The 144179-nt window shown below is 37.4% G+C and overlaps 1 non-coding gene across 1 annotated transcript; it reads left to right on the top strand.

The window, feature by feature from the left end:
- The first annotated feature begins 88291 nt into the window (after positions 1-88291).
- On the top strand, positions 88292-88398 carry LOC136207759 (small nucleolar RNA R71). Its single transcript, XR_010676886.1, has one exon. It is a non-coding gene; the product is annotated as a small nucleolar RNA R71 (small nucleolar RNA).
- The last annotated feature ends 55781 nt before the right edge of the window (positions 88399-144179 follow it).

Genomic DNA, 144179 nt, shown 5'->3' with positions numbered 1-144179 from the left:
GGGCAGCATGGAAAAGCGGTTCAAGCGGAAGTCACGCAAACCCCAGGTGTTTGATGTGCTGGATGACTCTCCGCTACGTGACCCCATTACTGACCTGACCGGTTTGGAGCTCAAAATTTTCACCAACATAACTGAACCCACTCAAGATCAAGACAAAGAAAATCAAGCCTCTGTTTCTAAGACTCAGGAACATGTCGACCCCGAAATTCCAAAGGGTCCAACTTCTACCGACACCGCTGCTCCATCTTCTACTGAGCAAGTGATCGATGCTTCTGGTGCTCAACTTAATGAGCAAGTAACCGAAGACACTCTTGCTAAAGACAACCTTGAGTTGCCTCAAACTTAAGTCTCAACTCAACTCCAGGTTGACACTGAGCAGGGAGATACTATTGCTGAGCAAACACCTCCTACTCCATCTGAGCAGCTAGTCAACCAGTCAGCTCCTGCTGACGGGCCGACTTCAAAGGATGCCACTCCCATTGCTCAACCTTCACTTGATCAAGCTGGCACCTCAACTTCTGGATAGCACCCAAATCTCCAAACACATGCTGCTAACCAGAACTCATCCGCATCTGATCCTCTAAGCTTCCTCACTACCTCAAACTCTGGGAAAAGGATTCTTCAAGCTGCTCAAGAACTGATCGCGGACATTCAACGAACTCACGCACCTGATGCTGAGTGTCCATCTGCTGAGCCTACTCAACTGACCACCATTACGCAACTTCTGACTGAACTCAAAGGTCTTAAGGAGCTAATGTGTGTCCTTACCAACATGGTTGCTCAACAGCCCAAGCAGGAGTTTGCAACTAGAATGGCTAACCTTCACTTGCACATGGTTCACCACATGGATACCATTGAAGGAAAGCTCAATGCTTTATCTGATGCAAACTCAACGATCGCCAAATCTGCTGAAGTGACCCAGCATTTCACAAAGCTGACCATTGAGCTTACTGAAGCTTGAGACCTTGTTTCCTCCACTTCTCAGTGCACGATTGAACAAGTAGTTGAGGCTGTGCGCCTACTCAGCTTGACCCGAGAAGAAATGGAAACTGACCAAGTCAAGACCAATGACATCCTGCACTGTGCAAGATCGACCTTTGAGCACGTTCGACATCAGAACGCTCAGCGCCATATCTATGATGCCTCCATGCTCAAGATGTATCATCAGTCCTATGCAAGGATGACCGACTCTATTACTTGGATGGGGAAGTCACTTGAGTTCATACTCAGTGTCATCAGTGCACATATGCAAATTCTAGCATCCAGCATGGCAGGTGGTCTACAGGTCTTTAGAGGTCTCAAAGAAAGTACGAGTCAAATGCAACAATACTCAACCCTACTGACTCATGCTGTTCAATAGGGGTAGTTCTATGCTTCCGCCCCTCAACCTGGTGATGCTAGCAAAACGGGGGAGAAAAATAAGCACCCGGCAGAAGGAACTCAACAGAAGAAACATCCCGGATCAACTTCTGCTGTCCCCCCCAGCACACAGACTCAGCGACAAGACACATCGAAGCCTAGTCAACAAACCAAACCCAAATCTAACCAAGTTCAAGTCAACATTAGGAAATAGATGTCTTTAACTTGTGTAATCTTGTTGTTTTTCGCTGCTATGTTTTTTGCTTCGCTGAGTTAATATATTATCGTATCTTCTTAAAATAACTAAGTTATTTACTTATTGTTTCGTGCTTATCTGCTGTGTTGATCTAATGCATGACCTTTCTCAAATGTCTACTTACTTAAAACTCATTGAACAAAGTAAACTAAAACTTGTGAACATAAAAAAAAATTGTACAAGTACTTGGCCACTGAGTAAAAATACTCAGCTCCAACTAACTTACTCAGCTTACTTCTACTTTGATAACTGAACTTAATCTTCCGCTTAACCAAGTATCAAAACTGAGTAAAGACAAAATGTTCCAAGTGCTGACCTTCTTCTGAAGCTGACCTTAGACCTACTTAATTAAACCTTAAAATATTTAAAGTAAAACTAAGTCAGTGGTTCAACCCTTACGGGGGAGAATCTTCAGAAATTAAGAAAAGGTCAACTATCATGGGGGAGCTCAACGCTGAGTTCCTTACTGAATATTTTTGCCAACATCAAAATGGGGGAGTTTGTTGAAACACCTTTCCACATGATTTTGATTTGACAAAATTATTTAAGTAGAATTAAATCTCCATGATAAAAATATTCTAACACATTAAATTTAAATGCTTTGATTTATGTGTACTAATATGTTTGTTCAATGTTGAGTATTTTAATTCATAAGACATTAAGTAGTAAAGCCTAAAGGCCCACAAGAGAAAGTCAAGCCCAAGTCAACGGATGAAAGCCACACGGCCCAAGCAGATCAAAACGCAGCTCAAGCTGAACAAAACGCAAGCCCAGCAAGGAGAAGGATCGAGAAGCCTTCGACCAAAAGCTTCAAGATGAAGCTGTTGAGTTGTGCGACAAGGAAGTCAGGTCAGCGGCTGACCTGAACAAACTTAGAGACAAAGTATTTATACTTTGGGTAAAGTTCAGAAGACGCAGGAAGCTGTCTGGAAGACTTTGCCAAAAATGTGGAAACATTCTGTCCAACCTGACGAAAAGCTGCTGAGCACTGCCGAAGACAGAAGATACAAGAATGTGATTGGCCAAGGACGCTGAGCACGTACTGAGTGAAAGCGACAGGAAACCGTTTCCCACTAACGGTTATTTCTAAATTCGAAATTACCGGTGCATCAAGTGTCACTATAAATAGGCCACTCAAACGCTTCATTCGATGCAGATCTTCATCAAGTCGAAACGCTGACCAAATTATTACTCGAAGTTCTGTATTAGAAAATCAAAGCAAATCTTACACCAATTCCAATCTTTGTGTAAAAGTCTAGAGTGATCTTAGTTCATCTAAAGTGTTCTTAGAAATTGTTGTTTAGAACAGAAACACTTATCATTTCTAGAACTATAGAAAGAAGAAGCTGAGTACTCGGTCATAGTACTCAGCGGTATAAATAGGATTGAGTAGAGGAATAGAGGAAGGTACTCTTGTATACTCAATTGCTATTGTATAAGGTTTGTGCTCTACCTTTAAAGAGCTCAGTAGAGGATTCTGAAAAGCTCGGAAGGAATTCTGGGGACTGGACGTAGGTGGAGAGGCCGAACCAGGATACGTCTGCTGAGTAATATCCTTCTAACCCTTAACTCCTTTATATTTTGCTTGCTTAAACACTGCCTAGTAAAACACTAAAACGAACACACGCTGAGTTGAGTGAACTGAGAAGCCGAGTTCAGGAATAGACTTAAGTGCTATCTCTTGACTCAAGAATAGAAACAATCTTAGTCACTAGTTGACTAAGCTTGTGTCTAAAACTACTCAGTACCGCCGTGCTTAAAGACAGTTAAAGTCTTGTAAGAAAATAAGTCAGCCTTAACGGACAATTTTTTTAAATAGTTCCTAACCCCCCTAGAACTAATATTGCCACGTTACACGGGACCAACAATGGAGATTAAGCAATCAATTGACCGGGACAGAATTTGCAATTGTGTGTGGTATCATATGGCTGATTTGGACAGAAAGAAACCGTGTTGCTCACTGTGAAAAACCTCTCGGAACAGCCCATGGTTCAGCACTGGTCTATGAAATAATTTCTGGGATAAATGTGTCGAAAAGGAGTGCGGGGTGCGAACTGATTCAGGGGGATGAGGCTGGTACTGTCAAGGAAAAAAAGATTTATAGTTGGCGCCCTCCAGTGTTCCCTACCTACAAACTCAACACTGATGCAGCGTTTCTGCCAAATGGAAATCGCAACGCTTTTGGGTTTGTAATACGGAACCATACTGGATCAGTTATGCTGTCGGGGGGCGGTGCGCTTTGCTCGTCGTTATCTGTCCTGCACGCTGAACTCCAAGCTATTGTAGAGGGTTTGAAATATGCTAGGGACACAGGATTTGCTGATATCATCCTGGCTACTGACTCCATGGAAGCAGCAAAAATTATCAAGGAAAGATGTATTGGTCCCAACTGGTTGGGTTCCTTAGTTCATAGCATCCTTGCGGTTAGTGAATTTTTTGTATCGTTTCAGGTAGTCCACGAAAATAGACAAGCGAACATACCGGCCCATAAACTTGCAGCGTGGGGTCTGTCTCTTGCTCAAGCTGAAATTCTCATAGAGGATTTTCCCCCTTTTATTTCATCTTGTATCAGTACTGATGCATGCCAAGCTTAGTTTAATACAAGCTGTTATTTTATCAAAAAAAAAAAAGTGTAGCATTTAGTCCCGAAATGCGAAATAAAAATTAACACTATAGAACGAAAAGTAAAGGATAGATGGACTCCCTGTCTAAGGTAATTGCCAGTTATTCTGACTGGCATAGTGGGCCATGAACTGGGACATCTGCTGTAGTATGGGGGTCCTGCTGCTGCTGACGCACCTCTATACACTATAAAGCTGCCTGATTTTCCCTCCCTAATAGTTCGAGAGCCTCGAGCCTTTCGTGAATGGAACGCCGGCCAGTTGCTGGTGCACCACTAGGATCGGTTGTGTTTTCATCTCGCGCATCCTTCATTTCATTTTCCTCCATTTGATCATCCCCAGTTGGATCCACAGTAGGGGTGGCAATGGGGAGGGGATTATCCGAAAACCGTGGGTATTCGAACCGACGAGGATGGGGAATAACCGAAAAAATGGGAATGGGGACGGGGATTTTTTTTCCCCGAAACCTAAATGGGGATGGGGATAGAGATTGCTATATCCGCGCAGTGGGGATCCCCGCCCCATTACCGTATAAATCCCCGTGAAGATATATAATACTATATTTAATTTAATATACCTAAAACCTAATATATGTTTATTAATGTTCAGCAAAAACTTGGCTTAATTTTAAAATAAAATAAATTGGGTGCAATAGTGTAGACTACATAAACATAATAATGAAATAGTGCAGACTATATGTTTTTCAATAATGTAAAATAATTGTGAAATTACATACTGTAAGTTGTTGAAATATTTACACTATTGTTAGGGAGCACTTCTAAACCTCCATCGGGCATGTTAGACAATCTGCAAAACAGCCCTTCAGTCATTTCCCGGTCTTCCCCAGCATCCTAAATAATATTTTCTTTTTATTTTGTCAATCTGTACCTATCTTAAAACTAACAAAAATTTCTGTGACCAGTGATGGGTAACTAGGAAGTGGGGTTAATGCAAACTCATTCCACCCTAACAATTCTAAAAATTCAAAAATGGCACCTGAATTTTCCAACTTATTCAATACTTGAAAATCAAAGTAATGAATACGTGCAAGAGACATTGCACATAAACGATCCTACCGGTCACCTACCTGAGGAGATTTGAGGAGAAACATACACCTGTATTGTTCTGATAGGTTGCCTCGTGGTTGAGCCACCTCAAATTATGCGTTTGATGTTCCGACTGCTGTGGAATTATTCCTTCCCCTCTTAGGACCCACTGGAATGGCTAATTGGAGGGAATTTGGATGATTTTGGGTGTTTTTGGTGTTTGGGGAAAAATGGAAAAGTTAGGGTATAGATTTGGGGTTTTTGGATTGAGGGTGATTTGGGAGATTGGAGGGTATAGAAACGTTTACCTCAAGTGTGGGAGCGGATTGGAGGTCAAATTGGTGAATTTCATCAAAGGAGTTGCCGGAAAATGGCACAAGAAGTGGAGGGAGCGGGCTGCCATGTGTCTGTGTAGAAGAAGAAGAGTTGTTAGTTTAATTAAAAGACGTTTAGGAACTAAACTAGTTTATACTGTTTTAGTGGGCACCTCGATGAGGTCAGGATGGACCTCATCGAGGTGCCCTGCATTAGTGAAACAAAACGTTTCGCTAATGCCTTACTTCGATGATGTCTGGATAGACCTCGTCGAAGTTGGAACTCACATTGGCAAGGTGAGAAGTTCCAGGAGGTTTCTAACCTTCTAGAACTGGTGCACCTTGTCAAGGCAATGATGCTTCGATGAGGTGCACCTGTAGCCTCAATAATTAATTATTATAGTTTTTGTAATTATTTTTTTCTTTTGTTATAAATATGCATAAAAATATTAATAAAAAGTTGAGAAATTAAAATAATTAAAAAGTTAGAAATGTCGGGTTGCTTCCCGATAAGCGCTAATTTAACATCGATCAACTTGACGCTATTGAGTGGGTGATTGGTTGTGGTTGGAATGTTGAGATGTACGATTAAATTGATCATGCTAGTGTCTCCGGTTTCGTACAATTTTACTCGTTGCCTGTTCACTTTGAATGGTGCCACACCTTCTTATTGAACCACGACTGCTCCCGAAGGGAAAATTTCAGTCACTTTATACGGGTTGTACCACCTTGATTTTTTCTTACCAGGGAAAATTCGCAATCAAGAGCTATATAGAAGAACCTTATCTCCCCGGTTTGAATGTCCGTGGAATAATATGCTTGTCATGCCAACGTTTTTTCCGCTCCTTATATAATTTCGCATTTTTGTATGACGAAAGGAGGAATTCATCGAGCTTGTTGAGATGCATCAAAACATTTTTCTCCTGCAGAATTTTAGAGCCCAAAATGACTTGTGTTCTAGTTTTATGGGTAGATGGCATGCATGCTTTTCCGAAAACTAGACGATATGGTGAGGTGCCTATAGGGTTTTAAAATTCGTCATGTAGGCCCATAAATCATCGCCTAACTTAATCGACCAATCTTTTCAGGATGAATTTACAGTTTTTTCTAAAATGTTTTTTAAATCCTGGTTCGATAGTTCAACTTGATCGATTGTTTGGGGATGATACCAAATGGCTACCCAATGTGTGACTCCATAGTTCGCCAATAATTAGTCAAATTACTTGTTGCAAAAGTGGGTGCCACCATAACTAATGTTTGCTCGGGGTGTTCCGAATCTAGTAAAAATGTTTTTCTTTAGGAACGTTGTAACAACCCGAGCATCATTAGTAGGTGAAGCAATTGCCTCTATCCATTTTGATACGTAATCAACTACAACAAGCACAAACTGGTTACCAAATGAATTCAGAAAAGGACCCATAAAATCAATGGCCCACACATCAAAAATTTCACAAACCAATATACTTGATAGAGGCATTTCGTGTCTATGTGATATGTTACCCGTGCGTTGACACTTATCGCAAGATTTTATGAATTCATATGCATCTTTAAAGATCGTGGGCCAATAAAACACACACTGTAAGACTTTGGTAGCCGTACGGTTTGGATCGTGGTGGCCGCCTGGTTCATGAGAGTGGCAAAACTCAGGTATAGATCTCACCTCTTCTTCCAGAATACATTTACGAATCACATTATCTCCGCAAACCATAAAAAGGAAAGGCTCATCCCATAAATAGTGTTTTGCATCGGCGAAAAACTTACGTCTTTGTTGGTATGTGAGCCCATGAGGAAGTATATTACCTGATTGAAAGTTTGCGAAATTGGTGTACCATGGTAATGTTGATACGCTAAATAATGATTCGTCTCGAAAGAACTCATTGATCTCTCTTTGCACGTTGGTTTTATATGGTTCAAATTCCAAGCATGAAAGGTAGTTAACGATCACATTAGCTACTCCTTTCGTGTCTCGTATTTCCAAATCAAATTCCTGGTGTTGAAGGACCCATCTAATCAACCTCGGGTTTGCATCTTAGATAAGAGATATTTTAGTACAGAATGACCAGTGTAGACAATAACTTTTGAAAGTACAAGGTAAGAATGGAATTTATCAAAAGCGAAAACAATTGCTAGTAGCTCCTTTTCAGTTGTTGTATACATTTGTTGTGCTTTATTCCACGTCATACTAGCAAAATATATCGGTTGAAAATTCTTATCTTTCCACTGTCCCAAACATGCTCCTTCTGCCAAATCACTACATCGCACATTAATTCAAAGGTAAACTCCTATCAGGGCTAATCATTATTAGTGCATCAATTAACATTTCTTTCAATAGTTCAAAAGCAGATAAGCATTCGTTGGAAAATTTAAACTGGACGTCTTTTATCAACAGTTGGGTCAATGGCTTTGAAATTTTTATGAAATCTTTTATGAAACACCTATAGAACCCCACATGCCCTAGAAAAATTCTGATACTCTTAACATAATTTGGTGGTGGTAATTTTGGAATTACCTCCACCTTTGTCGGGTCTACTTCTATGCATTGACATGATACTTTATAGCCTAGAACAATTGATTCATTAACCATAAATTGACATTTCTCCCAATTTAGAACTAAATTAGTATCTTCACATCTTTTAAGCATTAGTTCTAAATTATGCAAGCAACTATCAAATGTTTTTCCAAAGATGGAAAAAGCATCCATAAAAACCTCCATGAAGTTTTCAATCATATCACCAAAGATAGCCAGCATGCACCTTTGAAGGTAGCTGGGGCATTGCATAGTCCAAAAGGCATTCTGTGATAGGCAAAAGTCCCATATGGACATGGAAAAGTCGTTTTCTCTTGGTCGCTTGGGGCAATCGGGATTTGCATGTATCCAGAATATCCATCTAGATTGCACATATAAGCATGTCCTGATAATCTTTCAAGCATTTGATCAATGAAAGGTAAAGGCAAATGGTCCTTTCAGGTGGCATCGTTCAATTTTCGATAATCAATACACATGCGCCACTTGGTTACCTTTCTTACTGGGATTAATTCATTATGCTCATTAGCTTGAATAGTTATACCTCCCTTTTTGGGTACAACTTGTACTGGACTTGCCCATTTGCTATCCGAGATTGGATAGATGATACCTGCATCGAGGAGTTTTAAAACTTCGGCTTTCACGACTTCTTTCATACTCGGATTTAGACGCCTTTGAGGTTGAGCTTTCGGTTGGACTTGTTCCTCCATGACAATTTTATATGTGTAAATGGAGGAGCTTATTCCCTTGATGTCCGCCAATATCCATTCAAATGCTTTCTTGTGATCTTTGACCACCTTGATTAGTTTTTCTTCCATTTCACCTGTCAAAGAAGAAGAAATTATAACAGGTAAGTTTGAGTTTTCACTTAAAAATGCATATTTCAAATGAGATGGTAAGGGTTTAAGATCTAATTCTGGTGGCTCCTCTAGTGATGATTTGGGTCTCGGTTTGTCCTCTCGAACGAGTTTCTCATACTAATCTTGGATCCACATACAGTCCTCAAGGTCATGATTTAGATTGGCAATTGTGTCCTTTATTTTTTAATCTATCACGACCTCCTCTTGGTTCAACCCAAGACCACTTAACACAATTTTTTCCAATGGGTCATCATACATATGATCCTGAAAAACATCCTTAACAACTTCGTTTGTTACATCAAGAAAATTACGGTGGTCAACATTGTTAGAAGGATATTTTAAAGAATTGAAAACGTTAAAAATAGCTTCCTCATCTTGTACCCGGAGAATTAATTTCCCTTGGTGTACATCTATAAGTGTTCTCCTGGTTGCTAGAAAAGGATGACCTAAAATTATCAGGACTCGATCATCCTCCTCCATATCAAGAACACAAAAATGACCAGGAAAGATGAATTTATCCACTTTAACCAGCACATCTTCTACAAACCCTTTAGGGTATGTGATAGGGGTCAAAACCCCGAATCTTTAGGTACGATTTTTAGGGTAATTTTAATTATTTTTTGGCAAATAAGCGAGTGTTTATCGCACTTTTATGCATTTATATCTGTTATTCAGTTTTCGCACTTGTTTTATTACTTTTTATAGTTATTAGACATTTCTAAGTGTTTATAGGAGAAATATTAGCAAAACAGCACACACTTGAACTTTACCTTATTAATTTTGGCTAATTGATCCACCAAAAGTCACACCAAAAGGATTTTTTACTCAAATCTGAAGACTGGTGGCCAATTTAGCCTTTGGACTAATGATTTTTGGAGTTTGATGTGTGTGTGTGTGCAGGTTAAACGAAGACAAATACGATAGAAAATCGTGTCTTAGGGACCCCAGGGAGTAGTTCGGTGAGCTGGGCAAAACTAGCATGCCGAGTTGGCCTTTATAGGTGAGCTCGGCGAGCTGGCCTGCAGCCCCACGAAGTGTCTTCTCTCTCCCGGACTTCCTACCTGCATTAGAAAACACTTTGAATTAGGTTTTTGGTCAATTGTATCTATAAATAAGACTTTTTCTCATGTATTAATTTATCGTTCGCTTGTGTAAAATAACCTACCCCCACCTTGAGAATCCTACCTCCTTCCTCCTCTGTCTGCCATTGAAGAACTACTCCGAGCTCCAAGGATTCATCAAGGTTGTTCATCCTTGAGTCCTAGGAAGACGACTGCTTGGTCGACCCTAAAAGAGATTTTTATTCTCTTGTATTTCCTATTTGCTTTAGATCTTTCCAATGAATCCTAGGTTGATTGTAAACTTGTGACAACAATTTTCTTTCCATCTTTAATATAATGTTTAGTATTAATTTCTCCATTGATTGTTATTTTCCTTATGTTTATGCTTTACCTAATTGGTTTAAATCAATGTTATCAGAATCGGACCGAACATCAAACCGAATTTGTAACTGGGTCACGGGTCACTTGGTCAGATCGGATGGTTCGGATTGGTCGGACCGGATGATGTAATAAATAAATATATTTTAATTATATATATATTAAAATTATATTTATATATATATATATATATAAAATTATAATAAGCCTATAATAAAATTGCAAACATAAATTAGAGAACAAAATAAAAAATAAAAGACAGCACTCAATAGGCACATTTCTATATGAATCAAAATTACAAGCATTTCTGTACTGAATCAAAATTGGATGTTAACTTAAGAAATTTCCATAAAAAATTAAGTGTATAAACCATTCCACAGAAAAAAGAACCACAAATCTGTGAAGCCGTGCAGTAGCCGTGAGAAATTCCCACAAACCGGTCGGTTCTTTGAGACGGCGTCAAAAGCAAGGTCAAGCGGTGGAAAGAGGGTGGCGGAAATGGGGAAAAGAGGGTGGCGGCAGTGAGGGGGCTGGCTGGGCAAGAAACGATCATCTATTCTAATTTTTTCTTAGGGTTCTTCTGCTCTGTTTGTTTTGTTTTTGTCAAAAAAAAACGTTTTTTACTTTTAAGTTTTAAGTTTTTATTAATTTTTAGACAAAAAAAATAAGGATAATTTTAATTTTAAAAAATAAAAAATAAAAAACCGGGGTCACACCGATTCTCGGGCGGACCGCCAGGTTCCGATTTAACCCCGGTTCTCTCTGGTTATTTGAGCATTCAAATAACCAGAGTGGCTCGGACCGGTTTCTTGGCCGGTTCCCGGTCCGAGCCTGATACCATTGGTTTAAATCATTCAATAATCCAAATATCGTCTACGTTCATATTGCGAGTCGAATTTGATTAACTCTAATCGAAGAACCTATGAGATTGACAACCTCATAGTTGGTGAGACCCAAATTGCTGAACCAAAGAGCTCGTTTCTACCTGATAAGGAATAACGGACTAGGAACCCTAGAAGGATAAGTAGGTTTAATCGCCTTAGGCCTAAGCAACTTAGAATAGATTAGCAATTAAGTGTTAAATTAGGTTGAAAATAGTATTATCGCATCATTCCATCCACTTCCAGGTTAAATTACCTTGCTTAAGATCACTTAGGAGTAGGTTTAATTTAGATAAAACTCAATCTAAACCCCTCGAAGCCTAGATAACATTGGAAGCCTAGTAGTTTGGTATTTGTAGTATAAATCCTGTGGATTCGATACCTGGACTTGTCCAGATTTTATTACTTGATAACGACAGGGTACACTTATCCCTTAGTGAACTTTCGAGCGATAGCTCGGGGGCGCATTAAGTTTTTGGCACCGTTGCCGGGGATTTATTTTCCAGCAATTTTGAACCAAAGGTCGAAATTGTTAGTTTAGGCATTCTATTTGTCCATAAATGTTTATATTACAACTTGTTTATATCTTTTGTTTATATACTTTTCTATACTTGTTGATAAACTTGTGTTTTTCTTATAACTGTTCAATTTACTCTTGTATCACATATATACTTGACCTTTTAAGTTGTACTTATTCTTTGATTACATATATAATCTAATTTTTCTGTTTTATAAGTATAAAAATCGGCAGATTACACACTTGTTGATAGCTGTAGTTTATCTTGTGTTTTAACCTAAAACTCATTAGCTTATTGTTTATAGTTGTAATTTTCTGTTTGTGATTATAGTTTTTGCCTTTTATTTGTGTGAACATAAAACTCTAGTTAACTCTATAGCTGTAATTTCTTTTGATTTATTTTGCTTTATATATTCATAGTTATAGACTTGTTCTTGTTAAATCTTATAGTTGTAAACCTTGATTATACTTGTTAACATTTCATAGTTGTGATTTTTAGTTTTATACTTGTTAAATTTTGTGTTCATAGCTGTAAAATTTTACTTATCAATTTTTTGTGCTATAGAACTTCACTTTTTCTCAGCATTTGTTGATCAATGAATTAGCAAGAAAAAGTCCAGTTGTAGGCTCAAAAGCTTGCTCTCCCATCAAGACAACACGTTCATGCCATGGAGAATGAGGCTCCTAATCCCTCCATGGCTGAGTTAAATAAGAAAATGGATATCTTGATGGCAAAACTGAGCCTCAACACCAATGCAAGTGTAAGTTTTGTTGGTAATCACCAAAGGTACAATTCTAACCTTAATTCTTACAATTTCTATTATAATGATTGGAGGAGACCTCAACACCGAAATATGTCCTACGGGAATCCTAACATGTTGAGGCCTCCAAATGGATTTGTTAATAAGCACAAGGAAAACAAATTGGGAATGTTTCCTTATGAACAAACAAGCCAAGCTCCTCCACAACCCTCTAGTTCACAGGATGAGGTGATATCACTTTTGAAAGAGATGTCAGCCCGAGTTGCAAACAATGAGGCACTTTATAAGGACTTGAGCAACCAATTGGCTCAAATAAACCATGAGATGCAAGAGCAATCCCAAGGTACTCGCCCAATCAGAAAGGGGGAAAACATGGAAATTCCACAAAGGGAACTAGCTCAAGCCATCGCTTTGAGGAACGATAAAAAGGTAGAACCAAGTCCACCATCGCATGTATCACTCAAGGTAAGTGAGGAACCGAAAGCGGTAAGCAACCCCGGTTCAAAATCTGAAATCCCAAATCACGTGATAGAGATAAATGATCAAATCAAAACTTGTGTATATCAACTACCTTTTCCTCGAAAGTTAGAAAAGTTCGGGTTTGCTCCATGCTCATAAGTTTTCATTCTCTTCGACCTACCAAGAGAATCCAAAAGGGAACAAGTCAAACTTTTTCATAATCTGTTTTGCAGGAGCAGACTATTTATTAAGGAATTTGAGTTCCTAACACGAATAGAAGCTTACACCTAGGAAGTAATTCTATGTCGATCTAACCGACTATAAAGTAGCGCTTCTTAGGAGGCAACCCAAGTTTGGATTAAAAAATTTTAGGTTTGTTTTCTTTACATTTTATGTTTTTAGTTTACAAAAGCAAGTTGTCTTCGCCACCCTAACTCTACATTTTCCACTTTCATGATTAACATTGCAATGTTGGAACTTATTGAAAAATTTTAAGTGTGAGGAGAAGGGGTAGACAAACCTACAAAAATCTGTATATTTTTCAATTTTTGTTGCATCGTGTCTAATTTAGTTTTACGTTGTTTTAAGTGTTTTTGTGTGTTTTGCTTGTTTTTAGGGCCTAAAAATCCACTTCCTTCGAAGTTAAGCTTCGTTACTTGTCCCTAGGAATTGAGAATCAAATCTAATATTGCATGGTAACTAGTTTAGGTGTTGGACACAATCATTGTATCTGTAAAAGCATGAGCTAAGATCACATCTAGACCTAAATCATCAAACACTTCAACAAACACATTAGTATAAATAAATCAACATTTAATTTTAATGTGTCATTAATTATGGAGATATTAATTTAATTTAATATTTTTGTCATAATCAAAATCAATGTGGAAATTGTGTTTCAACAAACTCCCTCATTTTGATGTTGGCAAAAATATACAATATTGGAACACAATAATAAACTCCCCCATAATTGTTGAACTTACTCAACTTCTGAGTTCTCCCTCATAAGGGTTGAGCTTCTGAAAAATAATTTTACTTAGACAGAAAATAGTCCTTAGAGTTGAATAGTAAGAATTAAATTCAAAGTCAGAAGCATGTTTGATCAGAGGTGAAATATGTCAAAGGCAGATGCTGATATTTAGACATGATCTATGTTAAACAAAACTTAGGTCAACACATTGTTCAGAGTCTTATTGTTAATGTTTGTGAATTGATTCATGTATAAGAGTCTGTATCAGAGCCTTATGTGTGAATGATTCTCGGAGGCTTAACGTGATTAAGTGTTCGGAGTTTAGTTCAAGGCTCAGAGGATCATATTTGACATATTTATCTTTGATTTGTTTTAGGTCACGTGTAGTTTGATTTAAGTCAATAGCTTATGAGTTAGCGTAATGAGTTCAGAGTTCAAAAATTAAGATCAGAGGATAAGACAGTTAATCAATAGACATGGAAGCAATATTGGAAGATAGAAGTTATATAAACATTTCAGCACAAACAAAACAACAGATGAGACTAAATAGTCTATCAGCACAATAATCTAAGCAACCCTAAACAATACTAGTCAACAATCTAAGCAATCCTAAACAATACTAGTCACTATCTATCGTTGTTTGATATTGGCTCGGACTGGGTTGGACTTTGGCTTAGACTTAGAAGATTGTTGTTGAGTTTGTTGTTGCTGAGAAGAAGTCACAGAGGCTTGTCCAGAAGTTGCGGCCTTGTTAGATTTTGAATAGTGTTCACCCTCAAAGCCTTTGGCTTTCTCCCCCTTTTTCCATCATCAATGATGGGGAAGGTGCCCGGAGGGGTTGAGTGGCTGCCAACATTTCTGGAGTTAAGCTGTTGGGTCTACTCCGTTAGCTTCTTGGTGCTGGTGTTCAATCCGGGAAATAATCATTGGCCATTTTGTTGTTGCGATGAAGGGACACCACCAGAATTGCTCATGCAAGTGATGACGAATTGAAAGACTTTGGTATGTCAGACAACTCAGCAAGAGTAGACGTATACTTTTGATGGATATTCAGCAGCGCATGATCCAGTATACAATTTTGATTGGCCAGAGTCTGAACTTAACGAAATGTGTTATTGTTTTGTTGGAAGATTGTTGAGGTCTTCTGGTCTAATGATTCCATTATCATTCTGTTGATGTTCAGAAGACGGATGGATTCAACAATTTGGTCAACAGTAGAGGATGAAGTTGTTTCAATAGTCTGCTGGATTTTGTTGAGCTCAGAGTTCATCTGCTTGAATTCAATAGCTAGGCATGAAGAGAGTTGTTCAACAGACGACACATTTTGAGGCAGAGCCTGAATTTTGGCTTCTAGAAGATCCATGTGCTGGATCATCAGGAGTTGGAATGTCGCCATTCGTTCAGCAAAGACATGATTGTCTTGTTGGGAGACCAAAGTAGCAATAGTGTTGAAGAGTGATTTGATGTTATTAAGCTCAGTAAACAGCTGCATTGTCTTAGTCAAAGTATTTGACTCAGCAGAGGGCGCAAAGGTGGAAGCAGAGGTTTGAAACTTAGCCATATCTGAGATAAGATCAAAAGCTACTTTTAGAAGCTTTTGTCCTTCAGCAGTAGCATGTGTGAATGTGGAAGATGAAGCTTGATGCTGAGTATTATTAGTGGATGGTTGTGGTTGGATTGGTTCAGGTATAATCTCAAAGGCAGGTGCCTTGGTTTGTTCTGGTGGATGTGATGAGGAAGTTGGAGGAACGAGAGGAGTTGTATCTAATCCAGAATCATGAGCTTGTTTAGAATGCTCAGAAGCCTGCTCAGATGTAGTTTGAAGATCTTGAGCAAAGGCTTGGTTATCAGAGGTTTGCCCTTGTTGGCATTAGTTGTGGCTTGTTCCCCAGAATTAGGAACATAGGCTTAATTTTCTGTGTTTGACTCAGGAGCCGGAGGTTTTGAAGGGGTAAAGGTTGTTGGTCCCTTGTGTTGTGAGAATAAGTTCCTAAGGGGGGGTGGGGGGGGGGGGGGGTTAAAGGAACTATTTAAATTTTTTAAGATTTTGACTTAGTAAAAAGATTTCTCACAAAGTTCAATAGCACAAAACAGTATGTGCGGTCAGAGGCAGCTTTAGTTGATCAATAACTAAAGTTGTTTTTGATATTGGTTCAGAAGATAGCAGCTAGAAGCCTATTTCTGAACACAACACTTTATCTAGCAACTCAGCATGCTAGGTTAGATAATCACACAACAAAGATAAAAGCAAGCAAGTACAAGAGATAAGGGTTAGAGGATACTACTCTACAGATTTATCCTGGTTCGGCCTCCTACCTACATCCAGTCCCCGGAATTCCTTTTTCGAGCTTTAATTCACTACTGAGCTCTTTCTGGTAGAGCACAAACCCTTACAATAGCCAATGAGCTGTTACAGAGTACCGTTCTCTATATACCTACACTCAGAACTATCCAACTCTGATTGATGAATACCGAGCAACTCAGAGCCTCCTAACTAACTATAATAATTGATAAAGTTTTATTCTAAACTAAGAACTCTTTGATTGATCCAGTCTATCATTTACACAGAAAATGAGAGTTTGTGTAAAATTGCTTTTCTTTGCTTTTGCTGGAACTTTAAGAATAATTTGCTTAGAGCTTTTGCATGTGAAGATCAAGTTCCAATGAAGCAAATGACATGACTTTTATAGTGACACTTCAAGGCATCAATCATTTCGAATTTCAAAATAACCGTTGGAGGGAAATGGCTCTGCTGTCCCTTTCATCCTCAGCAGCCAGTGCCACGGCCAATCACAACGATGTCTTCTCTGTCGTTCTGTTTCTTGGTCAGCAGCGCTTCCGTGCTTTATGCAGAAGCATCAGGTTGTCTCTCCATTTTTGGCAAAGTCTTTAGGTCAACACAGCGACAACTTGTCTGTTGCTTCTGAATCTTTCCGCAAATGGTTATGCTTTGTCTACAAGTTACTAAGTCAACTTTTTCTCCGTCTACTTGTTTGTTCGGCCTTCCGAAGTCAGCAGCTTCATGGTGAAGGCAATGGCTTTCTTCTAGATCATTCTTCTTGCTGGACTGAGATGATCCACAAGCCTTGGATCCATTTTGACCTTCCTCTTTGTATCATTGGGCTTTGACTTTAACTCTTGGACTTGGGCTTTATTTTACTTTCTTTATACTTACAATTTAATTCATCCCAAACACTCAACAAACACATTAGTAGAACATAAATCAATGCTTTAAATTTAATGTGTTGACAATTTTACTTAGGGATATTAATTCCAATTTATATATATATTTGTCAAATCAAAATCAATGTGGAAATTGTGTTTCAACAAACTCCCCCATTTTGATGTTGGAAAATTTTTTAAATTCAGAACACAAGATAAAACTCCCCCATAATATTGATCTTACTTTGCTTCTGAGTTCTCCCCCATAAGGGTTGATCTACTGACTTAATTTTGCTTTTAGATTGTTTAAGGTACAACAACAAAATTGAGTTCGAGGTCAGAAGCAAGTTAGGTTAAGAACATATTGATTTTCAGCAGTTCTGATACTTATATGATGATAAGAAGCTAACATTGAAGCATGCATCAAAATATTGTTGTTCTATTTCTTAGAAATGTTCAAGTATCGGAGCCATGTGAATGATTCTGAATTTTCAGAATTACTGACTTTATGTTCTCAGAGGATCATACTTGGAGTATTTTTTAATATGTTCTTAAGTTAGTGTTGAGTAATTAGTCATATAGCTTTTAAGTGTATAGATGTGAATTGAAGTGATCGGACAGAAGCTACTTGATAAGGAAAATGACAAGCGCGATATAGAGAAGATATGCATTTTATAAACAGCTCAGTAGATACAGTTAAACACATCAACAAACAAAAACTTAGATTAGACTAAGCAGTCTATAAGCGCTATCTAAGAAAGCTATCTATTTCTTAAGGTTCACTTGAACTACATTAAACTTTCTAGATCCATGTTGCTGTTGCTTAGGATCTACTGGAGCTTTAGATCCATAAGAGGTTGTGTGATGATGTCTGGACTTGTGTTCTTCCTTAGCTTTCTTTCTCCCCCCTGTTGGTAGCATCAGAAGTGGGTTGAAAGGCAGAAGGAGAAGGAGTTCCATAACCACCGACGCTTCTGGATTGAAGTTGCTCAATATATGCCTTTAGCTTGTGAGAGCTATTGTCAAGGCCAGAATTTGCCGATTTGAACCTGTGCAGAAGGCACACCACCAGTAGCACGCATGCAGCTGATCATGAATTGGAAAGATTTGGAATTCCAAGAGATGGAGATAGCAAGAGTAGAAGTGTATTATTGGTGAATGCTCAGAAGAGCATGATCCATAACACGGTTTTGTTGAGACAGAGTATGGACGTGCCGATAAGTGTCTTTAGTGTTTAGATAAATGGCAGAGGTCTTTTGATCCAATGTCTCCATGGCAGTTCTGTTAATGTTTATAAGCCGGATTGCTTTAGAGATTTGGTCAATAGCAGAAGTTGTGGAAGAAGCAATGGTTTAGTGAGCTCAACATTCATCTGCTGGAAGTGAAAGTTTAAGCGTTCAAAAGTGGTATCAGCAGATGGCACATGAGTTGGAATAGCTCGAATTTTGGCCTCTAGGAGATCCATGTGCTGGACCATCATGAGCTGTAGTGCCGCCATTTGATCAGCAAATGCAGAGTAATGTTGCTGAGAGATCAATGCAACAATTGAATGGAGAAGTGTTTTGATGCTGGTTAGTTCGTTCAACAACTACAGAGTCTTAATGAGAGGGGTTTGCTCGGCAGAGGGAGCACTTGAAGAAGAGGCAGAAGCATGAGACTTTGCCATATCAGCTACAAGATCAAGCGCAGCTTGCAGCAACTTCTTTCCTTCAACAGTAGCTTGAGTGAAAGAGGGAGAAGAGGCTAGCGGTTGATCATTGTTGGGAATATGTGGAGAAGACCTAGTCTTAGCAGCCGTCTCCTTATCCTATTCTAGAGGTGGATTTAAGTTTTGTATTTCGGCAGAAGCAGAATCAGTTGTATTGACAGTTGCATGCTCGGATGATGGAGATTTAGGAGCAGAGACAGAAGTGTCAGAAATTCCCAAGTTAGGTTTAGATAAGGCATGTCCCTTAGAGGCAGGAACAGAGGCTTGTTTTTCCTTGACTGAGTCAGCAGCCAGGATTGGTTATGTGTTGAAGAGGGGGAAGGAGATTTCGATTGATGCTGGATCAACATCAAACTCTGGATCGGGATTTTTACCTTCAGCAAAGCTGATTTTCACCTTCCCGTTTTTCTTTTTGTATCGCTTTTGCTTCTTAGTAGGTGGAGACTTATGTTGAGGAGAAGAAGTAGGCACAAGAGCTGGGGATCTATAAGGAGAGGTGGCAGATTGATTTTGTTCTTCGTTAGTGTGGATAGTGTCTTTGTGCTGTCTTTGTGGCTTCTCATCTATTTTTGGGATTGAGAAAACAGCAGGGCGGTAGCAGATGAGGTAGATGAGGTGAGAGGTGTAACCTCAGCAGCTTTACCTTGCTGTTTGAGGAAGTGAGCATCCTCAGGAATGGCAATTGCAAGAGGGGCAGCAACCAATGGTTTCAGTCTGACCGTTGTCTTCTTCTTCAGAGGCTGATCTTCCTCCAAAAGTTTAGAGCCTGTTCTTTTTCTATGCTCCTCAGCATGTGCATGCTTAGAATCAGACTTTGAAGCTCTGACCTTTTTGTCACATCCCTCTTTGGAGATTTGGATGGCTGAGGGGAATTAGGCTCACCAGCTTTTCTTTTCCTTCCTTTGCTGTGCTTTTGAGTCTCGGAGACTGCTTCTTTCTTGGCACCTTTGCCTTGGCTAACAGCCTTGGATGGGTCTTTCACTTTGCTGTGCGCTAGGGTTATAAGAGATTCAATAGTAATCTTTTTTCCATGAAGGAATTCCTCACCATCAAAGTCAACCTGATAGTGTTGAAGAATGGCAGTTATGAGTGATCCCAAACTTAGCTGTACTGAGGATCTCTTGAATGCTCCAACGAGGAAAACAGGCAAATTTAGGGTCTTCTTTTCCAACATGTGCCAGATAATGCACTGCTCAAAGTTAGAGACAGAATTTACTAAGACCATCTTTGGGAAGAGAAATTTGGTGATCATGTAATGGGCTTGTCTCAAGGGTTGAGTGAGATGAGTAGCAGAGAGCTCACTCACCTAGCCTTTAGGCTTGCAATAGTATTTTGGGAAGTCAGCAACGTTCTTCTCATCCCCAATTGTTCGAAGCTGAGTTCCCTCATTTTTCAAGGTCAGCAGTTCTGACAGAATCTCAGCAGTTACGATTATTTCCTTTTGCTTGACAGTGTTGGTCAGGTAATCACTATCATCGTCAGTAAACTTCAGATTGACATAGAATTGTTTGATAAGATCGGAATAGATTGTGTTGGGAAGAGGAAATAGCTTATCCCAATTCTGCTAGGAGATCCATGTGTAGAAAGGCTCGACAGTCTTTAGGAATTCTTCCGAAAAGCATCGGGACTCATGAACTATTGGACATTCTAGTTTTTCTAGTCCAGCGTATATTTCTGTGTAGGTTCGTTTTACTGAGTCGAGCTGTTTGCCGTTTTTCTTTGTCTTTGGCAGATTTTGTTCGACTTCTGTCTCAGAAACAGTTGTGGTTTGGTCATTTGTGATCTGGGATTCATCTTGTTTATTATCCCTTTCTTGTTCATGATGTTTTTCTTGTTGATGTTCTGGAGATTCTTCGTAGTCAACCTCCTGTTCCTCACGAGAAGATGGGTTGATATCAGAGGATTTATCCTCAAATTGATCAGAACTGCTAGAGGATGTTCGATCGTTTGAGAAGACATAGTGTTCTTGAAGGGAATGATGAACAGATTTTCATAAATTCATAGAAGAAGATAGAAAGAAGAAGGAGAAATTTTAGGCGTAAGAAATGGAGAGAGAGATTTCTTCTCCTTTTATAGCCGAAAATGGGTGAAGTGAAAGGTCGGAGAGAACGGTCAAAAGTTTAAGCCACTAGAACCTTAGTTCTGACATTAATGCAGTGATGGCGTAATCAATTTTTAATAAGTAATGATGGTGACGATGTCATCCTAGTCACTAAACTAGCATACAAATCAATATTTCACTCAGAGGCGATATTGTCACGACCCAACCCAGGCCATGACCGGTGCATAAATTAAATTAACTTTAATCTATGCCAGCCTTAATTTTGAACTAATGGAAATTCCAAAATTAACTAACAGAGAATCAAATTCGTTGAAATTACATCATAAAACTCAAAGGAACCTAATTATCCAAGTCAAATCTCAATAATCATAAGTCTCCCAAAAGATAATATAAAGCTAAATTATTAAGCAGTCTCCTTCAACATCAATCCAAGGGTTACCTCACGAACATGGACCTTAATCTGAAAAAGAAAGATTCAACGTGGTATGAGATTTTCGTCTATACGAGCGAAAACCTCAGTGATTAGTAGCTATAACACACAACAGAAAAGGAATAGGTAGGCAGGCTAATACTTTTAAATTATGAAAAATATAGTTCAGAATATAGTATTTCAAAATCAGTTAAACTAAAGGGTCAATATAAGATAATCAATTCAAAATACTGGAAATGAATTGTCAAACACAATACTGAACCCTTTCAAAGTATCAAATAAGAAAATAATTAGAAAATAAGGCAAAAGCTTTAAAATACATGTTACAGTGTAATAAAGTGGTGATACTGCACACCACCAGGGTCAGATAAATGGTAAGTGCGCTACCAGTAACAGATACGTATAACAGATAATTGACTTCACCGATCTTATGAATGATTCTAATATTGACACAACTGACGACAAAGCTGACAACTGAAATCATGACTCGAAGACAGATGCAAAGTCCTAATGTTATTGTAATACCCTGGTCCAATACCATGCAGATATTGTCCGCTCTGGCCCAAATCCAACACCTTGGGCCTCACGGCTTTAAAACACGTCTCCATGTATCGGATTCTCATCTTACTAATAAGCCCCAATCACTCCCTCTCCATTTCCGATGTGGGATTCAGTTCATTCCTGCCCCCTATCGCTATCCCTTAGGGCCGCTCCTTGCTCAGGCCTTCTACCCCGGCGCCACCCATTCCGGACCGGGTCGTTACAGGCCCACCAGCTTCTGCCTAGAGAGTCGGCTCTGATACCAATTGTAACACCGTGGTCCAATACCATGTAGATATTTTCTCCTCTGGCCCAAATCCAACACCTTGGGCCTCACGGCTTTAAAACGCGAGTATTGGATTTCTCATCTCTTAATAAGCCTTAATCACTCCCTCTCCATTTCCGATGTGGGATTCAGTTTATTCGTGCCCCCATCACCATCCCTTAAGGTCGCTCCTTGCTCAGGCCTTCTACCTCGGTGCCACCCACTCCGGACCGTGTCGTTACAGTTATGAAGATCAGTGAGAAGCTAGATAACAGATACAGATATACTTAGCACTTGTACCAGTTTGAAAACATATAGTATAGATAAATAAGTCAGAAAATCATAACGGATTAAACGAATTATCAGATTTCTGAAATAAATGCAATGTCTGTGATAAATTAGTATCAGGAGGTACAAATCATATCAAATCAAACCTTAATAATGTCATTGTAACTGATAATAAAACAAATCAAGTATAAAGGCCTATTCCCAGAATATAAGCTCTAATACTAAGGATATTAGTAAACGTAAGGTTTAAAATGTACGTTTTTATGAAAGAAATTATACAATCAAATGTCAATTTTGATAAACAGTTTAAAGTCAGATATTTCAATCAAATAGTGTCATATACTATAATTACCACTCACCTAGAATTTAAACAGAAGCAAGAACCGAAAAGCTCGTCTCTCAATCGATTGAAGGGATATCGAAATTTCCTATTGGTTCAATAAAAAGGAAGAATGAATTAACTAAGCTTAATCATGTCTAAACTAATGGAGACAATTAACACGTTAGGGGAAAAGTAATTAAACCATCATTAACCAATAAACTAAGAATTTCTGTTGGACTATAACGATAATTTTAAGTACTGCTGGATTAGAACCAAAAGATTTGAAATTCCAAAGCGAAAAATAATAAAAGAAAATCACTGCTCAATCTCATACTCAGAATATATATATGTATATATAAACAAAAGTAAAAAGGTTTTGAATAATAAACTCCATTTTATCAACCACCAAATTTGTGAAGGGATAGGACAAAATTGGACCATTAATTACAAAAACTTAATTCAAGATAAAAGTTGCATAGACTTCTAAAACAAAAGAAGTGAAGTCCATGATAAAACCAAGGCACCAACACCCTAATAATGATTTAAATATGGATTTTTTTAAAAGAAAATTTATATTATATAAAATAATATTGCAGCAAAAACCAAAGCTTGGTGCGTATCAACAATAAATTCAAATTATTAAAATAAAGAAGTATATGAATACAGGAGTTAGATAAAAATCAAATATATAAGGAAATTAGGAACTTACTTTTTCAAACCTTAAAAACCACCGATCAAGCCTTTCAAGGCGCAAGAAGATGGAAGTTTTAAAATTTGGGAAGAAGAACTCGGAGGAGAGCGGCTGCTCCTTTTTTTTGTGGATAAATGACTAAAACTGTTTTCATTAGTTAGAGTATTCTTGGTAAATAAATGTAATTAGGTTGTAAAAAAAATAGAACCTACTTAATACCAATAAGGTTATTTATTAAAAGGCAAACTAACCAATAATTATATCTATATATATTTATAAGATACCCGAAATTAAGGTTATTACATTATTCCCCCCTAAAGGAAATTTCATCCTCGAATTTTAAATTACAAGATACTAACCTGAAACATTGAATAAATGAGGATATCTAATTCGCATTTCAGATTCAGTTTCCCAAGTGGCCTCACTACTATAGTGGTTTTGCCAAAGAACTTTGACTAATGGAATTTCCTTAGATCGCAACTGTCGAAGTTGACTGTCTAAGACTCTCACAGGTTGCTCCTCATAAGATAGATCCTCCCTAACTTGTATAGTTTGAGGTTTCAAAACATGGAAAGTATTTGGTATATATTTCCTAAGCATCGATATATGGAATACCAGGTGAACCTTAGAGAAGTCCGGTGGAAGAGCTAACCGATATACAACTGCACCAATCCTTTCAAGAATCTCAAACGGGCCTACATAACACAGACTCGATTTTCCTTTCTTGCCAAAACGCATGATTCCTTTCATCGGAGAGACCTTTAGAAACACATGATCACCGATCTGAAATTATACATTCTTGCGCCTTGGATCAACATAACTCTTTTGCCTACTTTGAGCTGTCAACAGTCTCTCACGGATAACACAAACTTTGTCTAAAGTCAACTGTATCAACTCGGGTCTTGTAACTCTCCTTTCTCCAACCTTATCCCAACAAATAGGCAACCGACACTTACGACCATATAAACCTTCGTAAGGTGCCATCTCAATGCTAGCTTGATAGTTGTTGTTATAGGCAAACTCTACCAAGGGCATATGATGATCCCAATTTTGGCCAAAATCAAAGATACAAGCTCGAAGCATATCCTCTAAAGTTTGAATAGTCCTCTCTGACTGTCTGTCCATTTGAGGATGAAAAGCTGTGCTAAACTGAAGTTTTGTACCCAGTGCTTCTTGAAATTTCTTCCAAAACCGAGAAGTGAATTGAGTACCACGATCTGACACAATAGAGAGTGGAACTCCATGAAGTCTAACAATCTCATCAATTTATAACTGAGCAAGCTTAGAGAAATCATAAGTTATCTTCACAAGAAGAAAATGAGCTGACTTAGTTAAACGATCGACTATCACCCAAATTGAATCGTACCCTACCCTAGTACGAGACAATCCTACCACAAAGTCCATAGTAATATTCTCCCACTTCCACTCTAGAATAGGTAACGGTTGGAGCAACCTAGACGGCCTCTGATGTTCTGTCTTGACTTGTTGACAAGTAAGGCATTTAGCAACAAAGTCTGCAACTGCTCTCTTTATTCCACTCCACCAGTACAATTCCCTCAAATCTCTATACATCTGAGTGGAACCAGGATGAACTGTATAAGCTGAACGGTGTGCTTCCTCCAAAATTTCCCTTTTAAAAGTATCAACATCAAGAACACATAGTCTAGTGCCATAACGAAGAACTCCATCATCACCAATCACAAAGTCTTGAACCTTACCCTGACAAACATCATCCCTAACTTTACACAATTGAGGATCTTCCTGTTGGGCTGCTTTGATTCTATCTAGTAGAATAGGTCTAACACGAAAATGAGCTACCAACGCTTTAGATATTGTCTAAAATTCTACTCTTTGATCAATCAATTCATGAATGTCACCAATCAAAAGGTCTCCTCACTACAGAAAGATGAGCCAAGCTACCCAGAGATTTCCTACTTAAAGCATATGCTACAACGTTTGCTTTTCCTGGATGGTACTGAATTGTGCAATCATAATCTTTTAGAAACTCCACCCATCTTCTCTGCCTCAAATTCAAATCAAGCTGATCAAAGATGCATTTGAACTTTTATGGTCAGTGAAAATCTCACATGTGCCATACAAGTAATGTCTCCATATCTTCAGGGCAAAGATCATTACTACCATTTCCAAATCATGAGTTGGATAATTTTGTTCGTGCTGCTTCAATTGGTGGGAAGCATATGCAATCACATGACTATGTTGCATTAATACACAACCCAGACCAACCCTTGAAGCATCATAAAACACCGTGTAAACCCCCGACCCAGATGGAAGGGCCAACACTGGTGCTGAAGTTAAACGAACTTTCAATTGTTCAAAACTCTTCTCACATCCTTCTGACCACTGAAACTTCACATTCTTCTGGGTTAACTTGGTTAGAGGAGAATCTATTCGAGAAAAGTCTTGCACAAAACATCGATAGTAACCCGCTAACCCAAGAAAACTTCGAATCTCAGACACTGAACTAGGCCTTGGCCAATGAAGAACATCATCAACCTTCTTCTGATCAACACTCACCCCATCTTTGGATACCACATACCCTAAGAATGCGACACTATCCAACCAGAATTCACATTTTAAGAACTTGGCAAACAACTGGTTCTCTCTTAGGGTCTGAAGGACAAGTCTCAAATGTTGCTCATGTTCTTCTTTACTTTTAGAATACACCAAAATGTCATCTATGAACATTATCACAAAACGATCAAGGCAGAGCTTAAACACCCTATTCATCAGATCCATAAAAGCTGCATGAGCATTAGTGAGGTCAAAAGGCATCATAAGAAATTCATAGTGACCATACCTAGTCCTGAAAGCTGTCTTAGGTATGTCCACATTCTTAACCCTCAACTGATGATAACCGGACTTCAGATCGATCTTAGAAAAGTGCTTTGCACCCTAGAGCTGATCACATAGATCATCAATTCGAGGAAAAGGGTATTTGTTACATATTGTGACCTTGTTCAACTATCGATAATCAATGTACAACCTCATTGATCCATCCTTCTTCTTCACAAACAACATAGGAGCACCCCAAGGAGAGACACTAGGGTGAATGAACCCCTTGTCAAGCAAGTCTTACAGTTGTTCCTTCAACTCCTTTAGTTCTGCAGGAGCCATTCGATAATGAGGCATAGATATGGGTTTCGTTTCGGGTGCTAAGTCAACATAGAAATCGATCACTCTTTCAGGTGGCAAAACTGGCAAATCTTCAGGAAAAACATCTTCAAACTCATTCACCACATCAACATTCTCCAACTCGATACCCTTTGCTTGAGTATGTTGGGGTTTAGTGTCCTATAGTCAATTGTTCTGGGATATAAACCAGTTATAAATCAATTGTTCTTTTATATCATTTGTTTTAATAAGATATGGTTTTCAACTATATGAAGGCAATTACTTTTAAGAACTAAATAAGTCAAATAAAAGAAAATCCTTAAGTTTATTTAAAGTGATTATAAAGTGTTCATACAAGCATGAAGTGAGACAAAACATTATAATAAACTAATAAACTTAAAACCACCCCAAGTCAAGTAATATGTTTGAATAGGGATTAACATAATACTGTTGAGACTTGCATGTGACAATGTATTCTGTTGTAAATAGAGAGCTGATCTCACAAGCTTCAGATATGTAGATATCTGGGCAGTTACATGGATCCGGTGAATGAGTTCATTAGGATTGCGGACCCGACTTGAGATAATAGGATGGATGGATTTATCCCATGTCACATGTTCATCACATTGGTATTAGTAGGTATAAGTAATCCTCAGACTCAAAGGGATATTAATTAGTGATTCTGGATTATGGAATGTGATACTTTGACTCTGTTCAAACACGATCCATAACAGGGATGGCCCTGGGGTGTGTGTGGGCAGGCGTTGGGTATCACAAGAAGTAATTGTAGAATAGTTAATATTGGATTGAGCATTTGTCACTCCTGATAAATGGGAGATATGTCCAGGGATCACTTGTGGGAGACTTGACTCTAAATCCTTGCAAGGTGATGGATTAAGGGTTGAAATAAAGATTTCACTTAATCTATCTATTTAGAGTTAACTCGGTCTGTACAAGTAAAATGAACGTCTCACTATATGTGTGATATAATCCATAGTCATAAGATTCAGTTCAAGGATGTAGTTGATAAAGGATCAAATTATACTGTACATAATACGGAAAGGTCAACGACGGAATCAACCTGTCTTTTTATAGCTCTGGGGGGAATGTTTACGGTTCTGCTATTCACAGTCTACGCACTCATTCCGTTATAGAAAGATTAATTATTATTTTGGGAAATTAATTTAATGGTTGTATACGGCTAGTAGCAATAAGAACCTAATGGGTCACACACAAGACTTAGAACCAAAAAGAGGAATGGATAGTAATTAATAGATGGAAGCCCAAAATAGTTTTTTAAGGCCCAATAACTAAGGGGGGCGAAATATATATGTGTTTGACACATGTAGGGATTAATTTATTTAGACAATTATGATTAGATTATAATTGTGGTTAAATTAATTATAGGATAATTAAATTAGAAGGTTTAATGTGATTATGTTTCTTCTAATTATTATTCTATTAAACCACTAAATATTATCTTTATATTTAGATATAATTATATATAATATTTATAGAGTATTATTTAGAATAAAACAATACATAAGTAACCTAATTCTATCTAACTAGGGTTTAGATACAAGAGGTTATTTATACCCCATTTAATTGAGAATTTCGACCAACCCTAATACCAAAGGAGAGAGAAATTTCGGCCATTACAGTAGAGGAAGAAATTTGCTCCGCTTGCTTCCATCCGATTAATTCTATCTCTTTCTTTTTCTTTTTGATCTTGTGTTGATTTGTTAGAGACAATCTTTATTGATTGTTTTCTTTTGGTTGAGATTCTGACTGATTTGATCTTCTGTTTTTTTTGTGCTCGTGAACTCGGAACTAGAGTTGAGGGCACTACGTTAGCAATAGTAGATAGTACGTCACATAAGGTATTTCCTTCTATCCTTAATTGTATGAAATAACGATTAACGGATCTTGGTTTAAGGAAATAGGTAAAAAATTTTATATTTCCGCTGCCCTATGATTGCCTATTTTCCTTCAGTGGTGTCAGAGCCTGCATTAAATCCGTTATTTCATATATGAAAATAAAAGTTTTCAATCAGATTGAATGAATATTTATTGTGTAGGTTAATGAATAAATTGGTTTGTTTAATTAATCTAAAGATAAATGAGTTTTGATTACCTGATAATTAAAACTGATTATGCAAAAGTTCCTAATTAATTTGGTTGATAATCATTATAACAAAACTAAAAGTTTTATAGTTAGATTAATAAACTTCTTCTTCTTGAGTTCGGGGTTCTGGAGAATCAGCATAATCTACCAGCTTGATAACAACCCGAATTATTCCTTATAAAAGTGGAATTAATGATAATTAATGCAGGGTTAATGCAGAGGTTAATATGCAAATAATGAAGAAAAAGGAAGGAGTCTCTAGCATTATGCCATGCCGCATGGACCATGACGAGATACACCATAGCAAGATACGCCCAATTAGAGCAAGTAATGGAGACCCGCCATAGTTCTCAAGGAGAGCATACATACGCCTCGACGGTTCTAACAAATACCAAAAGGCGCACTTATAACCATCCATGAAGGAAATAAATACAATTAAATGGCAATTAATAGCCATCAATAAAGAGATCAGTATCCGCTAGGCGAATATAAGGAGGTTTCTTGAGAGAGGTCCATCCAAAGGTCTCTAAACCATTATCAAGGAGAAACCTCCGACATTGATGATACTAATAACTCCATTAATACTTAAACCATCAAGTATAACTAAAGTAACATCAAAACCCACATTCAAGGACAATAAAGGGGATTAATGCGATTGTTACAGAATTGCATATAAATACCCCAGGTTAACCCTACTTTGTGATTATAGATTATTCTCTCAAGAATATTACTGACTTAGGAATCAGAGTGCCCCCGACCGATCCCAACGGCGCCTCACATGGAAGTGCTCCGATCAAGGATTTTTCACAAGTTATCACAGCTGTACCTCAGGTGACGAGGATTGATGTCAGAAGAGTTGTGCTCCATACTTTCGGAGCCACTAGAGGAGGTTCTGTCATCAATGGTAGACATTTTCGTTCGAAGAGAAAGCTTGAAGTTTCACTTAGATTCCATAGATTTAAGAGAGAGAGATAGAGTTTTAGGCGTAAAGATACGAAGGGGTTTTCTTCCTTTTATAGGGAAAACAATGTTAGGTGAGAAGTCAGAATTCAAGGGTCAGAATTTGAACCACTTATAACCTATATTCTGACATTAATGTAGTGACGGTGCATGCGTTTTGGCTATAATGATGAGAGTGATGTCATCTTAATTACTAGGTTAAATGCATTTGAAAACCTAGTTGACTATGCTTCAGCATATGTCTCTGTTTGAAACCATGCTCAAGAGCATTCCTTTTGGTTCTGATACAGCCAATGTGGTCTCTGCCCAGCTTTCCTCTGAATGCTCTAAGTATGTGATGATGACATTTTAAAAAGTTCTAACAATATGTACAATATGTGAAATCCTTTTTCATGCTCTGATACCATTTATGTATTGAAGATTTTTCTGATGTGTGCAGTGTGTGCAGGATCGCTCTTATGACCCTAAAAAGGGTAGGAAGACAAACAAACATTGAAGTAAACATTTTTAAATGAAATTTAACATCCATAATATATTAAATCTTTACATTTAACTAAGTATAACAAATTAATTTAATTAGAACAAGAGTTATAGAGAAACTCCAGTATACCTTTCAAAGCAATCCTCAGTGGAGACTTCTGAACTCTGCCTGACACCCGTTCTTTATCATCATAGATTATGGTTATGTTCCAGCATCTCTACACACCTCTTGGAGTTGTCTGAAGGATAACTATTATTGCTGTATAACTCTGAATCTTTTCAAACTAATATGCTATACGAACGTTAAACGTAAATAGTTAACAACTATGAATGTTAAAAGGGGGAGTTTAGAAAGCCATGGAAGGAGAGAAAGAAAGAGTTTATTACTCAAAGCAAGTTATGTTTCATACATCATATGTCTTATCTTTATATAGGTACAAGATCAAAGGTAAAATTACAAAAAAGGAGATTACATCATTACAAAAGTTAAAAGTACAAAATTTTAGGTTACACGTGTCGAATGCTTCTTATTTTGTTCTTCCACCTCATCCTTACATCTTGCCACCAATTTCTAATGTCTCCACCTCATGCTTCTTCTTTGGACACATGTCTCTTCATATCTTCATGTCTTGCCACATATCTTCATGTCTTGCCACGTGTTGATCTTATTGCCACCTTTTCTTTAGGTATTGACACCTCGTTCTTATTTTTCTTATTTTTCTTATACATTGTTATCTCATTTTCTAAACAAATGGATCCTCCTCTTTTCCTGGATGGGCTTCTTTTTTGGGCCTTATGGAATCAATATTCATGGGCTCAGGTCTTATAGGCTCAATTCTAATTAAACATGATTTTCTTGGGCCATATATGGATTCATAATGGGCTAATGTTTCTGAACTATGCTTATATTTCTTATCCATTAATTTCGTATGCATTTCTGTCAGAATCTGTTGACTTGTTTCATCACCCATTTCCATTAAATAATTGATAGTTACCATTTCTTCAACTTCTCCATGATTTGATCTAGCTATTATCGCAACCTTTTTATTTCTAATATAGTCTTCTAGTCGGCATTTTATCGTATGGATCCCATGTGCTCGTTTTTCTCCTAACCAAGATTTAAAATTTTCTAATTTGCATGGAATTTCCCATTGATGGTCATAATTATCTACATCAATCTTAGTGTTCCTACCAGTCTTAAAGATCTGAGGAATTATTATTGGTTTCCCTTCTAAGTCCATAGCAGCATCAAAAATTTGAACACAAAATATTCCTCTCCCAAATCTCAATCCAAGTTCGTCAATAGATCTAGGTATTATAGATGGGAGTTTTGACACACTATTAAGGCTCTCATCAGTCATGACTTTGTCCAGAAATCCATATCTAAATAGTTTCTGAACAACATCTGGACTGCAGTCTTCTGAGCAGATATACCTAGGGTATTTGGTCATTTTGATGGTTCGATATACGGTTTGACTCTTCTTATATGTAAAGAATTTCATGATATTCTTATATGCTTCTGTCATTTCTGGAGGAAATTGTAACACCTGAGAGGTTGTGATTTCTGATGACTTATGATTAATCAGTTTCGAATGGTTTAGGGTAGTGGCTCTTGAGAGTCCACTCGATGAGGTTGGTATATCAATGGGCTTCTTATGAAGATCTCCTAACAAATCATAAGATGATCGAGGAGTTACGGTTCTTATGTTCTGATTATTCTGATTATTCTGAGACTGGAGTTTCTTGAGTTTTTCCTCAAGGTTGTCCAGAAAGTTCTCATGATTTCTGATCATCGCCAGCATCTCGCGGTTCTGATTTCTGATTTCTGATATTCGCTGGAAGATTGTCTCCATTCCTGCTCAAAAAATCAGCTAAGATATTTCGTTTTTCAGAGATAGGTTTAACAACAAAATTATAGCAATTGAAAAAACTTTGCCAATGCCTTCTTTTGTTAAGTTCTGGTAGGGGATCTATTTTATTTCTGATAAATGCTCCTACTTGTGTATTATCTGTTCTTATGATAAATTCTATGGGTAACAAATGATATCTAAACCCTTTAATTCCATTTTTAATAGCTAGTAATTCTTTCTCATTGATATGATAATTTTTCTCTGATGGTTTCCAAGTTCCTGATCTATAGCCACATATTAACAGAGTTTCTTTGTCTATATCTTCCTTTCTATATGCGATGAGGATTGCTCCCCACCCGATATCACTAGCATCTGTATATAATTCTAATTGATCATTATCTTTAGGTAGTCTTAATTTTGGGAGAACTTTTACTGCTTCTTTTATTTTTCTTATAGTATCAGTATGAGTTGTCGTCCATTCAAATGATTTATGTTTCTTAATTAACTCTTGCAAGGGTTGTCGTAATTTTGGTAAGTCCTTTATATAATCTGATGCATAATTTATTATTCCTAGAAATTGTTGGACTTCTTTCTTCGTATCTAATTTTTCTTTGAAATTTTCGATTCTAGTTACTATATGATCTTGTAGTTGTAGTCCTTCACTATCTATTATATATCCTAAATATTCTATTTTATTTTTAAAGATTTCTGATTTCTTTTCGGATAAAAGGATTCCATGTTGTCTTACCGTTTTTATAAATGCATCTAGGTGTTGTAAATGGTCTGCTATATTGTTACTGTAGATCAATATATCATCTACATAGACTACACAGAATTCATTTAGTTTTCTAAATATCGTATCCATTCTTCGTTGAAATATCTGGGGTGCATTTTTCAAACCAAAAGGTAACACAATCCATTCATAATGTCCTTGTGGTGCACTAAATGCTGTTAAAGGTCTTGATTCTTTAGTAAGCTTTAATTTGCCAAAAGCCACTTTTACAATCAAATTTACTGAACCACTTTTTTCCTGATAATCTATTAATTAAATTTCTCTTATAAGGTAAAAAAATATCCATCAAAAATCGTTTTCTTATTTAGTTCTCTATAATCTATTACCATTCTTGCTTTGCCTCTCTTTTGTTCGCTATGTTTTCTTACTAAGAATGCCGGGCTGCTATGAGGGCTTTTACTCTCTTGAATTAATTTTAAGTCTAATAATTCTTTTATTTGTATTTCAAATTCCTTTTGATCATCAGGACTATATCTTATTGGTCTGGTTCGAACAACATCATTAGGGTTTATGAGTTCTATCTTAGCATATATCTTTTCTTTTTCCCACAAAGTTATAGGGTTTTCTCCAAAGTTGATCTTTAAATGGTCTAAATATTTCTGTTTTAAAAGTTCTAAATTATTATCTCTATTTGTTTTGATATTATGTATTGTGAGTGGATATAAAGGTAGGAATCGCTTAAGGATAATCCATTTATTACAAGGAGTTAAAAGACTTATGGTTTCAGGTTTGATAAGCTGGACTTTAAAGAAATCAAGGAAATTATTTCCTAATAATATATGTTGTTTCATATTATTTTCTTGATAAATTATGGGTAATCGAAAAATTGTCTTGTTAAGTATTAATCTCATATTTTCGGCTATAATATCTAATTCTTTCATTTGTTCATTAAATCCTGTAACTCTGACCTTATGTCCTTTAGATCTTTTCCATTTATGGGGAACTAGTACATCTTGCTTAGCTAAACATATATCAGCTCCACTATCTATAAATATGCGGCGTTTTATAATCTTATTAGGTTTATATTCTACTGGTGCTTCTACATATATGGCTACCATTAGTTATCGGTTTCACTATCTTCATATTCTATTGGTTCTAATTCTTCTGAGTTCTCATCTTCTGTTTCAGTAATATAAAATTCATCTTCTTTATGCCATTTATCATCGCTGGCTCTTATTTGTTCTAGACTCATTATAAATTCTGTTGTTCCTATATATTTGACACCTTTTTGTTTTAATTTAGGGCATTTATTAGCATAATGTCCTTTCTCATTACAATTCCAACATTTACATTCTGTAAGCTTAGTATTTTTATCCCTTAGTGATCTTTCTCGTCTTTTCCTAAACTTTCGTTTATATCTAAATCTGTTCCTATTTTCTGGATTATTTTTATATCGTCTAAATCTTTTTCGGCGAAATCGTCCATTATCATACTTGTTAGTATAAGACTTCTTATATGTAGGATTATGTCTATAAGTGCGATTAGGATTATATCGTCTATATTTTCTCCTAACTTTCTCATCACAACCAAAAACTAACCTCTTTTCAGTGAATCCACATATCTCTCGTAATCCTAGTTTCTTATCCTTTTTCACCTTTTGTTGAACTCTATATTCTTCACATTTTCTCATAAGATAAGCTCGTAGTACTCTAATTCTTTCTCCTAATGTATTTTCTTTTGGTTCTAATTGAGTATATTCTTTTGAAACTTCTACGTTGTATGAGTTTGGTAAGTGGTCATAATATAGTTGTTGATATATCAATCCTTCTTGTGGTAAAAACCTAGCTTCATAAAAGAACTTAGTAAAACTGATAGTATATTCTGGTAATTTACTAATTTTACAACATTTCATGTTATTCAAATTCATTATTATTTCAGCTTTTCTTTCAGCAAATACTGTTTCTCTAGCCACTAACCATCTTTCTCCTAAAAATTATCTTTTTAATACCATATCGAATAATAATAACATTGATTTCCAATCAGGAGCACTTCTAAACCTCCATCGGGCATGTTAGACAATCTGCAAAACAGCCCTTCAGTCATTTCCCGGTCTTCCCCAGCATCCTAAATAATATTTTCTTTTTATTTTGTCAATCTGTACCTATCTTAAAACTAACAAAAATTTCTGTGACCAGTGATGGGTAACTAGGAAGTGGGGTTAATGCAAACTCATTCCACCCTAACAATTCTAAAAATTCAAAAATGGCTCCTGAATTTTCCAACTTATTCAATACTTGAAAATCAAAGTAATGAATACGTGCAAGAGACATTGCACATAAACGATCCTACCGGTCACCTACCTGAGGAGATTTGAGGAGAAACAGACACCTGTATTGTTCTGATAGGTTGCCTCGTGGTTGAGCCACCTCAAATTATGCGTTTGATGTTCCGACTGCTGTGGAATTATTCCTTCCCCTCTTAGGACCCACTGGAATGGCTAATTGGAGGGAATTTGGATGATTTTGGGTGTTTTTGGTGTTTGGGGAAAAATGGAAAAGTTAGGGTATAGATTTGGGGTTTTTGGATTGAGGGTGATTTGGGAGATTGGAGGGTATAGAAACGTTTACCTCAAGTGTGGGAGCGGATTGGAGGTCAAATTGGTGAATTTCATCAAAGGAGTTGCCGAAAAATGGCACAAGAAGTGGAGGGAGCGGGCTGCCATGTGTCTGTGCAGAAGAAGAAGAGTTGTTAGTTTAATTAAAAGACGTTTAGGAACTAAACTAGTTTATACTGTTTTAGTGGGCACCTCGATGAGGTCAGGATGGACCTCATCGAGGTGCCCTGCATTAGTGAAACAAAACGTTTCGCTAATGCCTTACTTCGATGATGTCTGGATAGACCTCGTCGAAGTTGGAACTCACATTGGCAAGGTGAGAAGTTCCAGGAGGTTTCTAACCTTCTAGAACTGGTGCACCTTGTCAAGGCAATGATGCTTCGATGAGGTGCACCTGTAGCCTCAATAATTAATTATTATAGTTTTTGTAATTATTTTTTTCTTTTGTTATAAATATGCATAAAAATATTAATAAAAAGTTGAGAAATTAAAATAATTAAAAAGTTAGAAATGTCGGGTTGCTTCCCGATAAGCGCTAATTTAACATCGATCAACTTGACGCTATTGAGTGGGTGATTGGTTGTGGTTGGAATGTTGAGATGTACGATTAAATTGATCATGCTAGTGTCTCCGGTTTCGTACAATTTTACTCGTTGCCTGTTCACTTTGAATGGTGCCACACCTTCTTATTGAACCACGACTGCTCCCGAAGGGAAAATTTCAGTCACTTTATACGGGTTGTACCACCTTGATTTTTTCTTACCAGGGAAAATTCGCAATCAAGAGCTATATAGAAGAACCTTATCTCCCCGGTTTGAATGTCCGTGGAATAATATGCTTGTCATGCCAACGTTTTGTCCGCTCCTTATATAATTTCGCATTTTTGTATGACGAAAGGAGGAATTCATCGAGCTTGTTGAGATGCATCAAAACATTTTTCTCCTGCAGAATTTTAGAGCCCAAAACGACTTGTGTTCTAGTTTTATGGGTAGATGGCATGCATGCTTTTCCGAAAACTAGACGATATGGTGAGGTGCCTATAGGGTTTTAAAATTCGTCATGTAGGCCCATAAATCATCGCCTAACTTAATCGACCAATCTTTTCAGGATGAATTTACAGTTTTTTCTAAAATGCTTTTTAAATCCTGGTTCGATAGTTCAACTTGATCGATTGTTTGGGGATGATACCAAATGGCTACCCAATGTGTGACTCCATAGTTCGCCAATAATTAGTCAAATTACTTGTTGCAAAAGTGGGTGCCACCATAACTAATGTTTGCTCGGGGTGTTCCGAATCTAGTAAAAATGTTTTTCTTTAGGAACGTTGTAACAACCCGAGCATCATTAGTAAGTGAAGCAATTGCCTCTATCCATTTTGATACGTAATCAACTACAACAAGCACAAACTGGTTACCAAATGAATTCAGAAAAGGACCCATAAAATCAATGGCCCACACATCAAAAATTTCACAAACCAATATACTTGATAGAGGCATTTCGTGTCTATGTGATATGTTACCCGTGCGTTGACACTTATCGCAAGATTTTATGAATTCATATGCATCTTTAAAGATCGTGGGCCAATAAAACACACACTGTAAGACTTTGGTAGCCGTACGGTTTGGATCGTGGTGGCCGCCTGGTTCATGAGAGTGGCAAAACTCAGGTATAGATCTCACATCTTCTTCCAGAATACATTTACGAATCACATTATCTCCGCAAACCATAAAAAGGAAAGGCTCATCCCATAAATAGTGTTTTGCATCGGCGAAAAACTTACGTCTTTGTTGGTATGTGAGCCCATGAGGAAGTATATTACCTGATTGAAAGTTTGCGAAATTGGTGTACCATGGTAATGTTGATACGCTAAATAATGATTCATCTCGAAAGAACTCATTGATCTCTCTTTGCACGTTGGTTTTATATGGTTCAAATTCCAAGCATGAAAGGTAGTTAACGATCACATTAGCTACTCCTTTCGTGTCTCGTATTTCCAAATCAAATTCCTGGTGTTGAAGGACCCATCTAATCAACCTCGGGTTTGCATCTTAGATAAGAGATATTTTAGTGCAGAATGACCATTGTAGACAATAACTTTTGAAAGTACAAGGTAAGAATGGAATTTATCAAAAGCGAAAACAATTGCTAGTAGCTCCTTTTCAGTTGTTGTATACATTTGTTGTGCTTTATTCCACGTCATACTAGCAAAATATATCGGTTGAAAATTCTTATCTTTCCACTGTCCCAAACATGCTCCTTCTGCCAAATCACTACATCGCACATTAATTCAAAGGTAAACTCCTATCAGGGCTAATCATTATTAGTGCATCAATTAACATTTCTTTCAATAGTTCAAAAGCAGATAAGCATTCGTTGGAAAATTTAAACTGGACGTCTTTTATCAACAGTTGGGTCAATGGCTTTGAAATTTTTATGAAATCTTTTATGAAACACCTATAGAACCCCACATGCCCTAGAAAAATTCTGATACTCTTAACATAATTTGGTGGTGGTAATTTTGGAATTACCTCCACCTTTATCGGGTCTACTTCTATGCATTGACATGATACTTTATAGCCTAGAACAATTGATTCATTAACCATAAATTGACATTTCTCCCAATTTAGAACTAAATTAGTATCTTCACATCTTTTAAGCATTAGTTCTAAATTATGCAAGCAACTATCAAATGTTTTTCCAAAGATGGAAAAAGCATCCATAAAAACCTCCATGAAGTTTTCAATCATATCACCAAAGATAGCCAGCATGCACCTTTGAAGGTAGATGGGGCATTGCATAGTCCAAAAGGCATTCTGTGATAGGCAAAAGTCCCATATGGACATGGAAAAGTCGTTTTCTCTTGGTCGCTTGGGGCAATCGGGATTTGCATGTATCCAGAATATCCATCTAGATTGCACATATAAGCATGTCCTGATAATCTTTCAAGCATTTGATCAATGAAAGGTAAAGGCAAATGGTCCTTTCAGGTGGCATCGTTCAATTTTCGATAATCAATACACATGCGCCACTTGGTTACCTTTCTTACTGGGATTAATTCATTATGCTCATTAGCTTGAATAGTTATACCTCCCTTTTTGGGTACAACTTGTACTGGACTTGCCCATTTGCTATCCGAGATTGGATAGATGATACCTGCATCGAGGAGTTTTAAAACTTCGGCTTTCACGACTTCTTTCATACTCGGATTTAGACGCCTTTGAGGTTGAGCTTTCGGTTGGACTTGTTCCTCCATGACAATTTTATATGTGTAAATGGAGGAGCTTATTCCCTTGATGTCCGCCAATATCCATTCAAATGCTTTCTTGTGATCTTTGACCACCTTGATTAGTTTTTCTTCCATTTCACCTGTCAAAGAAGAAGAAATTATAACAGGTAAGTTTGAGTTTTCACTTAAAAATGCATATTTCAAATGAGATGGTAAGGGTTTAAGATCTAATTCTGGTGGCTCCTCTAGTGATGATTTGGGTCTCGGTTTGTCCTCTCGAACGAGTTTCTCATACTAATCTTGGATCCACATACAGTCCTCAAGGTCATGATTTAGATTGGCAATTGTGTCCTTTATTTTTTAATCTATCACGACCTCCTCTTGGTTCAACCCAAGACCACTTAACACAATTTTTTCCAATGGGTCATCATACATATGATCCTGAAAAACATCCTTAACAACTTCGTTTGTTACATCAAGAAAATTACGGTGGTCAACATTGTTAGAAGGATATTTTAAAGAATTGAAAACGTTAAAAATAGCTTCCTCATCTTGTACCCGGAGAATTAATTTCCCTTGGTGTACATCTATAAGTGTTCTCCTGGTTGCTAGAAAAGGATGACCTAAAATTATCAGGACTCGATCATCCTCCTCCATATCAAGAACACAAAAATGACCAGGAAAGATGAATTTATCCACTTTAACCAGCACATCTTCTACAAACCCTTTAGGGTATGTGATAGGGGTCAAAACCCCGAATCTTTAGGTACGATTTTTAGGGTAATTTTAATTATTTTTTGGCAAATAAGCGAGTGTTTATCGCACTTTTATGCATTTATATCTGTTATTCAGTTTTCGCACTTGTTTTATTACTTTTTATAGTTATTAGACATTTCTAAGTGTTTATAGGAGAAATATTAGCAAAACAGCACACACTTGAACTTTACCTTATTAATTTTGGCTAATTGATCCACCAAAAGTCACACCAAAAGGATTTTTTACTCAAATCTGAAGACTGGTGGCCAATTTAGCCTTTGGACTAATGATTTTTGGAGTTTGATGTGTGTGTGTGTGCAGGTTAAACGAAGACAAATACGATAGAAAATCGTGTCTTAGGGACCCCAGGGAGTAGTTCGGTGAGCTGGGCAAAACTAGCATGCCGAGTTGGCCTTTATAGGTGAGCTCGGCGAGCTGGCCTGCAGCCCCACGAAGTGTCTTCTCTCTCCCGGACTTCCTACCTGCATTAGAAAACACTTTGAATTAGGTTTTTGGTCAATTGTATCTATAAATAAGACTTTTTCTCATGTATTAATTTATCGTTCGCTTGTGTAAAATAACCTACCCCCACCTTGAGAATCCTACCTCCTTCCTCCTCTGTCTGCCATTGAAGAACTACTCCGAGCTCCAAGGATTCATCAAGGTTGTTCATCCTTGAGTCCTAGGAAGACGACTGCTTGGTCGACCCTAAAAGAGATTTTTATTCTCTTGTATTTCCTATTTGCTTTAGATCTTTCCAATGAATCCTAGGTTGATTGTAAACTTGTGACAACAATTTTCTTTCCATCTTTAATATAATGTTTAGTATTAATTTCTCCATTGATTGTTATTTTCCTTATGTTTATGCTTTACCTAATTGGTTTAAATCAATGTTATCAGAATCGGACCGAACATCAAACCGAATTTGTAACTGGGTCACGGGTCACTTGGTCAGATCGGATGGTTCGGATTGGTCGGACCGGATGATGTAATAAATAAATATATTTTAATTATATATATATTAAAATTATATTTATATATATATATATATATAAAATTATAATAAGCCTATAATAAAATTGCAAACATAAATTAGAGAACAAAATAAAAAATAAAAGACAGCACTCAATAGGCACATTTCTATATGAATCAAAATTACAAGCATTTCTGTACTGAATCAAAATTGGATGTTAACTTAAGAAATTTCCATAAAAAATTAAGTGTATAAACCATTCCACAGAAAAAAGAACCACAAATCTGTGAAGCCGTGCAGTAGCCGTGAGAAATTCCCACAAACCGGTCGGTTCTTTGAGACGGCGTCAAAAGCAAGGTCAAGCGGTGGAAAGAGGGTGGCGGAAATGGGGAAAAGAGGGTGGCGGCAGTGAGGGGGCTGGCTGGGCAAGAAACGATCATCTATTCTAATTTTTTCTTAGGGTTCTTCTGCTCTGTTTGTTTTGTTTTTGTCAAAAAAAACGTTTTTTACTTTTAAGTTTTAAGTTTTTATTAATTTTTAGACAAAAAAAATAAGGATAATTTTAATTTTAAAAAATAAAAAATAAAAAACCGGGGTCACACCGATTCTCGGGCGGACCGCCAGGTTCCGATTTAACCCCGGTTCTCTCTGGTTATTTGAGCATTCAAATAACCAGAGTGGCTCGGACCGGTTTCTTGGCCGGTTCCCGGTCCGAGCCTGATACCATTGGTTTAAATCATTCAATAATCCAAATATCGTCTACGTTCATATTGCGAGTCGAATTTGATTAACTCTAATCGAAGAACCTATGAGATTGACAACCTCATAGTTGGTGAGACCCAAATTGCTGAACCAAAGAGCTCGTTTCTACCTGATAAGGAATAACGGACTAGGAACCCTAGAAGGATAAGTAGGTTTAATCGCCTTAGGCCTAAGCAACTTAGAATAGATTAGCAATTAAGTGTTAAATTAGGTTGAAAATAGTATTATCGCATCATTCCATCCACTTCCAGGTTAAATTACCTTGCTTAAGATCACTTAGGAGTAGGTTTAATTTAGATAAAACTCAATCTAAACCCCTCGAAGCCTAGATAACATTGGAAGCCTAGTAGTTTGGTATTTGTAGTATAAATCCTGTGGATTCGATACCTGGACTTGTCCAGATTTTATTACTTGATAACGACAGGGTACACTTATCCCTTAGTGAACTTTCGAGCGATAGCTCGGGGGCGCATTAAGTTTTTGGCACCGTTGCCGGGGATTTATTTTCCAGCAATTTTGAACCAAAGGTCGAAATTGTTAGTTTAGGCATTCTATTTGTCCATAAATGTTTATATTACAACTTGTTTATATCTTTTGTTTATATACTTTTCTATACTTGTTGATAAACTTGTGTTTTTCTTATAACTGTTCAATTTACTCTTGTATCACATTTATACTTGACCTTTTAAGTTGTACTTATTCTTTGATTACATATATAATCTAATTTTTCTGTTTTATAAGTATAAAAATCGGCAGATTACACACTTGTTGATAGCTGTAGTTTATCTTGTGTTTTAACCTAAAACTCATTAGCTTATTGTTTATAGTTGTAATTTTCTGTTTGTGATTATAGTTTTTGCCTTTTATTTGTGTGAACATAAAACTCTAGTTAACTCTATAGCTGTAATTTCTTTTGATTTATTTTGCTTTATATATTCATAGTTATAGACTTGTTCTTGTTAAATCTTATAGTTGTAAACCTTGATTATACTTGTTAACATTTCATAGTTGTGATTTTTAGTTTTATACTTGTTAAATTTTGTGTTCATAGCTGTAAAATTTTACTTATCAATTTTTTGTGCTATAGAACTTCACTTTTTCTCAGCATTTGTTGATCAATGAATTAGCAAGAAAAAGTCCAGTTGTAGGCTCAAAAGCTTGCTCTCCCATCAAGACAACACGTTCATGCCATGGAGAATGAGGCTCCTAATCCCTCCATGGCTGAGTTAAATAAGAAAATGGATATCTTGATGGCAAAACTGAGCCTCAACACCAATGCAAGTGTAAGTTTTGTTGGTAATCACCAAAGGTACAATTCTAACCTTAATTCTTACAATTTCTATTATAATGATTGGAGGAGACCTCAACACCGAAATATGTCCTACGGGAATCCTAACATGTTGAGGCCTCCAAATGGATTTGTTAATAAGCACAAGGAAAACAAATTGGGAATGTTTCCTTATGAACAAACAAGCCAAGCTCCTCCACAACCCTCTAGTTCACAGGATGAGGTGATATCACTTTTGAAAGAGATGTCAGCCCGAGTTGCAAACAATGAGGCACTTTATAAGGACTTGAGCAACCAATTGGCTCAAATAAACCATGAGATGCAAGAGCAATCCCAAGGTACTCGCCCAATCAGAAAGGGGGAAAACATGGAAATTCCACAAAGGGAACTAGCTCAAGCCATCGCTTTGAGGAACGATAAAAAGGTAGAACCAAGTCCACCATCGCATGTATCACTCAAGGTAAGTGAGGAACCGAAAGCGGTAAGCAACCCCGGTTCAAAATCTGAAATCCCAAATCACGTGATAGAGATAAATGATCAAATCAAAACTTGTGTATATCAACTACCTTTTCCTCGAAAGTTAGAAAAGTTCGGGTTTGCTCCATGCTCATAAGTTTTCATTCTCTTCGACCTACCAAGAGAATCCAAAAGGGAACAAGTCAAACTTTTTCATAATCTGTTTTGCAGGAGCAGACTATTTATTAAGGAATTTGAGTTCCTAACACGAATAGAAGCTTACACCTAGGAAGTAATTCTATGTCGATCTAACCGACTATAAAGTAGCGCTTCTTAGGAGGCAACCCAAGTTTGGATTAAAAAATTTTAGGTTTGTTTTCTTTACATTTTATGTTTTTAGTTTACAAAAGCAAGTTGTCTTCGCCACCCTAACTCTACATTTTCCACTTTCATGATTAACATTGCAATGTTGGAACTTATTGAAAAATTTTAAGTGTGAGGAGAAGGGGTAGACAAACCTACAAAAATCTGTATATTTTTCAATTTTTGTTGCATCGTGTCTAATTTAGTTTTACGTTGTTTTAAGTGTTTTTGTGTGTTTTGCTTGTTTTTAGGGCCTAAAAATCCACTTCCTTCGAAGTTAAGCTTCGTTACTTGTCCCTAGGAATTGAGAATCAAATCTAATATTGCATGGTAACTAGTTTAGGTGTTGGACACAATCATTGTATCTGTAAAAGCATGAGCTAAGATCACATCTAGACCTAAATCATCAAACACTTCAACAAACACATTAGTATAAATAAATCAACATTTAATTTTAATGTGTCATTAATTATGGAGATATTAATTTAATTTAATATTTTTGTCATAATCAAAATCAATGTGGAAATTGTGTTTCAACAAACTCCCCCATTTTGATGTTGGCAAAAATATACAATATTGGAACACAATAATAAACTCCCCCATAATTGTTGAACTTACTCAACTTCTGAGTTCTCCCTCATAAGGGTTGAGCTTCTGAAAAATAATTTTACTTAGACAGAAAATAGTCCTTAGAGTTGAATAGTAAGAATTAAATTCAAAGTCAGAAGCATGTTTGATCAGAGGTGAAATATGTCAAAGGCAGATGCTGATATTTAGACATGATCTATGTTAAACAAAACTTAGGTCAACACATTGTTCAGAGTCTTATTGTTAATGTTTGTGAATTGATTCATGTATAAGAGTCTGTATCAGAGCCTTATGTGTGAATGATTCTCGGAGGCTTAACGTGATTAAGTGTTCGGAGTTTAGTTCAAGGCTCAGAGGATCATATTTGACATATTTATCTTTGATTTGTTTTAGGTCACGTGTAGTTTGATTTAAGTCAATAGCTTATGAGTTAGCATAATGAGTTCAGAGTTCAAAAATTAAGATCAGAGGATAAGACAGTTAATCAATAGACATGGAAGCAATATTGGAAGATAGAAGTTATATAAACATTTCAGCACAAACAAAACAACAGATGAGACTAAATAGTCTATCAGCACAATAATCTAAGCAACCCTAAACAATACTAGTCAACAATCTAAGCAATCCTAAACAATACTAGTCACTATCTATCGTTGTTTGATATTGGCTCGGACTGGGTTGGACTTTGGCTTAGACTTAGAAGATTGTTGTTGAGTTTGTTGTTGCTGAGAAGAAGTCACAGAGGCTAGTCCAGAAGTTGCGGCCTTGTTAGATTTTGAATAGTGTTCACCCTCAAAGCCTTTGGCTTTCTCCCCCTTTTTCCATCATCAATGATGGGGAAGGTGCCCGGAGGGGTTGAGTGGCTGCCAACATTTCTGGAGTTAAGCTGTTGGGTCTACTCCGTTAGCTTCTTGGTGCTGGTGTTCAATCCGGGAAATAATCATTGGCCATTTTGTTGTTGCGATGAAGGGACACCACCAGAATTGCTCATGCAAGTGATGACGAATTGAAAGACTTTGGTATGTCAGACAACTCAGCAAGAGTAGACGTATACTTTTGATGGATATTCAGCAGCGCATGATCCAGTATACAATTTTGATTGGCCAGAGTCTGAACTTAACGAAATGTGTTATTGTTTTGTTGGAAGATTGTTGAGGTCTTCTGGTCTAATGATTCCATTATCATTCTGTTGATGTTCAGAAGATGGATGGATTCAACAATTTGGTCAACAGTAGAGGATGAAGTTGTTTCAATAGTCTGCTGGATTTTGTTGAGCTCAGAGTTCATCTGCTTGAATTCAATAGCTAGGCATGAAGAGAGTTGTTCAGCAGACGACACATTTTGAGGCAGAGCCTGAATTTTGGCTTCTAGAAGATCCATGTGCTGGATCATCAGGAGTTGGAATGTCGCCATTCGTTCAGCAAAGACATGATTGTCTTGTTGGGAGACCAAAGTAGCAATAGTGTTGAAGAGTGATTTGATGTTATTAAGCTCAGTAAACAGCTGCATTGTCTTAGTCAAAGTATTTGACTCAACAGAGGGCGCAAAGATGGAAGCAGAGGTTTGAAACTTAGCCATATCTGAGATAAGATCAAAAGCTACTTTTAGAAGCTTTTGTCCTTCAGCAGTAGCATGTGTGAATGTGGAAGATGAAGCTTGATGCTGAGTATTATTAGTGGATGGTTGTGGTTGGATTGGTTCAGGTATAATCTCAAAGGCAGGTGCCTTGGTTTGTTCTGGTGGATGTGATGAGGAAGTTGGAGGAACGAGAGGAGTTGTATCTAATCCAGAATCATGAGCTTGTTTAGAATGCTCAGAAGCCTGCTCAGATGTAGTTTGAAGATCTTGAGCAAAGGCTTGGTTATCAGAGGTTTGCCCTTGTTGGCATTAGTTGTGGCTTGTTCCCCAGAATTAGGAACATAGGCTTAATTTTCTATGTTTGACTCAGGAGCCAGAGGTTTTGAAGGGGTAAGGGTTGTTGGTCCCTTGTGTTGTGAGAATAAGTTCCTAAGGGGGGTGGGGGGTTAAAGGAACTATTTAAATTTTTTAAGATTTTGACTTAGTAAAAAGATTTTCTCACAAAGTTCAATAGCACAAAACAGTATGTGCGGTCAGAGGCAGCTTTAGTTGATCAATAACTAAAGTTGTTTTTGATATTGGTTCAGAAGATAGCAGCTAGAAGCCTATTTCTGAACACAACACTTTATCTAGCAACTCAGCATGCTAAGTTAGATAGTCACACAACAAAGATAAAAGCAAGCAAGTACAAGAGATAAGGGTTAGAGGATACTACTCTACAGATTTATCCTGGTTCGGCCTCCTACCTACATCCAGTCCCCGGAATTCCTTTTTCGAGCTTTAATTCACTATTGAGCTCTTTCTGGTAGAGCACAAACCCTTACAATAGCCAATGAGCTGTTACAGAGTACCGTTCTCTATATACCTACACTCAGAACTATCCAACTCTGATTGCTGAATACCGAGCAACTCAGAGCCTCCTAACTAACTATAATAATTGATAAAGTTTTATTCTAAACTAAGAACTCTTTGATTGATCTAGTCTATCATTTACACAGAAAATGAGAGTTTGTGTAAAATTGCTTTTCTTTGCTTTTGCTGGAACTTCAAGAATAATTTGCTTAGAGCTTTTGCATGTGAAGATCAAGTTCCAATGAAGCAAATGACATGACTTTTATAGTGACACTTCAAGGCATCAATCATTTCGAATTTCAAAATAACCGTTGGAGGGAAATGGCTCTGCTGTCCCTTTCATCCTCAGCAGCCAGTGCCACGGCCAATCACAACGATGTCTTCTCTGTCGTTCTGTTTCTTGGTCAGCAGCGCTTCCGTGCTTTATGCAGAAGCGTCAGGTTGTCTCTCCATTTTTGGCAAAGTCTTTAGGTCAACACAGCGACAACTTGTCTGTTGCTTCTGAATCTTTCCGCAAATGGTTATGCTTTGTCTACAAGTTACTAAGTCAACTTTTTCTCCGTCTACTTGTTTGTTCGGCCTTCCGAAGTCAGCAGCTTCATGGTGAAGGCAATGGCTTTCTTCTAGATCATTCTTCTTGCTGGACTGAGATGATCCACAAGCCTTGGATCCATTTTGACCTTCCTCTTTGTATCATTGGGCTTTGACTTTAACTCTTGGACTTGGGCTTTATTTTACTTTCTTTATACTTACAATTTAATTCATCCCAAACACTCAACAAACACATTAGTAGAACATAAATCAATGCTTTAAATTTAATGTGTTGACAATTTTACTTAGGGATATTAATTCCAATTTATATATATATTTGTCAAATCAAAATCAATGTGGAAATTGTGTTTCAACAAACTCCCCCATTTTGATGTTGGAAAAATTTTTAAATTCAGAACACAAGATAAAACTCCCCCATAATATTGATCTTACTTTGCTTCTGAGTTCTCCCCCATAAGGGTTGATCTACTGACTTAATTTTGCTTTTAGATTGTTTAAGGTACAACAACAAAATTGAGTTCGAGGTCAGAAGCAAGTTAGGTTAAGAACATATTGATTTTCAGCAGTTCTGATACTTATATGATGATAAGAAGCTAACATTGAAGCATGCATCAAAATATTGTTGTTCTATTTCTTAGAAATGTTCAAGTATCGGAGCCATGTGAATGATTCTGAATTTTCAGAATTACTGACTTTATGTTCTCAGAGGATCATACTTGGAGTATTTTTTAATATGTTCTTAAGTTAGTGTTGAGTAATTAGTCATATAGCTTTTAAGTGTATAGATGTGAATTGAAGTGATCGGACAGAAGCTACTTGATAAGGAAAATGACAAGCGCGATATAGAGAAGATATGCATTTTATAAACAGCTCAGTAGATACAGTTAAACACATCAACAAACAAAAACTTAGATTAGACTAAGCAGTCTATAAGCGCTATCTAAGAAAGCTATCTATTTCTTAAGGTTCACTTGAACTACATTAAACTTTCTAGATCCATGTTGCTGTTGCTTAGGATCTACTGGAGCTTTAGATCCATAAGAGGTTGTGTGATGATGTCTGGACTTGTGTTCTTCCTTAGCTTTCTTTCTCCCCCCTGTTGGTAGCATCAGAAGTGGGTTGAAAGGCAGAAGGAGAAGGAGTTCCATAACCACCGACGCTTCTGGATTGAAGTTGCTCAATATATGCCTTTAGCTTGTGAGAGCTATTGTCAAGGCCAGAATTTGCCGATTTGAACCTGTGCAGAAGGCACACCACCAGTAGCACGCATGCAGCTGATCATGAATTGGAAAGATTTGGAATTCCAAGAGATGGAGATAGCAAGAGTAGAAGTGTATTATTGGTGAATGCTCAGAAGAGCATGATCCATAACACGGTTTTGTTGAGACAGAGTATGGACGTGCCGATAAGTGTCTTTAGTGTTTAGATAAATGGCAGAGGTCTTTTGATCCAATGTCTCCATGGCAGTTCTGTTAATGTTTATAAGCCGGATTGCTTTAGAGATTTGGTCAATAGCAGAAGTTGTGGAAGAAGCAATGGTTTAGTGAGCTCAAAGGAAGTGAAAGTTTAAGCGTTCAAAAGTGGTATCAGCAGATGGCACATGAGTTGGAATAGCTCGAATTTTGGCCTCTAGGAGATCCATGTGCTGGACCATCATGAGCTGTAGTGCCGCCATTTGATCAGCAAATGCAGAGTAATGTTGCTGAGAGATCAATGCAACAATTGAATGGAGAAGTGTTTTGATGCTGGTTAATTCGTTCAACAACTACAGAGTCTTAATGAGAGGGGTTTGCTCGGCAGAGGGAGCACTTGAAGAAGAGGCAGAAGCATGAGACTTTGCCATATCAGCTACAAGATCAAGCGCAGCTTGCAGCAACTTCTTTCCTTCAACAGTAGCTTGAGTGAAAGAGGGAGAAGAGGCTAGCGGTTGATCATTGTTGGGAATATGTGGAGAAGACCTAGTCTTAGCAGCCGTCTCCTTATCCTATTCTAGAGGTGGATTTAAGTTTTGTATTTCGGCAGAAGCAGAATCAGTTGTATTGACAGTTGCATGCTCGGATGATGGAGATTTAGGAGCAGAGACAGAAGTGTCAGAAATTCCCAAGTTAGGTTTAGATAAGGCATGTCCCTCAGAGGCAGGAACAGAGGCTTGTTTTTCCTTGACTGAGTCAGCAGCCAGGATTGGTTATGTGTTGAAGAGGGGGAAGGAGATTTCGATTGATGCTGGAACAACATCAAACTCTGGATCGAGATTTTTACCTTCAGCAAAGCTGATTTTCACCTTCCCGTTTTTCTTTTTGTATCGCTTTTGCTTCTTAGTAGGTGGAGACTTATGTTGAGGAGAAGAAGTAGGCACAAGAGCTGAGGATCTATAAGGAGAGGTGGCAGATTGATTTTGTTCTTCGTTAGTGTGGATAGTGTCTTTGTGCTGTCTTTGTGGCTTCTCATCTATTTTTGGGATTGAGAAAACAGCAGGGCGGTAGCAAATGGGGTAGATGAGGTGAGAGGTGTAACCTCAGCAGCTTTACCTTGCTGTTTGAGGAAGTGAGCATCCTCAGGAATGGCAATTGCAAGAGGGGCAGCAACCAATGGTTTCAGTCTGACCGTTGTCTTCTTCTTCAGAGGCTGATCTTCCTCCAAAAGTTTAGAGCCTGTTCTTTTTCTATGCTCCTCAGCATGTGCATGCTTAGAATCAAACTTTGAAGCTCTGACCTTTTTCGTCACATCCCTCTTTGGAGATTTGGATGGCTGAGGGGAATTAGGCTCACCAGCTTTTCTTTTCCTTCCTTTACTGTGCTTTTGAGTCTCGGAGACTGCTTCTTTCTTGGCACCTTTGCCTTGGCTAACAGCCTTGGATGGGTCTTTCACTTTGCTGTGCGCTAGGGTCATAAGAGATTCAATAGTAATCTCTTTGCCATGAAGGAATTCCTCACCATCAAAGTCAACCTGATAGTGTTGAAGAATGGCAGTTATGAGTGATCCCAAACTTAGCTGTACTGAGGATCTCTTGAATGCTCCGACGAGGAAAACAGGCAAATTTAGGGGCTTCTTTTCCAACATGTGCCAGATAATGCACTGCTCAAAGTTAGAGACAGAATTTACTAAGACCATCTATGGGAAGAGAAATTTGGTGATCATGTAATGGGCTTGTCTCAAGGGTTGAGTGAGATGAGTAGCAGAGAGCTCACTCACCTAGCCTTTAGGCTTGCAATAGTATTTTGGGAAGTCAGCAACGTTCTTCTCATCCCCAATTGTTCGAAGCTGAGTTCCCTCATTTTTCAAGGTCAGTAGTTCTGACAGAATCTCAGCAGTTACGATTATTTCCTTTTGCTTGACAGTGTTGGTCAGGTAATCACTATCATCGTCAGTAAACTTCAGATTGACATAGAATTGTTTGATAAGATCGGAATAGATTGTGTTGGGAAGAGGAAATAGCTTATCCCAATTATGCTAGGAGATCCATGTGTAGAAAGGCTCGACAGTCTTTAGGAATTCTTCCGAAAAGCATCGGGACACATGAACTACTGGACATTCTAGTTTTTCTAGTCCAGCGTATATTTCTGTGTAGGTTCGTTTTACTGAGTCGAGCTGTTTGCCGTTTTTCTTTGTCTTTGGCAGATTTTGTTCGACTTCTGTCTCAGAAACAGTTGTGGTTTGGTCATTTGTGATCTGGGATTCATCTTGTTTATTATCCCTTTCTTGTTCATGATGTTTTTCTTGTTGATGTTCTGGAGATTCTTCGTAGTCAACCTCCTGTTCCTCACGAGAAGATGGGTTGATATCAGAGGATTTATCCTCAAATTGATCAGAACTGCTGGAGGATGTTCGATCGTCTGAGAAGACATAGTGTTCTTGAAGGGAATGATGAACAGATTTTCATAAATTCATAGAAGAAGATAGAAAGAAGAAGGAGAAATTTTAGGCGTAAGAAATGGAGAGAGAGATTTCTTCTCCTTTTATAGCCGAAAATAGGTGAAGTGAAAGGTCGGAGAAAACGGTCAAAAGTTTAAGCCACTAGAACCTTAGTTCTGACATTAATGCAGTGATGGCGCAATCAATTTTTAATAAGTAATGATGGTGACGATGTCATCCTAGTCACTAAACTAGCATACAAATCAATATTTCACTCAGAGGCGATATTGTCACGACCCAACCCAGGCCATGACCGGTGCATAAATTAAATTAACTTTAATCTATGCCAGTCTTAATTTTGAACTAATGGAAATTCCAAAATTAACTAACAGAGAATCAAATTCGTTGAAATTACATCATAAAACTCAAAGGAACCTAATTATCCAAGTCAAATCTCAATAATCATAAGTCTCCCAAAAGATAATATAAAGCTAAATTATTAAGCAGTCTCCTTCAACATCAATCCAAGGGTTACCTCACGAACATGGACCTTAATCTGAAAAAGAAAGATTCAACGTGGTATGAGATTTTCGTCTATACGAGCGAAAACCTCAGTGATTAGTAGCTATAACACACAACAGAAAAGGAATAGGTAGGCAGGCTAATACTTTTAAATTATGAAAAATATAGTTCAGAATATAGTATTTCAAAATCAGTTAAACTAAAGGGTCAATATAAGATAATCAATTCAAAATACTGGAAATGAATTGTCAAACACAATACTGAACCCTTTCAAAGTATCAAATAAGAAAATAATTAGAAAATAAGGCAAAAGCTTTAAAATACATGTTACAGTGTAATAAAGTGGTGATACTGCACACCACCAGGGTCAGATAAATGGTAAGTGCGCTACCAGTAACAGATACGTATAACAGATAATTGACTTCACCGATCTTATGCATGATTCTAATATTGACACAACTGACGACAAAACTGACAACTGAAATCATGACTCGAAGACAGATGCAAAGTCCTAATGTTATTGTAATACCCTGGTCCAATACCATGCAGATATTGTCCGCTCTGGCCCAAATCCAACACCTTGGGCCTCACGGCTTTAAAACACGTCTCCATGTATCGGATTCTCATCTTACTAATAAGCCCCAATCAATCCCTCTCCATTTCCGATGTGGGATTCAGTTCATTCCTGCCCCCTATCGCTATCCCTTAGGGCCGCTCCTTGCTCAGGCCTTCTACCCCGGCGCCACCCATTCCGGACCGGGTCGTTACAGGCCCACCAGCTTCTGCCTAGAGAGTCGGCTCTGATACCAATTGTAACACCGTGGTCCAATACCATGTAGATATTTTCTCCTTTGGCCCAAATCCAACACCTTGGGCCTCACGGCTTTAAAACGCGAGTATTGGATTTCTCATCTCTTAATAAGCCTTAATCACTCCATCTCCATTTCCGATGTGGGATTCAGTTTATTCGTGCCCCCATCACCATCCCTTAAGGTCGCTCCTTGCTCAGGCCTTCTACCTCGGTGCCACCCACTCCGGACCGTGTCGTTACAGTTATGAAGATCAGTGAGAAGCTAGATAACAGATACAGATATACTTAGCACTTGTACCAGTTTGAAAACATATAGTATAGATAAATAAGTCAGAAAATCATAACGGATTAAACGAATTATCAGATTTCTGAAATAAATGCAATGTCTGTGATAAATTAGTATCAGGAGGTACAACTCATATCAAATCAAACCTTAATAATGTCATTGTAACTGATAATAAAACAAATCAAGTATAAAGGCCTATTCCCAGAATATAAGCTCTAATACTAAGGATATTAGTAAACGTAAGGTTTAAAATGTACGTTTTTATGAAAGAAATTATACAATCAAATGTCAATTTTGATAAACAGTTTAAAGTCAGATATTTCAATCAAATAGTGTCATATACTATAATTACCACTCACCTGGAATTTAAACAGAAGCAAGAACCGAAAAGATCGTCTCTCAATCGATTGAAGGGATATCGGAATTTCCTATTGGTTCAATAAAAAGGGAGAATGAATTAACTAAGCTTAATCATGTCTAAACTAATAGAGACAATTAACACGTTAGGGGAAAAGTAATTAAACCATCATTAACCAATAAACTAAGAATTTCTGTTGGACTATAACGATAATTTTAAGTACTGCTGGATTAGAACCAAAAGATTTGAAATTCCAAAGCGAAAAATAATAAAAGAAAATCACTGCTCAATCTCATACTCAGAATATATATATGTATATATAAACAAAAGTAAAAAGGTTTTGAATAATAAACTCCATTTTATCAACCACCAAATTTGTGAAGGGATAGGACAAAATTGGACCATTAATTACAAAAACTTAATTCAAGATAAAAGTTGCATAGACTTCTAAAACAAAAGAAGTGAAGTCCATGATAAAACCAAGGCACCAACACCCTAATAATGATTTAAATATGGATTTTTTTAAAAGAAAATTTATATTATATAAAATAATATTGCAGCAAAAACCAAAGCTTGGTGCGCATCAACAATAAATTCAAATTATTAAAATAAAGAAGTATATGGATACAGGAGTTAGATAAAAATCAAATATATAAGGAAATTAGGAACTTACTTTTTCAAACCTAAAAAACCACCGATCAAGCCTTTCAAGGCGCAAGAAGATGGAAGTTTTAAAATTTGGGAAGAAGAACTCGGAGGAGAGTGGCTGCTCCTTTTTTTGTGTGGATAAATGACTAAAACTGTTTTCATTAGTTAGAGTATTCTTGGTAAATAAATGTAATTAGGTTGTAAAAAAAATAGAACCTACTTAATACCAATAAGGTTATTTATTAAAAGGCAAACTAACCAATAATTATATCTATATATATTTATAAGATACCCGAAATTAAGGTTATTACATTATTCCCCCCTAAAGAAAATTTCATCCTCGAATTTTAAATTACAAGATACTAACCTGAAACATTGAATAAATGAGGATATCTAATTCGCATTTCAGATTCAGTTTCCCAAGTGGCCTCACTACTAGAGTGGTTTTGCCAAAGAACTTTGACTAATGGAATTTCCTTAGATCGCAACTGTCGAAGTTGACTGTCTAAGACTCTCACAGGTTGCTCCTCATAAGATAGATCCTCCCTAACTTGTATAGTTTGAGGTTTCAAAACATGGAAAGTATTTGGTATATATTTCCTAAGCATCGATATATGGAATACCAGGTGAACCTTAGAGAAGTCCGGTGGAAGAGCTAACCGATATACAACTGCACCAATCCTTTCAAGAATCTCAAACGGGCCTACATAACACAGACTCGATTTTCCTTTCTTTTCAAAACGCATGATTCCTTTCATCGGAGAGACCTTTAGAAACACATGATCACCGATCTGAAATTATACATTCTTACGCCTTGGATCAACATAACTCTTTTGCCTACTTTGAGCTGTCAACAGTCTCTCACGGATAACACAAACTTTGTCTAAAGTCAACTGTATCAACTCGGGTCTTGTAAGTCTCCTTTCTCCAACCTTATCCCAACAAATAGGCAACTGACACTTACGACCATATAAACCTTCGTAAGGTGCCATCTCAATGCTAGCTTGATAGTTGTTGTTATAGGCAAACTCTACCAAGGGCATATGATGATCCCAATTTTGGCCAAAATCAAAGATACAAGCTCGAAGCATATCCTCTAAAGTTTGAATAGTCCTCTCTGACTGTCTGTCCGTTTGAGGATGAAAAGCTGTGCTAAACTGAAGTCTTGTACCCAGTGCTTCTTGAAATTTCTTCCAAAACCGAGAAGTGAATTGAGTACCACGATCTGACACAATAGAGAGTGGAACTCCATGAAGTCTAACAATCTCATCAATTTATAACTGAGCAAGCTTAGAGAAATCATAAGTTATCTTCACAAGAAGAAAATGAGCTGACTTAGTTAAACGATCGACTATCACCCAAATTGAATCGTACCCTACCCTAGTACGAGACAATCCTACCACAAAGTCCATAGTAATATTCTCCCACTTCCACTCTAGAATAGGTAACGGTTGGAGCAACCTAGACGGCCTCTGATGTTCTGTCTTGACTTGTTGACAAGTAAGGCATTTAGCAACAAAGTCTGCAACTGCTCTCTTTATTCCACTCCACCAGTACAATTCCCTCAAATCTCTATACATCTGAGTGGAACCAGGATGAACTGTATAAGCTGAACGGTGTGCTTCCTCCAAAATTTCCCTTTTTAAATCATCAACATCAAGAACACATAGTCTAGTGCCATAACGAAGAACTCCATCATCACCAATCACAAAGTCTTGAACCTTACCCTGACAAACATCATCCCTAACTTTACACAATTGAGGATCTTCCTGTTGGGCTGCTTTGATTCTATCTAGTAGAATAGGTCTAACACGAAAATGAGCTACCAACGCTTCAGATATTGTCTAAAATTCTACTCTTTGATCAATCAATTCATGAATGTCACCAATCAAAGGTCTCCTCACTACAGAAAGATGAGCCAAGCTACCCAGAGATTTCCTACTTAAAGCATATGCTACAACGTTTGCTTTTCCTGGATGGTACTGAATTGTGCAATCATAATCCTTTAGAAACTCCACCCATCTTCTCTGCCTCAAATTCAAATCAAGCTGATCAAAGATGCATTTGAACTTTTATGGTCAGTGAAAATCTCACATGTGCCATACAAGTAATGTCTCCATATCTTCAGGGCAAAGATCATTACTACCATTTCCAAATCATGAGTTGGATAATTTTGTTCGTGCTACTTCAATTGGCGGGAAGCATATGCAATCACATGACTATGTTGCATTAATACACAACCCAGACCAACCCTTGAAGCATCACAAAACACCGTGTAAACCCTCGACCCAGATGGAAGGGCCAACACTGGTGCTGAAGTTAAACGAACTTTCAATTGTTCAAAACTCTTCTCACATCCTTCTGACCACTGAAACTTCACATTCTTCTGGGTTAACTTGGTTAGAGGAGAATCTATTCGAGAAAAGTCTTGCACAAAACATCGATAGTAACCCGCTAACCCAAGAAAACTTCGAATCTCAGACACTGAACTAGGCCTTGGCCAATGAAGAACATCATCAACCTTCTTCTGATCAACACTCACCCCATCTTTGGATACCACATGCCCTAAGAATGCGACACTATCCAACCAGAATTCACATTTTAAGAACTTGGCAAACAACTGGTTCTCTCTTAGGGTCTGAAGGACAAGTCTCAAATGTTGCTCATGTTCTTCTTTACTTTTAGAATACACCAAAATGTCATCTATGAACATTATCACAAAACGATCAAGGCATAGCTTAAACACCCTATTCATCAGATCCATAAAAGCTGCATGAGCATTAGTGAGGCCAAAAGGCATCATAAGAAATTCATAGTGACCATACCTAGTCCTGAAAGCTGTCTTAGGTATGTCCACATTCTTAACCCTCAACTGATGATAACCGGACTTCAGATCGATCTTAGAAAAGTGCTTTGCACCCTAGAGCTGATCACATAGATCATCAATTCGAGGAAAAGGGTATTTGTTACATATTGTGACCTTGTTCAACTATTGATAATCAATGTACAACCTCATTGATCCATCCTTCTTCTTCACAAACAACATAGGAGCACCCCAAGGAGAGACACTAGGGTGAATGAACCCCTTGTCAAGCAAGTCTTACAGTTGTTCCTTCAACTCCTTTAGTTCTGCAGGAGCCATTCGATAATGAGGCATAGATATGGGTTTCGTTTCAGGTGCTAAGTCAACATAGAAATTGATCACTCTTTCAGGTGGCAAAACTGGCAAATCTTCAGGAAAAACATCTTCAAACTCATTCACCACATCAACATTCTCCAACTCGATACCCTTTGCTTGAGTATATTGGGGTTTAGTGTCCTATAGTCAATTGTTCTGGGATATAAACCAGTTATAAATGAATTTTTCTTTTATATCATTTGTTTTAATAAGATATGGTTTTCAACTATATGAAGGCAATTACTTTTAAGAACTAAATAAGTCAAATAAAAGAAAATCCTTAAGTTTATTTAAAGTGATTATAAAGTGTTCATACAAGCATGAAGTGAGACAAAACATTATAATAAACTAATAAACTTAAAACCACCCCAAGTCAAGTAATATGTTTGAATAGGGATTGACATAATACTGTTGAGACTTGCATGTGACAATGTATTCTGTTGTAAACAGAGAGCTGATCTCACAAGCTTCAGATATGTAGATATCTGGGCAGTTACATGGATCCGGTGAATGAGTTCATTAGGATTGCGGACCCGACTTGAGATAATAGGATGGATGGATTTATCCCATGTCACATGTTCATCACATTGGTATTAGTAGGTATAAGTAATCCTCAGACTCAAAGGGATATTAATTAGTGATTCTGGATTATGGAATGTGATACTTTGACTCTGTTCAAACACGATCCATAACAGGGATGGCCCTGGGGTGTGTGTGGGCAGGCGTTGGGTATCACAAGAAGTAATTGCAGAATAGTTAATATTGGATTGAGCATTTGTCACTCCTGATAAATGGGAGATATGTCCAGGGATCACTTGTGGGAGACTTGACTCTAAATCCTTGCAAGGTGATGGATTAAGGGTTGAAATAAAGATTTCACTTAATCTATCTATTTAGAGTTAACTCGGTCTGTACAAGTAAAATGAACGTCTCACTATATGTGTGATATAATCCATAGTCATAAGATTCAGTTCAAGGATGTAGTTGATAAAGGATCAAATTATACTGTACATAATACGGAAAGGTCAACGACGGAATCAACCTGTCTTTTTATAGCTCTGGGGGGAATGTTTACAGTTCTGCTATTCACAGCTACGCACTCATTCCGTTATAGAAAGATTAAATATTATTTTGGGAAATTAATTTAATGGTTGTATATGGCTAGTAGCAATAAGAACCTAATGGGTCACACACAAGACTTAGAACCAAAAAGAGGAATGAATAGTAATTAATAGATGGAAGCCCAAAATAGTTTTTTAAGGCCCAATAACTAAGGGGGGCGAAATATATATGTGTTTGACACATGTAGGGATTAATTTATTTAGACAATTATGATTAGATTATAATTGTGGTTAAATTAATTATAGGATAATTAAATTAGAAGGTTTAATGTGATTATGTTTCTTCTAATTATTATTCTATTAAACCACTAAATATTATCTTTATATTTAGATATAATTATAGATAATATTTATAGAGTATTATTTAGAATAAAACAATACATAAGTAACCTAATTCTATCTAACTAAGGTTTAGATACAAGAGGTTATTTATACCCCATTTAATTGAGAATTTCGACCAACCCTAATACCAAAGGAGAGAGAAATTTCGGCCATTACAGTAGAGGAAGAAATTTGCTCCGCTTGCTTCCATCCGATTAATTCTATCTCTTCCTTTTTCTCTTTGATCTTGTGTTGATTTGTTAGAGACAATCTTTATTGATTGTTTTCTTTTGGTTGAGATTCTGACTGATTTGATCTTCTGTTTTTTTTGTGCTCGTGAACTCGGAACTAGAGTTGAGGGCACTACGTTAGCAATAGTAGATAGTACGTCACATAAGGTATTTCCTTCTATCCTTAATTGTATGAAATAACGATTAACGGATCTTGGTTTAAGGAAATAGGTAAAAAAATTTATATTTCCGCTGCCCTATGATTGCCTATTTTCCTTCAGTGGTGTCAGAGCCTGCGTTAAATCCGTTATTTCATATATGAAAATAAAAGTTTTCAATCAGATTGAATGAATATTTATTGTGTAGGTTAATGAATAAATTGGTTTGTTTAATTAATCTAAAGATAAATGAGTTTTGATTACCTGATAATTAAAACTGATTATGCAAAAGTTCCTAATTAATTTGGTTGATAATCATTATAACAAAACTAAAAGTTTTATAGTTAGATTAATAAACTTCTTCTTCTTGAGTTCGGGGTTCTGGAGAATCAGCATAATCTACCAGCTTGATAACAACCCGAATTATTCCTTATAAAAGTGAAATTAATGATAATTAATGCAGGGTTAATGCAGAGGTTAATATGCAAATAATGAAGAAAAAGGAAGGAGTCTCTAGCATTATGCCATGCCGCATGGACCATGACGAGATACACCATAGCAAGATACGCCCAATTAGAGCAAGTAATGGAGACCCGCCATAGTTCTCAAGGAGAGCATACATACACCTCGACGGTTCTAACAAATACCAAAAGGTGCACTTATAACCATCCATGAAGGAAATAAATACAATTAAATGGCAATTAATAGCCATCAATAAAAAGATCAGTATCCGCTAGGCGAATATAAGGAGGTTTCTTGAGAGAGGTCCATCCAAAGGTCTCTAAACCATTATCAAGGAGAAACCTCCCACATTGATGATACTAATAACTCCATTAATACTTAAACCATCAAGTATAACTAAAGTAACATCAAAACCCACATTCAAGGACAATAAAGGGGATTAATGCGATTGTTACAGAATTGCATATAAATACCCCAGCTTCCTGGGATCAAAGGTACACATTATTCTAACCCTACTTTGTGATTATAGATTATTCTCTCAAGAATATTACTGACTTAGGAATCAGAGTGCCCCCAACCGATCCCAACGGCGCCTCACATGGAAGTGCTCCGATCAAGGATTTTTCACAAGTTATCACAGCTGTACCTCAGGTGACGAGGATTGATGTCAGAAGAGTTGTGCTCCATACTTTCGGAGCCACTAGAGGAGGTTCTGTCATCAATGGTAGACATTTTCGTTCGAAGAGAAAGCTTGAAGTTTCACTTAGATTCCATAGATTTAAGAGAGAGAGAGAGAGTTTTAGGCGTAAAGATACGAAGGGGTTTTCTTCCTTTTATAGGGAAAACAATGTTAGGTGAGAAGTCAGAATTCAAGGGTCGGAATTTGAACCACTTATAACCTATATTCTGACATTAATGTAGTGACGGTGCATGCGTTTTGGCTATAATGATGAGAGTGATGTCATCTTAATTACTAGGTTAAATGCATTTGAAAACCTAGTTGACTATGCTTCAGCATATGTCTCTGTTTGAAACCATGCTCAAGAGCATTCCTTTTGGTTCTGATACAGCCAATGTGGTCTCTGCCCAGCTTTCCTCTGAATGCTCTAAGTATGTGATGATGACATTTTAAAAAGTTCTAACAATATGTACAATATGTGAAATCCTTTTTCATGCTCTGATACCATTTATGTATTGAAGATTTTTCTGATGTGTGCAGGATCGCTCTTATGACCCTAAAAAGGGTAGGAAGACAAACGAACATTGAAGTAAACATTTTTAAATGAAATTTAACATCCATAATATATTAAATCTTTACATTTAACTAAGTATAACAAATTAATTTAATTAGAACAAGAGTTATAGAGAAACTCCAGTATACCTTTCAAAGCAATCCTCAGTGGAGACTTCTGAACTCTGCCTGACACCCGTTCTTTATCATCATAGATTATGGCTATGTTCCAGCATCTCTACACACCTCTTGGAGTTGTCTGAAGGATAACTATTATTGCTGTATAACTCTGAATCTTTTCAAACTAATATGCTATACGAACGTTAAACGTAAATAGTTAACAACTATGAATGTTAAAAGGGGGAGTTTAGAAAGCCATGGAAGGAGAGAAAGAAAGAGTTTATTACTCAAAGCAAGTTATGTTTCATACATCATATGTCTTCTCTTTATATAGGTACAAGATCAAAGGTAAAATTACAAAAAATGAGATTACATCATTACAAAAGTTAAAAGTACAAAATTTTAGGTTACACGTGTCGAATGCTTCTTATTTTGTTCTTCCACCTCATCCTTACATCTTGCCACCAATTTCTAATGTCTCCACCTCATGCTTCTTCTTTGGACACATGTCTCTTCATATCTTCATGTCTTGCCACATATCTTCATGTCTTTCCACATGTTGATCTTATTGCCACATTTTCTTTAGGTATTGACACCTCGTTCTTATTTTTCTTATTTTTCTTATACATTGTTATCTCATTTTCTAAACAAATGGATCCTCCTCTTTTCATGGATGGGCTTCTTCTTTGGGCCTTATGGAATCAATATTCATGGGCTCGGGTCTTATGGGCTCAATTCTAATTAAACATGATTTTCTTGGGCCATATATGGATTCATAATGGGCTAATGTTTCTGAACTATGCTTATATTTCTTATCCATTAATTTCGTATGCATTTCTGTCAGAATCTGTTGACTTGTTTCATCACCCATTTCCATTAAATAATTGATAGTTATCATTTCTTCAACTTCTCCATGATTTGATCTAGCTATTATCGCAGCCTTTTTATTTCTAATATAGTCTTCTAGTCGGCATTTTATCGTATGGATCCCATGTGCTCGTTTTTCTCCTAACCAAGATTTAAAATTTTCTAATTTGCATGGAATTTCCCATTGATGGTCATAATTATCTACATCAATCTTAGTGTTCCTACCAGTCTTAAAGATCTGAGGAATTATTATTGGTTTCCCTTCTAAGTCCATAGCAGCATCAAAAATTTGAACACAAAATATTCCTCTCCCAAATCTCAATCCAAGTTCGTCAATAGATCTAGGTATTATAGATGGGAGTTTTGACACACTATTAAGGCTCTCATCAGTCATGACTTTGTCCAAAAATCCATATCTAAATAGTTTCTGAACAACATCTGGACTGCAGTCTTCTGAGCAGATATACCTAGGGTATTTGGTCATTTTGATGGTTCGATATACGGTTTGACTCTTCTTATATGTAAAGAATTTCATGATATTCTTATATGCTTCTGTCATTTCTGGAGGAAATTGTAACACCTGAGAGGTTGTGATTTCTGATGACTTATGATTAATCAGTTTCAAATGGTTCAGGGTAGTGGCTCTTGAGAGTCCACTCGATGAGGTTGGTATATCAATGGGCTTCTTATGAAGATCTCCTAACAAATCATAAGATGATCGAGGAGTTACGGTTCTTATGTTCTGATTATTCTGATTATTCTGAGACTGGAGTTTCTTGAGTTCTTCCTCAAGGTTGTCCAGAAAGTTCTCATGATTTCTGATCATCGCCAGCATCTCGCGGTTCTGATTTCTGATTTCTGATATTCGCTGGAAGATTGTCTCCATTCCTGCTCAAAATATCAGCTAAGATATTTCGTTTTCCAGAGATAGGTTTAACAACAAAATTATAGCAATTGAAAAAACTTTGCCAATGCCTTCTTTTGTTAAGTTCTGGTAGGGGATCTATTTTATTTCTGATAAATGCTCCTGCTTGTGTATTATCTGTTCTTATGATAAATTCTATGGGTAACAAATGATATCTAAACCCTTTAATTCTATTTTTAACAGCTAGTAATTCTTTCTCATTGATATGATAATTCTTCTCTGATGGTTTCCAAGTTCCTGATCTATAGCCACATATTAACAGAGTTTCTTTGTCTATATCTTCCTTTCTATATGCGATGAGGACTGCTCCCCACCCGATATCACTAGCATCTGTATATAATTCTAATTGATCATTATCTTTAGGTAGTCTTAATTTTGGGAGAACTTTTACTGCTTCTTTTATTTTTCTTATAGTATCAGTATGAGTTGTCGTCCATTCAAATGATTTATGTTTCTTAATTAACTCTTGCAAGGGTTGTCGTAATTTTGGTAAGTCCTTTATATAATCTGATGCATAATTTATTATTCCTAGAAATTGTTGGACTTCTTTCTTCGTATCTAATTTTTCTTTGAAATTTTCGATTCTAGTTACTATATGATCTTGTAGTTGCAGTCCTTCACTATCTATTATATATCCTAAATATTCTATTTTATTTTTAAAGATTTCTGATTTCTTTTCGGATAAAAGGATTCCATGTTGTCTTACCGTTTTTATAAATGCATCTAGGTGCTGTAAATGGTCTACTATATTGTTACTGTAGATCAATATATCATCTACATAGACTACACAGAATTCATTTAGTTTTCTAAATATCGTATCCATTCTTCGTTGAAATATCTGGGGTGCATTTTTCAAACCAAAAGGTAACACAATCCATTCATAATGTCCTTGTGGTGCACTAAATGCTGTTAAAGGTCTTGATTCTTTAGTAAGCTTAATTTGCCAAAAGCCACTTTTACAATCAAATTTACTGAACCACTTTTTTCCTGATAATCTATTAATTAAATTTCTCTTATAAGGTAAAAAAATATCCATCAAAAATCATTTTCTTATTTAGTTCTCTATAATCTATTACCATTCTTGCTTTGCCTCTTTTTTGTTTGCTATGTTTTCTTACTAAGAATGCCGGGCTGCTATGAGGGCTTTTACTCTCCTGAATTAATTTTAAAGTCTAATAATTCTTTTATTTGTATTTCAAATTCCTTTTGATCATCAGGACTATATCTTATTGGTCTGGTTCGAACAACATCATTAGGGTTTATGAGTTCTATCTTAGCATATATCTTTTCTTTTTCCCACAAAGTTATAGGGTTTTCTCCAAAGTTGATCTTTAAATGGTCTAAATATTTCTGTTTTAAAAGTTCTAAATTATTATCTCTGTTTGTTTTGATATTATGTATTGTGAGTGGATATAAAGGTAGGACTCGCTTAAGGATAATCCATTTATTACAAGGAGTTAAAAGACTTATGGTTTCAGGTTTGATAAGCTGGACTTTAAAGAAATCAAGGAAATTATTTCCTAATAATATATGTTGTTTCATATTATTTTCTTGATAAATTATGGGTAATCGAAAAATTGTCTTGTTAAGTATTAATCTCATATTTTCGGCTATAATATCTAATTCTTTCATTTGTTCATTAAATCCTGTAACTCTGACCTTATGTCCTTTAGATCTTTCCCATTTATGGGGAACTAGTACATCTTGCTTAGCTAAACATATATAAGCTCCACTATCTATAAATATGCGGCGTTTTATAATCTTATTAGGTTTATATTCTACTGGTGCTTCTACATATATGGCTACCATTAGTTATCGGTTTCACTATCTTCATATTCTATTGGTTCTAATTCTTCTGAGTTCTCATCTTCTGTTTCAGTAATATAAAATTCATCTTCTTTATGCCATTTATCATCGCTGGCTCTTATTTGTTCTAGACTCATTATAAATTCTGTTGTTCCTATATATTTGACACCTTTTTGTTTTAATTTAGGGCATTTATTAGCATAATGTCCTTTCTCATTACAATTCCAACATTTACATTCTGTAAGCTTAGTATTTTTATCCCTTAGTGGTCTTTCTCGTCTTTTCCTAAACTTTCGTTTATATCTAAATCTGTTCCTATTTTCTGGATTATTTTTATATCGTCTAAATCTTTTTCGGTGAAATCGTCCATTATCATACTTGTTAGTATAAGACTTCTTATATGTAGGATTATGTCTATAAGTGCGATTAGGATTATATCGTCTATATTTTCTCCTAACTTTCTCATCACAACCAAAAACTAACCGCTTTTCAGTGAATCCACATATCCCTCGTAATCCTAGTTTCTTATCCTTTTTCACCTTTTGTTGAACTCTATATTCTTCACATTTTCTCATAAGATAAGCTCGTAGTACTCTAATTCTTTCTCCTAATGTATTTTCTTTTGGTTCTAATTGAGTATATTCTTTTGAAACTTCTACGTTGTATGGGTTTGGTAAGTGGTCATAATATAGTTGTTGATATATCAATCCTTTTTGTGGTAAAAACCTAGCTTCATAAAAGAACTTAGTAAAACTGATAGTATATTCTGGTAATTTACTAATTTTACAACATTTCATGTTATTCAAATTCATTATTATTTCAGCTTTTCTTTCAGCAAATACTGCTTCTCTAGCCACTAACCATCTTTCTCCTAAAAATTCTCTTTTTAATACCATATCGAATAATAATAACATTGATTTCCAATCATGAGCACAAGCTTCTATTTGTGGTCTTAACTGATGAGTTATGGATTCCATCCAAAATCCTACTTTTCCTATCATTGTTTTAGAGATTAGGTCATACATATAATCTAAATTTTCAGTGTGAGATGAATTCATTAAGGCTATGTACATTCCTAAATTCCAATCATTTATTCGTCTACTTATTTCTTGTTCATCATAGACATTATCTAAGTCTAAAAAATATCCATTTGGATTTAATCCTTGAGACATAGATCCTATAAATTCTTTAAAGTCTCATTGTTGGCCTATAGGTATATGTAGTGGAATTGTGGGTGCTTTTTTAGTTACTACGTCTAAATTGGGGTCTATAATTTCTTCTTCTGGATAATTATCAGCATCTTCGTTTACTATATTTTCTGATCCTATATCTGATTCTTCATACCTAGTGTATTCATTGTTTTCTATATCACTTTCTGGTTCTTCTTCTATTATTGCATTAATATTTTTCATTTGTTCTAATGCTTTCATTATTTGGTGATTTTCTTCTATTAATTGTGTTTCATCTTTATTTTCTTCTTCTATATACCCAATGATTTTTAGTTTATTTTCACTTTGATTATCTGAACTATCTGAACTATCACTACTACTGTTACTGATAGTTTTCCCTTTTACTTCTTTAACCATTGTTCTTAAGACTCTTACTTCTTCTCTTTTAATTCATCTGTAATGTGGATTAGCTCTGTTTTTATTTGTTTTAATTCTAACTTTGTTTCTTTTAATTCTTTTTTAGTGTTTTTAAACTTATGTTTATATTTTTTATATTTTTCAACCCATTCTGTATTCGAATTTATGACTAATTTTATATTTTCTTTTTGCAGGTCTTTTATTTCTTGATTTTGTTTTTCTATTTTGAGTTGAAGATATTCTACTTCAGTGCTGACGTCGATATTGGATGTTTTCACATCATGTTCTTTGAGTTTTCTAGTTTTTAGCGGTTCATACTTGTATCTTTCTTTGTCAATAATTTCTTGGGCGTGATTTTTAAGAAATGTTATTACACTATGTTCTTGTTCTGCCATTAGATTAGAATTGTCATTTTTTGTGTAAATCTGTTAAAAGATCTAAGGTTTTATTTACTTTTGTAGGGATTTTAGGTTTTATTTCACTTATATCCATCATTATTGGTTCCTTGCTTCGTCTCCAAGCATCTATGGGTACTATTTCTGGAGTTTTAGTTTGTGTTATAGTAACATTTAGATTTTCTCCTGAGATAATGCTACAGCTTTCTTCTATGGGTCTTTTTCTTTTGTCTATATTAGCTACTAACATGTTTAATTTTTCCAAAATTATCTTAAACGTTGGTATTTTCGATGTATTCCATAGTTTTGTTAATTCCTGTGTTATCATTTCTTGGATTTGAATATGATTTTCTTGTATTAAACTAAGAGTATTCTTTAATTGTTCTTTTGCTATAATCTCTATCCATATTTGGTCCAATTTTTGGTTAGGATCAATCATCTTTGTAGATTCGTTTTATCCATTCGTCTTCAAGTTTGATCCATTCTTTCTTAGGCTTCTCTAATAAAGATTTTAATTGTTTGATCTCACATTCTAATCTTTGTTGTTTAGATTCAAATTCTAAATATTTTATTTGAGATTCTATTATTGTTTCCGCCATAATAGTATTTATTGTTTGTAATTTTCTCTCTTTTTTATCAAGTTGTTGTCGTATGTTCATATTTTATTTATATACCGTATCTTGTTTTGATCTTCTATCGTAATTCCTTGATTATTTATCTTATATTTGATTTTATTTAAAAAGTCGTATCCTAATAATAGTGCATATGTACTATCATATTCTGTTACTCCTACAATTATCTCATATTCTAGATCTTGAATTTTAAATCTAATTCTTATGCTTCTAGTTATGATTATTTCTCTAGTACTATTTGGACAGTTATAAGTTTGTGGTTCGATTAGTTCACATTTATTCTCATTTATTTGGCTAATATGTACTAAACTTTTGGTTCCTGTATTAATTTCAGCTATACAGTCAGTTGCTCGTAGCTCATTAAATACTATTACTTTTATTCGTAACTTATCTTCATAATATGTATGTAATAAATCTAAGGTTCTTGGTTGTCTTATTAGTTCTTTCTTAAAACTTAACATTCCTCCTTCTATCTTAGGTAATAATTTCTGGATTGGTTGTATTTTTCTAGAATGAAAATCTATACATATTTCATCTGGTATTGTTATTATTGAATTTTCTTTATGTTCTAGTGGTTCTAATATTTCCTGGTACAATTTTGGTACTAATATATCCCTATCATTTTGTTTTCTTATATGATGATTACCTGTAAGGGCATATATCATTTTTGTTTCTATACTAATTACTTTACTTCCTAGAGGCATTCTTATTCCTTCTAATTTATAATATAGAGTTAACGCTAAATCTTTATGTTTATCTTCTAATGATACACTAAAATCTGGTTGAATTGTGAATTTAAGTTTCTGATAAATTAGGTTTCCTCTTACTACTGCTATTAAGGCATCTTGTATATTATCTAATATTCTATCATCTAATACATATATTTGAATAGGAGTATCGATATTTTTCTGAAAATATGCTTTGATAGTGAATTCTATTCCTCCAAAGTAAATATTCCTATATTTCTTCGATTCTTTATGTGATAATTTTGATAATTCTCTTTTTATTACGTCATCCGTTATCAAATTTATCCTTGCTCTACCATTTATAGTAGTTGTATCTATAATATTCTCATGTTTCTGAACAATATATCTTATATTTTTATTCCTATCAAACCATTTAGTTTTAAATATCTTATTTACAGATAGCTCTTCTGTTTCATCCTGTATTTTTTGATAAATATCTGGTTTAAAACTTAATGTTTGAGTTATACCACCTTCATAAGTATCCATTTGATAGTAGATATTAGTATTTTCTGTATGAGTTTGTTCTGTTATTTCTTTATTCTCTTCCATTGATTAAAGCTTGAATATGTCTGTAACTTTCAGTGATTATTTGTTTTTGAATTTCTATTGTCTCTTCTTGCTCTCTACGTTTTTCTTCTAATCTTTTTACTTCATCTTCTACAACTTATAATATGTTGATTAATATCCTGATTATAAACTAATGGTTTTTCAGCAATAATCCTAAGACCTTCAACTGGTATATCCATTATCTAGTGTGTGTAAGCCTGAAACATCATGATTGTGAAATTAATTAGGCATTTAATCATTTCTATTTTTCTTGTTACCTGTATATGCCTATTTAGATCATTAGTTCCTATACTAAGGAGATGTTGGTAATATTCTAATAATAAGATTAATTTTCCTAAGAGAAGTGAAATTTCTAAACTACTACTTAAGTCTAAGTCAATTATGCCATTTATGAGTTTATCTACGGGTTTCTTATGAATATTAATCTGTGATGCGAACATACTGGTATGTGATGATGACATCGAGGTTTATCTACTCATGTTATGGCACAAAACTCAACTGATCAGATCACTGAAGCAATTAGTCTTCTGAATATCAATCAGGCTGCCGTAGAAACTTTGGATAAGAAAGTCACAACTTTCTATTCCTAGAACCAGGCCATGTCTTAGAGCCTCAATACCATCGCCATCAACATAAGGTTTTTGATACAGTTATCCTCAGTATCCACTAGAAATATACCCATGCTCTAGCTGATTGTTCAATTTGGAACTCTAAAGCTTTACAGCTGCTCTTGAGCGAAGCTGTTCGGAGGAAAGAATTTTGTCCTGATGCTGTCGTTATGGCTAGAGAAATCTTCAATGGTTAGAAGCAAAGTTATGACCGCCTCCGGAGACACACTAAGAAAATCATGTCCAGAACACCCATAGGGGCCTTGCACTTGAAGTTGCAAAAATGGGGGAGAAAGAGAAGGAATTGTTTGATAAGAGTCTTGAGCCTCTACTTCTGCCTTAGCATGTTGTTGAGAAGGCCCCCAACTACCCAAAAGCCACCTCAGAACCCTAAGCCTACTTCTTCAAAGGGAAATGCCAGCATTAATATCACTAAGTAAGGCTAGGATAGGAACCAGTAGGAGGTTCTAGTTTTTGAGAGGTTCTTGACAAGCTGTTCAACTTAATGTGTATTTTCTTTTGTTGTTGTTTTGGCTTCTCTAATTGTGTATCCTTTTGTTATGTCTTCTCTGATTCTAATGAATAGACCTTTTGGTTCTGAATTCTAAACTCGTTTGAGAAATATCATGTCTTAATACTTATGTTATAGTTATGCATGAAAAATGTATGATACCTCTAACCTCTGATACTCTTTAAATATCATTGAACATCTGGATATCATCAACTTTTTTTAAAAGGCCATTTTATCTATGCCCAACGTTTAGCAAAAGTTTAGAAGCCTCTGTTTAAAATCAAAAGTGCAACCCTTCTGGGGGAGCTTTCGGAAGTAAGAGTAAGTGCAACAATTTTGGGGGAGCAAGTACTCTATAATTCCTTCTCTGAAATATTTGTCACCTTCAAAAAGGGGGTGATTGTTGAAATACAATTTTCCAAGATTTTTTGATTATGACAAAAATAATTTAAATCAGAAACCAAAATTGAATTAATGTTAAAATCTTAAGTTTAAACTAATTTGTTATCCACTAACAAGTTTGTTAAGTGTTTTCTGAAATGAAGTTTAAGTATAAGCAAAAGAAATGGGCTTGAGAAAAGGAAGCCCAACAGATACAATCCAGAGGCCCTAATATTTTAAGAAGCCCACAAGCACACGGATGGACAGCTGGCTTTGTCTATTCCCAAGAGCTTACAAGAAGTAGACTGTTACAGTAGACATGTCCCCTCAACGTACCTCTGTCATAACCTCAGTCAAAAAGATAGCAGAAAACCACGGCTTAAGAGGAAAGGGTCCTCTAAACGTGCAGCGGAACTTTTCACACAAAGGACGAATAGATGTCAAAAGCTGATAAGACAGGCTCCGTTTTCTCAGAACGACTGTTTCAAATTCAAACGGATCTCTTGCTTGACCTTCCTATAAATACCATGCAAGGAGCTCCATTTGCTATTGACGAAATCCAAGAGTTCTCAAGTGAAATCAATCTTCAAAAGCAAAACACAATATTCAAATATTCAAGCATTGTTCTTATTTTATTCGTCCAAGGATATTGTTTAGATCTTCATTGTATTTCTTGTAAAAGAAAAATTATTGTTCATAATATTTTTCATCAGAAGCTTTGTTGTTTGCTTCGGTAATAAGCAAGCAATAGAAGTATGGATAGTTGAGTAATTGTAGAGGAAGGTACTCTAGTGAGGCTCTAGTTATTTCTACAAAGTTTGTGCTCTACCTCTGAAAGAGTGCTCTAGTGGATTAAAGCCCAAAAGAAGGTATTCTGGGGAGTGGACGTAGGCTAGAAGCCAAACAAGTATAAGTCTGCTGAGTAACTATATTTTCTAATCTCTGACCTGCTACCTCTGATTATTCATGTGCTATATCTAATCTCATATAAACTGCATAACTGCATCTGTCTCATTATTTATCCATCTAAATATAGCGCATTGTGAACAGGCCTCTGGTAAATTTAACGCCAAGCTCAGAAGCTGATAATTAAGACCAGAACTGCTAGATTCAGCAGATCCCTCTGTTTATCTTAAGCCAGCCTTTGATACTAATTATTTTGCATTCAAATTAACTTTGTGCTGACCAAGTGAGAATTTTATAAAAAGGTAAAATTACCTAATAGTTCCATTCACCCCCCTTTGGAACTAATACTATCTCACTAGGGACCAAGAAAGGATGTTGTCCTCAGAGTGTCCTTTGGAGATTCTAACTTCTCTTGGAAGAGTAATGTCTTCAACTATTGGTGTTTCAACAACATCTGCAGAAGGCAGCTCGTTAGTAAAAACAATTTCAGATTTATTTTTAGCTTTAGAGATTCTAAGTGGGCTTGGCTCTGGATTTTGACTGGGCTCAATAGAGGCTGGGCCAGGTTCTTCTTCTGAAATGTTGATCGCTCTATCTGCAGGGTTAGTTTGACTCTTCAAGTATTTGAGTTCTTTTGTTGAAAATTCTACATGCTTTACTGTTAGTTGAATAGCCTAGTGTTTCCCTTACAATCACGTGGGAGCTAATTGAAATGGATCAACATAGAAAAAGTGCCAGAAAGAGAAAGAGCTGGAGAACACCGCTCAACAAGAACTAGCCACAAGAAACGAAGCTGGCTAACCGAAACGACATGAGAAGTAGAGTTTAAGAGAAAGCAATAACGCCCCACAAATTAAGGCTAGAGGAGCTCGAATGCAGGAGAACATGGGTAAGAGGGAACGTGGGTAGTTAATAGAGAAACAAAACCTGTCGCACAAAGTAACTAACTGCAGCAATGTGGGTGAGTAAGAGCAAGAATGTGGGCACGACAGTTATTAGCACTAGCAAACCATAGTATTTAGAGAAGAGAAAAAAAGTAAGAAAGGGATTCTACAGCCTTTCAACAAAATGAAATCAAATCAAACCCAATCCTAATGGAATTCAAACAATTCTCACATTATGGACTTTAGCTATTCTAAAACCTTAGTTTATTCATCTCGATTTAACTTTCAACTTGTAAGTTCTAGCTCTAGTCTCCCAGTCATGTCAACAAACTCATTCAATGCAATGCAAGCAACGTTTTGCCTTTGAATTCTCTCTTTTATGCAACATCTTAGTGTAGTCATAATCAATCTTCTAGATTCCGCTACGAACTCTAAGCACTTTTATGCCTTTTAAGGTTTTTACACTTTCGTTTGATTAGAAGTTAGATCCAATTCATAGCTCTTTTGTAGTTTTAGTTAAAACTATTGGCACGCTCGCAATCTGATCCAATCCACACAAGAAATGCACCAAACACCTAGAAAAATGGCTTCATCAGCCTTTGAATCAAACTTAGCAAGACTGTCTTTAGTATTTAAAAGAAAACATTTACAACCAAAGGCTCGGAAGTAACCAATGTTTGGTTTCCGTCCTTTCCAGAGTTCATATGGGGTTTTCCTCGGAATAGGTCTGACTAGAGCCCTATTGAGAATATAATAAGCTGTATTGACAACTTCTCCCCAGAAGTACTTCAGAAGCCTATTATCACTCAGCGTTGTTCTGGCCATTTCTACGAGAGTTCTGTTCTTCCTTTCTACAACCCCACTTTGTTGAGGAGTTCTAGGAGCAGAAAAGTTATTATTAATGTCGTTGGTTTCACAGAACTCATCAAATAGTTGATTCTTGAATTCTCCACCATTATCAGTTTTGATATGAGCGATTTTCAAGTCCTTCTCATTTTCAATTTTCCTACAGAGGTTTGAAAACGTCTCAAAAGTCTCATCTTTGCTATTGAGCAGGATGATCCAAGTGTAATGAGAGAAATCATCTACAATGACTAAAGAAAACCTTCTTCCGCCCAAGCTCAGAGGCTGGGCAAGACTAAAGAGATCCAGATGTAGAAGTTCCAGAGGACGCTTGGTTCTAACTACGTTTTTACTTTTGAAAGATTTTCGAGATTGTTTTCCGTATTGACAGGCATTGTGTAAATGATTTTTTTTCAAATTTTAAGGTCAGCAGTCCTTCAACTAGTTGCTTTCTTGCTAGTTTGGCCAGAAGGTCCATGCTTACATGACCAATTCTTCTGTGCCATAGCCAGGATTTTTCTTCCTTAGAGACCAAGCATATATCTTTTCAAAACTTGTTTTCCAGATTTAGCATAAAGACATTATCTATTCTTGGAGCAGTAAGAATTACAGAGTTAGTCTTACTGTCGAGTATTTGACATCCAGAAGAGTCAAATATAACATTTCTTCCGTTATCATATAGCCGTGCTACGCTCGGAATGTTATACTTAAGACCTCTGACTAGGGAGACATGTTCAATAGATGGGTTACCTCCGATGGATCCAGAACCCACTATTTTACCTTTCTTGTTGTCTACGAAACTTATGTTTCCTCCTCGTTTATGCACAAATGTGATGAATTGAGTTTCATCACCAGTCATATGCCTTGAGCATGCGCTGTCAATATACTACAACTTTGACTTTTGAGCACATATCATGCCTACCTACAATATGATTACTTGTTTTTAGGTACCCAAGTCTTTCTGGGTCCTTGTTAGATTTGGCAGGAAAATATTATTCCAATCATTATAATTAATTCTGTGCCGACACACTTTGGTTGTGTGGCCAGATTTCCCACAGAAGTCACACTGGACTCTGGGTTGTGGGATCCATCCATTTCCACTAGAATTATGATTCCGAGTGTACTGATGAACATAGCTCTTTTTATTCGAAACCCTTAGTTGGTTCTGAATTGATGTGACATCCTTCGGAGGCTCTTGGACTCCACTTGGACTTCCGAGACAAACTTGTGCATGATCTTAAGATTTTTATGTTACCTAGTATTATCTTGGAGAAGGTGTCGGATGTCACTGAGTTTGACTTCTTCAACCTCATCGCATCTTCTGGTGAGTACTCTTATTTTCCTATTACACTTTTTAACAAGAGAGTAAACATCACACAGAGCATTTATCATTTCATTTCTGAAAGTGGAAAGAGAAATTACCTCAATAGTTTGATTGTCGTTCTCAGAGGCATATGAGGGTTCTGGCACTTCAGAAGTACATTGTTCTTCTACCTCAGTAGCCATGAAACATATATTTGCTGTCTCAGCAGATTGAGCTTCGGAGGATGATGATTCATCACTATCACTCTAAGTTGCAACCATGGCTTTCTTCCCATTTCTCTTGTCTTTCTTCAGAGTAGGACAGTTGGACTTAGTGTGACCAGGTTGATGACATTCAAAACATGTAATGGGCTTTGAAGTATCCTTTTTGAGCTTACTGTCACCATACTCATTCTTCGTCTTGTCATATTTTCGGAAGGGCTTCTTTCGATACTTTTCGTTCTTCCGGAACATCCTCTTCATCTTCCGGGTAAACATAGGCATTTCCTCGTCATCAGTGGAGGTCTCGTTAGTAGAGTCTGGCTTCATGACCAAAGATTTTTGCTTCTTATCTTCTGACTTCTCCTTGCTTTCAAAGCTCTTCATGGAGATCTCATGCGCCAGAAGAGATCCAATAAGCTCATCATATTTGTAAATCGTTAGATCCTGAGCTTATTCCACAACAGTCTTCTTTGCTTGCCAGCTCTTGGGCAGGCTTTTGTGTTTCTTCTTGACTTGTTCTTCTTTTGTGAAGGCCTTTCCGAGTCTTTTGATCTCGTTGATAATATTGGTGAATCTGTCATTCATCAGAGATGCCTTCGTGATCATTCATCTCAAACAGCTCATACAGCCTCAGGTGCTGCTGGTTCACCTTTGACTCCTTCACTTTGCTTGTGCCTTCATAGGTCACTTCCATCTTCTTCCAGATTTCTTGTGCTGACTCACATCCTGAAATCTTGTTATACTCTGCAGCATCTAGCGCACAGTGAAGCATATTTATGGCAGAAGCATTATTTTGCAATTTCTTAAGGTCATCTTCTGACCACTTAGCCTCTTCTTTGACAGCTTGTTACCATCCACCGTTTCATACGGAATGAACAGGCATTGACTATTGCCACCTAGGCACTCATATTCGTGGCTTGGATGAAATTTTTCATTCTGTTCTTCTAGAAGGTATAATTTAATGCAAACAATAGAGGTGGTCTAGGGATAGACAAGCCTTCACGGAAGATCTGAGTTGTTTCATTTCCAGGCAGGAAACGATTGCTATTGGCAGCCATTATAAGATCTGCTCAAGATAGTGCTATCTTGTGTATTGAGCTTTTAGGCTCTGATACCACTTGTTGGTCCCTTGTTATGTGAGAATTAGATCCAGGGGGGGGGGGGGGGGGGGGTTAATGGAACTATTTAGGATTTAAAAATTTAGTCAAGTATAAATGTTTCTCACAACACAATAGCACGATTGAGAGGCAACTTTAGTTGATCAGCAACTAAGATTGATTCTGTCCTTAGTTCGAGAGATAACGCCTCAAGAGGCTTCCGAACTTAGCAAGTTTAAGACATAACTCTAACTAGTTAATGTTTTACACTTCCGAATTAAAAGCAAGCAGTTATAAGAAGAAAGAGTTAGAAAATGATACTCAACAGTTTTATCCTGGTTCAGCCTCCTACCTACATCGAGTCCTTGGAATTCGTCTTCCGAGCTTTAATCCACTATTGAGCTCTTTCTGGTAGAGCACAAACCCTTACAATAGCTGTTGAGCAATTATAGAGTACCTTCCTCTATAATCCCGCACTTAGAACTATCCAACTCTGTTTGCTAAATACTGAACAAATAGAGCTTCCGAACTAATCTATAAGATTGATAAAAAAATTTTAAACTAAGAACACTTTGAAGGAACTAAAGAAAAGATTACACGAATAATATGAAAGTTTATGTAACAGTTCTTGCTTCGTTTTGCTTGGAACTTCAAGGAATGATTCACTCAGAGTTTTTTTGTGCATTGAAGATCAAGTTCCAATGTTGCAAGTGAGAGGCCTTTTATAGTTGACACTTGAGGCTAGGATCATTTCGAAATTCAAAATAACCGTTGAGAGGGAAACGTTTCTCTCTCATTTTCACCCCTCAGAGGCCAATGTCAATAGCCAATAATCTTCTATCTTTTACTGTTGGTTTTGTCTGTTGCGATGTGCTTTAGAGTTGGTCGAAGGTAGAGGAGCTCGAATGCAGGAGAACATGGGTAAGAGGGAACGTGGGTAGTTACTAGAGAAACAAAACCTGTCGCACAAAGTAACTAACTGCAGCAATGTGGGTGAGTAGGAGCAAGAATGTGGGCACGACAGTTATTAGCACTAGCAAACCATAATATTTAGAGAAGAGAAAAAAAAGTAAGAAAGGGATTCTACAGCCTTTCAACAAAATGAAATCAAATCAAACCCAATCCTAATGGAATTCAAACAATTCTCACATTATGGACTTTAGCTATTCTACAACCTTAGTTTATTCATCTCGATTTAACTTTCAACTTGTAAGTTCTAGCTCTAGTCTCCCAGTCATGTCAACAAACTCATTCAATGCAATGCAAGCAACGTTTTGCCTTTGAATTCTCTCTTTTATGCAACATCTTAGTGTAGTCATAATCAATCTTCTAGATTCCGCTACGAACTCTAAGCACTTTTATGCCTTTTAAGGTTTTTACACTTTCGTTTGATTAGAAGTTAGATCCAATTCATAGCTCTTTTGTAGTTTTAGTTAAAACTATTGGCACGCTCGCAATCTGATCCAATCCACACAAGAAATGCACCAAACACCTAGAAAAATGGCTTCATCAGCCTTTGAATCAAACTTAGCAAGACTGTCTTTAGTATTTAAAAGAAAACATTTACAACCAAAGGCTCGGAAGTAACCAATGTTTGGTTTCCGTCCTTTCCAGAGTTCATATGGGGTTTTCCTCGGAATAGGTCTGACTAGAGCCCTATTGAGAATATAATAAGCTGTATTGACAACTTCTCCCCAGAAGTACTTCAGAAGCCTATTATCACTCAGCGTTGTTCTGGCCATTTCTACAGAGTTCTGTTCTTCCTTTGTACAACCCCACTTTGTTGAGGAGTTCTAGGAGCAGAAAAGTTATTATTAATGTCGTTGGTTTCACAGAACTCATCAAATAGTTGATTCTTGAATTCTCCACCATTATCAGTTTTGATATGACCGATTTTCAAGTCCTTCTCATTTTCAATTTTCCTACAGAGGTTTGAAAACGTCTCAAAAGTCTCATCTTTGCTATTGAGCAGGATGATCCAAGTGTAATGAGAGAAATCATCTACAATGACTAAAGAAAACCTTCTTCCGCCCAAGCTCAGAGGCTGGGCAAGACTAAAGAGATCCAGATGTAGAAGTTCCAGAGGACGCTTGGTTCTAACTATGTTTTTACTTTTGAAAGATTTTCGAGATTGTTTTCCGTATTGACAGGCATTGTGTAAATGATTTTTTTTTCAAATTTTAAGGTCAGCAGTCCTTCAACTAGTTGCTTTCTTGCTAGTTTGGCCAGAAGGTCCATGCTTACATGACCAATTCTTCTGTGCCATAGCCAGGATTTTCTTCCTTAGAGACCAAGCATATATCTTTTCAAAACTTGTTTTCCAGATTTAGCATAAAGACATTATCTATTCTTGGAGCAGTAAGAATTACAGAGTTAGTCTTACTGTCGAGTATTTGACATCCAGAAGAGTCAAATATAACATTTCTTCCGTTATCATATAGTCGTGCTACGCTCGGAATGTTATACTTAAGACCTCTGACTAGGGAGACATGTTCAATAGATGGGTTACCTCCGATGGATCCAGAACCCACTATTTTACCTTTCTTGTTGTCTACGAAACTTATGTTTCCTCCTCGTTTATGCACAAATGTGATGAATTGAGTTTCATCACCAGTCATATGCCTTGAGCATGCGCTGTCAATATACTACAACTTTGACTTTTGAGCACATATCATGCCTACCTACAATATGATTACTTGTTTTTAGGTACCCAAGTCTTTCTGGGTCCTTGTTAGATTTGGCAGGAAAATATTATTCCAATCATTATAATTAATTTTGTGCCGACACACTTTGGTTGTGTGGCCAGATTTCCCACAGAAGTCACACTGGACTCTGGGTTGTGGGATCCATCCATTTCCACTAGAATTATGATTCCGAGTGTACTGATGAACATAGCTCTTTTTATTCGAAACCCTTAGTTGGTTCTGAATTGATGTGACATCCTTCGGAGGCTCTTGGACTCCACTTGGACTTCCGAGACAAACTTGTGCATGATCTTAAGATTTTTATGTTGCCTAGTATTATCTTGGAGAAGGTGTCGGATGTCACTGAGTTTGACTTCTTCAACCTCATCGCATCTTCTGGTGAGTACTCTTATTTTCCTATTACACTTTTTAACAAGAGAGTAAACATCACACAGAGCATTTATCATTTCATTTCTGAAAGTGGAAAGAGAAATTACCTCAATAGTTTGATTGTCGTTCTTAGAGGCATATGAGGGTTCTGGCACTTCAGAAGTACATTGTTCTTCTACCTCAGTAGCCATGAAACATATATTTGTTGTCTCAGCAGATTGAGCTTCGGAGGATGATGATTCATCACTATCACTCTAAGTTGCAACCATGGCTTTCTTCCCATTTCTCTTGTCTTTCTTCAGAGTAGGACAGTTGGACTTAGTGTGACCAAGTTGATGACATTCAAAACATGTAATGGGCTTTGAAGTATCCTTTTTGAGCTTACTGTCACCATACTCATTCTTCGTCTTGTCATATTTTCGGAAGGGCTTCTTTCGATACTTTTCGTTCTTCTGGAACATCCTCTTCATCTTCCGGGTAAACATAGGCATTTCCTCGTCATCAGTGGAGGTCTCGTTAGTAAGAGTCTGGCTTCATGACCAAAGATTTTTGCTTCTTGTCTTCTGACTTCTCCTTGCTTTCAAAGCTCTTCATGGAGATCTCATGCGTCAGAAGAGATCCAATAAGCTCATCATATTTGTAAATCGTTAGATCCTGAGCTTATTCCACAACAGTCTTCTTTGCTTGCCAGCTCTTGGGCAGGCTTTTGAGTATCTTCTTGACTTGTTCTTCTTTTGTGAAGGCCTTTCCGAGTCTTTTGATCTCGTTGATAATATTGGTGAATCTGTCACTCATCAGAGATGCCTTCGCGATCATTCATCTCAAACAGCTCATACAGCCTCAGGTGCTGCTAGTTCACCTTTGACTCCTTCACTTTGCTTGTGCCTTCGTAGGTCACTTCCAGCTTCTTCCAGATTTCTTGTGCTGACTCACATCTTGAAATCTTGTTATACTCTGCAGCATCTAGCGCACAGTGAAGCATATTTATGGCCGAAGCATTATTTTGCAATTTCTTAAGGTCATCTTCTGACCACTCAGCCTCTTCTTTGACAGCTTGTTACCATCCACCGTTTCATACGGAATGAACAGGCCTTGACTATTGCTAGCTAGGCACTCATATTCGTGGCTTGGATGAAATTTTTCATTCTGTTCTTCTAGAAGGTATAATTTGATGCAAACAATAGAGGTGGTCTAGGGATAGACAAGCCTTCACGAAAGATCTGAGTTGTTTCATTTCCAGGCAGGAAACGATTGCTATTGGCAGCCATTATAAGATCAGCTCAAGATAATGCTATCTTGTGTATTGAGCTTTTAGGCTCTGATACCACTTGTTGGTCCCTTGTTATGTGAGAATTAGATCCAGGGGGGGGGTTAATGGAACTATTTAGGATTTAAAAATTTAGTCAAGTATAAATGTTTCTCACAACACAATAGCACGATTGAGAGGCAACTTTAGTTGATCAGCAACTAAGATTGATTCTGTCCTTAGTTCGAGAGATAACGCCTCAAGAGGCTTCCGAACTTAGCAAGTTTAAGACATAACTCTGACTAGTTAATGTTTTACACTTCCGAATTAAAAGCAAGCAGTTATAAGAAGAAAGAGTTAGAAAATGATACTCAACAGTTTTATCCTGGTTCAGCCTCCTACCTACATCGAGTCCCTGGAATTCGTCTTCCGAGCTTTAATCCACTATTGAGCTCTTTCTGGTAGAGCACAAACCCTTACAATAGCTGTTGAGCAATTATAGAGTACCTTCCTCTATAATCCTACACTTAGAACTATCCAACTCTGTTTGCTAAATACTGAACAAATAGAGCTTCCGAACTAATCTATAAGATTGATAAATTTTTTTTAAACTAAGAACACTTTGAAGGAACTAAAGAAAAGATTACACAGAATAATATGAAAGTTTATGTAACAGTTCTTGCTTCGATTTGCTTGGAACTTCAAGGAATGATTCACTCAGAGTTTTTTTGTGCATTGAAGATCAAGTTCCAATGTTGCAAGTGAGAGGCCTTTTATAGTTGACACTTGAGGCTAGGATCATTTCGAAATTCAAAATAACCGTTGAGAGGGAAACGTTTAGCTCTCATTTTCACCCCTCAGAGGCCAATGTCAATAGCCAATAATCTTCTACCTTTTACTGTTGGTTTTGTCTGTTGCGATGTGCTTCAGAGTTGGTCGAAGGTAGACTGGTTGGTCTAACCAAGTATGGCAAAGTTACCAGGTTGACCAGCAGACAAGCCGTCCGTTGGTTCTGAATTTTTCCTTATCTGGTAAGGCATTGTCTAATGGGCTTAGACTTAAGGCTTAAGGTCTTTTCTAATTTATTTGAACTTGGGTTTAAATCATCAAACACTTCACCAAAATAATGTGGAAATTGTGTTTCAACAAAACCAAGACAAATACGCTAGAAAATCACGTCTTGGGGACCCCCGGGAGTAGTTCGACGAGTTAGGCAAAACCAGCCCGTCGGAGTCCAGCTCGGCGAGCTGGCCTACGAAAATCAACTTTTAAGCTGATTTTCGGCCCCACGAAGTGTCTTCTCTCTCCTGGATGTCCTACCTACATTAGAAAACACTTTGAATTAGGTTTTAGGTCAATTGTATATATAAATAAGACCTTTGCTCATGTATTAATTTATCTTTCACTTGTGTAAAATAACCTACCTCCTTCCTCCTCCTTATGCTATTGAAGAACTCCTCCGAGCTCCAAGGATTCATCAAGGTTGTTCATCCTTCGGTCCTAAGAAGATGACTGCTTGGTCGATAGGTTCTCTGAAAGGGATTTTTATTCTCTTTTATCTCCTGTTTGCTTTAAATCTTTCTTATGAATCCTAGGTTGATTGTAAACTTGTGACAACAATTCACTTTCCATCTTTAATATAATTTTTAGTATTAATTTCTCCATTGATTGTTATTTTCCTCTTGTTTATGCTTTACCTAATTAGTTTAAATCATTTAATAATCCAAATATCGTCTAGGTTCATATTGCGAGTTGAATTTGATTAACCCTAATCGAAGAACCTATGAGATTGACAACAATGAAGGTATTCTGGGGAGTGGACGTAGGCTAGAAGCCGAACAAGTATAAGTCTGCTGAGTAACTATATTTTCTAATCTCTGACCTGCTACCTCTGATTATTCATGTGCTATATCTAATCTCATATAAACTGCATAACTGCATCTGTCTCATTATTTATCCATCTAAATATAGCGCATTGTGAACAGGCCTCTGGTAAATTTAACGCCAAGCTCAGAAGCTGATAATTAAGACCAGAACTGCTAGATTCAGCAGATCCCTCTGTTTATCTTAAGCCAGCCTTTGATACTAATTATTTTGCATTCAAATTAACTTTGTGCTGACCAAGTGAGAATTTTATAAAAAGGTAAAATTACCTAATAGTTCCATTCACCCCCCTTTGGAACTAATACTATCTCACTAGGGACCAAGAAAGGATGTTGTCCTCAGAGTGTCCTTTGGAGATTCTAACTTCTCTTGGAAGAGTAATGTCTTCAACTATTGGTGTTTCAACAACATCTGCAGAATGCAGCTCGTCAGTAAAAACTATTTCAGATTTATTTTTAGCTTCAGAGATTCTAAGTGGGCTTAGCTCTGGATTTTGACTGGGCTCAGTAAAGGCTGGGCCAGGTTCTTCTTCTGAAATGTTGATCGCTCTATCTGCAGGGTTAGTTTGACTCTTCAAGTATTTGAGTTCTTTTGTTGAAAATTCTACATGCTTTACTGTTAGTTGAATAGCCTAGTGTTTCCCTTACAATCACGTGGGAGCTAATTGAAATGGATCAACATAGAAAAAGTGCCAGAAAGAGAAAGAGCTGGAGAACACCGCTCAACAAGAACTAGCCACAAGAAATGAAGCTGGCTGACCGAAACGACAGGAGAAGTAGAGTTTAAGAGAAAGCAATAACGCCCCACAAATTAAGGCTAGAGGAGCTCGAATGCAGGAGAACATGGGTAAGAGGGAACGTGGGTAGTTAATAGAGAAACAAAACCTGTCGCACAAAGTAACTAACTGCAGCAATGTGGGTGAGTAGGAGCAAGAATGTGGGCACGACAGTTATTAGCACTAGCAAACCATAATATTTAGAGAAGAGAAAAAAAAGTAAGAAAGGGATTCTACAGCCTTTCAACAAAATGAAATCAAATCAAACCCAATCCTAATGGAATTCAAACAATTCTCACATTATGGACTTTAGCTATTCTACAACCTTAGTTTATTCATCTCGATTTAACTTTCAACTTGTAAGTTCTAGCTCTAGTCTCCCAGTCATGTCAACAAACTCATTCAATGCAATGCAAGCAACGTTTTGCCTTTGAATTCTCTCTTTTATGCAACATCTTAGTGTAGTCATAATCAATCTTCTAGATTCCGCTACGAACTCTAAGCACTTTTATGCCTTTTAAGGTTTTTACACTTTCGTTTGATTAGAAGTTAGATCCAATTCATAGCTCTTTTGTAGTTTTAGTTAAAACTATTGGCACGCTCGCAATCTGATCCAATCCACACAAGAAATGCACCAAACACCTAGAAAAATGGCTTCATCAGCCTTTGAATCAAACTTAGCAAGACTATCTTTAGTATTTAAAAGAAAACATTTACAACCAAAGGCTCGGAAGTAACCAATGTTTGGTTTCCGTCCTTTCCAGAGTTCATATGGGGTTTTCCTCGGAATAGGTCTGACTAGAGCCCTATTGAGAATATAATAAGCTGTATTGACAACTTCTCCCCAGAAGTACTTCAGAAGCCTATTATCACTCAGCGTTGTTCTGGCCATTTCTACGAGAGTTCTGTTCTTCCTTTCTACAACCCCACTTTGTTGAGGAGTTCTAGGAGCAGAAAAGTTATTATTAATGTCGTTGGTTTCACAGAACTCATCAAATAGTTGATTCTTGAATTCTCCACCATTATCAGTTTTGATATGAGCGATTTTCAAGTCCTTCTCATTTTCAATTTTCCTACAGAGGTTTGAAAACGTCTCAAAAGTCTCATCTTTGCTATTGAGCAGGATGATCCAAGTGTAATGAGAGAAATCATCTACAATGACTAAAGAAAACCTTCTTCCGCCCAAGCTCAGAGGCTGGGCAAGACTAAAGAGATCCAGATGTAGAAGTTCTAGAGGACGCTTGGTTCTAACTACGTTTTTACTTTTGAAAGATTTTCGAGATTGTTTTCCGTATTGACAGGCATTGTGTAAATGATTTTTTTTCAAATTTTAAGGTCAGCAGTCCTTCAACTAGTTGCTTTCTTGCTAGTTTGGCCAGAAGGTCCATGCTTACATGACCAATTCTTCTGTGCCATAGCCAGGAATTTTCTTCCTTAGAGACCAAGCATATATCTTTTCAAAACTTGTTTTCCAGATTTAGCATAAAGACATTATCTATTCTTGGAGCAGTAAGAATTACAGAGTTAGTCTTACTGTCGAGTATTTGACATCCAGAAGAGTCAAATATAACATTTCTTCCGTTATCATATAGCCGTGCTACGCTCGGAATGTTATACATAAGACCTCTGACTAGGGAGACATGTTCAATAGATGGGTTACCTCCGATGGATCCAGAACCCACTATTTTACCTTTCTTGTTGTCTACGAAACTTATGTTTCCTCCTCGTTTATGCACAAATGTGATGAATTGAGTTTCATCACCAGTCATATGCCTTGAGCATGCGCTGTCAATATACTACAACTTTGACTTTTGAGCACATATCATGCCTACCTACAATATGATTACTTGTTTTTAGGTACCCAAGTCTTTCTGGGTCCTTGTTAGATTTGGCAGGAAAATATTATTCCAATCATTATAATTAATTCTGTGCCGACACACTTTGGTTGTGTGGCCAGATTTCCCACAGAAGTCACACTGGACTCTGGGTTGTGGGATCCATCCATTTCCACTAGAATTATGATTCCGAGTGTACTGATGAACATAGCTCTTTTTATTCGAAACCCTTAGTTGGTTCTGAATTGATGTGACATCCTTCGGAGGCTCTTGGACTCCACTTGGACTTCCGAGACAAACTTGTGCATGATCTTAAGATTTTTATGTTACCTAGTATTATCTTGGAGAAGGTGTCGGATGTCACTGAGTTTGACTTCTTCAACCTCATCGCATCTTCTGGTGAGTACTCTTATTTTCCTATTACACTTTTTAACAAGAGAGTAAACATCACACAGAGCATTTATCATTTCATTTCTGAAAGTGGAAAGAGAAATTACCTCAATAGTTTGATTGTCGTTCTCAGAGGCATATGAGGGTTCTGGCACTTCAGAAGTACATTGTTCTTCTACCTCAGTAGCCATGAAACATATATTTGCTGTCTCAGCAGATTGAGCTTCGGAGGATGATGATTCATCACTATCACTCTAAGTTGCAACCATGGCTTTCTTCCCATTTCTCTTGTCTTTCTTCAGAGTAGGACAGTTGGACTTAGTGTGACCAGGTTGATGACATTCAAAACATGTAATGGGCTTTGAAGTATCCTTTTTGAGCTTACTGTCACCATACTCATTCTTCGTCTTGTCATATTTTCGGAAGGGCTTCTTTCGATACTTTTCGTTCTTCCGGAACATCCTCTTCATCTTCCGGGTAAACATAGGCATTTCCTCGTCATCAGTGGAGGTCTCGTTAGTAGAGTCTGGCTTCATGACCAAAGATTTTTGCTTCTTATCTTCTGACTTCTCCTTGCTTTCAAAGCTCTTCATGGAGATCTCATGCGCCAGAAGAGATCCAATAAGCTCATCATATTTGTAAATCGTTAGATCCTGAGCTTATTCCACAACAGTCTTCTTTGCTTGCCAGCTCTTGGGCAGGCTTTTGTGTTTCTTCTTGACTTGTTCTTCTTTTGTGAAGGCCTTTCCGAGTCTTTTGATCTCGTTGATAATATTGGTGAATCTGTCATTCATCAGAGATGCCTTCGTGATCATTCATCTCAAACAGCTCATACAGCCTCAGGTGCTGCTGGTTCACCTTTGACTCCTTCACTTTGCTTGTGCCTTCATAGGTCACTTCCATCTTCTTCCAGATTTCTTGTGCTGACTCACATCCTGAAATCTTGTTATACTCTGCAGCATCTAGCGCACAGTGAAGCATATTTATGGCAGAAGCATTATTTTGCAATTTCTTAAGGTCATCTTCTGACCACTTAGCCTCTTCTTTGACAGCTTGTTACCATCCACCGTTTCATACGGAATGAACAGGCATTGACTATTGCCACCTAGGCACTCATATTCGTGGCTTGGATGAAATTTTTCATTCTGTTCTTCTAGAAGGTATAATTTGATGCAAACAATAGAGGTGGTCTAGGGATAGACAAGCCTTCACGGAAGATCTGAGTTGTTTCATTTCCAGGCAGGAAACGATTGCTATTGGCAGCCATTATAAGATCTGCTCAAGATAGTGCTATCTTGTGTATTGAGCTTTTAGGCTCTGATACCACTTGTTGGTCCCTTGTTATGTGAGAATTAGATCCAGGGGGGGGGTTAATGGAACTATTTAGGATTTAAAAATTTAGTCAAGTATAAATGTTTCTCACAACACAATAGCACGATTGAGAGGCAACTTTAGTTGATCAGCAACTAAGATTGATTCTGTCCTTAGTTCGAGAGATAACGCCTCAAGAGGCTTCCGAACTTAGCAAGTTTAAGACATAACTCTGACTAGTTAATGTTTTACACTTCCGAATTAAAAGCAAGCAGTTATAAGAAGAAAGAGTTAGAAAATGATACTCAACAGTTTTATCCTGGTTCAGCCTCCTACCTACATCGAGTCCTTGGAATTCGTCTTCCGAGCTTTAATCCACTATTGAGCTCTTTCTGGTAGAGCACAAACCCTTACAATAGCTGTTGAGCAATTATAGAGTACCTTCCTCTATAATCCCGCACTTAGAACTATCCAACTCTGTTTGCTAAATACTGAACAAATAGAGCTTCCGAACTAATCTATAAGATTGATAAAAAAATTTTAAACTAAGAACACTTTGAAGGAACTAAAGAAAAGATTACACAGAATAATATGAAAGTTTATGTAACAGTTCTTGCTTCGATTTGCTTGGAACTTCAAGGAATGATTCACTCAGAGTTTTTTTGTGCATTGAAGATCAAGTTCCAATGTTGCAAGTGAGAGGCCTTTTATAGTTGACACTTGAGGCTAGGATCATTTCGAAATTCAAAATAACCGTTGAGAGGGAAACGTTTCTCTCTCATTTTCACCCCTCAGAGGCCAATGTCAATAGCCAATAATCTTCTATCTTTTACTGTTGGTTTTGTCTGTTGCGATGTGCTTTAGAGTTGGTCGAAGGTAGACTGGTTGGTCTAACCAAGTCTGGCAAAGTTACCAGGTTGACCAGGAGACAAGCCGCCCGTTGGTTCTGAATTTTTCCTTATCTAGTAAGGCATTGTCTAATGGGCTTAGACTTAAGGCTTAAGGTCTTTTCTAATTTATTTGAACTTGGGTTTAAATCATCAAACACTTCACCAAAATAATGTGGAAATTGTGTTTCAACAAAACCAAGACAAATACGCTAGAAAATCGCGTCTTGGGGACCCCCGGGAGTAGTTCGACGAGCTGGGCAAAACCAGCTCGTCGGAGTCCAGCTCGGCGAGCTGGCCTACGAAAATCAACTTTTAAGCTGATTTTCGGCCCCATGAAGTGTCTTCTCTCTCCTAGATGTCCTACCTACATTAGAAAACACTTTGAATTAGGTTTTAGGTCAATTGTATATATAAATAAGACCTTTTCTCATGTATTAATTTATCTTTCACTTGTGTAAAATAACCTACCTCCTTCCTCCTCCTTATGCTATTGAAGAACTCCTCCGAGCTCCAAGGATTCATCAAGGTTGTTCATCCTTCGGTCCTAAGAAGATGACTGCTTGGTCGATAGGTTCTCTGAAATGGATTTTTATTCTCTTTTATTTCCTGTTTGCTTTAAATCTTTCTTATGAATCCTAGGTTGATTGTAAACTTGTGACAACAATTCACTTTCCATCTTTAATATAATTTTTAGTATTAATTTCTCCATTGATTGTTATTTTCCTCTTGTTTATGCTTTACCTAATTAGTTTAAATCATTCAATAATCCAAATATCGTCTAGGTTCATATTGCGAGTTGAATTTGATTAACCCTAATCGAAGAACCTATGAGATTGACAACCTTATAGTTGGTGATACCCAAATTGCTGAACCAAAGAGCTAGTTTCGGCCTGACAATGGAATAATGGACTAGGAACCCTAGAAGGATAAATAGGTTTAATCGCCTTAGGCCTAAGCAACTCATATTAGATTAGCAATTAAGTGTTACTTTAGGTTGAAAATAGTATTATCGCATTATTCCATCCACTTTCAGGTTAAATTACCTTGCTTAAGATCACTTAGGAGTAGGTTTAATTTAGAGAAAACTCAATCTAAACCCCCCATAGCCTAGATAACATTAGAAGCCTAGAAGTTTGGTACTTGCGGTATAAATCCTGTGGATTCGATATCTGGACTTGTTCAGATTTTATTACTTGATAACGACGAGATACACTTATCCCTTAGTGAGCTTTCATGAGATAGCTCGGGGTGCATCAGTATGTTAGAGAATGGTCGGTTAATTGTAAGGAACCCTTAATGGGCTTCGGTCTCCTAAACCCAATTTTGGAAAGATGCTTAATGGAATGAGATTGATGCTTGCTCCAAGATCACATAAAGCTCTTTCAAAATGCATACCACCGATAAGACACTAGAAAGAAAAACTTCTCGGGTCCTTTAATTTGGGCAGTAATTTATTGAGTAGGATAACCAAACGTCCTTCTGTTAATTTCACTGTTTCATTATCCCCCAACTTTCTCTTTTGGAAAGTATATCTTTTAAAAAAGTTTTCATACATGGACATATTTTCCAAAGCTTCCACGAACAGAATATTGATGTGCAATTTCTTGAAAATGTCGAGAAATTTGGAGAATTGTGTTTCTTGTTTCTCCTTGTTTTACCTTTGAGGGAATGGAATTTTTGTTTTGTAAGGTTGAACAAATGGATCCGCAAAAAGTTTAAGAGGAGATGAATATTGAGGTTGAGAAGTACTCACCTCATCCGTAGTATCTTTTACCTGTTTGCTCGATGGTGACTGTAACTCCTTATTGTTCCTCAACGTGATGGCTTTCACATATTCCCTTAGACTTTTCTCCGTGTTGCTTGGAAGAGATCCCAAAGGGCGCTTAAATATTGCTTTTGCTAATTGGATAATACTTATTTCAAGCCCTTTGTAAATGTTTCTTTATTGATTCCTCTTCCAATCCTCCATACCTACAATACGAGATTCCATTTTTTGCAAGAATTGTTACAATAGCCAAAGCTTTATCACCGTTATTTCTCTTTTCATTAGGATAAAATCTCTGAGGTGGTCTTTGCGGATTTTGCACATTTTGATTATTAGTCCATGGGAAATTAGGGTGATTTCTCCATCCATTGTTGTATGTGTTGGAATAAGGGTTAGGTTGCTTAAAATTTCCCACAAAGTTGGCACTAGTGGTATCCCCAAGAAATGGGTTTGCCGCTTGACAATCCTCACTCTTATGTCTATTTAAACCATATAGATCCCATAAGGTGGTTTGGTTCAACTTGGCCATCAATAGATCAATTTTTTTATTTAATTAATCAATGCTACATCTAGATGATGAAGCAACCAAATAAGTTCATGCTCTCGTTTTGAAAGTTTTATCTGCTTGCCAATGAGAACACCAGTCTGCCAATTCCTCGATTAAATCATAAGCCTCAGTTTGGGTTTTCCTAAGGATGTTTCCACCTGCGGCAAAATCAATTGCGCCATAGTTAGCAGAAGATAGACCATTATAAAAGATACTAACCTGATTCCATTTCGGAAATCCATGATGTGGGCATTTCTTTAGTAGTCGATGAAATCACTCCCATGCATCATACAATGTCTCTCTATCGGTTTAGCGAAAAGAGCTTATTTCGTTTTTCAGCATTGCCATTTTAGAAAGGGGGAAGTATTTAGCCAAGAATCTCTTAACTAAATCATCCCATGTCTCGATCGATTCGGCCTCGAGAGAATCCAACCAATGAGCTGCATCACCCTTAAAGAAAAAGAAAACAATTTCAGTTTAATAGCCTCTGGTGGCACCCCATTTTGTTTAAGTATAGAACAATGTTTAACAAATTTGTTTAAATGGGAGTTAGGATCTTCTCTCGGATCTCCACTAAATTGGCCAGAGTTTTGTATAAGTTGAATCATGGCCGGTTTAATTTCAAAGTTGTTTGCCCCGATGGTAGGTTCCATGATACTTGAATTCATGTCTAAACGGGTTGGAGTAAGTAGATCCATGATGGAACGTTCACCTTGCGCCATATTTGGTCATTGATTAGCTAGGTTCCTGTGGAAAGTACGTTCAATTTCAGGGTCAAGAAATAATAAAGGCCAACTTATACTTCTTGTGTGCATAAAAATAAAACGTCTAAATTAATAAAAGTTCAACTAGATTAATATTACAATTCTACTATCACTGGCAACGATGTAAAAAACTTGATGCATATTTTATGTATACATGCACATGAAGGCAAGTGCATCTTCTTGATGTATCAAGTAATAAAGTGAAAGTAGAGTATCGTTTCCACGAGGATGGTGATTATAAGTACTAATCCTTTTGCTTACTATCTATTATTTAAACAATCGAGAGGTAGAGTTTTATGGGTGACCAATTAAGACTTAATCAATAAGTGAAATGAAAATTAGACAAATTAAGTGGGAAATTACTCATAGTGGAAGAAACTAATGCTTTTTGCTTCACTTAATCTCTTAGCTTCGTAATAACACTTAACCTTTTTTAAGTAGTTTTATCCTTTTTAAGATGACGATTTTTCTTATTAACTAATAGATTCTCAAGATTGGTTATAAACTCTCGATTAATTACTTTACCTTGGTCCGGCTAAAGTAATTAATCTAGAGAAGCATTGAGTTTTATTAATCTAAACCTTTTAAACTACCTCACATTAGTCCGGCTAAAGTGATTACTTGAGATTCAAGAAAACCGCTCGAGTAACTAGTTCTAAACTTTCGATTAATTACTTCACATTGGTCTGACTCAAGTAATTAATCCAAAGAAGCATTAAGTTTTCTTAGTTCCAAACCTTAGATTATTAGTTCACTTTGGTACATCTCAAGTAATAAATCTAAAATTTGTAATAAGATTCATGAAAAACTTTGGAAAACCAATAAGCCACACTAAATGGTCGTTAGGTCTAACTTATGATTTCGATTAACCAATTTAATCACTGTCAATATAAACGATTAATTATATTCGAGTTGGGATTTGGTCTATCTCTAACAAGCATTAAGAATCATAAGTTAGTTCTTAAAAGGATAGACATAGCTTAATTAGGTTAAACGTGATTACCATATAATTAAGATTAAGATCTGCTTTTAGCCTTAGTTAAGGGGGTTTTAGCCCATGATTAGATTAAAACACACCTTAGAAAGATATATAATGGAGTTCATAGTAATAAAAGAGATTAAAGTTTGGTGTGTCTTCAAACAACAACTTAACAACAATTACAACAACAAATACAAGTGATTCTTGAAGATAAGAATCAACAAACTAACATGAAAGGGGGAAGAATGAAGCATAAGCTTGGTGTGTCTTCAAATGGCTCCCAAGGTCACCTTTTATAGTAAAATGGCACATATGCTTCCAAAGACCAAGTCTTTTTATGTCCCCCAACCCCCTAATCTTCCAAATTAAGCTTTAAAGAGGTGCTAGTAGACTTTGACAAATTGGGAGTTGAAATGTGTGAAGGTGAGAAAGCAATCTTAGGCTTCAACATGTACATCAATTTAGGACAATATTTTGAGCCTATTACACTTTGAACTTGGAGATGATTATTATTAGTAATTTGTTCATCTTTCTCTTATATTTCCAATGCATTTTGAATCGCCTCAATCCGAGTTCGTATAACAGAGTTGTGATTAAAATACGAACTTGTGTCAAATCTGCCCCTTAATGTGAACAAGTGACTTTCCACCTATAGCTCCCACCTTGACGAGGTGATCTTGCACTTCGATGAGTTGCAGGGATTAAACTGAATAAACTTCACTAAACTTTTGGGGTTTTATGTCCAATAGATTATTGTTTTAGGATATAAATATTAATGAATAAATTGTTTGTTTAAATCATTTGTTTTAATAAGATATAGTATGATTAAAACTATATATGAAAGGCGTTAATATTTTGTAAGTAAAAGTAATCCCAAGTTTATTTAAAGTAGTTATCAAGTGTTCATACAAGCATGAAGTGAGACTATACTTTATAATAAGTTAATAAACTTAAAATCAACCCAAGTCAAGTAAGATGTTAAAGGGGTTGGCATATTACTGTTGAGACTTGCATGTAACATTGTTTTCTGTCGAGACAGAGAGCTGATCTCACAAGCTTTAGATATGAAGATATCTAGACAGTTACATAGATCCGGTGAAGGAGTTCATTAGGATTGGGACCCGACTTGAGGTAACAGTATGGATAGATTTATCTAAGTGTCAAATGTTCATGTCATTGGTGTTAGTAGGTATAAGTAATCTTCAGACTCAAACAATCATTAATTAGTGATTCTGGATTATGGAGTGTGATGCTTTGATTCTGTGCGAGCACGATCCATTCGTCACTCCTGATAAGTATGAGATATATCCAAAGGGCCGCTTGTGGTGAACTGACTGAAATCCTTGCAAGGTGATAGAGTTAAGAGTAGAATGGAGATTTCACTTAACTTATCTTTCAGAGTTAATTCCACCTGGACAAGTATAACACACTCTTCGTTATATGTAACATGACACGTTCCATGGTTATAAGAATTTTCTGAAGGATATAATTGATGAATGATCAAATTATACTGGACCTAATACGGAAAGCTAAACGTCAGTATTTAATCTGACTTCTTATCACACTAGGGGAATGTCTAAGGTTCTGCTAGTAACAGCTCTCGAAGTCATTCCGTTATATATAAGTTGAAATTAATTAGGTTGAATTAATTCTAATAAATATATACGGCTAGTAACGATAAGAACCTGATGGGTTGCACATGGGACTTCGAACTAGAGGACGAAATTGTAATTTAGAGAGATGAATAGTATGGGCCGAAATTTATAGATTAAAGGGATAAAATAATTTAATTGATAATTATAATTAAATTATGGTTATAATTAAATTATGTGATTATGTGATAATATTAATTAGAAGTTTTAATGCGATTATATCTCTAATTAACTATGTACTAGGGGCAAGCCTTCCCTTGCCAATTTATTTGGCAAGAGGCCGCTCCTAAGACTCGAACCCGTGACCTCTTGGTCACACGACAACAATGTTTACCGTTGCGCCAAGGCTCGCCCTCTAAGATAATAATGGATATTTATTTAATTATCTAATTAGTAATCCTATTCCGAATTGGATTCTAATTAATTAATTAAACTAGGTTAGGATTTGAGGAGACTATAAATAGCCCCTCCCCCTAGATATTTCGGCCAACATAAGAATTGGAGGCTAGAAATTCTTCCGACATCATCCTGTCTAAATTACTCTTTCGGTTACTCTCTCTTTGATCTCGTGTCGATTCCTTTAGAGGCAATCAATTTAGATTGTTATTCATTTGTTGATTACTAATCGTTTTCTTTTCTATTGTTATCATTGTTCGTGATACACGGTTGAGAAGTTGTGGGCACTTCGTTTGCAACGGTAGATTGATCTTCAGAAAAGGTACACTTATTTAATCCCTCTTTGTATGAAATAACGATTAACGGATCTTGGGAAAGGGATTTAGATAAAATTTTATAATTCCGCTGTGCCTAGGCTTGTCTATTTTCCTTCAACTACCAATGGTGAGGTGTTTACTTAGCTATCCTTCAAGCTCGATTAATTAAACATGCGTCATCTTCTTAAAAATATGACCTATGACAATTGAACTGCGGCTTTTGGACATTGTATCTCTAATTTGCACTCCGAATGCATGTAATTACAGATGCTTGAAATTGTGTCAGGCTCCTAGTCAAACCAGGAGGTTTTTCTAGCTTGGCCAGTGATTGCGGGTTTAGTTTTTAGTTTACTTGGGGACAAGTAAAGTTTTAAGTGTGAGCAGGTTTGATAGGGGTCAAAACCCCCTATCTTTAGGTACGGTTTTTAAAGTAGTGTTAATTAGTTTTTGGAAAATAAGCCAATGTGAACTTCACCTTAATTATTTCGGCTAATTGATCCACCAAAAGTCACACCAAAAGGAATTTTAACTCGAATCTAAAGACCAGCGGGTCAATTCTGCCTCTAGACCACTAGTTTTTGGAGTTTGATGTGTGTGTGCAGGTTGAATGTGACCAAAGACGGTAGAAAATCGCATCTCGGGGACCCCCAAGATTCAATCGGCGAGCTGGGCAAAACCAGCCCACTGAGTTGGCCTGCGGGAATAAGCTTTTTAGCTGATTCCCGGCCCCACGATGTCTCCGTTGACCCCCGACTTTCCTACATGCATTAGAAAAACAATCAGCATTAGGTTTAGGTAGTATGTATCTATAAATAGGACTTTCTATTATGTAATTCATTATCTTTTGATTGTGTAAAATAACCTCCCTCTACCTTGAAGAATTCTACCTCCTTCCTCCGTCTGCCATTGAAGAACTCCTTCGAGCTCCAGGGATTCATCAAGGTTGTTCATCCTTCAGTCCTAGTAAGACGACTGCTTGGTCGACAGGTTTCCTGAAAGGGATTTTATTCTCTTTCATTTCATGTTTGCTTTAGATCTTTCCTATGAATCCTAGGTTGATTGTAAATGACAATAACTTCTTTTTTTATCTTTAATCTAATTTTCAGTATTAATTTCTCCATTGATTGTTATTTCCTTTCTGTTTATGCTTTATCTAATTGGTTTAAATCATTCAATAATCCAAATTTCATCTAGGTTCATATTGCGAGTCGAATTTGATTTACCCTAACCGAAGAACATATAAGATTGACAACCTTATAGTTGGTAAGACCCAAATTGCGGAACCAAAGAGCTAGTTTCAGCCTAACAAGGGAATAACGAACTAGGAACCCTAGAAGAATAAGTAGGTTTAATCGCCTTAGGCCTAAGCATCTCAAATTAGATTGGCAATTAAGTATTAAATCAGGTTGGAATTAGTATTATCATATCACTCCATTCACTTCCAGGTTAAATTACCTTGCTTAAGATCACTTAGGATTAGGTTTAACTTAGATAAAACTCAATCTAAACCCCCATTAGCCTAGATAACATTAGAAGCCTAGTAGTTTGGTACTTGCAGTATAAATTGTCACGTCCGTTCCTTAATTTTTTTATTTATTATACCCCGAAACTCATGATTCCTCCTATGCAATGCACCCTGGGAGTACAAAGATGTACAGAAACCTCCGTGATCATTTTTGGTGGAAAGGGATGAAAAGAGAGAGAGCTGAATATGTGAGCAGATGTTTGAGTTGCCAACAAGTCAAAGTCGAACATCAACGACCTACTGGTACTTTGCAACCACTTCCTATTCCAGAATGGAAGTGGGAGCATATTACAATGGATTTTGTTAGTGGATTGCCTCGTACACAACATAGTAATGATGCTATATGGGTAATTGTAGATAGATTGACGAAATCAGCCCATTTTCTGCCAGTGAAGGTAACTTTCTCTTTAGAAAAGTTGGCACAACTGTATGTCAAAGAAATTGTGAGACTTCATGGTGTGCCAGTTTCTATTGTGTCTGACAGGGATCCTCGTTTTACATCAAGATTTTGGCCTAGTTTTCAAGATGCATTGGGAACTAAATTAAACTTTAGTACTGCCTTCCATCCACAGTCAGATGGTCAAAGTGAGCGTACAATTCAAACTTTGGAGGATATGTTAAGAGCTAGTATTCTGAATCTCCAAAGTAGATGGGATGTGCATTTGCCTTTAATGGAGTTTGCATATAATAACAGTTATCAGTCTAGCATTGATATGGCACCTTATGAGGCATTATATGGAAGAAGGTGTAGGACTCCGTTATGTTTGTCCGAAGTGGGTGAAAGACAGTTATTGGGGCCTGAGATAGTGCAATTGACGACTGAAAAGGTACAAATTATCCAGCAGAAACTGAAAGAAGCTCAAGACAGACAAAAGAGTTATGCAATTTTGAAACGTAGACCGATTGAGTACAGTGTGGGAGATAAAGTATTTCTGAAAGTATCACCGTGGAAGGGCTTGCTCCGATTTGGCAAGAAAGGAAAGTTGAGCCCTAGATTCATTGGTCCGTATGAAATTGTGGAAAGAATTGGACCTGTTGCATATCGTTTGAAGTTGCCTCAGAATCTTTCAAACATTCATGATGTATTTCACGTGTCAATGTTACGGAGGTATAGAAGTGATCCAAATCACATTATCCAGGAGCAACCAATTGAACTTTCAGAGGATTTGGCTTATAAAGAAGAACCAGTAGCAATCTTGGCTAGAGAGGAAAAAGTGTTACGGAATAAATCAGTACCATTGGTGAAAGTATTGTGGCACAGACATTCTCGGGAGGAAGCTGTTGGTCCCTTGTAAGGTTGCAAGTATAGTTCCAAGGGGGGGGGGTTAGGAACTATTTAAACTTTTTTGCAATTAGGGCAGACTTCTTTTTCTAAAGAAAAAGATTTGAACAGCGGCACTGAGTAAACAGCAAGATACTGGCTTAGTCAACAGGTGACTAGGTCAGTTTCTTAGTTTGAGTCAGGAGATAGCACTTAGAGTCTATTCCTGAGCTCAGACGTTCAACGCGCACAACTCAATTTGACCTCTTTACTTGGTCAGTTTTGATTATTTAAAGCAAGCAATATAAATAAGGAGTTAAAGGTAAGAAATACTTCACTCAGCAGATTTATCCAGGTTCGACTTCTTCTTAGCCTACGTCCTGTCCCCGGAACACGTCCCGAGATTTCAAATCCTCTACTGAGCTCTTTAAAGGTAGAGCCTCAAACCCTTTACAATATCAGCAATTGAGTATGACAAGAGTACCTTCCTCTATACTTCTACTCAATCCTAATCTCTCGTTGAGGACTTAAAACCGAGTACTCAGCCTCTCCTTTCTATCTCTAGAAATGATAAGTGTTTTGTCCTAATACAAAGATGTGCTAAGACACTTTAGACGATTTGACAATCACTCTAGACTTTTACACAGATATAACAAATGTAGTGTAAGAATTTGCTTTGCTTCTTTGCTTGCAGAACTTGTAGAAATTTGGTCAGCGTAACTGCTTGATCAAGTTCTGTGTGTTTTGAAGCTTGTGATGGCACTATTTATAGAGACGTCTGGGCGTCGGTCATTTCGAATTTCGAAATAACCGTTGGAGGGAAACGACTATATGTCGCTATCATCCTGACTTGCTCAGAGCTCTCGGCCAATCACAATCGTGTATCTTCTGTCCTCGGTCAGCTCAGCAGACTGTCTCTCCTTTTATGGTAAAGTCAACTGGACAGCATACTGTGTCGTCTGAACTTTGCCAAAAGAGGAAACACTTTGTCTGGAAGTTTTCCTTTGCCAGCTGCTGTCTTGTAGTTTGTCGAGACTACTTAGCAGCTTCAACTTGAAGTTGTTCCCGAAGGTCTTCTAGATCCTTCCGTTTGCTGAGTTGCATTTTGTTTTAAAACGGCAACGTCTTGACATACGCGGGCCGAGTGTACTGAGTTGTTTGACTTGGGCCTTGGCTTCCGTATTAGGCTTGGGCCTTCCAATCCTTATGACTTATAACATTTATAACTCAACATTGAACAAACACATTAGTAGAATAAAACAAAGCATTTAAACTTAGTGTGTTTAGAATATGTATTTTGGATTATACTTAAACAATTTTGTCAAATTAAAATTATGTGGAAAGGTGTTTCAACAAACTCTCCCATTTTGATGTTGGCAAAACTATTTAGCAAGGAACTCAGTATGAGCTCCCCCATGATAGTTGACCTAGTATAATTTAGCAAACTCCCCCATAAGGGTTGAGCTACTGACTTAAGTTTTACTTGAAACTTGTAAGGGTTTACATGAGTAAATTTAAGGTCAGTTTTCAGATTATAGGTCAGCTATTTTAACATATTCTATCTACTCAGCATTAAGCGGAAGGTTTAATCATATAGAGCGCGCTGAGTAATTATTTATTCAATGAGTTCTTATCAGAATGTTTTATAAACACATAGGTCAATGTCAAAAATGTTATCAGCATTTGATTTAGTCAAATAATTTTACAAGTGTTAAACATGGCTGATTTAATTGAAGATACTTAATAACTCAGTAATTAGCAACATATATATCGTAACTTAAGATTTGAAGATGAAGATAAGGATATGATATATTGATGGAAGTCATTCATTACACAGCAACACATAAACAGATAAGGCAACAAAAGATTACAACTATATACTGAGCTAGCCTATCTATTTCTTTTTCTTGTGTTGTGAAGATTGACTTCGCTCATACTGACGTCGCTCATGCTGAGCTCTAGCTGCTTGCGCTTTCTCCCCCGTTTTGTCAACTTCAGGGAGCTTGAATGCATCGGTTAACACAGCGCGAGTCAGTTCCTGAGAAAGCTCCTTTAGCTTCTCAGCGCTTTCATTTACGCCATCAAAAATGGCAACTCCATCTGCGGAGACCTCTACGGGTATTCGGAGATCAGCAGCACTGAGCATATTTACACTGTAAGCTTGAGCTTTGGCTTGCCAGATAAGAGCTTCAGAGAGGCCAGCAAAGATTTGGTGGAATGTCTTCAAGAGAGCTGAGTCATAATGATGACGTTGGATATTGTTATGACGGATGTGGTTGAAAGATTGTTGTGCGAGAGACAGCAACTCATTCTGCTTCAACGCGTCAGTATCCATCTCTTGCTTATTTAGATTAAGCAATCTTATAGCCTCACCGATTTGCTCTACTGAGCACTGACTGTATGACACCATTTTCTTGTTGGTCTTCAGTTGCTCAGTGTGAAGCTGAGCAAAGAGCATTTTGAGTTCAGAGGAAGTGGCGTAGTCAGTGTTTACAGCGGACAACTTCTGGACTTGGTGATGGAGAGAGTTCAGATGTTGAACTGTTGTCAGCTGTATTTCTGCCAACTTGGCAATAGAATCCTGCTTAGCTTGCTGGGCTTGGAAGGATAAGACGACATTCAGCAAATCTTTAAGTCCCTTAACTTCATTTAGAAGCTGAGTGACCTAAGAGAGCTGGGTAGTCTCGAGAATAGTAGAACCAGCAGCAGGAGGAGTGGAATGTTGAAGTTCCCGGATTAATGCTTGCACTGAGTCGATGATGTTTTTTCCGGACTCAGTGGCATTCAGATGGACATCAGTATGACCAGAAGGAAGTGGAGTAAAAGGAGTACCTTGGTCAGTGACTGGATGAGTTTGCTCAATCTGCACTTGAGTTGAAGGAATTGTTGATTGATCAGCAGAGAGGTTGGTTGTGGAAGTAATAACCCGAACACTGTCTGTGCTGAGTGCGGAAGGATGGGGAGTCAGCACCATGCTTGAGGAGACAGCATGAACAGTGGACGGTTCAACCTGACTGGTTGATGTTGCTGAGGCATTGGGGTCGGCATGTTCCTGTTGAGAAGAAACAGAGGCTTGTTTTTCCAATTGCGCCGATGTAGTGGAAGTGGATTGGCGATTGAAGAATTTAAGTTGGACGGTAGAAGGGTCCTTAGTTGTCTTAGAAAGGACAATGTTAGGAAGAGTTGGAAGTTGCACAGGAAGTTCAATGACTGGTTTTTCACTGGCCTTGACCAACTTTCGCCTTCTGTGAGGTGGACTGTCAGTAGGAGCAGGTTCTTCTGAGTGAGTAGGAGAGGATCCCTGTTGCTCAGTATGAGTCTGGTCAGCTTGCTCTTCAACTTGATCAACAGTGTGTTGGTCAAGTACTTGCTCAACTCCCGCAGCCAACTCAGTGTCGACATGCACATCTCCACCAGCTAACCCAGTGTTAGCATCCTCAGCTTCAATTTCGCTGGCATATTCCTCAGAATCCTCAGCGTCATCCTGACCGCTGGTTTTTTCATCTTCTTCCTCAGTACTATCTCCATCAAGTTCTTCCTCAACTTGGGAGATGAAGTGGTCATCTAACTGGACCTCAGGTTCCTCAGACTCAGCATTGGTACCTTGACACTGGGTGAAGTGAGAGTCACCCGGTACAATAAAGTCGGTCGGTATGGCTTCCAGAGGAGTAAAATTTGAAGTTTTCTGCTTCTTCTGAGGTTGCTCAGCAGCTTCCTCAGTTCCAGGCTCACCTTGCCTGGTTCTTTTCTCAGCTGTCTTGCCAGCTGACTTCTGCTTCTTTGCTGGTGACTCAACGTTTGGAGTAGGAGTCTCAGCAGTTTTCCTCTTGCGGGAAGCTGGGGCCTTAGTTCTTCGCCCTTTCTTGGCTCAGCAGTTTCCTCAGCTTGGCCAGTATCAGCAGCAGCAGCAGCAGCTTTACCTTTCTTCAAAGGCTGTCCAAACTTCAGCGCCCTCAGCGAGGATGCTGTAATCTCAGATCCTCGGTAAGATTCCTCACCTTGGAGGTCAATCTTGTGGTCAATGAGGATCCTAGTTATGAGTGACCCAAGTCTCAGCGTACCCGTGCTGCGTAGGAACCCATCAACTAAGAAGACCGACATGTTGATGGGGGTGTACGTCAGCATGTGCCATATGAAGCACTGTTCAAAGTTTGTTGCTGATGTAGTGCAGTTGATCTTCGGGTAAATAAAATAACTCAGCAGGTAGTGAGCCATTTTCTGGTGCTGACCCATCGAAGAAGCCAAGACTTCTCCTGAGTAGCCCTCAGGTTTGCAGAAGCTGTGTACATAGTTTGTCTTGTCCTGATCTCCCGATTTTCTTTGCCTTGCTCCCTCAGTTTTCAGTTGGAGAAGGTTTCCTATGTACAGAGGGTTGATGAAGATGGTTTTGCCTCTTACTTCAGTGCATAGGTAGTCGGTGGAGTCACTGGCAACCTTGAGGTTGTGGTAAAACTCCCTCACTAGGTCAGGATAAGTTTCATCCCTGACTGAGAACAGCCCAGTCCATTCATTCTTGGAAATCCATTCGGCAAATGGCTGTTCATTCTGTACGAAGTGCTCCGAAACCCATCTGGAGGGCTCAACCTTCCATTCACGTACGTTCTCAAACACTTTGGAGTAGGTTCGGATTTTCACAGTCTTTCCTCGACCAGAGTTTGAGTTTTGGCCAGTTTTTCCCTTGCTCGGCGTAGGGGGATTTCCAGTAGGTTCATCGGAGCTGGCCTTTTGGTGACCGGCATCGGAGACGTTGAAGGATAACTTAGTCATTCTTCGAAGATGAGAAAATTAGAGGAATTTGAGAGAGAAGAAGTTCAAGGTAGTTTCTTTGCCTTTAGAATTGATTAAGCGTAAAGAATAAAAGATGGGGAAATTCCCATAATTTATAGACGAAATGAACGGTGTGGATCTTAATCGAATCCATGTGTCAGTTTTTCCTTGGGATTGTGTCCCGATAAAGATCCTGGCATTTATGACACATACGGCGAATACGTCATCCTAGGGCTATACGCGTGCTTTGCATTTATGCTAACGGATCTAACACTCAGTATTTAGAATGTCAAGCGTTTGATATTCTGAGTGGTCAGTAATACATTTACGGATGATTTTAAAGTTTAAGTTTAAAACTAATTTACTCAGTGTGCAAGTTACTCAGTATTTGATGTTCAGTCAGTTTCGATGAGTTACTCAGCAAACAATCAATCATTCAGCATAGTAATTCACTCAGCATTCATATTCATTTAGCACAGGAATTTACTGAAGAGGATTAAACATACCAATTGCTTCTCTCAGTATGCTGAACTGCTCACGGGCCAGTGGCTTCGTGAAGATATCCGCAAGCTGTTCGTCCGTTGGGACAAAGGTCAACTTGATCTCACCCTTGAGTACATGGTCTCTAATGAAGTGATGTCTGATGCTGACATGCTTCATTCTGCTGTGTTGAATTGGGTTCTTGGAAAGATCAATTGCACTTTTGTTGTCACATTTGACTTCAATTGTCTTCGTTTGAACACCATAGTCTTCAAGCTGTTGCTTAATCCATAGGACTTGAGCAACACAATGACCAGCAGCAATGTACTCAGCTTCAGTGGTAGACAAGGCTACTGACGCCTGCTTTTTGCTGAACCAGGATACAAGACAGCTTCCTAAGAAGTGGCATCCTCCAGAGGTGCTTTTTCGTTCCAGCTTATCTCGTCCATAGTCAGCGTCAGTGTATCCGATGAGTGTAAAATCATGAGTATTTGGATACCACAAACCTGCATTCACTGAGCTTTGCAAGTATCTAAGGATTCTTTTTACAGCAATGTAATGAGATTCCTTAGGGTTAGATTGATATCTAGCACAGTAGCATACTGAAAATTGAATGTCCGGTCTACTGGCTGTTAAGTAAAGTAGAGAGCCTATCATACCTCGATATAATTTGCTGTCTACTGACTTACCATTCTCGTCAGCGCAGAGGACAGTGTCAGTGCCCATAGGAGTGGATATTGGCTTGCAATTCTCCAAGTCATATTTCTTTAATATCTCCTTGGCATATTTGGCTTGACTGATGAAGATGCCATTCTTTCCTTGTTTAATTTGAAGACCGAGGAAGAAGTTGAGTTCTCCCATCATGGACATTTCAAACTCAGTCTGCATTTGTTTGCTAAACTCCTTGCACATTGATTCGTTAGTTGCACCAAATATTATATCATCAACATAAATTTGGGCCAGCAGGGTATCTTTACCCTTTTTCTTAATGAATAAGGTTGTATCAGCTTTACCCCTAACGTAATTTCTAGTCAGCAGGAAACTGGTCAGCCTCTCATACCAAGCACGTGGTGCTTTCTTGAGGCCGTACAGAGCCTTTTTGAGTTTGTAAACATGGTTTGGGGACTTAGGGTCCTCAAAACCTGGAGGTTGATTTGCATAAACCTCCTCGTTTATAACTCCATTAAGAAATGCACTTTTGACATCCATATGGAATAATTTAAAATTCATGTAAGATGCATATGCACATAGAATTCTAATTGCCTCTAGCCTTGCCACTGGGGCAAAGGTCTCACCGTAGTCAATACCTTCTTGCTGACTGTAGCCCTGAGCTACAAGCCTTGCCTTGTTCCTGACTACGTTTCCTTGTTCATCCATCTTGTTCCTGAAGACCCATCTTGTTCCGATGGTCTTTTGACTCTTTGGATGAGGTACTAGCTCCCATACATCGTTTCTTCTGAATTGATCGAGCTCCTCTTGCATTGCGTTCATCCAGAATTCATCGTACTCAGCTTCAGCGAAATTCTTCGGTTCTTGTACTGAGACGAAGGCAACATTACTGAGGTACTTCCTGAGTTGATTCCTCGTCATCAGGGTATTCCCAGCAGAATCAAGGATCGCACTCTCTGAGTGCCCTCTTGGGATCCTTATCTCTTTAGGTAGATTTATGTCTTGTGCTGTTTCTGTTTCAACAATCTCTGCAGAAGTAGATGGGTCAGTAAAAGTAATCTTAGGTTCACTCTTACTCTTGGTCAGCCTTTTCGTGAATGACTCAGTAGCTGTTTCTGGGTCAGCGATGGTTACTGAGTGTGGATCATCTTCGGTCAGCGGCTGGTATCTACCTGCAGGGTCAGTTTCGTCGAACTCTACATGTATAGACTCTTCTAAAACTTGAGTTCGTCTATTAAAAACTCTGTATGCTTTGCTGTTTGTTGAGTAGCCCAAAAAGATAGCCTCATCAGCTTTTGAGTCAAACTTTGCTAAGCTATCTTTGGTATTTAAAATAAAACATCTACAGCCAAAGGCACGAAAGTATCCAATATTGGGCTTTCGTCCTTTCCAAAGTTCATATGGGGTTTTCTTGAGTATAGGTCTAACTAGAGCCCTATTAAGAATATAACATGCTGTGTTAACAGCTTCTCCCCAAAAATACTTTGGAAGCCTATGCTCATCCAGCATTGTCCTGGCTATTTCAACCAGAGTTCTGTTCTTCCTTTCCACAACCCCATTTTGCTGAGGTGTTCTAGGAGCAGAAAAATTGTGGTCAATGCCGCTGGCTTCACAGAATTCAACAAACTTTTGGTTTTTGAATTCTCCACCGTTATCACTACGGATATGAGCTAATTTTAGGTCTTTTTCATTTTCAATTTTTCTAACCAAATTTGAAAATGTCTTAAAGGTCTCATCCTTGCTGGTCAGCAAGATAACCCACGTATACCGAGAGAAGTCATCTACAATGACCAAGGAAAATCTTCTTCCACCCAGACTCAGCGGCTGGACTGGACCAAAGAGATCCAAGTGTAGCAACTCTAACGGACGTTTAGTTGAGACAATATTTTTGCTATGAAAAGATTGTTTGGTTTGTTTTCCAGCTTGGCAAGCGTGGCATAACTGATCTTTTTGAAATTTAAGTTCAGGCAGTCCCTCAACCAATTGCTTTCTTGCTAGTTTGGCCAGGAGGTCCATGCTTACATGACCAAGTCTCCTGTGCCATAGCCGGGAATTTTCTTCCTTTGATACTAAGCACACAGTTTTTGAAAACTTTTTCTCTAAATCTAGCATAAAGACATTATCTATCCGAGGGGCAGTTAAAATTAACTCATTTGTTTTACCCTCGTATATTTTACATCCAGTAGCATCAAATATAACTTTTCTCCCATTGTCACATAGCTGAGCTACGCTGAGTAAGTTATATTTGAGTCCGCTGACTAGGGAGACAGATTCAATAGTAGGATTACCTCTGATGGTTCCTGACCCTACTATCTTACCCTTCTTGTTGTCTCCAAAACTTACGCTCCCTCCTCGTTTACGCTCAAACGTGATGAACTGAGTTTCATCACCCGTCATATGCCTTGAGCATGCGCTGTCAATATACCACATCTTTGACTTCTCGGCACATCTCAGGCTTACATGCATTGTAACTAGTTACTTTTAGGTACCCAATTCTTTTTGGGTCCTGACTTGTTAGGTGCAACAGGTATAGCATCATATTTTATTTTATGGCGACATACATGGACAGTATGGCCATTCTTTCCACAGAAGTCACAACTGACCTTCTGTTTAGGATTTTTTACTGACTTGTCAGCACCCCAGTGCTGAGCGTGCCAGCACACCTTAGTGGTGTGTCCTAACTTCCCACAAAAGTCACACTGGACTTTTCGCTGGGGATTCCATCTCTGCCGAGTACCTTGGTACTGAGTTCTCAGAGGAATGTTATTTTTATTTGGAACCTTTAGTTGGTTCTGGATGGTTGTGACGTCCTTCCTCAGTTTCTTTGAAACTGACTGGACTTCAGAGACATACTCATGCATGATCTTCATGTTATCATGCAGAGTCGAATTGTCTTGAAGAAGGAATCTGAGGTCACTCAGTTTGACCTCTTCCACTTCGTCACAGCGCCTGCTGAGTGCTCTAACTTTCTTATTACACTTCTTGACAAGTGTATAAAGATCACTCAGGGCATTAACCATATCATTTCTGAGTTGGGGAAGAGAAATTACCTCATTTGATTGATCCTCGTCTTCTGATAGGTCAGCATGCTCAGAGACGCATGGCTCAGCAAGTTCGTCAGCCATGAAGCATATCTTCGCTGACTCGGTGGCCTCAGTTTCTGTAGATGAAGACTCATCGCTGTCGCTCCAAGTAACCACCATTGCTTTCTTCCCACTTTTCTTATCTTTCCTCAGTGTGGGGCAGTTTGACTTAATATGGCCAGTTTGATGGCACTCAAAGCATGTAATGGGCTTTGAGCTGTCCTTTCTGTATTTGCTGTCACTTGAGTCAGCCTTATACTTATCAAACTTTCTGTAAGGCTTTTTAGAGTATTTGTCACTCTTCTTGAATAGCCTTTTCATCTTCCTTGTGAACATAGCCATCTCCTCATCGTCAGTTGAACTCCCGTCAGTGGAGTCAGCTTTCATGACAAGTGACTTCTGCTTCTTGTCTTCAGATTTTTCCTTCACCTCAAAGTTTTTCATGGATATCTCATGGGTCAGCAATGAACCGATGAGTTCGTCGTATTTGTAGGTGGTTAAATCCCGAGCTTCCTCAACCGCTGTCTTCTTTGCTTGCCAGTCTTTAGGAAGACTCCTGAGAATCTTTTTGACTTTGTTCTTCCTCAGTGAAGATTTTCCCAAGTCTCTTGAGCTCATTAATGATGTTGGTAAACGTTGCATTCATGTCTGAAATGCCCTCATCATTGTTCATCTCGAACAGCTCGTACAGTCTCATCTGCTGATTCACCTTGGATTCTTTTACTTTATTTGTTCCCTCGTAGGTGACTTCCAGCTTTCTCCAGATCTCTTGTGCCGACTCACAACCTGAGATTTTATTACATTCTGCAGCATCGAGCGCACAGTGAAGCATATTGATAGCCGAAGCATGGTTTTGGAGCTTCTTAAGATCATCTTCTGTCCATTTGGCCTCAGCTTTTACAACTGTTTGGCCAGCCACAACCTCGACAGGTACAAATGGGCCTTGGACTATAGATAGCCAGGCACTCATGTTTGTAGCCTGAATGAAGTTCTTCATCATATTCTTCCAGAAGGTATAGTTTGACCCGAAGAATAGGGGAGGCCTAGTAATGGACAGCCCCTCAGGCAGTATTTGAGTTGTTTGGTTTCCAGGGAGAAACCGAGTGCTATTTTCGCCCATGGTAGGGATCAGCTCAAGGTTGTTAGACCTTTTAGAGTGAGCTTTTAAGCTCTGATACCACTTGTTGGTCCCTTGTAAGGTTGCAAGTATAATTCCAAGGGGGGGGGGGGGGGTTAGGAACTATTTAAACTTTTTCACAATTAGGGCAGACTTCTTTTTCTAAAGAAAAAGATTTGAATAGCGGCACTGAGTAAACAGCAAGATACTGGCTTAGTCAACAGGTGACTAGGTCAGTTTCTTAGCTTGAGTCAGGAGATAGCACTTAGAGTCTATTCCTGAGCTCAGACGTTCAACGCGCACAACTCAATTTGACCTTTTTACTTGGTCAGTTTTGATTATTTAAAGCAAGCAATATAAATAAGGAGTTAAAGGTAAGAAATACTTCACTCAGCAGATTTATCCAGGTTCGGCTTCTTCTAAGCCTACGTCCTGTCCTCGGAACACGTCCCGAGATTTCAAATCCTCTACTAAGCTCTTTAAAGGTAGAGCCTCAAACCCTTTACAATATCAGCAATTGAGTATGACAAGAGTACCTTCCTCTAACTTCTACTCAATCCTAATCTCTCGCTGAGTACTTAAAACCGAGTACTCAGCCTCTCCTTTCTATCTCTAGAAATGATAAGTGTTTTGTCCTAATACAAAGATGTCCTAAGACACTTTAGACGATTTGACAATCACTCTAGACTTTTACACAGATATAACAAATGTAGTGTAAGAATTTGCTTTGCTTCTTTGCTTGCAGAACTTGTAGAAATTTGGTCAGCGTAACTGCTTGATCAAGTTCTGTGTGTTTTGAAGCTTGTGATGGCACTATTTATAGAGACGTCTAGGCGTCGGTCATTTTAAATTTCGAAATAACCGTTGGAGGGAAACAACTATATGTCGCTATCATCCTGACTTGCTCAGAGCTCTCGGCCAATCACAATCGTGTATCTTCTGTCCTCGGTCAGCTCAGGAGACTGTCTCTCCTTTTATGGTAAAGTCAACTGGACAGCATACTGTGTCGTCTGAACTTTGCCAAAAGAGGAAACACTTTGTCTGGAAGTTTTCCTTTGCCAGCTGCTGTCTTGTACGTTTGTCGAGACTACTCAGCAGCTTCAACTTGAAGTTGTTCCCGAAGGTCTTCTAGATCCTTCCGTTTGCTGAGTTGCGTTTTGTTTTAAAACGGCAACGTCTTGACATACGCGGGCCGAGTGTACTGAGTTGTTTGACTTGGGCCTTGGATTCCGTATTGGGCTTGGACCTTCCAATCCTTATGACTTATAACATTTATAACTCAACATTGAACAAACACATTAGTAGAATAAAACAAAGCATTTAAACTTAGTGTGTTTAGAATATGTATTTTGGATTATACTTAAACAATTTTGTCAAATCAAAATTATATGGAAAGGTGTTTCAACAGAAGCAACCTGGGAAAGAGAAGCGGATATGAAACACCAATACCCTCATTTGTTCACTTCTTCGGGTAAGTAAAATTTCGAGGAAGAAATTCTCTAAGGTGGGGAGAATTGTCACGTCCGTGTCCTTAATTTTTTATACCCCGAAACCTAAGTTATATTATATTCGTTTTAGGATTAGTCGATTAATTGGGTGTTACGGGTATAGTTTTGAGGGTAATTGCACATTTTTATAATAATTATAAGTTTGGGTAAGTTTTAAAAGAAATTAGATGTTTGGAGGATTAAAAGGAATAATTAACCACTTAATTCAAGACCTATATATAGTCTTATTTCAGAAATTAAAATCATTTTTTATCAAACCAATCCTTCATCATTGTTCTTCCTCCATCCTTCTCCTCCATTCTCTCTCCACCTTCAACCACCACCAAAAACAGGGCTTCTCCACCGTTTTGAGTGTTTCCGGAGATCTAACCGTCCAAATCACCTCAAATTTTAACTGGAGACTCTAGACACATAGAAGAAACTTCTGACTGGAGGGATTTTGATTTGGAGTTGTGTACAAAGAATACGGGCTAGGAAGATTTGGGACAGATTTAGGGTTTTGGTGGTGTTGTTCTCAAATTTAGGCTAAGGTAAGTAACTATCAATTGCATGTATAAATATATGTATATTGAGCTATAAATTTTCATGAATTTGTCTCCTAAGGGTTTTCTTAGAAATGATTTGAGTATTGGTTGTTGATTTGAGTTTGTGTTCAAGTTTGAAGGAAATGAGTTCACAATGGTAATTTTTGGACTATTTTGATTCATACCTTGATGTTGAATTGGTTTTCTCAAGAGTTTGATTATTATTTAGTTCAATTAATGTTGAATTGGTTTCCCTAAGGGTTTAAGTGCTATTTGGGTTCAATTGATGTTGATTTGGATTTCTTTAAGGTTTTTAATGTTATTTTGGTTCAATTAGTGTTCAATTGGATTTCTTTAACGGTTTTAATGTTATTTTGGTTCAATTAGTGTTCAATTGGATTTCTTTGAAGGTTTTAATGATATTTTGGTCAATTTGTGTTAAATTGGATTCTTCAGGGGTTCAATTGCTATTTTAGTTCAGTAAATGTTGGATTTCGATTTATTGATGACTGTAGTAAAGTTTGATCCATTTGATAAGAAAATGTATACAATTGAAGTTTGGTTGGATTTTGGGTAAAGTTAGTATCCATCAGGAGTAGTCCGGACGGGTGGTTTGATATTTGAAGACCATGTTCAGTGAGGAACATGGCCTGTGTACACAGTCTAAAGACCTAGTCGGGTATTGGCAGCGAAGTATTGGGTAAGACCAATATGGGATTAGGCATGGTTAAAGAGACGTCTCGATTATGTTTGCGTGTTGTGGATTGATTTACAAGGGGATACTCGGTGATGGATACGATGTTGAATTTGATTCAAACTTTGGTTTTAAGTAAACGTTTATATAAGAATCATTATATTTTGATTAAGTTTGATTTGAGATTGTTGATTAAAATTCCGTTTTAATTGGATGTTGTTTACAAGTTAATAAGTTTAAGGTTTGGTTTGGTTAAATGTTTTCACAAATGTATACATATAGCTATTTTACGTAAAAACTAGTTTCTATAGTTGATAGTTGCTTACTGAGATTTTTGTCTCATATTTTCAAATGTTTTAATGTTTTTAGGCGAAGAAGTACGAGGTACTGAGGGAAGTGTTCGATACTAGGGCGAGGATTGGATACGGCCACGATTGTCCAAGTCGTCTTTTAGGGTATTGCATACCATTTTGTACATTTAGATATAGGTTTGCTTTGTGCTTGTGAATGTTTAGGCACCCGAGTTGCCAATTTTGAAAGGATAAATGTGGTATGCCGGATTTTGGTTTGAATGTCAAATTGTGGTGTTAATTTATGAGATTAGGCAAATTAAAAGTTAACATGTTAGAATTGGAGTAATTTTCTATGTTTCGAACTCGTTTTGGTTAAACGCACGAGAAAAGGATTCGTAATTGGAAATTATAAATGATTTTCGACCTTTTACAAATGTAAAACTATATCTAGAAAATGTTTTTAAGTTCAAAAAAAGATTTGTAATTCTTAACATTTGATTGTGAGATGTTACTTCCGACTCGTTCACGTCTGTGGTAATGTCTCACTATCATATCCGATTCTATTTTGGATCGGGTTTGACATTTTGGTATCAGAGCATAGGTTGGTCTATATGTATATGTGTATAGGTATATATGTGTCAAGTATATAATTTCCTATAGTGTATATATCATATATTAAGAATGTAATAGTTTGTTCATCATCTAGATGCCTCCAAGATGACAACGTGGCCGAACACCTCTAAATAGTGGTAGAGGTAGAAATGCAGAAGAAATAAGAGAATTGGGACGGGGTCCCGTGAGCACAGAGGATAGTGTAGCCTCTGATGCTAGAGTTCCACATGTTTCCCAACCTCAAAGACAACCACCAGAAAATCAACCAGTGAATCCTCCGCCAATACCACCCAAACCTAAACATCGCGTACCACCTGTGGCTCCACAAGCTGCAATGCCACAAGTTGCACAAGTTCTGCAGCTTGAACCCCGAACCTTGGTTGAAGCTTTAGTAACTATGATGGAAACACGTGAGGCACGTCGAAGGCCTAGTGAGTTAATTGAGGATGCCAAAAATTGTGGGGCATTTGATTTTAGGGGTACAATTGAACCTGAGGAAGCTGATAATTGGTTAAAGGCTACAGAAAAAGCCTTTGGTACTATGTAGTTAAGTAATAAAGATAAAGTAAAAACCGTGTTTGGTTTATTACATGGGCCAAAAGATACATGGTTAACTAGAGTTAGGGGTTTGTATCCTGAAGGTTTGAATTGGGATGTTTTCAAACGTGAATTCATGAAAGAATATCTGACTGAATCATTTCAGAAAGCGAAGAGGAATGAGTTCTTTAATTTGAAACAGGGAACTATGACTGTGAGGGAGTATGTGGACAAGTTCGATGATTATACCATTATGCAAGTCAGTGGTTTCCCACTGAGGAAGTTAAATGTGAAAGGTTCAAATATGGTCTGAGTGCATTTTATCAGAATGAACTGAGTTTGTATGAAGGTACACATTACCAAGGCTGGGTGGAAAAAGCATTGCAGAAAGAAAAGTTGAAAGGCAAGTTAGAATCTGATAATAGTCAGAAGCAGTCAGGGGATATTGTGAGATCCAAGTTTGTGAAAGAGGATCATCTCAGTTTCGAGGTGGTCAAACTCAGAGTCAGAACATAAGAGGAGCACCTGTGAGCCGTACTAATTTCCGAGCATCTGATACTATTAGCCAAGCTTCGTATAGTCCTTCCATTTCTAGTAGTGGTAATGGTCCAAAATGTGTTCAGTGTGGGAAATTTCATTCTGGAGAATACAGGAAAAGATCTCTAGGATGTTATCAGTGTGGAGGAAGGGGTCACTTGAAAAAGGATTGCCCGTCATGAGGGAGGATAACAGAATCTAAAAGAAGAATTTCATGTTACGAGTATGGTGAAGAAGGGCATGTACGTACTAATTGTCCTAAATTGAACACTGTTGGGAGAGGTCGAGGATCACAGGGTGACAGAACAAGTGGAGGTAATTCAGTTGGAAGAGGAAATGGTCGTGGTAATGGTAGAGGTACCAATATGGCTAGAGGAGCTGGTAATACTTCTCAGGGAGCTAGAAATCAGGATACTCAGTCGGATAGAGTTGCAACTCAACCTCGAGTTTTTGCTAGGACTCCACAAGAAGCTGTTGCATCTGCAGAAGTTATCACTGGTACGATTTCTTTATTTGGAAAAGATGCTTATGTGCTTATTGATCCTGGTGCTACGCATTCCTTTGTGTCGCCTTTATTTATGTCTGATGTAATGTGGGAGTCGAAATTGATGCCTGAATGTTTAATTGTTAGCATGCCTATGGGAGAATCTTTAGTATGTACACATGTCTATCCTGATTGTGAAGTAAAGTTAGGAGGGTCCTTTATATATGCTAATTTGGTACCTTTAATGGTTCAAACATTTGATGTGATATTAGGCATGGATTCATTATCTAAGTGTCAAGCCTTGGTAGACTGTTGTAGGAAGAAAGTTAATTTGTTATTAGCTAATGGGGAAAAATATGTGTTTCAAGGCGAGAGAGGTGTACATAGAAATATAGTCTCTGTTATGACAGCTTTGAAAATGTTAAGGAAGGGGTGTGAATCTTTCTTAGCATATGTGGTAGACAGCAGGGAAAAACTCCTAAATTAGAAGATGTGCCAATTGTGAATGAATATCCAGATGTGTTCCCAGATGAGATACCAGGGTTACCACCAGAAAGAGACGTAGAGTTTACAATTGACTTACAACTGGGTACTGCTCCTATATCCCTAGCACCATATAGAATGGCACCAGCAGAAATGAAAGAATTAAAAATACAGTTGCGAGAGTTGTTAGATAAGGGATATATACGACCTAGTGTATCCCCCTGGGGAGCTCCAGTGTTATTTGTGAAGAAAAAGGATGGAACAATGCGGTTGTGTATAGATTACCGTCAGTTAAATAAGGTTACAATCCGTAACAAGTATCCGTTGCCTAGAATCGATGATTTGTTTGATCAGCTGCAAGGGGAAATAATATTTTCAAAAATTGATCTGAGAACCGGATATCATCAGTTGAAGATCAGAGAAGGAGATGTTCAGAAAACGGCTTTTAGAACTTGGTATGGGCATTATGAGTTTTTGGTAATGCCATTCGGGTTAACTAATCACCTGCAGCATTTATGGATCTGATGAACCGAATATTTAAACCTTACTTAGATACATTTGTAATTGTGTTTATTGATGATATTGTTGTGTATTCTATGAGTAAGGAAGACCACAGTAAGCATTTGAGAACAGTTTTGCAGATTCTGAGAGAGAAGCAGTTGTATGCCAAATTTAGTAAATGTGAGTTTTGGCTTGATGAAATTATGTTCTTGGGGCATGTGGTATCGGCTGAGGGAATTCTAGTGGATCCTAAGAAAGTTGAAGTTGTAGCTAACTGGAAAGCACCGTCGAATGTACATGAAGTGCGTAGTTTTCTAGGGTTAGCAGGGTATTACAGAAGGTTTGTGAATGGATTCTCACTTATAGCTTCTCCAATGACACAGTTGTTGAGAAAGGGAGCAAAATTCAAGTGGACACCCGAGTGTCAGAACAGTTTTGATACTTTGAAATCAAGACTTATTAGTGCTCCAGTGTTGACACTACCTGTAGTGGGTGAAGGGTATACAATATATAGTGATGCTTCAAGGCAAGGTCTTGGAATTGTGTTAATGCAGAATGATAAAGTAATTGCTTATGTATCACGACAGTTAAGACCACATGAATTGAATTACCCGACACATGATCTTGAATTAGCTGCTGTTGTGTTTGCTTTGAAGATTTGGAGACACTATCTTTATGGTGAGAAATGTCGCATTTTCACTGATCACAAGAGTTTGAAGTACATAATGAGTCAGAAGGAATTAAATTTGAGGCAAAGAAGATGGATTGAGCTACTGAAAGATTATGATTTGACAATTGAATATCATCCTGGTAAAGCTAATGTTGTATCTGATGCTTTGAGTCGCAAGAATGTTGGAAGTTTGAGTTATATTAAATCTGTAAAAATTCCTTTGTTACTTCAAATGAGGGCTTTGAATGTAGAGTTGAATTGTGAAAATGAAGGAGTGTTATGTGCAATGTTGAAAGTGAGACGAATTCTTAGGGATAGAATCAGAGAAGCTCAGAGTCAAGATGAGTTCTTGGAGCGGATTAAAGATGAAGTTGTGCAAGGAAAGTGTACTGATTACAAGATTTCAATAGATGGCATGCTAATGTTTGGAGATAGAATGTGTGTTCCAAATATTAGTGATATTAAGAAGGAGATATTAGAAGAAGCTCATGATTCCTCATATGCAATGCACCCTGGGAGTACAAAGATGTACAGAAACCTCCATGATCATTTTTGGTGGAAAGGGATGAAAAGAGAGATAGTTGAATATGTGGGCAGATGTTTGAGTTGCCAACAAGTCAAAGCCGAACATCAACGACCTGCTGGTACTTTGCAACCACTTCCTATTCCAGAATGGAAGTGGGAGCATATTACAATGGATTTTGTTAGTGGATTGCCTCGTACGCAACATAGTAATGATGCTATATGGGTAATTGTAGATAGATTGACGAAATCAGCCCATTTTCTACCAGTGAAGGTAACTTTCTCTTTAGAAAAGCTGGCACAACTGTATGTCAAAGAAATTGTGAGACTTTATGGTGTGCCAGTTTCTATTGTGTCTGACAGGGATCCTCGTTTTACATCAAGATTTTGGCCTAGTTTTCAAGATGCATTGGGAACTAAATTAAACTTTAGTACTGCCTTCCATCCACAGTCAGATGGTCAAAGTGAGCGTACAATTCAAACTTTGGAGGATATATTAAGAGCTAGTATTCTGAATCTCCAAAGTAGCTGGGATGTGCATTTGCCTTTAATGGAGTTTGCATATAATAACAGTTATCAGTCTAGCATTGATATGACACCTTATGAGGCATTATATGGAAGAAGGTGTAGGACTCCGTTATGTTTGTCCGAAGTGGGTGAAAGACAGTTATTGGGGCCTGAGATAGTGCAATTGACGACTGAAAAGGTACAAATTATCCAGCAGAAACTGAAAGAGCTCAAGACAGACAAAAGAGTTATGCAATTTTGAAACGTAGACCGATTGAGTACAGTGTGGGAGATAAAGTATTTCTGAAAGTATCACCGTGGAAGGGCTTGCTCCGATTTGGCAAGAAAGGAAAGTTGAGCCCTAGATTCATTGGTCCATATGAAATTGTGGAAAGAATTGGACCTGTTGCATATCGTTTGAAGTTGCCTCAGAATCTTTCAAACATTCATGATGTATTTCACGTGTCAATGTTACGGAGGTATAGAAGTGATCCAAATCACATTATCCAGGAGCAACCAATTGAACTTTCAGAGGATTTGACTTATAAAGAAGAACCAGTAACAATCTTGGCTAGAGAGGAAAAAGTGTTACGGAATAAATCAGTACCACTGGTGAAAGTATTGTGGCACAGACATTCTCGGGAGGAAGCAACCTGGGAAAGAGAAGCGGATATGAAACACCAATACCCTCAATTGTTCACTTCTTCGGGTAAGTAAAATTTCGAGGAAGAAATTCTCTAAGGTGGGGAGAATTGTCACGTCCGTGTCTTTAATTTTTTATTTATTATACCCCGAAACCTAAGTTATATTATATTCGTTTTAGGATTAGTCGATTAATTGGGTGTTACGGGTATAGTTTTGAGGGTAATTGCACATTTTTATAATAATTATAAGTTTGGGTAAGTTTTAAAAGAAATTAGATGTTTGGAGGATCAAAAGGAATAATTAACCACAATTCAAGACCTATATATAGTCTTATTTCAGAAATTAAAATCATTTTTATCAAACCAATCCTTCATCATTGTTCTTCCTCCATCCTTCTCCTCCATTCTCTCTCCACCTTCAACCACCACCAAAAACAGGGTTTCTCCACCGTTTTGAGTGTTTCCGGAGATCTAACCGTCCAAATCACCTCAAATTTTAACTGGAGACTCTAGACACATAGAAGAAACTTCTGACTGGAGAGATTTTGATTTGGAGTTGTGTACAAAGAATACGGGCTAGGAAGATTTGGGACAGATTTAGGGTTTTGGTGGTGTTGTTCTCAAATTTAGGCTAAGGTAAGTAACTATCAATTGCATGTATAAATATATGTATATTGAGCTATAAATTTTCATGAATTTGTCTCCTAAGGGTTTTCTTAGAAATGATTTGAGTATTGGTTGTTGATTTGAGTTTGTGTTCAAGTTTGAAGGAAATGAGTTCACAATGGTAATTTTTGGACTATTTTGATTCATACCTTGATGTTGAATTGGTTTTCTCAAGAGTTTGATTATTATTTAGTTCAATTAATGTTGAATTGGTTTCCCTTAGGGTTTAAGTGTTATTTGGGTTCAATTAATGTTGATTTGGATTTCTTTAAGGTTTTTAATGTTATTTTGGTTCAATTAGTGTTCAATTGGATTTCTTTAACGGTTTTAATGTTATTTTGGTTCAATTAGTGTTCAATTGGATTTCTTTGAAGGTTTTAATGATATTTTGGTCAATTTGTGTTAAATTGGATTCTTCAGGGGTTCAATTGCTATTTTAGTTCAGTAAATGTTGGATTTCGATTTATTGATGATTGTAGTAAAGTTTGATCCATTTGATAAGAAAATGTATACAATTGAAGTTTGGTTGGATTTTGGGTAAAGTTAGTATCCATCAGGAGTAGTCCGGACGGGTGGTTTGATATTTGAAGACCATGTTCAGTGAGGAACATGGCCTGTGTACACAGTCTAAAGACCTAGTCGGGTATTGGCAACGAAGTATTGGGTAAGACCAATATGGGATTAGGCATGGTTAAAGAGACGTCTCGATTATGTTTGCGTGTTGTGGATTGATTTACAAGGGGATACTCGGTGATGGATACGATGTTGAATTTGATTCAAACTTTGGTTTTAAGTAAACGTTTATATAAGAATCATTATATTTTGATTAAGTTTGATTTGAGATTATTGATTAAAATTCCGTTTTAATTGGATGTTGTTTACAAGTTAATAAGTTTAAGGTTTGGTTTGGTTAAATGTTTTCACAAATGTATACATATAGCTATTTTACGTAAAAACTAGTTTCTATAGTTGATAGTTGCTTACTGAGATTTTTGTCTCATATTTTCAAATGTTTTAATGTTTTTAGGCGAAGAAGTACGAGGTACTGAGGGAAGTATTCGATACTAGGGCGAGGATTGGATACGGCCACGATTGTCCAAGTCGTCTTTTAGGGTATTGCATACCATTTTGTACATTTAGATATAGGTTTGCTTTGTGCTTGTGAATGTTTAGGCACCCGAGTTGCCAATTTTGAAAGGATAAATGTGGTATGCCGGATTTTGGTTTGAATGTCCAATTGTGGTGTTAATTTATGAGATTAGGCAAATTAAAAGTTAACATGTTAGAATTGGAGTAATTTTCTATGTTTCGAACTCGTTTTGGTTAAACGCACGAGAAAAGGATTCGTAATTGGAAATTATAAATAATTTTCGACCTTTTACAAATGTAAAAGTATATGTAGAGAATGTTTTTAAGTTCATAAAAAGATTTGTAATTCTTAACATTTGATTGTGAGATGTTACTTCCGACTCGTTCACATCTGTGGTAATGTCTCACTGTCATATCCGATTCTATTTTGGATCGGGTTTGACATAAATCATGTGGATTCGATACCTAGCTTGTCCAGATTTTATTACTTGATAACGACGAGGTACACTTATCCTTTAGTGAACTTTCGAGCGATAGCTCAGGGGCGCATCACCTGACTGGGGGTACTTTTGAAGGCTCCCATAACATGATATACTTGCCTTTACCTCTCCTCGTTCATGAGTTCTAGAAATTTTTAGGGGTACAACTATGAGTATTTTGCAAACATGTACACCCAAGGATTCCATGAACGTATGAAATGTACACATCGACAAAACGGGGCTAAAAGGATAGTTGCACAAACTATGCAAGTGTAGCAAAGTGATGCCACTGTGATCGGCCACGAAACCCGATAAACCTACTCTCAGAGGATTTCGACAAATGGGATTTCTTTTTTACATAACACCGTCACTTACCATTTTTAAGGACAACGCTTAGCATGTCCCTTCCGGTGTATGCATTCAATTAACTATTTCTCTAACCCTTTTATCATGTTTTGAGGTTAGATTAATTATTTTAGAGTCGCCACCCGAATTTTAATGTTCAGGAACATGTTAAAAGAATCGATGGCACACAGGCTCAGAACATGCCACCTCTTCAGAGTTAGGTTCGTGAATTAAACGGTTTAAGGGCCTGATTAATAAACATGTAGACTTGTCTTTATTAAAATACCATTATATTTCTAATCCAATTTCATTTAAAATTGTTTAGTGTTCGAAAGCGATAAATAATTACTAGAAAGATAAATTATTACATAAATATCATAAATGGCACAAATATCCCTAATAGATCAATTCTAACCCTAAAAATAAATCTATTAAACCTGCAAAACAATAAACGTTAGCTGCGGGAGATTGAGACTCGTCTTTCAGATTTAACTACGACACCGGACTCGATCAAATAGGACTCATTCAAGCTTAAGATCTAGCAAACAACATGCAATTAATGGACGAAAATACCTGTATTACCCCGGAATCGATTTTAGCCTCATTTAATAGAAAATAACAAAATAATAAATTTACCAAAATAAACCTAACCCACCCAAACAGAAAACATAGGTCTGCCTGTCTGTCCCTATCACCGATTAGCAACTGCCCTATGGGCAGACCATCTGTTTACGTATCTGAAACCCAAAATAAATATGAAAATTATAAAAAAGAAGTAAACAAGTTGCAGACAATATAGATAGGCTTTTAAAACCCTTCAGAAGTTACCTCTAAAGCGCTTTTCTAGTTTATTGTATGTGGTAGGCTGATGAACACGAGATTGAGACTTGAGGCAGCAACCCGGCCCCATGCACTAGTAAATGGATAAGATTAGAAAGTAGAATTTCACATGTTTAAACCGAAATTCAACAATAGATGAGTGATTTTGAACCTATGAAGATCAATTCTAGAAGTGTAGTGACTTTAGAATTGACAAATAGCGAAAAACAATTATGCTAAACGTGCTTTTCTACTATAAGACTTGAAATGTTGCTTGATTTGGGTGTGGGAACCTTCAAATGTCGCTAATTTGGTAAGAAATGGTGTAAAACTCTCTTCTTTTTCACTCAATTTCACTAAGTTTCACTTGATTCCAGCAAGTTTCACTCACTTTCACTTGGTTTCTTCTTCTTTTCACTCAAAAACCTTTCTTTTTTCATAAAAACTGCTCTGCCCCTGTTATCTTTCGGTTTATTTCCACTTATGTTGTGGAAATGAGATAAAACGGCTAAGGAAACTGCTTGTAAACTGTCCGAAAACTGTCAAAGGTCGTCGATCAGCGACCAGGGTTCCCAATCGGGGACTTGGTAGCCGATTGAAGACCTACGTGGCAGACACGTATTTTAACTCTTAGAAAGATTAATATATAAAAGATTTTGATAAAATCAAAGTAAAATAAGCTAAAGAGCGCAGAATACAAGGTCCAAGTCTTAGCTTGTATCCTGCACAACGTGACGTGTAAAGCTCGCCTGCACAAACTGTTAGCAAGAGTGTAATATAGGCTCATCACTAGGGCCGAAAAAATTCTGTGCTCACACGTGTCTCCTCATATAGATACAGGTCTTCTCCTCGGATTAGCCTGCTCATCAAGGGCGATTCTGCTAGGAATTGTTTTATGCCTTGAAATGCTTGTTGGCAATCTACTATCCATTCAAACGTCTTCTGTTTTTTATCACTTCATAAAATGGCAGTCATCTCCTAACTAAATAAGATATGAACCTTTCTAGCACGATGATCCGCCCATTCAATCTTTACACCTCCCTCATGTTTTGTGGGGCTTTCATGTCTGGCACAACTTTTATTTTATCCGGATTTGCTCCAACTCCTTTTTGGTTGATAATATAACCAAAGAATTTCCCCAAAATTGCTCCAAATGTACACTTCTATGGATTGAGCTTAATATTGTACTTATGAAGCAAATGTAGAACCTCTCCGATACCCGCCGCATGTTTCTCCTTTTTGGTACTTTTTTATGATCATGTCATCAACATATACATAGAAATTATTCCCCTCATTTCCTTCGAATATTTTGTTTATCATCCTCTGGTATGTGGCTCCAACATTCTTTAACCCAAAGGGCATCACTTTGAAGCAATACGTTGCTTGATGTGTGACGAATGAAGTTTTGATCTTGTCTAAGGGCTCCATTCAGATCTGATGATAATTGGACTCGATGTCCGTAAAGGAATACACTTCATCCCCTGTGGTTCCATTGACCAAAATATCGATACAAGGTAGCGGATAATTGTTCTTTGGACATGCTTTGTTTAGAACGGTGAAATCTACACACATTCGGTAGGATCTTCTTGCCCTTTTCACAAGCACCACATTAGTGAGCCATTGGGTGTATATCACATCTTCAATTGCATCCACCCTATTGGCACAAGTGTATGTAGATGATATAATATTTGGTGCTACTAACGAATCACTCTGTAGAGAACTTAGTCAGCAGATACGAACTGATTTGAAATGTCCATGATGGGAGAACTTAGCTTCTTTCTTGGACTTCAAATCAAACAAGGCAAAAACGGAATCTTAATTAGCCAAACCAAGTATGCCAAGGAGATATTGAAGAAATATGAAATGGAGAACTGTAAGCCCATCTCAACACCTATGAGTACTGATACTGTGCTCTCAATAGATGAGGATGGTAAGTCAGTGGATACTAAGTTGTACCGAGGTATGATTGGCTCTCTATTTATCTTACTGCCAGTAGGCCAGATATTCAATTTTTTGTATGCTATTGTGCTAGATATCAAGCTAACCCTAAGGAATCCCATTACATAGATGTAAAAAGAATCATTAGGTATTTTCAAGGTTATGTGAATGCAGGTCTATGGTATCCCAATACTTATGAGTTCACTCTTTTGGGATATATTGATGATGACTATGCACGAGACAATCTTGAGAGAAAAAGCACTTCCGGAGGATGTCATTTTCTCGGAAGCAACCCTGTGTCTTGGTTCAGCAAGAAGTAGTCCTTTGTAGCATTGTCAACCACAGAGGGTGAGTACATTGCTGCTAGAAGATGTGTTGCCCAAGTCCTCTAGATTAAGCAACACCTTGAAGATTTTGGATTAAAGATAAAGACTATTCAAGTCATGTCAGCATAAGGCATCACTTCATCAGAGATCTCGTACTTAAAGGAGAAATTAAGTTAATTTATGTACCTTCTGAAGAACAGCTTGCTGATATCTTCACCAAGCCTCTAGCATGAGAACAGTTCTACGCCTTAAGAGATGCAATAGGTATGTTCAATCCTCTTCAATAAGCTCTGTGTTATAAATGTGCTTCTGAATGAAACTTGTTTGTATGCTAAGTGTCTCTTCCGAGTTGATGCCACGTCTCCTAGGTTTATCACGCGTATTTAACCTAGAAACTAGGATGATAAAAACGCATGTGTCATCACTACATTTAATGTCAGAATCTAGACTATAAGTGGCTCAAACTCTGACCCTTGAGTTCTAACCTCCCACCTATCACCACTTTCCCTATAAAAGAAAGAGAAACTCTCCATTCCCATCTTTATGCTTAAAGCTTTCTGTCTTTCGCTCTCAAATTTTTGGAAATTAAGTTCATCTTCAAGCTTTTCTTCATAAACAAAAATGTCTTCCGGCGACAATAGAACCTCCTCGAGTGGCTCCGAAAGCATGGAGCATAACGCTTTTGACATTAATCCTTAATGACCTGAGGAACAACATGTAGACTATGATGATTCTCCTGTATATCAAACCCAGGAAGAAGAAACCCAGAAAACCCAAGAACATCATGAACGCCATGAATAACGAAATAGGGAAAACTAAGAACACCAATCCCAGGAAAACCCTAACGAAAACCCCAACAAGGATGTAGTGGAAAACGTCTCTGAGCAAAAAACTGAGAAACCAGCTTAGAAGAAGAAAAAGAAAACGAAGGATCGGAAGCCAAAATGACCAACATTTTACACTGTCTACTAAGGATTGGAAGAAATCGAAAATCCAGTGGTAAATGAATCTAGGCATTTCTCTCCTGATCTTTTAACGACTGTACAGCCCTGGCGTACGTGGATATCCCAGCAGCTGTGGGATAAACTCTTTGCTCTTTCGAGCATCATATATCCATGACTGGTCCGAGAATTTTTATCTCAACCTATAAAGTCCACAGAAGAAGATTGTGACTATCTCTCCAGCACAGTTAACAACCAAGAAATATTCATAACTCTGTAGATTCTGGTGGATCTTTTGAATTTAAAGAATGAAGGCTTCGAGCTTTGAAAGCTTGGTGATGAGAAGAATATAAAGGGCTTTCCAAAGCGGTACTGTAAGCATGAGGGCTATGCTGGTGAACTCTTTTCCACCTTCACGACTTAACCCCTCTGATAGGGTTATTACATCATCACTTGCATGAGCAGTTCTGGTGGTGTCCCTCCAACGCAAACTCAAAATGGCACATTACTGTTTGCTGGACTGAACACAAGCACCAAGAAGCTTACGGAGTACATTGCCCATCTTAACTCCAGACATGTTAGTGGTCCTGCCACCCCTCCGAGCACCTTCCCCATCATTGATGATGGCAAAAAGGGGGAGAAAGCCAAAGCCTATGAGGGTGAACACAATGCAAAAACTGATAAGGCTGCAACCTCTAGACAAGCCTCTGTAACTCAGTAAGCTTCTAAGTCTAAGAAGTCTAACATAGTCCGAGCCAATATCAAACATTGATAGATAGTGACTAGTATTGTTTAGGATTAATTAGACTGCAGTGCTTATAGACTATTCAGTCTTATCTGTTGTTTGTTATTTGCTGAGATGTTTATATACTTCTATCTTTTCAATATTGCTTCCATATTTATTGACTCTGATTAATTGTCTTATGCTCTAATCTTAGACTCTGAACTTATCTTTTTAACTCACAAGCTATTGACTCAAATCAATCAACACGATAACTAAAACAAATCAAAGATAAATATTTCAACACTTAGTCACTTTAAGCCTCTGAGAATCATTCACACATAAAGCTCTAATACAGACTCTGATACATGAATCAATCCAAGAATGTTAGTAGCAAGACTCTGAACAATGTTTTGACCTAAGTTTTGTTTAACATAGATTATATCTAAGTATTAGCATCTACCTTTGATATGCTTAACTCTGAGTGAACATGCTTCTGACTCTGAACGTAATATTTACTATTACACTTTAAAAGATCTAATAATTGTTTTTCTTTCAAAGTAAAATTATCTTTCAGATGCTCAACCCTTATGGGGGAGAACTCGGAAGCTGAGTAAGTTCAACAATTATGGGGGAGTTTATTATTGTATTCCAAAGTTATATATTTTTTCCAACATCAAAATGGCGGAGTTTGTTGAAACACAGTTTCCACATTAATTTTGATTATGACAAAAATATTAAATAAAATTAATATCTCCATAATTAATAACACATTAAATTTAAATGTTGATTTATTTATACTAATGTGTTTGTTGAAGTGTGTTGATGAATTATAAGTAAGTTCAAAGAAATAAGAAAAGGCCTTAAGCCTCTAAGTCAAAGCCCATAAGATAAATGTTGTTGGATCAAACCTCAAGCCCAATAATGAGAAGGATCCAGAAGCAAGTGAGCTGTCTCAAAGATAAGACAAAACTCGGAAGCAAGATCAAGCCACGATGGACAAGATCAAGAGTTGACTCTGCGCAACTGACAAAGCCTCACCAAATAAAGAAAGATTCAGAACCAACAGACGGCTTGTCTCTTAGTCAACCTGAGAACTTTGCCTGATTTGGTTAGACAACACGCCTGCTTCCAACCAAGCCTGAAGCACAGCGCAACAAACAAATCAATGGTAAAAGATATAAGATCATTGGCTATTGACACTGGCTTCCGAGGAGTGAAAGCGACAGAAGAGCGTTTCCCTCCCAATGGTTATTTTGAAATTCAAAATGACCCAGCGTTCAGGTGTCAACTTGAAAAATTCTAAATCTATCTAAGAATTTTGACATTCTTTATTTTAGTTTCTTTTCTAGTTTCTTTAATTTCGTTTTTGCCAATAATCCAATTAAAGGAATAATTGGAACTATTGTATCGAGGACCTATGAATGGGGATATTCCCGAAACTATAAAAGGCCCCTTATTTGCAACTTTGGAACTTGATCTTCAATGCACAAATTCTGAGTGAACCACTTCTTGAAGTTCCAAGCAAAAGAAAAGCAAACCAAGAACCTTTACACAAACTTTCTTATTCTTCTATGTAATCAATTCTTTAGATCTTTCAAAGTGTTCTTAAATTAGAACAAAATTATCAATCTTTTAGATTAGTTCGGAAGCTCTATTTGTTCGGTATTTAGCAAATAGAGTTAGTTTTGAGTGGAGGATTATAGAGGAAGGTACTCTGTAACTGCTCAACAGCTATTATAAGGGTTTCTGCTCTACCAGAAAGAGCTCATTAGTGGATTAAAGCTTGGAGGAATTTCGAGGACTGGATGTAGGAAGGAGGCCGAACCAGGATAAAACTGCTTAGTATCACTCTTTCTAACTCTTACACCTTATTGCTTACTTTTAATTTTGGAAACATAAATTAGTCAGAGTTGTTCCTAATCTGTGATTGGTTCGGAAGCCCTTCTGAGGCGTAACCTTTCGAACTAAGGACAGAATCAATCTTAGGTGTTGATCAACTAAAGTTGCTCTGAACCCTTAATATGTATACTCTGAACTGTGCTATTGAACCGTGAGAAATATTCGAACTTGGCTAAATTTTTAAACACTCAATAGTTCCATTAACCCCCCCTAGGAATTAATTGTCACATAACAAGGGTCCAATATAAGTTTCCTGGGCCATCTTTTGATTTCCTTTTATCACGATTCCCCCTTTGTTGGTGGGGATGTACATTTCCAGGTGGCGAATGGAAATCAAAGTCGCTGCTTCTGAGAGGAATGGCCTTCCTAGGATAACATTGTATGCCAATTGCCCATCTATAATGGAGAATTCTAGGTCTCCTGCCCATGTCTGATCATCATCGGTAACTTTACACTCTAATGTTACATGTCCTTTCGTTTGAATTGTATGTCATGTCACTCCCAGGATATCTACAATCGTTGTCTCAATCAGATCTATTTTCAGTTTGGCAAGCTCCATTAGTGATCAAGTTGCATGAGCTTCCGGTATCAATCATGACTCGTTTTATCTCCCATCCTTCAATCTCCATTGCTATCACTAATGCATCTGCATATGGAGGGATCGACGGGCCAACTTCTACAAACGGTGTGTTGAGGGTTGTTTTATCCTAGGTGGATATTTTGGCCTTTTTGACAGATGGCTGGTACCATGGTCCATCTGCTATGACGTTGATGACGCCCTTATACTTCTTTTTTGGATCTGGTCTCTGCCTGTCATTCTCTAGTTCTTTGTTATGTTGGACGACAACTTGCCTCTCTCAATCAGCTTTTTTATCTCCTTTGCCAACTCCCAACTGGCTTCAGTATCATGCCCATTTCTTCGATGAAACCTACAATACGTCTAGCGTTTCTTCCAACATTTACATTCTCCCCCCCCCCCTTTGGTTTCGGGATATGTGATGTCTCGTTTATCCTGATTCTTTTCGAGCCATAGGAGGATCTCTTTCTTAGCGGTGTTTAAAGGAGTGTATGTTGGTCTTTCTCTTGTATTTCTTTGGTTTTTGGATGGCGGATCCCTAGGATTCTCCTTCCCCTTGGATTCGCTTTCCCCCTTTTTCAGAGAGATACTTCTGTCTCTTTTTATATCATCTATATCCATGTACCTTTTGCATATTTCCATTAGTTCCACAAGGCTTCTTGGTCGATATGCTACGAGCTTCTCCCTTAATATTTCGCATTGTGTGTTTCTTATCACTACTTCTACAGCCGTCTTGAGGTCAACCCTCATGATTTGTACACACAATTTATTGAATTTCTCAATATATTCCCTTAAGGGCTCTCCCTCTTTTTGTACAAGATCATATAATCTTCTACAAGCCACGACAAGAGGAATACTTCCTGCGAATTTCACGCAGAATTCTCGGCTTAACTGTTCACAGCTATCAATTGACCCCATATGGAGGGATTGGAACTAATCAATTGTCGGCCCTTTGAGAGTGGTGGAGAATATTCTACAAATAATCCTTTCATTGGAATCGTAAATGTCCACCAACTCCTTGTACTGTCTGGCATGTGACTCTGAATTGTCTTCCCTTTTGTATTGGGACAAAGATGGGCTTTAAACCTTTGATACCCTTCGAATCTCAAGATACTTGCTGTGAATGGCGAATCCTTATTGACAGGATTAGCATATCTATCAGAATTATCTCCACGCTTAGCCATAGTTGCTTGTACTCGTCTTTCAATCTCATCTTCCATGTATTTAATGTCGAACTATTGAGGTGAAATTGGCTCTGAATCTTGATATCTGCTTAACAAAGGTTGAGATTGGTTCACTGGACGAGAGCTTGGATGTTCTTTATTATAGGAGAATCTTAGCCCTGTTACTGGGTCATACTGCCAATTTTCTCTAGGAATTTCTCTCAGTGCACTATGCCATTTTCCCTTTCACATGACACAAGATACATGATAGACATTTGTTTTCGTATCGTCTGATTGTTTTTCGTGACAGTATATTAAAATTCGTTCATCTGAAAGCGTAAATGTAAACCAGCATTATTCACATGTGGCCTTCTGATGACACAATTCTCTCATCCAAAGAAAACGCGCGTTTTCATTAAAATTTACTTACTCATTAGATGACACTTGTAATAAATGACTGTCACTGTTTGCAGAAAACAAAAAAAAAGCGGCAAATGAAATTTCACTTACGCGGCCAACTAAAACATATACCAAATTTAGACGCTCAATCGTTTGACTGAAATTTCACAGCTCATATATAAACCCCTCTCTCTCTCATCCCAAACACCATTTTAGGTTTCACCATCTTCATCCCTCCCATCCCTCTCTATCTCCATGGTTGCTTTCTACATGCAATCACTGGGACTGAGATCGATACACGGTACTGGTAAGCCATATTTGTTTCATTCCTGGATGTATTAGAGTTTCATTGTTCCTTACTCTATCTTTTTCCCATCCGATTTAGTCTTGTGTATGTAGATTTCAGCAGCTAGAATAAGCATCTATTAATTTTCAGACCTTTTGTTGAAAAGGTTAGATCTCTCGCTTAGATACACTCATTTTATTTTATTCATTGTTAGATTCACTAACGAAAAGCTTGGGTCTTTATCTTTTTTAACCTAGGGCAATATAGTGCGTGATGCTGAAAATGTTATGAACTCATCTACTTCCTTTTTATTTGAACATAATATTTGCAGGGATAGTAAGAATGCTTAAGTACATGGGAAGGCTGACTGAAGAGATTGTCAATCAGTTCATGCCTTTAGCATATAGGAAGATTTATTTCACTTATTGAGTATATATATTATTATGTTGGTTTGAACTGATTGGTTGCATGTATGATGTTGTTGTGGGTGATCCTGAGATAGGTTTATGATATATCTTCTACTTGGCTTGTTATCTGATTGAAAGCATTCAGAATGGTGATAGATTTTCGATGCTATCAGTACAAGTTTTGAACTTGTGGTGACAGCATCGCAAACTTCATCACTGTGCTCACTTTTCAACGAGTACAATGCAAGTGGAAGGTACATCGTAAAGGGTTATGTATGTGTATTGCTATTAACTGATTGGTTGAATACCTTAACCATACATGAATGTGAGTTATATTGCTATGAAATGATTGGTATGAACTGATTGGTTGGATAGAAGTGTTTAGGAAGCTAGAACTAACTGAGTATGTGTATAAAGCATGTTTATGTTTGATGTTCTATTTAGGAAGCTAGAACTCATTGAGTATGTGTATGAATGTTCATTGAGCATGTATCTGATTAGGCATACTCTTATACCTACGAGTTATATTGCTATGATATGATTGGTATGAACTGATTGGTTGGATAGAACTTTTTAGGAAGCTAGAACTGACTGAGTATGTGTATGTGTGTAAAGCATGTTTATGTTTTGATGTTCTGTTTATGAAGCTAGAACTCATTGAGTATGTGTATGAATGTTCATTGAGCATGTAGCTGATTAGGCATACTCTTAAGCTTTGAATGTTCATTGTGATTGGCCATACTCTTATACCTACGAGTTATACTGCTAGAACTGAATGAGTATGTGTATGTGTATGAAGCATGTTTATGTTTGATGTTCTGTTTAGGAAGCTAGAACTCATTGAGCATGTGTATGAATGTTCATTGAGCATGTAGCTGATTAGGCATACTCTTATACCTATGAGTTATATTGCTATGAAATGATTGGTATGAACTGATTGGTTGGATAGAACTGTTTAGGAAGCTAGAACTAACTGAGTATGTGTATGTATATAAAGCATGTTTATGTTTGATGTTCTGTTTAGGAGGCTAGAACTCATTGATTATGTGTATGAATGTTCATTGAGCATGTAGCAGATTAGGCATACTCTTATACCTACGAGTTATACTGCTGGAATTGACTGACTATATGGGTATGACGCATAATCATGTTTACGATGTTCCTTTTAACTCGGCTTGTTATCGTAAATAAAAGCATTCAGCATGGTGATAAGTTTATGATGCATTCAGCACAAAGAGAGTCTCTTGTGGTGACAGCATTATAGACTTCATTACCATGTTCATTGTTCAACAAGTACAATCCAAGTGGCAAGAACATTGTAAAAGGGTCATTGAGCATGTATGAAGCATGTAGTAAAGGGTCAATTTAGGCTACTTGCATGTTCTGATATGACTTTCAAACGATAAGATGTCTTTTGATGTGACTTGAATATACATATACATATACAAAAAGGGGGGTGAGTGTTTCAGTTATTCTTGAAATTCCAAATCTCATTTACTATGTGATAGTAAAGGAGATTTGGAATTTCAAGGAGAACCACATTTGGAGCACATATCCACCTTGCATGCTCCTTAGTCCATCTCCAGGCGAGCCCCTCATAATCTACCATGTTGCTGAGGTATTGCTCAGTAACTTCTTCTTGCCCAGGAAATGGCTTCTCAGTGAAGGGCTGTATTAGTAGATCATATATATGCCACAACAGCTACAAAATGCATAGACTAATTAGATCACAAACATGATTAAGTGTTTATCAATGAACTAGATAAATTGTGGTAGATCTATACTGTGGAAGTGGGATAGGCAAGGTGAGAAAGGAGACGGAGAAGAGAAATCATCCCCTCAAGAGCCACGTTAAGATGATAGATCTTAGTCCTGAAGAGAAATTGAGAATAACCATTGATTAGTGTATATGTGTTCAATGTCATGTAGGTTCATATATCTTAATGAGATAAGTTAATATTACTATTGGAGGTCTGTTTGGGAACTCCAAAGGGTAGCTGATTCAGATTTGAAATACACCCCTTTCAAATAGGGTGTATTGGGGGCCTTTTATTCTGACCGGCCATTTTAAGAAGTTATCATCTAGAGGACATGTTATCATCAAATATAAGAAGAATCATTACAAGTAGAAAGATGAAATCAGGAAGAGTTAAACAAGAAAATATGGATTAACAATGTAATACCTTCGATGGCCATAAGCCACCCTGGGAATTCCAGGTACAATCGACATAGGTCTAAAATTACCCTTTCCTGAACACTTGCAAGGGTATCCATTATACAATGTAAGTTTTTTGGGTTGAATGTATGGATTGACAGTGTATGGAACTGAATGATTGAAAAGCTTATTATTTATACCGATATGATAGTGGCTATATGAAAGGTCGTGAAAGGGGAAAGGTTCTTAGTGCGTTTAGGGTTTTGTGTAATGATGTTAGTGTATTAATGACCTGCTTTTGTTTTTGCAGATATCAAGACTTTGGGATTATAGGCCTAATAATGACTTTAAGATATGTATTGCTTATTTTTTGAGTTTTAATTCAGAAATTTATGTGTACAAATGTAAACAGATTCTGAGCATTGGTCTGCAATAAAATTAAAACCATTGATATACAGAATTTCATGTTCATTTGAGTATGTTTCATAATTCAGGTAAAAACCAGAAATTCATTCGAAGAATAAGGCAAAAAGTGACATTTTATTTTAAAAAAAATGTCATCTAAACAATAATATAAAAGACATTAAAATAAATGAATCTGTCATCTGAAAATATATCCATTGACATGATTGATTAAGACCTATGCCATCTGAAACAAGCTAGAACGATAGAAATTGTTACACGAACAGTCATCAGAAATTCAATATGTCAAGTCTTATATGTTGTATATCTGCTGAATGTTTATAAATTGACTTATCTTTTCCATACACTGCTTCTGATTGATTACTTGCTTTTGTTATATGCCTTTCGTATTTATAATCAAATAACTATGCTCTATCAACACTTAAGCAAAAATAATAATCAATGGATAAAATGACTCTGATACACTAATGATAATAAGGACGTTACAAACTAACTCTGATACCTCAATGATGTAACTCTGATACCTCAATGATGAATTTTAAGGACTTTATCTCAGTATCATTACCTTAATTTATTCCCTTGATATATCTTGCTCTGATAATACTATGCTTCTAACTCTAAACTCAATTTTACTCTGAACTTCCCAATGTCAAACATTTTTCAATCTTAAGTAAAATTCTTTTCAGCAGCTCAACCCTTACGGGAGAGAATCCAGAAGCAATATAAGGCTCTGTTCTTTATGACTGAAAAAAACTGAACTGAACTGAATTGTACTGAAACTGAAATAATAATATAATCCTTTAAAAATAGCAATAATTAAAATAAAAATCTGAAAAAAATAATAACGGTTCTAATAATAATGATAATAGTAATAATGAAAAAAAATAATTATAAAAAATAATTATGATTATAATAAGTAGTGATAAATTATTGAACTGAACTGAATTAATTACTGAACTGAACTGATTGATACTGAAATTAAGTAATAAAGAACAGTAGGGGAGATTATTTTTATTGTTCTTGAACCTTTGAATTTTTGCCAACATCAAAATTGGGGAGTTTGTTAAAACACAATAATTTTGATTATGAGAAAAATATTAAAAAAAATTAATATTTCCATAGTTAGTAAAACATTATAATTAAATATTTATTTATTTGGACTAATGTGTTTGTTAAGTGTATGTTTGATTAAATGAAATTAAGAAAGGAATATATACAAAGGCTTTGAAATTGGATCAAAGGCCCAATGACCAAATTCAGCCTAGTACCTGGAAGGATCCAGAAGCAAAGCCCATGCCACAAGGAAGACTTAGGCCCTGTTCTTTTTGACTTAATTTCAGCATAAGTAAGTTCAGTTCAGTTCAGTTCAGCAGCATTCAGTTCAGTTCAGTTCAGTTCAGTTAAGTTAAGTTCAATTAATTATGTGATGTAGTTAAGTTAAGTTAAGTTAAGTTCAGTTCAGTTCAGTTAAGTTAATTTAATTTAGTTTAATTTAATTTCAGTCAAAAAGAACAGGGCCTTATTCTGGAAGATAGAGATCAAGGCATAGAAGACAAGATCAATGTTGCCTCTGGACCACTGACATTACACCTATATATAAGAAAAGAAGTACAATGAGCAGACGGCTTCTCCCATGGTCAACTTGCAATCTTTACCTCATTTGTGTAGACAGTTAGACTGCCTCTGTCAAAGACCCAGAAGTATGCTATCTCTTGGACGCAACAGAAAAGAGAAGCTCAACGATTGGTTGAGTGTACTGAGTGCTGAGGATGAAAGCGACAGAATAGAGCCTTTCCCTCCAACGGCTATTTTGAAATTCGAAATGACCTGCCTCAAAGTGTCACTATAAAATCCCCATCATTTGCTCATTTTGGACTTGATCATCAACGCAGAAATTTAGAGAGAATCATCATTGAAGTCCCAAAAGCAAAGCAAAAAGCTCATACATATTTACTGTTTTCATTCGTGTAATAGCATATAGTTTTTCATTGTATTCTAAGTAAGAACAAACTTATCAATAGCTTAAAAAGATCAGGAGCTCTTCTGTTCACTTCGGTTATAAGTGAATAGCAAAAGATATAGATAGATAGCTGAGTGTTGAGTGTAAAGGATGGTACTTTACAGAGCCTCTGTATCTATTGTAAGGGTTTATGCTCTACCTGTTGGAAAGAGTTCACTAGTGGATTAAAGTATTCTGGGGACTGGATGTAGGTAGGAGGCCGAACTAGTATAAATCGTTGCGTAACTATTTCTCCAACCCTTTCCTTCTGACATATTTATACTGCTTGATTTTGTGTTTAAATCTATAACTTGTGCTTCTAACTATTGTACTCAACAGCGTGTTTAACTAAGTCACACAGAGGCCTTTCCAGTTAAGTGGCCTAGTGTTTAAAACGCTCAAAAGCAGAATCAAGCTTTGTTCCTGCCTAACGCAGCAAACAAAGTTTGCCTCTTATTCCGAGCTTGCGTTGTGCTATTGAACTAAATTTTGTGAGAAATTTATTAAAGGATTAAATTTATCCAATAGTTTCATTCACCCTCCCACCCTTTAGAACTAGATTCTATCTCACAAGGGACCAACACCCTCCCTCCTCATTTTGCTATTTTGATACCAAGATGAAAACTCATTGCCACATCACTCCCGAAGCCATCGAGCCCCACTTTGATCCTCTCCCCTGCTAGCCGGAGCCTTCAACCACTCTCCCCACCCCTAACCACTTCTTCCCCATGAATTGCAAATAGTCTATCACAATATATGTCTGTGTGTCCCATTAAACCACATATATAGCAAAAGATACCCAAACGTTCATATTTAAAAATCAGCAAAGCCCAAACGCCTCCAGTACTCTTAATCTTCTTAAATCTTTTCAAGGGTTTACGAATATCGATTGAAACCCTCAGCCGCATAAACTGTCTATTGATCCCTATATTGTTATTCAAATCATACTCTAAAAAGTCTCATATAAAATTTCCCAATTGTTTGCCCACCCCTTCTGATATTAGCCCTACTAGCAAACCATGAACCTGAACCCATATGGCATTTTGAACAGTTCAATCCCTTCAAGGTTATCTCCCAAAAGCCAACGATTCATTAATAAAACATAATTATCAAAGGTTTAGGGTCCTCCATTAAGCACTCTATATCTATCCACTAGGTGAAAAATTTCGAAAGAAAATAGATTAGTACTCACCTCCTGAATGTTTATACCTCTTCCCGTCCTCCATAAAGTCGAAAGGTGATTCCTTACAACCAGAAAATTCAGTGGCTTATCCGCAAGAAACCGCCCCAAGAAATTTAGCTTGTTATCCATCACTGTTTGAATTGCCACTGAAGCAACAAGTTCTAGGAGCTCCATTTCCTTACCAAAGATGGTATGTGCCGCCATATCCACCTCTATTCATTCGGACAACCAAGAATCCCCGAACCATCACCCCATAGCCTTCTAACTGCCAGCCCCGCCGCAACCCACTCCCTCTTAGTCCCACCACCCAACCAAATCCTCCTTCACCGCTGCTCAATCCGCAACAACCACCACTATAGTACATAAATTTTAGAAGAATCAAGCCAGTCCGAACAAAAGACTTACCGTCACCAGTCCGAGCAGGGGCAAATCGGATCGAAATCTCACATAAAGCACAAATGACCTGTAAAAAACACCCAAAGCCGGAGCTTGAGACCCCTCACCGGAAGGAAGGACACTCACACCTGTTGTTCAAGCCTTAGCCAGATCGAGACGGGAGAGGCAAAGTGTGGCAAAGTCTAATATCGCCCTAGCTTGTCAGCTAATTGTTATTTTTTTAATTACAATAATCTTTAATCATTTAACTTTTGTCAAATTAAGATTTTATTTATTAGTTAACCATCAACATCTATTTTTTTTATCATACTCTAAATATCTAGTTTAGTTAATAAAGTCTTACTTATTTAATTTGTATGTGAAATTGTATTTTTTATAGTTTAAATAAGATTTTTACATTACTATTTCCCCCACAATTACGCTAGAACTAATTGGGGAGGGGTCAACGTAGAAAGGTGCCAAATAGATAAAAAATCCTGAACATATAGCTTAGCGGAACTAATCACAAGAAGTGGGGCAGGCTGACCAAAACGATGGGAAACATAGAGTTTTAGGGAAAGCGGTAAAAACACCCCACGACCAGTTATGGAAAGACACGAAAATAGGAGACGTGTTGAGCTACAACGTGGGAAGTTAGAAATGGTGAAGGAACGGATAGGAAACTCATTGCACGTGGGAACTAGCTGAGAAATGTGGTTAGTGGGAACAAGGACGTGGGGCATGGCGGTTATTAGCACCAGCAACTACAGTATTTAAAGAAGAGGAAAAGAAGGAAAAGGGATCCAACTCAAACCAATTCAACAAAATGAAATCAAATCAAACTCAATCCTAATGGAATTCAAATAATTCTCAAAATTACGGACTTTAGCTATTCTACAGCCTTAGTCATTTTGATCAACTTTCAACTTGTAAGTTCTAGCTCTAGTCTTCCAATTATTCCAACAATCTCATTCAATGCAATGTAAGCAACATTTACCTTTGAATTCTCTCTTTTAAGCAACGTCTCAGTGTAGTTACAATTAGTCTTCTAGATTCCGCTACGAACTTTAGCATCTTTTATGTCCTTTAAGTCTTTTACACTTTCGTTGATTAGAAGTTAGATCCAATTTACAGTTCCTTTGTAGTTTTAGATAAAGCTACTAGCACGCTCGTAATCCGATCCAATCCACCCAAGAAAGGAACCAAACAATTTGGCACGCCTGGTGGGACCCTACTGAGATGGCATCTAGAAAGAATTTGAAGGAGAATACTGTTGCGCCTGTGGATGCAGACGTGGTACATAGAGCTACATGACATGGAGAAGGTCTTGTGGAGGTTACTGATGAGATAGAGGCAACATTCCCAGAGTTAGAAGATATGGGGTACGTTCGTCCGAACAAAGCAAGGGAAAGTGTTGTGAAAATTCTTGAGTTGGAATCTTCCCAGACTGTGGTAGGTGCTTTGAACAATTTGCAGAAGTCCATAGATCTTATGAACAAGATGATGGCAGAGGGTTTCTCTCAGAAGCAGGTGACAGGAACCCCAACAGGAGCCAGGAAGGTCCAAGTAGAGACAAACAAAGTTCCATCACCAGTCAAAGGAAAAGAAGATGTGATCATACTAGAGGAAGCGAAGGGGCAACCATAGAAGTACCAGATACCACCATTGAGAGAGGATGGAGTCCAAAAAGGTGTGTCAAGTGGGGGAAAATCCTGGTGGGGTCAGAACTACTCAACCCATCACACCAGTTGCACATTTCCAAGCACACACTAATGCGCAAACTGGGCCTCAGTTTTACAACCGAGAGGATGATATGCCTCAGGACTCATGGGGCAGGTTTCGAGGAGGTGGAAGCAGCCCGTGTGGGGCTTCTTTTGGTCCCCAATTCAGTGCACAGCAGAACCAAGCAGGGAATCCTACAATGAACATGGAGATAGTAAGAGACATGGTTCAAGAGCTTTATGATCCTAGACTCAGACAATTAGGGAGGCTAGAGTTTCACAAACCGTACCCAGTGGCCATAGACCATGAGAATCCGTATCCACGGGTATATCGAATTCCTGACTTTACTCTTTTTTCTGTAGAAGAAGGGCAATCTACATTGGAGCATGTAGCTAGATCCACTATTCAATATGGGGAGTTAGCTAACCTTTTTAACTTTGATTACTTCAAGTTAAGATTGTTTCCTAATTCTCTCACGGGGATGGCTTTCACCTGGTTCTCTTCTCTCTCGTGGAATTCCATATTTATCTGGCAGGACATGGAAAGATAATTCCACACCCGGTTCTATCGTGCAGAACCAGAGGTGTGTGTTGCAGAACTTTCTAGGATGTCCCAAAGGAGTGGAGAAATGGCCGACAACTATATTGCAGGATTCAAACGCCTCAGAAGTCATTGCAGGGTCTTCCTAATAGAGCACAAATTTGTCAAAATGGCCCAGAGAGGATTGGACATAGAACTCTGAAAGAATTTCCAAGGGATGGAGGATTTTCTTTGATTTGACTTAATTGGTTCTTAAAAGGTGAATGCCTTTATATATTTAAAACAACCTATATCTTATTAAAACAAATTATATAAAAAGAACAATTCATTTAAAATGTTTATATCCTAAAACAATTGTCTATAGGACATAAAACCCCAACAAATGGTCCCCAAATTGGGAAGGACCTTTTAAGATCCATGAAGTGTTGAAGGGAAATGCATATTGGTTAGCCAGTTTGGGAGGGGAACTGCACAGAAGGGTCATAAATGGAAGATATCTAAAGAAGTTCTTTCCTACAATGTGGGAAAATTATCAAAGAAGGGATTGTTGGTTCCTTAGTTACGTGAGAATTAGTTCCAGAGGAGGGGTTACTGGAACTATTAAGGATTTAAAAAACTTTTATACGTTCTTAAGCGTTTCTCGCAGCACACAACACAGATGAGAGTGCAAATGTTGGGGTTTAGAGGCAATTTTAGTTAACTCGTAACTAAGATTGCTTCTATCCTTTATTCAGAGAGCAACACTTAGAGGGCTTCCAAACCTTGCACGTTAGAAATAACACTCTGGTTAATTTATCAGTTACAAAAATAATGAGCAAGCAAATATACAGAGTAAGAGTTAGAAGATAAAACTCAGCAGATTTATCCTGGTTCGGCCTCCTGCCTACATCCAGTCCCTAGAATTCATCTTCCGAGCTTTAATCCACTATTGAGCTCCTTGTGGTAGAGGACAAACCATTATAATAGTTGTTGAGCCAATTATAGAGTACCTTCCTCTATAATTCTACACTCCGACTAACTATCTACCTCTATTTGCTAAAATACCGAAAAACAGAGCTTCCAAACTATTCTAGAGAATTGATGATTTTTGTTCTAATCTAAGAACATATTGAATGGTCTGAAAGAAAAGATTACACAAGAAATACGAAGGAGTTTGTGTAAAGCAGTTCTTGCTTTTTGCTTTGCTTTTTGAAACTTCAAGAGATAATCACTTAGAGCTTTTTGCTTGAAGATCTTTCTTTCTCTCGTATGTCTGTGTGTCTTCAAGGTTGCAAATGAGAGTTATTTATAGTTGACATTTGAGGAAAAGGTTATTTCGAATTTCAAAATAACCGTTGAGAGGGAAAGTATGCAGCTGTCATTTTCACTTTCCAGACGCCAGAGCCTACAGCCAATCATCTCCTTTCTTGTGTCCGTTGGTCTGTCTGTTGCGATGTAGATCAGAGTTGGTCGGAGTCAGTCTTCCTTATCTAACCAAATCAGGAAAAGTTCACAGGTTGACTAGGGGACATGTTGTCCGTGGTTCTAAAACTTTCCTTAGTAGGTATAGGCAATTGAGAGTTGTGTGCAGGTCAACTCTGTCTCTGTTGATCGTCTGTTGATCTAGTCAAGTGTGGCTTGATCTTATCTTCAGGAACTCTTTTAATTTAGAGCTGACAAGAGAACTTATGGATCCTTCTATGATTAGGGCTTCAGCTTTTGATTTGCAAGCCTTCTTGGTGATGGGCTTCGTTTAAGCGTTAAGGCCCAAATCAACATCTTTGAACTTTTGTTTATAATTAACCAAACACTTCAACAAACACATTAGTATAAATAAATCATTTTTATCTTTTAATGTGTTATTGACTACGGAGATATAATTTTACCATTTTTATCATAATCATATTCTATGTGGAAATTGTGTTTCAAACCATTTTGATGTTGGCAAAAATATTCAATATAGGACGTTGTAATTTCTCCCCCATAATTGTTGAACTTATTTAGGTTCTGAATAAAATGAGGGAAAACCGACTAAGGTTGTTTGGCCATGTAAGACGAAGAGCGCTTGATGCGCCGGTTAGGAGGACTGAAGAGTGGCAAAGGGATGTAGTGGTGAGGGGTAGGGGAAGACCTAAGCAAACTTGGAGGAGGGTGATCGAGAGTGATATGAGTTTATTGGGCAAAGAGAATTTGTGTCGCTGACACGACTTGATTTCACGGTTTTATATGATGGTTCATGTTAGCCGACCTCGAATCATTTCAGGACTAAGGCTTTGTTGTTGTTGTTTATTTAGCTTTTGAATACTCCCCCGTAATGTTTGCACTTATAAAATATTTTTACTTTTAAGCATCGATCATTTGTTGATAGTAAGAGTTAAGTTCAGAGGCAGAAGCATTTTTAACTAAAGTTCAAAGTTTAAGAATTAAGCACGGAGAATATGGAAAACAGTTAATAACAGCAAGTTAGACAAAGATAGGAATATATTAACAAGTCAACATATCAGCAAAACAACATAGCATCATGTTCTAAGCAAGATGAAGCTCGTTCTAAACAGCTATAAGACCCTAAGGCTTATCAGTTTGTTGTTGTTGTTGGTGTTATGAGGCGAAGACATCAGTGGCAGAGGTTGCTAGTTTGGAAGTGTTGGTTTCAGAGGGCTTTGCCTTGTCCTTATTATTCTCCCCCTTTTTTCCAGCATCAGCAGGTTGTACAGAGCCTGAGGGTACAGAGGGAGTCCCAACATGGCGGATGTTGAGCTGTTGGGTGTACTCTATCAACTTTTTGTTAGAGCTCTTCAGCCCTCCAAATAGAACACGAGCATTCATACAATTAAAGAGGAAGAGGAAAGCTTTGGAGTTCCAAACCACACATTCAGCAAGTGTCGACGTATACTTCTTATGGAAGTTAAGAAGGGCTTGATCCAGTATACGCTTTTGACTAGCCAGAGTTTGAACTTGACGAAGCGTGTCATTGTTCTGTTGGAAGATTGAGCTGGATTTTTGGTCAAGAGTTTCCATTGCCGCGTGGTAGATGTTCAGAAGGCGGATGGATTCAGCAAGCTTATCAACATCAGATGATAAGGTAGACTCTATTGTCTGTTGGATCTTGTTGAGCTCAGAGTTCATCTGACTGGATTAAATGGCTAGGCATTCAGATAGTTGTTCAATAGATGGCACATTCTGAGGCAAAGCTTGAATCTTGGCTTTAAGAAGATTCATATGCTGAATCATTGTGAGTTGAAGTGTCGCCATTCGTTCAGCAAAGACGTGATTGTCTTACTGGGAGACTAGTGCTGCAACACTATTGAGTGAGGATTTGATGGCAGAAAGCTCATCCAGTAGTCTTATTGTCTCAGTGAGACTGTTGGTCTCGAAGGGTGGAGTAGAGGTTGAAGAGGAGGCTTGAGACTTAGCCATATCAGTGATAAAATCAAGAGCAGCTTTTAGAATCTTTTGGGCCTCAGCAAATGCATTGGAAAATGCAGAGGTTGACGCATGCTGTTGATTCTCATGTGTTGATGGTTGTGATTGGATAGGAGCAGTGATAGGTTCAGAGCCAGGTTCCTTGGCGTTTTCTAGTGGGTTTGTGGAGGAAGTTGGAGGAATAAGTGTTGACTGATCCATACCAGGAGCTTGAGCTTCAGGATGCTCAGAAGTAAGTTCTGAAGCGTGCTCAGTAGGGATGATTGGTCCTTGTTGGTATTTGGGTTGGCTTGTTCCCCAGACTCAATAACAGAGGCTTGATTTTTTTTGGTTGCCTTAGGAGTCAAAAATTCTGTCTGAGTGAAGTCTGGAAAGGATAAATCCAGATCATTTAGATCCACATCAAAATCAGAATCAGAAGGAGAGGCAGTTGGTTCAGCAAAGCTGACTTGAAGTTTATTGCTCTTCTTCTTATATCTCTTCTTAGGCTCAGCAGATGGGGATTTAGGTTTTGGAGAATGAGGTGGCTCAGAGGAAGGAATAGTAGGTGATGGTGGAGAGAGAGGGTTTGGTTCAGAAGTGGTTTCTGCATTCTTGCTCAGAATGTCAATGACGGCTTCAGTAGTAGATGAGGGAGATGGAGTGCTTACTGGATTTGCAAGAATAAGAGTTTCTTTGCTGGAAAGATGAGGTTGCTTTTGAATTTGCGCAAAGTGGGAGTCAGCTAGAATTGCAACTTTCAGCGATGGAATTGGAAGGCCAATGATTTTGAGAGTCTTTTTGGAAGGGTTTCAGTGGTAGTCTAACCAGCAGCAGTCGTTTCCTTCTCATAATCAGTTTTGGATGTACTGACTCTGGCTTTCTTTGTCACTTCCCTTGGGGGAGGCTTAGTAGTTTATGTTTGTTTAGAGGACTTCCTTTTTCGCTTTGTGCTGTCCTTCTTAGCTGCTGCTTTCGATGCTCTTGCTTTGGATCGTTTGCTTTTGGCAGCCCTTTCAACAATTTTGGCCAAGACATTGGCCTTAGTTTCATCATCTTGTACCTTGCTGTGTACAAGCTGAGTCAGAGTGTCAAGAGTGATGTTCTTGCCTTCGTGGGCTTCTTTTTCCTCAAAATCAACACCATAGTGTTCCATGATTCAAGTGATGAGTGAGCCAAGGCTAAGCTCAACTCTGCAACGCTTGAATGCTCCAACGAGAAACACAGGCATATTCATTGGCTTGCCTTCAACCATATGTCAAATGATGCATTGCTCAAAATTGGACATTGAATTGACAGATCCAGATTTTGGGAAGAGGAATTTGGTGATGATGTAGTGCGCTTGTCGGAGGGCTATGTCATATATGTGGAAACGAGTTCACCAACGTAGTCGTTGGGTCGGCAGTAATCTTTTGGATGTACCTCCTTTTCATCACCAAGCTTCTAGAGCTCAGTGCCTTCATTCTTCAAATTCAGCAGCTCTGCTAGAAACGTTGGAGATATAGTTATCTTTTTCCCTTTAACCATACTGATCAGATGATCAGGGTCTTCTACTGCTGACTGCAAATTGCAGTAAAATTCTTGCACCAATGTAGGATATACAATGACTGGAAGAGCAAACAGTTTTCCCCATTGTTGTTGAGAGATCCAGGTGCAGAAGGGTTTCACGGTGGTTAATAGATCTTATGAGATTTGTCTTGATTCATTCACCGTTACATTTTCGATTGCCGACAGATTGTCGTAGATTGGGTGGAAAGTGTATTGGGCAGGTTCCTTGCTCTTCTTCTCCTTCTTCTTTCCTTTCTGCTTCTGAACTCTTTTTCGGAAGGATTTGCCCCTTTTTCTTTAGGGTTTTTTTTGACATCCTTGATGTTCTTGCTGTTCTTTAACATTATGGGTTTCATGAGTTGGTGATTCCTCATGACCTAAGTGTTGTGGCTCAGGAGACGACGGATTAAGTTTTGAGGAGTAATGTCTCACACTTTCAGAGGAGTTGGAGGCAGTTCTTTCACTGTCGGAAGTCATTTTGAAATTTTGAAGGTTTTTTTAGAGAGAGAGAGAAAACGATTTACCAGAGTTTTAGAGAGAGAGCAGCTTTTAGCGTAAGAATAAAGATGGTGATCTCTTCCTCTTTTTATAGACGAAGACGCGTTAGGTGACGGCGTATGCGTTCTTTTAAATCACAATGATGATGATGTCGTCCTAGTTTTTTAGGGCAAATGCATTTATACACATAAGAGACGCGGTATTAATTCAGAGGTGACATATAGTATATATGCATTCATCATTTAGAAGCAAACAAGTTTCATTTTGGAACATATTCATACAGAGCCTATTGAAGAGGATTGAACACACCTATTGCCTCTCTCAAGGCGCAGAACTGTTCTCGAGCCAGAGGCTTCGTGAAGATATCAGCAAGCTGTTCCTCAGAGGGTACATAAATCAGCTTAATGTCTTCTTTAAGAACGTGATCTCTGATGAAGTGATGCCTTATGCTGACATGCTTCATTCGGCTGTGCTGGATAGGATTTTTGGACAGATCAATTGCACTTTTGTTGTCACACATGATTTCAATTGTCTTTATCTTTAATCCAAAATCCTCGAGCTGCTGCTTGATCTAGAGGACTTGTGCAACGCAGCTTCCGGCAGAAATGTACTATGCTTCTATGGTAGATAAGGCTACAAAGGACTACTTCTTACTGAACCAAGATACCAAAGTGCTTCCGAGAAAGTGACATCCTCCGGATGTACTTTTACGTTCCATTTTGTCTCGTCCATAATAAGCATCCTATATCCCAAAAGAGTGAACTCATAAGTATTGGGATACCATAGACCTGCATTCACAAAGCCTTGCAAGTATCTAAGGATTCTTTCTACAACAATGTAATGGGAGTCTTTAGGGTTAGCTTGATATCTAGCACAATAACATACAGAGAATTGGATATCCGGCCTGGTGGCAGTAAGATAGAGTAGAGAGCCAATCATACCTCTGTATAATTTGCTATCTACTAACTTACCAGCCTCATCTGTTGAGAGCACGGTGTCTATACTCATAGGTGTTGAAATAGGGTTACAGTTTTCCATTTCATACTTCTTCAATATCTCTTTAGCGTACTTTGTTTGACTAATGAAGATTCCGTTTTTGCCTTGCTTGATTGTAAGTCCCAGAAAGAAGCTTAGTTCTCCCATCATGGACATCTCAAACTCAGTTTGAATCTGCTGGCTAAATTCTCTATAGAGTGATTCGTTAGTAGCACCAAATATTATGTCATCTACATACACATGTGCCAACAGGGTATTTTTACCCTTCTTTTTAATGAATAAGGTTGTACCGGACTTGCCTCTGGCATAATTTATTACCAGAAGGAAGCTGGTTAAGCGTTCATACCAAACACGTGGTGCTTGTTTCAAACCATACAAAGCCTTTCTGAGTTTATTAACATGATTGGGAAATTTAGGATCGTCAAACCCCGGCGGCTGATTTACATAAACCTCCTCGTTTATAACTCCATTAAGGAAAGCAGTTTTAACATCCATTTGGAATAGTATAAACTTCATAAATCTAGCATAAGCACAGAGAATTCGGATGGCTTCAAGCCTTGCTACTGGAGCGAAGGTTTCACCATAATCAATACCTTCCTGTTGACTGTACCATAGTGCGACTAGTCTGGTTCTAATTTATTTCAGAATACCCATCTGGTTCTGGTTCTGAGGATGTGGAACTAAATCCCAAACTTCATTTCTTTTGAACTGGTCCAATTTTTCTTGCATTGGTATCATCCAGAATTCATCATTTTCAGCTTCTGGAAAATTCTTGGGTTCCAGAGTTGATACGAAACGCCCAGGGGCGAAACTAGGGGGTTTGGGGTGGGTTCGAGCCCCGGCAGGCCGCCGGAGAATTGAGAAAAAAAAAATTAGTAATGGTGTCTGATAATATTTTAGAGAGAATTATATTGACTGTATATAGTATTATTTCAATGCTTAAAGGTAGATGAGATGGTTAAGGATGCTTACTTATATTTGAGAGGTCTTTATGTTCAACTTTCTCCAACCTCATTTTCTTTTAAGAAGTTTTTATTTATTTTAATTTTATTTTTCAATAATTATAAAAACATGCTACCATTATTTTATTTTTTTGAAGAAAAACATGTTACCATTATTAATTAATTTAAATGGACTCTATATTTTTATTTTGATAACACTTTTGAATTCATTTTTAATATGTCTTTACCATTAAAAAAATAAATATATTTAATATTCATTTTTATTATGTCTTTACCATTAAAAAAAAGTAAACATGTTTAATTTTCTATTAGTTCAATGCTAGTTTCTAAAAAATGATAGCATTTTTACAGTTTTAACGCGTTGGAGGCTAAAAAAAATTTTCCCAGCCCTGACGGGCTGGACTTTGAAAATTTACCGTCAACCGCACGGTTAAAATTAGCCTCCCAAATTATTGTGTTAAAAATTATTGAATTTTACGTGATATAATATTTTTAACGTTATAAAAATTTATTATTAAATATTTAAGCCCCTGCTTAGTTTGGGTTTTGGTTCCGCCACTATGGACGCCACATTACTCAGAAATCTTCTTAGTTGATTCCTGGTCATCAATCTGTTTTCGGTAGCATCAAGTATATTGTCCTCAGAGTGACCTCAGGGGATTCTAACTTCTCCTGGAAGAGTAACGTCTTCAACTGTAGATGTTTCAACAATGTCTGCACTAGGTAGATGGTCAGCAAAAATAATTTCAGACTCAAGTTTACCTTCAGAGGTTCCGAATGAGCTTGACTCTGGATTCTGACTGGGTTCTGCAGGTGCTGGACCAAGCTCTTCTTCTAGGACGTTGACAGTTCTAGCTGTAGGGTCAGTTTCATTGAACTCAACATGGACTGACTCTTCAAGTACTTGAGTTCTTTTATTGAAAATTCTATATGCTTTACTGTTAGTTGAGTAGCCTAGAAAGATGGCTTCCTCAGCTTTTGAATCAAACTTAGCAAGACTGTTTTTAGTGTTTAAACTAAAGCACTTACAACTAAAGGCTCGGAGGTAGCCAATGTTTGGCTTTCGTCCTTTCTAGAGTTCATAGGGAGTTTTCCTCAGAATATGTCTAACCAGAGCCCTATTTAGAATATAGCAAGCTGTGTTGACAGCTTCTCCCCAAAAGTACTTTGGAAGCTTATTATCACTCAGCATTGTTCTTGCCATTTCTACTAGAGTTCTGTTTTTCCTTTTAACAACCCCATTTTGTTGGGGAGTTCTAGGAGAAAAAAAGTTATGGTCAATGTCATTGGTTTCACATAATTCATCAAATAGTTGATTTCTGAATTCTCCACCATTATCACTTCTGATATGAGCAATTTTCAAGCCCTTCTCATTTTCAACTCTCTTACATAGATTTGAAAATGTCTCAAAAGTTTCATCTTTGCTGCTGAGCAAGATGATCCAAGTATAGCGAGAAAAGTCATCTACAATGACTAGAGAATATCGTCTTCCGCCTAGACTCAGAGGCTGAACTGGACTAAAAAGATCCAGATGAAGAAGTTCTAGAGGATATTTGGTTGTAACGATATTTTTGCTTTTGAAAGATTTACGTGATTGTTTTCCATATTGACATGCATTGCATAATTGATCTTTCTCAAATTTTAATGTCGGCAGACCTTCAACTAATTTCTTTCTTGCTAGTTTGGCCAGAAGGTCCATGCTCACATGACCAAGTCTTTTGTTCGATAGCCAACAATTTTCTTCCTTTAAGGCCAAGCATATATCTTTTGAAAACTTGTTTTCGAGATTTAACATAAAGAAATTATCTATTCTCGGAGCAGTAAGAATTACAGAGTTGGTCTTACTGTCGAGTATTTGACATCCAAAAGAGTCAAATATAACCTTTCTTCCATTGTCACATAGTTGTGCTACGCTTAGAAGGTTATATTTAAGACCTCTGACTAGGGAGACATGTTCAATAGATGGGTAACCTCCAATGGATCCAGAGCCCACTATTTTACCTTTCTTGTTGTCTCCAAAACTTACGTTTCCTCCTCGTCTATGCACAAATGTGATGAATTGAGTTTCATCACCAGTCATATGCCTTGAGCATGCGCTGTCAATATACCACATCTTTGACTTTTGAGCACATCTCAGTCCTACTTGCAATACAATTACTTACTTTTAGGTACCCAAGCCTTTTTGGGTCATTTCTTGTTAGTTATGACAAGTAAAACATGATTACAACTATTGTAACTAATTCTGTGCCGACACACTTTATTTGTGTGGCCAGATTTCCCACAGAAGTCACACTGGACTCTGGGTTTTTGGGATCCATCTATTTCTATTGGAACTATGATTCCAAGTGTACTGATGGATATGGCTCTTTATATTCGAAATCTTTAATTGGTTCTGAATTGATTTGATATCCTTCCGGAGACTTTTAGACTCAATTTGGACTTCCGAGACAAACTTGTGCATTATCTTAAGATTTTCATCTTGTCTAGTATTGTCTTGGAGAAGGTGTCGAATGTCACTAAGTTTGACTTCTTCAACCTCATCACATCTTCTGGTGAGTACTCTTATTTTCTTGTTACATTTTTTAACCAGAGAGTATACATCACAGAGAGCATTAATCATTTCATTTTTCAGAGTGGGAAGTGAGGTTACCTCAGTAGCTTGAGTTTCATCTTCAGAGGCATAAGAGGATTCTTGTATTTTAGAAGTTTTTGGTTCTTCTGTCTCAGCAGCCATGAAACATATGTTTGCTGTCTCTG

This window comes from Euphorbia lathyris, chromosome 9 (assembly GCF_963576675.1).
Source record: "Euphorbia lathyris chromosome 9, ddEupLath1.1, whole genome shotgun sequence".
Lineage (NCBI taxonomy): Eukaryota > Viridiplantae > Streptophyta > Magnoliopsida > Malpighiales > Euphorbiaceae > Euphorbia > Euphorbia lathyris.
This window is presented reverse-complemented; position numbering and strand designations above follow the sequence as displayed.